At 38.5% G+C, this 144,179-nt stretch overlaps 1 protein-coding gene across 1 annotated transcript; it reads right to left on the bottom strand.

Annotated features, from left to right (window-relative positions):
* Positions 1-34,847: 34,847 nt before the first annotated feature.
* Positions 34,848-129,990, bottom strand: LOC136866047 (very long chain fatty acid elongase 4). Its single transcript, XM_067142679.2, has 8 exons — positions 129,873-129,990; positions 89,164-89,270; positions 80,930-81,117; positions 61,861-61,941; positions 59,665-59,836; positions 49,266-49,393; positions 46,260-46,409; positions 34,848-37,132 (listed from the first exon to the last, which is right to left on the bottom strand). Exons 2-8 carry the CDS (start codon positions 89,240-89,242, stop codon positions 36,977-36,979), a joined length of 954 nt encoding a protein of 317 aa, XP_066998780.1. The 5' UTR covers positions 89,243-89,270; positions 129,873-129,990; the 3' UTR covers positions 34,848-36,976.
* Positions 129,991-144,179: the final 14,189 nt, after the last annotated feature.

The raw sequence follows: 144,179 nt of genomic DNA, 5'->3' as shown, positions 1-144,179 counted from the left end.
TTCCAGCAACACTGTCCAATATCATTTCATTTCATTTGTCATTCATTACCCATTGCCCCAGAGGAGTGCGACAGGCTTCGGCAGCCGAGACAATTCCTATTGCCGCCGCCAGATGGGGGCTTTATTCATTCCATTCCTGACCCTGTCGAATGACTGGAAACTGGCTGTAGATTTCTGATGTACTTATTCTGATCATAAACCGATCATGTTTTATCTTTCCTGGGTTCGTTTTCAAGAGCCATCTTTTTCTTCGGAGAACGTTCTTAGATTACAGTAGATTCTCCTGGCATATAAATTAAAATTTAAACACCTTTGAAATAAACGATAGGAATGAGATTGACCGGCCAATTGTTCACCTCTATAATAAGGTCAACAATGCACGGAATATGTCATTCGTATTACCAGAAATCCCGCACACTTGGCTACGCGCGACAATGGTGCTGGTCACACTGTTAACAATGACAGTGGCAGCAGATGTAATTTACTGCCAAGTAGCGATCTTGCATCTTGCTATGGGGTCCACAACATCTATAATAATAATAATAATAATAATAATAATAATAATAATAATAATAATAATAATAATAATAACCTAAATCCAACTGATAACAACCACCCTAACAATAATAATAATAATAATGTTCTGGGCCGTCGTCAAATGTGCAGACCGCGCTGGAAACGGGTTCTGGACGGGTAATGACTAAGAATGCAGTCCAGCCGCGGGTTCAGTACCGCCAAGACACCCAAGAGGACACCACGCCGGATCTTCTCAAGGATTGATCCATATTAAAAATTCTTATAGGAAAAGATGGCAAAGATTTAGGGACCCAACTGACCGGGTGGAATACCTGGACCTAGCCCGGGAAGTACGAAATCGATTGCTGGAAAGAAAGATTGAAAAATGGGAGGACACTTGCCGTAATCTATTAGAAAACGAGTCAGATCGCGAATTTTGGCGGATTCTCTCAGATAACCAGTCAGATCGCGAATTTCGGCGGATTATATATAAAACAATAAGCATTCAATTATAAATTTCAGTATAATACCGTAGCGAAGCACGGGTATCTTGCTAGTAGGCTATATTAAATACCTTGTCCTGACTGACTGACTGACTGATTCATCATCGCCGAGCCAAAACTACTGGACATAAATGAATGAAATTTTGGGGATACATTCATATTACAATGTAGGTGCTCGCTAAGGGAGGATTTTTGTATATTCCGTTGCTAAGGGGGTGAAAAGAGGGGTGAATTTTTAAAATGAGTGTATCTATATCTCAAAACTTTGAAGGTTTACAGATGTAAAAACTGGCGTTTAGAATCTCCTTTAAAAATAAAGAAACACATATTTTTTTGTTTTCAGAAAATCCCAATAGGAGGGGTGAAAAAAGGGTTAAATGCCTTTAATGAGGATACTTATATCTCAGAACTAAAGATATAACAGACCTGAAAATTTGTATTTGGGATCTCCTTTACAAATAAAGAAACATGTATTTTTTTGTTTTTGGAAAATCCAATTAATGCGGGGTGAAAAGGGCGGTGAATTTTTAAAATGAGGATATCTATATCTCAAAAACTTAAAAGTTTACAGACGTAAAAATTGGTATTTGGAATCTCCTTTAAAAATAAAGAAACTTGTACTTTTTTGTTTTTGGAAAATCCAATTAAGGGGGTGAAAATGGGGGAAAAGATGTTTCAGACATGAAAGTTGGTATTTGGAATCTCCTTTAAAAATAAGGAAACACGTATTCTTTTGTTTTCGGAAAACCCTTAACGGGGGGGGGGGGGGGGAAGAAAAAGTTGAATGATTTGTATTGAATATATATACCAAAAAAATCTAAAGATGTTACAAACGTGAAAACTGGTATTTGGAATCTCCTTTAAAAATAAACGCATTGTTATGGTGGGAGGAATCAACTTGGTAGGGGGGGGGGGGGTAACGGAGATTAATTCCTTTTACGAGGATACATATATCTCAAAAACTGAAGATGTTACAGTCATTATCTGCGTATTTTGAAGCTCTTTTAAAGAAGTGGGTACTGTTTATTTTTGGAAAATTCACTTAAGTGGGGAGTGTGAAAGGAAGTTAAAAAAAATAATTCTTTTTCCAGAGAAACTTATACCTCAAAACGATGGTTACAGACGGGGAAATTGGTATTTGGAATCTCCTTAAAAAATAAAGAAACACGCATTTTTTTCGGTGTTGTGAAACCAACTTTATGGGTGGGGTGGAGTGAAAAAGGAGTTGAATTCTTTTCATGAGGATACTTATATCTCAAAAACTGAAGATGTTACAGACATGAAAATTTGTATTTGTAATTTTCTTTCAAAGTAAAGAAACACAAAGTCTTTTGTCTTTGGAAAATCCATTCAAGGGGGGGGGTGAATTAATTGAAAAATTAGTTTAATTCTTTGTATGAGGACACTTATATCTAAAAAACTAAAGATGTTACACATGTGAAAATTAGTATTTGGAATCTCCTTTAAAAATAAAGAAACACACATTTCCTGGAAGGGGGGAATCAATTTAACGGGGTGGGGTGAAAAAGGATTTGAATTCTTTTTATGAGGATACTTATATCTAAAAACTAGAGATGACAAAGACGTGAAAATTGGTATTTGGAATCTCCTTTAAAAATAAAGAAACACACACTTTTGCGGAGGGGGAAATTAGCTTATTGGTAGGAGGGGGGGGGGGGTTAAAAAGGAGTTGAATTACGTTTATGAGGATACTTATGTCTCAAAAACTGAAGGTGTTACAGACGTGAAAATTAGTATTTGGAATCGTCTTTAAAAATAAAGAAACACGCATTTGTATTTTTCAGAAAATCTACTTAAGGGGTGTGGGGTTGAAAATAAGTAAATAAGGAGTTGAAATATGTTGATGAGGATACTTTATCTAAAAAACTGAAGCTGTTACACACGTGAAAGTTGGTATTTTGAATTTCCTTTCATAATAAAGAAACACGTATTTATTTGTTTTTGGAAAGTCCACTTAAGGCGGGAGAGGGGTGGAAAGAAATGAAGAAGAAGAAGTTGAATTATTTTTATGAGTATACATTTACCTCAAAAACTGAAGGTGTTACAGACGTACAGACATGAAAACTGGAATTTGGAATGTCCTTTAAAAATAATGAAACATGTATTTTGTTGTTTTCAGAAAATCCAGTTAAGGGGCTGAAAGGAATTGGAAAAGCGGTTGAATTTTTAAAATGAGTACCGGTATACCTACATTACATGTCAAAAACTTAACATGTTAGAGACAAGAAACTTGGTATTTGGAAAGTCCTTTAAAAATGCAGCAACATGTACCTTTTTGTTTTCGGAGAAGGCACTAACGGGGGGTGAAAAGAAGTGAAAAATAGTTGAATTATTTTTATGAGGATACTTATATCTTAAAAACTGAATATGTTGCAGTGTGAAAATCGGTATTTGGAACCTCCTTTAAAAATAAAGAAACATGTATTTTTGTTTTCGGAAATACATTTAAAAGGGGGTTGGGTGTGGGGGAAGGACTGATCAAGGGGTTGAATTTTTTTTATGGGGATACTTATGTATATCTCAAAACCTGAAGATGTTACGGATGTGGGAATAGGGGGGTGTATTTATGTTTTTATTTTTTCGACTTGAGAGAAGACTGTTTCTCACATGTACAGTTCTATGTCGCATGGTCGCCTTAGCCCCAAAGGGTAAATACCACAAACATGGTTTAAAAAGAATTTCTGGGGTAAATGAAACTCAATTTTTGGGTGAGTTTTTATACTTTAGGAATTTTTAGATAATGTCTTAGTACAATGCTGAGGAACGATTACTTTGATCCAGGGGCGTAGCCAGGGGGGGGGGGTTACTGGGGGTTAGAACCCCCCCCATTGAACTTTCACAAAAATAAAATAAATAGAAACTGACAGTAAACAATAAACTTCTTTTATGTGATCAAGATAAACTCCCTGCAGACTACTGCTTGTTGAGAGTGTTTGCCACCCTACCTGTCACCACTGCAGCCAGTGAAAGATCATTTTCAACATTAAGACGCCTTAAAACCTACCTCAGAAATACCACAAGTGAAAGTCGACTCAACGGGTTGGCTCCCTTGAACATTCACAGAGACACAGTTGTAAAACCAACAGATGTGTTAAATTTATTTTCTAGGAAGCCTCGAAAATTAGATTTTAGATTGTAAACTGAACATACCGTTTGAGATAAAACTGCTGACCTCGATCATATTGTTCTTGTTCTGTATTTTAAAGTAAGAATTTTGTAGTGTATTGCAATATGAATATCACATACAGTAATTCACTCTTGTATCAGTATCCTTATGACAGTCATGCATGCGCGTACCAGACACGCACAAGCACTTTCATTATGTTATATCTTAATTTTGTAACTGTAACCCCCCCCATTGGCCGATCCTGGCTACGCTACTGCTTTGATCACATTACAAAATCCACGCGAGCGAAGCCGCGGGTAATTGCTAGTCTATATATATAAAATAGCTTGTCCTGACTGACTGACTGATTCATCATCGCCGAGCCAAAACTACTGGACATAATGAGATGAAATTTTGGGGATACATTCATATTAAGATGTAGGTGCTCGCTAAGAGAGGATTTTTGGATATTCCGTTGCTAAGGGGGTGAAAAGGTGGGGTGAAATTTTGAAATGAGTGCACCTATATCTCAAAACTTTAAAAGATTACAAATGTAAAAATTGGTATTTAGAATCTTCTTTGAAAATAAGGAAACACGTATTTTTTTGTTTTCAGAAAATCCCAATAGGAGGGGTGAAAATGGGGGAAAATGTGTTGAATGCCTTTAATCAGGATACCGGTACTTATATCTCAGAAACTGAAGATATTACAGACCTGAAAATTGGTACTTTTGATCTCTTTTAAAAATAAAGAAACACGTATTTTTTTTTTGGAAAATCTATTTAATGGGAGGGTGAAAAGGGGTGAATTTTTAAAATTAGTGAATCTATATCTCCAAACTTTTGAAGTTTGCAGATGTAAAAATTGGTATTTAGAATCTACATTAAAAATAAAGAAACACGTATTTTTTTTGTTTTCTGAAAATCGCAATAGGAGGTGTGAAAAGGGGTGAAAAAGGGGTTGAATGCCTTTAATGAGGCTACTTATATCTCAGAAACTGAAGATATTATAGACCTGAAAATTGGTGTTTGGGATCTCCTTTAAAAATAAAGAAACACGTATTTTTTGTTTCTGGAAAACCCAATTAAGGGGGGTAAAAAGGGGTAATATTTCAAAATGAGTGTATCTATATCTCAAAACTTCTAAAGGTTATAGGTGTAAAAATAGGTATTTAGAATCTCCATTAAAGATAAAGAAACACGTATATTTTGTTTTCGGAAAATCCTAATAGGAAGGGTGGAAAAGGTTGAAAAAGGGGTCGAATGCATTTCATGAGTCTACTTATATTTCAGAACCTGAAGATATTACAGACCTGAAAATTGGTGTTTGGGATCTCCTTTAAAAATAAATAAACACGTATTTTTTGTTTGTGGAAAATACAATTAATGGGGGGGTGAAAAGGGGGTGATTTTTTAAAATGAGTGTATCTATATCTCAAAACTTTTTAAGTTTATAGATGTAAAAATTGGTATTTAGAATCTCCTTTAAAAATAAAGAAACACGTATTCTTTTGTTTTCGGAAAATCCCAATAGGAAGGGTGTAAAAGGGTGAATAATGGGTTGAATGCCTTTCATGAGGATACTTGTATTTCAGAACCTGAAGTTATTACAGACCTGAAAATGGGTATTTTGGATCTACTTTAAAAGTAAAGAAACAGGTATTTTTTCGTTTTTGGAAAATCCAAATATTGGGGGTGAAAACGGGGGTGAATTTTTTAAAATGAGTGTGTCTACATCTTAAAACTTTAAAATTTACAGATGTAAAAATTGGTGGTTAGAATCTCCTCTAAAAATAAAGGAACACGTATTTTTTTGTTTCCAGTAAGTCCTAATAGGAGGGGTGTAAAAGGGTGAAGAATGGGTTGAATGCCTTTAATGAGAATACACATATCTCAGAAACGAAAGATATTACAGAACTGATAATTCGCATATGGGATCTCCTTTAAAAATAAAGAAACACGTATTTTTTAGTTTTTGGAAAAGCCAATTAATGGCAGTTAAACAGGAGTGACAAATTGGGGTGAATTTTTTGAAAGACTATATCTACAGAATATCTTGGAATCGTAAAATGTTACAGACGTAAAACGTGGGTGTAAATCTCCTGTAAATGTAAAGAAATATAGGTTATTTGTTTTTGGAAACTCTACTTAAGGGGAACCCAAAAGGGATGAAATTTTAAAATGAGAATTTTTACGGATATCTAAAAAACTTAACATGTTACAGAAGTGAAAAATGGTATTTTTTTATCTCTATTAAACATAAAGAAAAATGTATTTTTAGTTTTCGGAAATACCACTTGGGCGGAGGGCGGGGGGGGGGGGGGGGGGGGTAAAGTGACTGAAAATGGTGATGAATTCTTTTAATTAGGCTACTGATATCTCAAAAATGAAGATGTTACAGACGTGAAATTTGATATTTGCAATCTGCTTTAAAAGTAAAGAAACACGTATTCTCGGAAAATCCAATGAGGGAGGGGGGGGGGTGAAAGAATTGAAACATTAGTTGACTTAATTGTATGAGAATACATACATCTAATACTAAAGTTGTTACAGACGTGAAAATTCGTATTTGGATCTCCTTTAAAAACAAAGAAAAAGGCGTTTTGGTGGGGAAACCATCTTGGAGGGCGGGAGTGTAAAGGAGTTGAATTCCTTTCATGAGGACACATAAATCAAAAACTGAAGAAGAAGTTAGAGTCGTGATAATTGGTATTTAGACGATCCTTTACTATTAAAGAAACAAGTATTTTTTTGCGGGAAAATTCATTTAGGGGGAGGAGAGATTATTGTGAAATGAAGTGAAAAAAAGTAAATTTTTTTTATGTGGATACTTATATCTCAAAACTGAAGGTAATAGATGTGAACATTGGTGTTTGGAATCTCCCTTAAACATAAAGAAACAAGCATCCTTTTAATTCTTTTTCGGGGGGGGGGGGGCTGTAAATAAACTTAACGGCGGTGGGGTGTAGAAGGAGGTGAGACCAATTGATTTTACTGTTATTAATGTACTTATAAGGATCCTCCGTTGCTCAGGCGGCAGCGCGCCGGCCTCTCACAGCTGGGTTCCGTGGTTCAAATCCCGGTCACTCCATGTGGCATTCGTGCTGGACAAAACGGAGGCGGGACAGGTTTTTCTCCGGATACTCCGGTTTTCCCTGTCATCAGCCATTCCAGCAACACATAATAGTAATAATAATAATAATATTCCGGACCGTCGTCAAATTGCGGACCGCGATGGAAACGGCTCCTGGACGGGTAATGACTAAGAATGCAGTCCGGTCGCGTGTTCAGTGCCGCCAAGGCACCCAGTATGACAGCACGCCGGATCTCCTGATGGATTATATCCGTATTAAAAATATTATAGGAAAAGATGGCAAAGATTTACGGACCCAACTGACCTGGAGGAATACCTGAGCCTAACCCGGGAAGTACGAAATCGCTTGCTGGAAAGGAAGATTTAAAAATGGGAGGAAACGTGCCGTAAAATAATAGATCGGGAATTTTGGTGGATTCTCGCAGAGAACGAGTCAGATCGCGAATTTCGGCGGATTATATATCTAAAACAATAAGCATTCAATTATAAATTTCAGTATAATACCGTAGCGAAGCACGGGTATCTTGCTAGTTTATATACATAAAAAAACTTGTCCTGACTGACTGACTGACTGACTGACTGACTGATTCATCATCGCCAAGCCAAAACTACTGGACATAAAGAAATGAAATTTTGAGGATACGTTCATATTAACATGTAGGTGCTTGCTAAGGGAGGATTTTTGGATATTCCATCACTAAGGTGGTTAAAAGGGGGGTGAATTTTTGAAATGAGTGTATCTATATCTCAAAACTTTAAAGGTTTACAGATGTAAAAACTGGCGTTTAGAATCTCCTTTAAAAATAAAGAAACATATATTTTTTTGTTTTCAGAAAATCCCAATAGGAGGGGTGGAAAAGGGTGAAAAAGGGGTTGAATGCCTTTACTGAGGCAACTTATATTTCAGAAACTGAAGATATTACAGACCTGAAAATTAGTATTTGGGATCTCCTTTAAAAATGAAACACATTTTTTTTGGTTTTTGGATAAACCAAATAATGGGGTGTGAAAAGGGGGTGAATTTTGAAAATGAGTGTATCTATATCTCATAACTTTAAAAATTTACAGATGTAAAAATTGGTATTTGGAATCTCCTTTAAAAATAAAGAAACATGTGTTTTTTTGTTTTCAGAAAATCCAATTAATGGGGGGTGAAAAAGGGGGGGGGTGAATTTTTGAAATGAGTGTAACTATATCTCAAAACTTTCAAAGTTTACAGATTTAAAAATTGGTATTTAGAAACTCCTCTAAAAATAAAGAAACACATATTTTTTGTTTTCGGAAAATCCCAATAAGAAGGGTGAAGAAGGGTGAATAAGGGGTTGAATGCCTATAATGTGCATACTTATATCTCAGAAACGAAGATAATACAGACCTGAAAATTGGTATATAGGATCTCCTTTAAAAATAAAGAAACACATATTTTTTGTTGTAGGAAAATCAAATTATTGGGTTTTAAACAGGAGTGACAAATCGGGGTTAATTTTTAGAAAGATTATATCTGCAGTATATCTCAGAAACGTAAAATGTTACAGGCGTAAAATTGATATTTGGAATCTCTTCTAAAAGTAAAGAAACATAGGTTATTTGTTTTTGGAAATTCCACTTAAGGGAAACTAAAAAGGGGGTGAAATTTTAAAATGAGAATTTCTACAGTATATCTCAAAAACTTAACATTGAAAAATGGTATTTTTTATCTCTATTAAAAATAAAGAAACGTGTTTTTTAGTTTTCGGAAAAATCACTTGATTGATATTTGGAATCTCCTCTAAAAGTAAAGAAACATAGGTCATTTGTTTTTGGAGACTCCACTTAAGGTGAACTAAAAAGGGGGTGAGATTTTAAAATGAGAATTTGTACAGTATATCTCAAAAACTTAACAATGAAAAATGGTATTTTTTATTTCTATTAAAAATAAAGAAACATGTTTTTTAGTTTTCGGAAAAAATCACTTTGGTGGGGGGTAAAAGTGACTGAAAATGGGGTTGAATTCTTTTAATTAGGATACTGATATCTTAAAACTGAATATGTTACAGATGTGAAATATGGTATTTGGAACTTCCTTTAAAAGTAGCGAATTACTTATTCTCGGAAAATCCACTGAAGGGGGTGTTGTGTGTATGTGAAAGAATTGAAAAATTAATTGAATTAATTGTATGAGGATACTTACATCTAATATAAACTAAAGTTGTTACAGACGTGAAAATTGGTATTTGGATCTCCTTTAAAAACAAAGCAGAACACGGTTCTTTTTTTGGGGGGGGGGGGGAGAATCATCTTGAGGGGCGGGAGTGAAAAGGAGTTAAACTCCTTTCATGAAGACACATATCTCAAAAACTGGACATGTTAGAGTCGTGATAATTGGTATTTAGAAACAAGTAATTTTTGCCAGAAAATTCACTTAAGGGGGGTAGTGTGAAAGGAAGTGAAAAAAATTTAATTATGTTTATGGGGATACTTATATCCCAAAACTGAAAGTGACAGACGTGAATATTGGTATTTGGCATCTCCTTTAAACAAAAAGAAACACGCTTCCTTTTTCTCTGGGGGAGGGGAATCAAATTAACGGCGGTGGGGTGAAAAAAGAGGTGAGACCAATTGATTTTACTGCTCATAATGTACTTATAAGGAGCCTCCGTAGCTCACGCGGCAGTGCGCCGGCTCTCACTGCTGGGTTCCATGGTTCAAATCCCGGTCACCAATGTGAGATTTGTGCTGGACAAAGCGGAGGCAGGACAGGTTTTTCTCCGGGTACTCCTGTTTTCCCTGTCATCATTCATTTCGGCAACACTCTCCAATATCATTTCATTTCATTTGTCATTCATTAATCATTGCCGCAGAGGAGTGCGACAGGCCTCGGCAGCCGGCAGAATTCCTATCCTGGCCGCCGGATGGGGTCTTCATTAATTCCATTCCTGACCCGGTCGAATGACTGAAAACAGGCTGTGGATTTTCAGTGTACTTATTCTGATCATAAACCGATCATTTTTAATCTTTCCTGGGTTCGTTTTCAAGAGTTATCTTTTCCTTTGGAGAATGTTCTTAGATTACAGTAGACTCTCCTGGCATATAAATGAAAATTTAAACACATTTGAAATAAACGATAGGAATGAGATTGACCGTGCAATTGTTCACCTCTATAGTAAGGTCAATAATGAACGGAAGTATGTCATTCGTATCGCCAGAAATCCCGCGCACTTGCCTACGTGTGACAATGGTGCTGGTCACATTGTCAACAATGACAATGGCAGCAGATGTAATTTACTGCCAAGTAGCTGTCTTACATCTTGCTGTGGGGTCCAGAACAATAATAATAATAACAACAATAATAATAATAATAATGTCTTGGACCGTCGTCAAAATGTGCAGAACGCGCTGGAAATGTGTCCTGGATGGGTAATGACTACGCATGCAGTCCGGCCGCGGGTTCAGTACCGCCAAGGCATCCAAGACGACACCACGCCGGATCTCCTCAAGGATTTGATCCATATTAAAAATGCTTATAGGAGAAGATAGCAAAGATTTAGGGACCCAACTGACCGGGTGAAATACCTGGACTAAGCCCGGGAAGTACGAAATCGATTGCTGGAAAGAAAGATTGAAAAATGGGAGGAACTTTGCCATAATCTCTCAGAAAACGAGTCAGATCACACATTTTGGCGGATTCTCTCAGAAAACGAGTCAGATCACGAATTTCGGCAAATTATATATAAAACGTTAAGCATCCAGTTATAAATTTCAGTATAATACCGTAGCGAAGCACGGGTATCTTGCTAGTACATACATATACATACATACATATCCCACGTCGTTCCATCTTAAGCGATGAGTCGGCAAATGAGGCTTCTCCACCAGTTGCGGTCCCTGAACTTCTCTCCTTCTTCAATGCTTTCCAAAGTATGTCCTCTCTGTTGAATGTCAATCTTCACCATGTCCTTGTACCTGAGTCTTGGTCACCCTCTTGGTCTTTTGTCTTCAAGTTTTAGATCGTACATTTTTTTTTGTAATCTGTTATCACCCATGCATTAAAAATTAAATAATTGAAGTTCAACCAATTCAATACATAAAAGAAAGAAATGTAGTAGTTACATTCTTATTTAAATGGGACCGGTTTCGACCCTAGTCCAGGTCATCGTCAGCCGTAAAAACAAGTAGGCGAAATCACACAGTGTTTATGAATATTGGAGAAATGGGTCAGATTCACACTCTGTCAGGCACAAAGTCACAACACTATCAAATAATATATGAAGATTATAAATAAACTTGAAGTCGCAGACGAATAGAATTGTAGAAGCAAACCGCCAGTTCCCGGTGATCAGCGCGGCACATTCAAGGTCATGCGCTGCGGTCTCGAACGCCAAAGTAGAGTGGAGAATGTCTTGAAGGTCCAATATTTGTCTCGGTTGCGGGAAGTTAAGAAAGTATATAAAAAATATACGACGCAAATCAGTATAATTGAATGAGAACTTGTGCTCCTGCTAAGTTCTTGGAAAACAGTTGACTTGAAAAAACAATTGTAAAGAGAAAAAAATGTAGTAAAAAGCACAATATCGGAAAACAAATGAAAACTTATATGCACAGTGCGCTATTTTTTAAATTGAAAAAATTATTAGGACATGATTGAAGTATGTAGGATGTTAAAAGGTTTTTTTTTTTTTTTCACCTATTCAATACATATAAATTTTATAAATTAGGAATTTATTGTAGATTCCACTTGAGACATGTTTCGCCCTTCATTGAGGGCATCATCAGTCAAAATATCACCTCAAGGTAAAAAATCAGGTAACTGGTTAGTAGTAGACATGTACAAATTAATACATATTATTAACAACATATAAAAATTAAGTATGGGAAAAAATTTGCACAAAAGTGATGGTTGAACATGTAGGTTTAGATGAAAAGTCAGCACCAATGCCTAAAAATAACAAAGTAGAGTTCTGCAGTGGTGCTCTGGAGAAACAGTTGACGCAATCATATGAAAATAAAAAGTTTAAAAAATATTTACAATAAACAATTAAGGGAGAAAAGGTGTAGTGTTTGGCATCAATGTTAGTAACCAAAAATTGATGTCAAAGGTTGGTAACTATACAGTATTTACATAGTTCAATTGAACAGTTGAGATAAAGTTTTTTAAAAATATTTACATTTAACATTCAGCGTAAATGTTTGTAATAAAAACTAATGTTAATGATTGGTAACTATATAGTAATTACATTATCTAATTGAAAGTTGAGAATTTACAATATACATATTTACACAAGAGCAGCTGGTGCGCAACGATAAAAAATTTTAGTACCAAGTGTGTCCTGATGTTTTAGAGGTTGGAAGAAAGAATTAGCATTGACATTTCAGAAATATGTAGAGCAGATTATTTTAGTTAAAAATCACCGGGGGTAGGGGAAATTTTTATAGCCAAATGAGGTTTTATAGGCATCAAGCAGAAAGTTTTCCAGTTGAAGCGCCGAGATCGGGACGGAGACTGGTCAGTGTGGCTGGAGATTCATGGGTAATCCGTGCGTTTGAACGACAACAATGGTGACAGTTAAAGTGGGTAATTGCTAATTAGGAAAAATGTTGTGGGTTGAAACTTCTGCTTATTCTTTTAGTTGACTTCTGTAGCATCGATTGTGATGTGGAGACATCGGTGTGAAATGCCGGTGAGACAAAATGATATTGCTCCGTGGAATAAAATAAGGCGGACTACGGGATGAAGTTGTTGGTCTTTACTGGTCTGGTGAGATAGAATAGAGTTGCTTGTGTTGTGGACTGCTGTGGAGAGATTAGAAAGTATACGGCAACTGCAGAGTCAGAGCGTTAAAGCTGAGGTGAGGCATCTTCTTATTCTGACTGCGAAGAGGAGCCGTAGTGGCCCGCTATATTTGTGCCAATGTGCACTGGGTTCCGGCGAGTTGTTGAAAGTTGTATTGTAAGAAGTGGAAGTTATCTGTAATTGAGACGTTAATAGTATTAGTTGGTGTTTATAAACTCCATCAATGGTATTCATCTTTGGCTCCGCTATGTCGACGACACACTAGTAATAATCGATAAACAGTGCAACAACAGCGACAACATCCTCACATTCCTAAACACTTTAGACAACAACATAAAATTCACAAAAGAAGATGAGGACAACGGCTCCATCAATTTTTTAGACATCAACATCACACGAATGGACAATGCTTTTGAGTTTCAAATACACAGAAAACCCTCCTTCACCCCACTAACAATAAATAATAATTCCTTACACCCAAACTCCCATAAACAAGCCCCTTACTACAGTTTAATATACAGAGCTTTAAAAATCCCCCTTTCACCTACCAATCTGAAAAAAGAACTTGATTACATAACAGATATTGCCAAGTTCAATGGCTTCAACACCAACATGATCAACAAGATCATCAACAAAGTAAAACTAAAATTAACAACAAATCTTTCCCCAATAAAACCCAATAAACACAAATACGCAACTTTCACATACACTAATCCAGTTATCCACCAGATAGCCAACCCCCTAAAAAAAGCACGAAGTCAACATTGCTTTCAAAACGCAGAACACGAACCAGAACATATTTTTCAACCAGAACTCTGTCAACCCAAGAAGAAACCTCTACGCGGGCTCAGGTATTTACAGACTCACCTGTTCACAATGCAACTCCTCGTACATCGGACAAACTGGCCGAAGCTTCCAAACCCGTTATTTAGAACACTACAATGCCCAAAAACATAATAAATTTTCCGCAATGAGCACCCACATGAGGGACACTGGCCACCACTTCACCACAATAGAACAAGACTTAACAATCCTAAAAAAAAGTCGAGAAGGGCAAACTAATGACTGAATTTGAGAACCTATACATCTATCTAGACCAACACTTCAACAAGGATAAAAACCTCATCGAGATAATAGATTTAAAAAACCCCCTTTATGAACAAATTCCCACCTTACTACAAAAAATAAATTTTCAAGGCAACAACTTGTCTAAAATCTTCATTACCACATTAACTAACTCACCCAGCACGTCGACAATTACCCCCCTACCCCCCACCTCCCCCTTTCCGACCAATTCCCCCACACACAACGACAGCAAGCCCACACGTCCTCCCACCCAAGCACCCCCCCCTCCACCACGACCCCACCGATACAACACGAGAAATAAGAACCACTCGACCTAAAAACAATACAACGCCCAACACAAGCAAATAACATTCATCACATTAACTAAAGGCATCAATATTATCCGCGTAACTTTCGGTTCCTTATCCCCCCCCTCTTTTTATAAACCAACACTACATCAACCTGCACTCCCAATACACAACTAGCTCGCCCCTCCACTCTACCTTCCTCCATTCTGACAGCTCACCTTTGCGCATGACTCCGCCCATGCCCCTCCCCCCCAAAGCTATCCACTCCTCCCGCCGCCATTGCTAACCGCATGTGCGTATTACCGACTGAGCCTCCTTCTTAGTCCACCAATACTCATCAACAATCACCTCTCAGCGACACATCAGGTACGTACATAACATTCACTCTTCATTACTTACCATAAACCTTTCTTACACACCAACTAATACTATTAACGTCTCAATTACAGATAACTTCCACTTCTTACAATACAACTTTCAACAACTCGCCGGAACCCAGTGCACATCGGCACAAATATGGCGGGCCACTACGGCTCCTCTTCGCAGTCAGAATAAGAAGATGCCTCACCTCAGCTTTAACGCTCTGACTCTGCAGTTGCCGTATACTTTCTAATCTCTCCACAGCAGTCCACAACACAAGCAACTCTATTCTATCTCACCAGACCAGTAAAGACCAACAACTTCATCCCGTAGTCCGCCTTATTTTATTCCACGGAACAATATCATTTTGTCTCACCGGCATTTCACACCGATGTCTCCACATCACAATCGATGCTACAGAAGTCAACTAAAAGAATAAGCAGAAGTTTCAACCCACAACATTTTTCCTAATTAGCAATTACCCACTTTAACTGTCACCATTGTTGTCGTTCAAACGCACGGATTACCCATGAATCTCCAGCCACACTGACCAGTCTCCGTCCCGATCTCGGCGCTTCAACTGGAAAACTTTCTGCTTGATGCCTATAAAACCTCATTTGGCTATAAAAATTTCCCCTACCCCCGGTGATTTTTAACTAAAATAATCTGCTCTACATATTTCTGAAATGTCAATGCTAATTCTTTCTTCCAACCTCTAAAACATCAGGACGCACTTGGTACTAAAATTTTTTATCGTTGCGCACCAGCTGCTCTTGTGTAAATATGTATATTGTAAATTCTCAACTTTCAATTAGATAATGTAATTACTATATAGTTACCAATCATTAACATTAGTTTTTATTACAAACATTTACGCTGAATGTTAAATGTAAATATTTTTAAAAAACTTTATCTCAACTGTTCAATTGAACTATGTAAATACTGTATAGTTACCAACCTTTGACATCAATTTTTGGTTACTAACATTGATGCCAAACACTACACCTTTTCTCCCTTAATTGTTTATTGTAAATATTTTTTAAACTTTTTATTTTCATATGATTGCGTCAACTGTTTCTCCAGAGCACCACTGCAGAACTCTACTTTGTTATTTTTAGGCATTGGTGCTGACTTTTCATCTAAACCTACATGTTCAACCATCACTTTTGTGCAAATTTTTTCCCATACTTAATTTTTATATGTTGTTAATAATATGTATTAATTTGTACATGTCTACTACTAACCAGTTACCTGATTTTTTACCTTGAGGTGATATTTTGACTGATGATGCCCTCAATGAAGGGCGAAACATGTCTCAAGTGGAATCTACAATAAATTCCTAATTTATAAAATTTATATGTATTGAATAGGTGAAAAAAAAACAAACCTTTTAACATCCTACATTCAGTATCTTCAATACGGATAACAATGATTTTTATCACTTGCAACGTCAAAGCCAACCAGGCTACAGTGAAAACCAACAAATACCTAAACCTCAAGGTAAAAATCGGCAAAATTTCAAAAGACATTAATTTCCTTAAAGAATGTGTTAAGCTAAATTTAGTACCCAAATTCTTGAGACCACTGCAAAGGAAAAGCATTCCGTTTCAAAACTCGACTATCACCCAAAACAAAGTCAACAACATCTGGTTGAAGGACGAGATTAAACAACTATACAGGAAAAAATCATTCTTAAATTTACAACTTTATCGAACACATTTAACCCTTGCACAACACCTATCCCCTCTTGAATGGCAATCTTTCCTAAGACATACTGACAATAAATTAACCAACGTACTAGAAAAGAAACAAGACACATTAAACCTCAAACTAGCCCATCTGAAGGGAACCAAACCAAGCACATCAAACCACAATAAGAACAATGATACTACATCCATTATTTCAAACAACACCCCTACTACCATCAATTTGTCTGACACCACCTTCTCTGACATAGAAATGAACCTCCTAAACAGAGGCCTTAAACACAATTGGCCTAACCCCAATACTATCGATGACCTAACCACCACTATTGCAGAAGTAGAATCCAACATTAGTAAACAGATCACCACAGAGAAACAAAATGACATCAGACACGAAATAAAAAAGAAACTGCCCTCCCTAGTTAATGAGTTAAAAACCAACAAAAACAGTACCCTCTCAAAACAAATCCATGCCTTAAAGACCAAAATAAACACCAATAACGTTATAGTAACAAAAGCCGACAAAGGTAACTCAACTGTACTCATGAACAAACAGGACTACATCAAAAAAACTGAAGAATTCTTTTCCGACACAACCTACACCACCATCAACAAGGATCCTATACCAAAAGTACAACGCAACTTGAAAACCCTTCTCAAAAATTCAACTTTCCTCTTAAATGACCATGAAATCTTTAAACTAGTCAACATGAATCCAACTTTACCCACAGCCAAGTCCTTACCCAAAACCCACAAAAAAGACATCCCCATCCGACCAATTATCAACAGTAGAGGCAGTCCAACATACAAAACTTCAAGATTTCTACACTACTTTCTCAAAAAAAACACTACAAATTCAACAACAAATACCCCATTAAGAACTCAATTGACCTATGTCAAACCCTGAATAAATTTACACTGCAACCAAACCACATTCTATGTTCCTTTGACATCACTAACATGTATCCGAACATCCCAGTTCTCGAAACCATCAACATCATAAAAAACAACCTCTCCAAACACAGTGGACTAAGCAAAATAGAAATTGATGAGTTCATTAAAATATTAACCTTTGTATTGAACAATAATTACTTCACGTTCAACAACAAGATTTACCATCAAAATGGCTTAGCTATGGGAGACCCTATTTCTGGCATTCTAGCGAACATCTATATGGACAACTTAGAACACAATAAAATTATAAACTCCATCAATGGTATTCATCTTTGGCTCCGCTATGTCGACGACACACTAGTAATCATCGATAAACAGTGCAACAACAGCGACAACATCCTCACATTCCTAAACACTTTAGACAACAACATAAAATTCACAAAAGAAGATGAGGACAACGGCTCCATCAATTTTTTAGACATCAACATCACACGAATGGACAACGCTTTTGAGTTTCAAATACACAGAAAACCCTCCTTCACCCCACTAACAATAAATAATAATTCCTTACACCCAAACTCCCATAAACAAGCCCCTTACTACAGTTTAATATACAGAGCTTTAAAAATCCCCCTTTCACCTACCAATCTGAAAAAAGAACTTGATTACATAACAGATATTGCCAAGTTCAATGGCTTCAACACCAACATGATCAACAAGATCATCAACAAAGTAAAACTAAAACTAACAACAAATCTTTCCCCAATAAAACCCAATAAACACAAATACGCAACTTTCACATACACTAATCCAGTTATCCACCAGATAGCCAACCCCCTAAAAAAGCACGAAGTCAACATTGCTTTCAAAACGCAGAACACAAACCAGAACATATTTTTCAACCAGAACTCTGTCAACCCAAGAAGAAACCTCTACGCGGGCTCAGGTATTTACAGACTCACCTGTTCACAATGCAACTCCTCGTACATCGGACAAACTGGCCGAAGCTTCCAAACCCGTTATTTAGAACACTACAATGCCCAAAAATATAATAAATTTTCCGCAATGAGCACCCACATGAGGGACACTGGCCACCACTTCACCACAATAGAACAAGACTTAACAATCCTAAAAAAAGTCGAGAAGGGCAAACTAATGACTGAATTTGAGAACCTATACATCTATCTAGACCAACACTTCAACAAGGATAAAAACCTCAACGAGATAATAGATTTAAAAAACCCCCTTTATGAACAAATTCCCACCTTACTACAAAAAATAAATTTTCAAGGCAACAACTTGTCTAAAATCTTCAATACCACATTAACTAACTCACCCAGCACGTCGACAATTACCCCCCTACCCCCCACCTCCCCCTTTCCGACCAATTCCCCCACACACAACGACAGCAAGCCCACACGTCCTCCCACCCAAGCACCCCCCCCTCCACCACGACCCCACCGATACAACACGAGAAATAAGAACCACTCGACCTAAAAAACAATACAACACCCAACACAAGCAAATAACATTCATCACATTAACTAAAGGCATCAATATTATCCGCGTAACTTTTGGTTCCTTATCCCCCCCCCCCCTCTTTTTATAAACCAACACTACATCAACCTGCACTCCCAATACACAACTAGCTCGCCCCTCCACTCTACCTTCCTCCATTCTGACAGCTCACCTTTGCGCATGACTCCGCCCATGCCCCTCCCCCCCAAAGCTATCCACTCCTCCCGCCGCCATTGCTAACCGCATGTGCGTATTACCGACTGAGCCTCCTTCTTAGTCCACCAATACTCATCAACAATCACCTCTCAGCGACACATCAGGTACGTACATAACATTCACTCTTCATTACTTACCATAAACCTTTCTTACACACCAACTAATACTATTAACGTCTCAATTACAGATAACTTCCACTTCTTACAATACAACTTTCAACAACTCGCCGGAACCCAGTGCACATCGGCACAAATATGGCGGGCCACTACGGCTCCTCTTCGCAGTCAGAATAAGAAGATGCCTCACCTCAGCTTTAACGCTCTGACTCTGCAGTTGCCGTATACTTTCTAATCTCTCCACAGCAGTCCACAACACAAGCAACTCTATTCTATCTCACCAGACCAGTAAAGACCAACAACTTCATCCCGTAGTCCGCCTTATTTTATTCCACGGAACAATATCATTTTGTCTCACCGGCATTTCACACCGATGTCTCCACATCACAATCGATGCTACAGAAGTCAACTAAAAGAATAAGCAGAAGTTTCAACCCACAACATTTTTCCTAATTAGCAATTACCCACTTTAACTGTCACCATTGTTGTCGTTCAAACGCACGGATTACCCATGAATCTCCAGCCACACTGACCAGTCTCCGTCCCGATCTCGGCGCTTCAACTGGAAAACTTTCTGCTTGATGCCTATAAAACCTCATTTGGCTATAAAAATTTCCCCTACCCCCGGTGATTTTTAACTAAAATAATCTGCTCTACATATTTCTGAAATGTCAATGCTAATTCTTTCTTCCAACCTCTAAAACATCAGGACGCACTTGGTACTAAAATTTTTTATCGTTGCGCACCAGCTGCTCTTGTGTAAATATGTATATTGTAAATTCTCAACTTTCAATTAGATAATGTAATTACTATATAGTTACCAATCATTAACATTAGTTTTTATTACAAACATTTACGCTGAATGTTAAATGTAAATATTTTTAAAAAACTTTATCTCAACTGTTCAATTGAACTATGTAAATACTGTATAGTTACCAACCTTTGACATCAATTTTTGGTTACTAACATTGATGCCAAACACTACACCTTTTCTCCCTTAATTGTTTATTGTAAATATTTTTTAAACTTTTTATTTTCATATGATTGCGTCAACTGTTTCTCCAGAGCACCACTGCAGAACTCTACTTTGTTATTTTTAGGCATTGGTGCTGACTTTTCATCTAAACCTACATGTTCAACCATCACTTTTGTGCAAATTTTTCCCATACTTAATTTTTATATGTTGTTAATAATATGTATTAATTTGTACATGTCTACTACTAACCAGTTACCTGATTTTTTACCTTGAGGTGATATTTTGACTGATGATGCCCTCAATGAAGGGCGAAACATGTCTCAAGTGGAATCTACAATAAATTCCTAATTTATAAAATTTATATGTATTGAATAGGTGAAAAAAAAAAACAAACCTTTTAACATCCTACATTCAGTATCTTCAATACGGATAACAATGATTTTTATCACTTGCAATGATTGAAGTAGTCGAAGTTGGCGCAAGACAAGAGTTAAAATTTGAAAGAGGAGAACCGAAATGAAGGTCGATAACTAATATTTTTAAAAAACATAACATGAAAATTTCTTTTAGAACTAACAATAGAAATCTTGATATCTTACACAACTCTAAATCTCTAAATAAGTCTAATGCTTTTTCTAAATCTGGTGTATACAGATTCAAATGCAACAACTGCAATTCCTCCTACGTCGGACAAACTGGCCGCAACTTCAATATCAGGTACTCTGAACATGTCAACGCCATTAAATACAACAGATTCTCTGCCATAGGACAGCACATACAAGACTCCAAGCATAGTTTCACCAGTATTAACAATGACATGAATATACTTAAAATCATTAACAAAGGCCCCCTCTTAAACATTACTGAAAATTGCTTTATCCACCTTGACCAGTACTTCAACCCTAATTTCAATTTAAACGACATTTCTGAAAAACCCAATATCCTTTTTGACTTCCTAATTCTTCTTCTCAAAAATTCCAAATTCCAAAACCCCAATTCTATTTTCCATGCCTTACAAAGTTCCCACCCACATTTTTTACCTCCAATAACCCACCCTCCTAACCCACCCTAAACTACCCCTCCTTCATTTTCCCTATCTTATCCTTCCTCAATACCATCTAACTTCAATCTCTTTTATTTTTTCTCTTTTTTCACTATCACTCTTCCTCTGTTAATTTATTCTACCTTCTCTATTTATTAAAAAAAAAGAAAACCCAATCGACCTTCATTTCGGTTCTCCTCTTTCAAATTTTAACTCTTGTCTTGCGCCAACTTCGACTACTTCAGTCATGTTCTAATAATTTTTTCAATTTAAAAAATAGCGCACTGTGCATATAAGTTTTCATTTGTTTTCCGATATTGCGCTTTTTACTACATTTTTTTCTCTTTACAATTGTTTTTTCAAGTCAACTGTTTTCCAAGAACTTAGCAGGAGCACAAGTTCTCATTCAATTATACTGATTTGCGTCGTATATTTTTTATATACGTTCTTAACTTCCCGCAACCGAGACAAATATTGGACCTTCAAGACATTCTCCACTCTACTTTGGCGTTCGAGACCGCAGCGCATGACCTTGAATGTGCCGCGCTGATCACCGGGAACTGGCGGTTTGCTTCTACAAATCTATTCGTCTGCGACTTCAAGTTTATTTATAATCTTCATATATTATTTGATAGTGTTGTGACTTTGTGCCTGACAGAGTGTGAATCTGACCCATTTCTCCAATATTCATAAACATTGTGTGATTTTGCCTACTTGTTTTTACGGCTGACAATGACCTGGACTAGGGTCGAAACCGGTCCCATTTAAATAAGAATGTAACTACTACATTTCTTTCTTTTATGTATTGAATTGGTTGAACTTCAATTATTTAATTTTTAATGTTAATAATTTCAATACGGAACAATGAAATTTTTATCTTTAAATCACCCATGCGTCGCATATGTCCATACCATCTCACTCGCTGCACTGTTATTTTGTCCTGCAGTCTTACAACTTGAGCCTGCTTGCGGATTTCCTCATTATGGACTCTGTTCCTCCGTGTTTTGCCGATCATGCTACGGACAAATTTCATTTCTGCTGCCTGGATTCTACTAACATCTTTGTTTCTCATGGTCCATGTTTCGCAACCATAGGTCAGGATTGGTACGTAATAAGTTTCCTATATGACTCTCTTACATTTTGTTGGTATTTTCTTGTTCCATATTATGTCTTTAAATATTTTGTAAAAGTTGCTACTTGCCTGAATTCTGTGGGAAATTTCCTTATCTATAGAACCAGTATCAGAGATAACACATCCAAGATATTTGAATTGATGGTTCATCTGTAGCTGTTTCCCCTCCATTTCAATGTGTCCCATTGGTTGCCTGTATCTCTTCATGACCATAACCTCACTTTTCTCTTGGCTGAAGATGAGTCCATATTCTTTAGCAGATTCTGCCCAGGAGTTTATTTGTCCTTGAAGATCTTCTTTAGAGTCTCCCCACAAGCATATATCATCCGCGAACAATATAACTTTCATTTTCTTACCTCCAATGGTTTGGTGGACTTTTCTCTGGATCTCGTTCATCACAGTGATGAAAAGAAGAGGAGATAGAACACCACCCTGTCTTAACCCAGATTTTATATCAAAGGTTTCAGTCATTCCTACACGTGTTTTGACTTTACTTCGGGTATCTTCATACAAATTCTTGATCCGGTGCATCATGTCATCCTGTATTCCAATTTTCTTCAGTGCTTCCCACACCTTCTCTCTATTCACTGCATCAAATGCTTTCTTGATATCCAGAACAGCTAACTACAAATCTCGGTTGTGTTCATAGTATTTTTCCATTAACTGACGGACTGTAAAGATTAAATCAGTTGTTGATCTCCCCTTCCTGAATCCATACTGTTCTTCGAAGAGGTTCTCTTCAATAAGGGGTCTGATTTTACGCTCTATAATTCTTTCATAAAGTTTACCAACTTGAGATGTTAAAGTGATGCCTCTATAGTTGGAAGATTTCTTTCTGTCTCCTTTCTTGAAGATTGGAATTATGATGCCTGTTTTCCAATCGACTGGTATGTCCCCTTCTTTCCAGATCTTACGAAAGAGTCTGTAGATCCAATGTTTTCCAGAAATGCCCATTGCCTTGATCATTTCTCCATTAATTTCATCAGCCCCTGCTGATTTTCCAGTTTTGATGTATTTCCAGGCATATTCTACATCATTCCATGTTAATTCTAACCTGTTGTCAGAGGCAGACTTGCAGGAGGTAGTACCGGTACTGTCTTTTTGTGTAGGCTGCATGCAATTCACATTTAGTAATTCATCAAAGTAAGTCCTCCAAGTCTCTTTGATCTTCTCATCTTCAGTGATCAGATTTTCATTATCATCTCTTAGGTATTTGGAGTGTTCTTTATCTCTTTTTCTATTTTTCATCATCCCGTATAACATTTTCTTATTACCATTAACATCCTCTTTCAATTCATCACTCCACTTGTTCAACCACTTCTCTCGTTCTTCTGTAACAACTTTGTTTGCTTGTTTTTTAGCAACCCTGTATAGTTCCTTATTATGATCAGTCCAGTTCTTGAAATATTTTCTGAACATGTTGTTCTTGTTCAGGACAGCAGTTCTTGTTCTGTCGTTCCACCATGGAGTTTCCTTCCGTCTTCTTGTGCCACTGGTTCGTCCACAAACCTTCTCAGTTATCATTACTAGATTTTCTTTCAGATCCTTCCATTCCTCCTCAACTGTTCTTTCATCTGTCTTTGGTATCACTGATTTGATGTTTTCTTGGAACTCTATTATTCTGTCATTGTCCTTCAGCTTCCAGGTCTTGAGTTTCTTTACCTGTGTGGTTCTTACTTCTTTTAACTTGTTAAACTTTAAGTATCCAATGATCTATGATCTATGATCACTTTCCAAGGAGACACTAGGAATCACTTTTACATCCAACAGTCTATTTTGTAGTTGTTTCTCGATCAAAAAGTAATCTATAAGAGATTCACTTTTTCCATCCCATCCATATCTTGTGACCTTATGGCTTTTTTGTTTTTGATACCATGAGTTCCCTATTATAAGGTTGTTCCTCAGGCAGAGGTCAAGTAGTCTAGTTCCTTCTGGGTTTCGTGGACCCCATCCATGTGCTCCTAGAATACTTTCATATCCATCTCTCACAATTCCTACTTGAGCATTCATATTCCCTATGATAATTGTTCCATCTCCTCTTATTCTTTCCTCTATGTCTTCTTCAAAATGTTCTTTTTCTTCATCTTCACAACCAGTCTGTGGTGCATAGCACTGTTGATGTTCTGGGAAGAATCCAATTTTAGCATTATGTGAAGAATCCGATCAGAAACATATTTTACTTCTACTACATGATCTTTCATTTGATGATCCATAACAACACCAACTCCATTTTTTGCTTGATCTCCACCTGACCAAAATAGATGGTATCCCTCTCTGAGTTCCTTTGATCCTTTTCCCTTCCACTTGGTTTCACTGAGTCCCAGTATGTTTATGTTCCTTGTTTTTATTAAGTCTACACATTCCTCTATTTTGCCAGTTAGTGTCAGAATGTTTAACGTGGCAATTTTGATTTCAGTCTCATATCGAGTTTTATGTGTTCTCCTCTTTGGTTGTGATGGAGCATCGGGTATTGAACCATCATTAATATCATTACCAATGAGGGAACTAGAGTCATTATTCTGGTGATTACAATATTTCCATCCGAGGCCTCGTTTAGTTTTGAAAGCAATTCCAAATTATTCAGAAGCTGGCTTACTGGGTCTATCACTTCCGAAGATTTTTCTGTCAGGGTTATCTCCCTTAGCCTTTAATAGTCCCCTATCAACCTGCAAGGCAGAAGGCCCTGAGTCAGATCTCAGGGATCAGATATTGCCAGATCCGCCGTACCAGTGATTTTCACTTCCGCCTTCACTGCCGTTGAGGTCTTCACCCGTATCCCTGGGCATTGGTTCTGTGTTCTACCCCACAGGACTGGGTCCCCGACTGAACTCAGCCATCCTATCACTCCGGCCTACTGAAGTGTAGGGTGCCCACCCCTGCGACATTATCTTGCTAGTATTATTATAAAATAATTGACCTATAAGCAGCAGGCATTACACTAACTGCACTGGCACAACTGGCTGTGTACGGAACCAAATTACCGGTGAAGATGCTCCAAGGCATCTATTAGCCACTTTGAAGAGTTACTAACAGTCCGCTGCTAACTTGTACCATCTATCAGCCAAGTTAAGAGTTACATATGCTTATGTAAGTTATACAACAGTAAAGACAATGTAAAATAACCATCTATGAAATGTGTTTACAATAAAATTTTGCTCTTTGTAGTACTTACAGCAAACATGTAACTGTTAGTTCAATCCAGGCTTTCAATATAGGCTTATTATTTAAACACAGTTATGGATATTTATGCATATTTGGTACTATTAATTAATCATTAAATAATTGGTTTGCTGCAGAAAATGTAGAAAATGTAAATAAAAATATGGTCCTATGCAATGCAAAACTGTTTCACCTTTTCACCCAATTTCACACCAGTTGAGGGTAATATTAAATTTTGTTAATGAATTTATGTTCTATTACTTTGAGTAGCCTGCAAGAATATTTTTATTTTATGTTTCAATTTGTATAGTGTTTTAACAATCGGTGGTAGCAACCACTTCAATTTTTGTAGCAAACAAGTTACCGTACCATATCTTGTTGGAGTAATTTCCATTGATTACATTTGGCCATCTTCAGCAGCTGACTCCTGAGACAGAAATGTTTGTGTGTTACCAATGTGTTTTGAAAGGTTGTCATGTATGATTTAGTTATGAAATGCATTTGATTTGAATTATGTCTCTTCATTGTGATGTTATATTGTGTATGTGTATTTCATGTTGTTCTACAGTGTTGAAATATCAGGGTTAATGAGGGGAATTTTCATGCTTGTGTTGATGTCTGGGTATTCATATCTTATGTCTAGTAAGTGATTATGTACACTTAATGAATAATGTGCAGGTTATTCTATTTGTAACTTCCAGTTTTAAGACTCAATGGAGTTCTTAATACTTTGTTCTTGACCTAATTTCAAATTTGTTTGCATTTTGTATGGGATTATACCTCACTATGGTTGTTTATCATTTAACATTTTAGATGTCTTTGCACCAATTCCCTCTATAAAAGCGGAATATGCATGACACTGGGTATCAGAAAACACACTTTTGTTACATGTTAAACATAACTTTTGTGATTTTCATTTACAACTAAGCCTGGGCAAATTATTTGCTATTTCAAAAAAATAGCTGTTCTTTACAGAGCTCCCCTACAAAATCCAATGAATTTGTTTATGCTTTAGTTGCTGCAGTGAAAATGTTCTCAGTTGATGCTTTGGTGCTGGAGCTGTCTTGGCAAATATACTGTGCCAGCAACACTCACACTTTCTTAAAAATCATGTTGTGTAAAGTTCACTAGTGGCAAACTCTTCAATGCCCAAGCACTTGAACTCTGAGAGGTATGTTTTATCCTCTACATTGACCAAGCCATTTCAAAAAGCATTCCTCAAGACTCGGACCATACCTTGCCAAGTCCACTTTCTCTGTCCTTATGAGGTATTTCCAGTAATGTGATATTTCTACTTCAAGCCTGCCACTGTGTAGATAATAGAATCTTGAAATATTTTGCTACAACCCTTTTCTTCACTCTTCTTTTCATAAGTTCCCTATCTGTTTTCTTTTCTGAGAGCAACAAATACTTGTACTTAATTCATATTTATAACTGATTATGTGTTAGTCATTGCTGCTATATGGTGGTCAGATGTGGTCTTTAAATTCTAAATCTTTAAGGCAAGTGCAAGCTTTTGAAATATGAATCCACTGAAAAATGCTTTGTGTATCTTGGACACAAAAGATGAGAGACACCACATCCTTAAATAAATAGAAGCAGGCCTTGAAATTTTGTCTTTGATTAAGCAGCACAAAATAGAGTTTTTTGGGCATATTTTGAGAGGGAACAAGTATCATCGTCTGCAGCTAATACTGCAAGGGATAATTGAAGGAAGCATGGTGTCTGTTACAAGAGAAAAACCTTGCTGGATGACATTAAAGAAGATCAACAGTGCCCAACGGCTTTTCCATCTGCTGCAAGACAGAAGATTTTTCGCTACAGTGACTGCCAGTGTCTGGGGGTCAGAAGCGGCATGTTAAGAAGAAGAAGAAAGTAGTATGAATTGCTGGATAAGCAATAGTGTGTTCTGAATGGTTGAATAATGAAGCAATTCAAATTACCAATTGAAAGATTGTCACTGACTTTGAGTTTACAGAATGTTTGTGGGTGGCCTGTCATGACAATTATTTTGCACTCATTAGTACACCAACAGACCTTCGATTTTCTTATTTATCAAGGTTTCTTCAAGGGACCTAACAACCAGTTTGAATTATCAGGAAATGTGAATGATTAAGTTGAGTAAATGTGAAAGTAAAGAAAGTAAATTTGAATGATTAAGGATCAAAGTAATAAAAGTGAACTGTATAAATTGGGCAGTATTTTTGTCTTGGACAGAACCTGCACAAAAAATGGAAGTTGGAAGGTTCAAATGGTGAGAATTTATTATAAACAGGGTCAGGGGAAAAATCAGGTAACTCAACTTCCTTCAGAACTCAGAAAAACAACATTTTAATTTCAAAATGTTACTATATAAGCAAATAAAAAGTTACAAAATCATATGCTTTGAATAACTGAAGACCCAAATGTAGTGAACTGAATTAAGCTTGGTCTGATGTCCAGTATATCATCGCTAACTGGATTACGTATGATTTGATTTGGTTTTGAGTGGTCCACCTATCCAAATCAAACAACTATATCCTAGTATCAGTTATATCCTCATTTTTTATTTTGGTCTAGTTTTGACCTTTTTATGTACCAATGATTGTGATGCCTGAAGATGACCAAAAAGTTCGAAACTAGTACCAAAATAAAAAATGAGGTTCAAATGGTGAGAATTTGTTATAAACCAACATTTTCTTCTTGGCAGGTGGTACAAGTTTATCAGTAAGTAAATTGGCATGTCAGATTGTATGTGTATTTGGTTCAGATCATAGTACATTATTATATCAAATCACACGCTGGCACTGCCTTCAGAATTATTATACTTTTTGCCAGTGTGTAGAGAAACATACATTAAAATATAGACTGCTGTGCCTTTCATCATTTAGTCTGCAAGCATATATGAATGGATCTTTATTGCCATATTGAATTTAAACAATTCAGATTCTAACTATTGTTTCCTCTGAAGTGTTGACTGTTTTAATCAGCACATCTTTTACCATTAGAGCTATTTTCACTTGTCCTTTATGTCACCTCAGATAAGCCTACCAGAATAGTCAATTCTTACACATTTGATTTTGTCAGCTTGCTCCAGTCTTAGCCTTTATACCTTTTCATTGTAAATAAATACTCCTGTGGCATGTATCCACATACTTATACAAGCCATTATTCTCACTGCTGGGCTGAGTAATTCAGACACTAGAAGCATTGGCCTTCTGAGCTCAAATTGGCAGGTATTGTATGTGTATTTGGTTCAGATCATAGTACATTATTATATCAAATCACACGCTGGCACTGCCTTCAGAATTATTATACTTTTTGCCAGTGTGTAGAGAAACATACATTAAAATATAGACTGCTGTGCCTTTCATCATTTAGTCTGCAAGCATATATGAATGGATTTCCTCTGAAGTGTTGACTGTTTTAATCAGCACATCTTTTACCATTAGAGCTATTTTCACTTGTCCTTTATGTCACCTCAGATAAGCCTACCAGAATAGTCAATTCTTACACATTTGATTTTGTCAGCTTGCTCCAGTCTTAGCCTTTATACCTTTTCATTGTAAATAAATACTCCTGTGGCATGTATCCACATACTTATACAAGCCATTATTCTCACTGCTGGGCTGAGTAATTCAGACAGTAGAAGCATTGGCCTTCTGAGCTCAAATTGGCGGGTCCGATCTTGGTTCAGTCCAGTAGTATTTGAAGTGATCTGATATGTCAGCTTTGTGTCATAGATTTACTGCCATGTAAAAGAACTCCTGTGGGACAAAATTCTGGCACCTTGGCATCTCTCAAAATTGTAAAAGTGCAGAGCCATAACCAGAGAATAATTTTGTGATACATAAAACCAGTAAGATATTTATTTTATTTATTTATTTATTTATTTATTTATTTATTTATTTATTTATTTATTTATTCATTTATTTATTTATTTTGCTCACTTTCTTGGTTATGATATTCAAGCAATTGTGTAGATTTCAGGAAATCAAAACACAATAAACCTTAATTTACATTACATTTTTGTGTAGAATTTGAACTCATGAATTTCCGAACAATTCCAGTCATGGCAGTGACCACCGTCTTCTGCATGGTCTTGTAGATTATTATTATTATTATCACTTTTATCGTCATTATTATTATTATTATTATTATTATTATTATTATTATTATTATTATTATTATTATTCATAATAATCAATCAATACTGATTTGCATTTAGGGCAGTTGCCCATGGCAGATTCCCTACCTGTTGATTTCCTAGCCTTTTCTTAAATGATTTGAAAGAAATTGGAAATTGTTTGAACATCTCCCTTGATAAGTTATTCCAATTCCTAACTCCCCTTCCTATAAACTAATATTTGCCTCAATTTGTCCTCTATAATTCCAACTTTATCTTCATATTGTGATCTTTCCTACTTTTAAAGACACCACTCAAACTTATTCGTCTACTAATGTCATTCCACACCATCTCTCCGCTGACAGCTCGGAACATACCACTTATCATTCTTAAAATACAAATGTTTATTTGAACAAACCACCTATTCAATACATGTAATTACTTATAGTTAGGACTTAATCCTTGTTACAGTTGTCTAATTGGGACATGTTTTGTCTGTTTTTTGGACATCATCAGCCATCAATTGCACCTCAATATCAAATCAGGATCCTGATTATGTTAAAAAATGTACTATTGGATTCTATATTGCAGTCACAAAATCTAAATTACAAATTTCAATCCATGCCTGATGATGCCCGACAAATGGGCGAAACATGTCCCAATTAGACAATCGTAACAAGGATTAAGTCCTAACTATAAGTAATTACATGTATTGAATCATAGGTGGTTTGTTCAAATAAACATTTGTATTTTAAGAATTATATCGAATTTCAATACGGACCCACAATGAAAATGATTACTTGTAACGTACCACTTAGTCAAGCAGCTTGTCTTCTTTCTCCCAAGTCTTCCCAGCCCAAACTTTGCAACATTTTTGTAACGCTACTGTTTTGTCGGAAATCACCCAGAACAAATAGAGCTGCTTTTCTTTGGATTTTTTCCAGTTCTTAAACCAAGTAATTCTGGTGGAGGTCCCATACACTGGAACCATACTATAGTTGGGGTCTTACCAGAGAATTATATGCCCTCTCCTTTACATCCTTACTACAACCCCTAATCGCCCTCATGACTATGTTCAGAGATCCCTTTATTTACAATCTCATTATGTGATTACCTCAATGAAGATCTTTACTTATATTAACACCTAGATACTTACAATGATCCCTAAAAGGAACTTTCACTCCATCAATGCAGTAATTAAAACTGAGAGGACTTTTCCTATTTGTGAAACTCACAACTTGACTTTTAACCCCATTTTTCATCATACCATTACCTGCTGTCCATCTCACAACATTATCAAGGTCATTTTGCAGTTGCTCACAATCTTGTAACTTATTTATTACTCTATACAGAGTAACATCATCTGCAAAAAGCCTTATCTCTGATTCCACTGCTTTACTCATTATTATTATTATCATCACTACATTCATGCTTCTTATTTCCAGTTTTTAAATCATTCTGAATCCATATAACTTTCACCCCTGAAGAGCAGAATAGGCCTGGAAATTGTGTGTTGTATGGATATTTGATGAATTTACTCACTTTCCATGTACAGATATGAAGAGGTTGGAAAATTACGCACTAGCATAATAGGAATTGTTTGCATAGGACTTTGGATGTAATGGTATGGCAGGGACGTACAAGGTAAAAACAAAATTATTGTAATATGGTACATATATATTGATATAACAAACATTTTATAAAATTTAAACAATAATAACAAACAGTAATAACAAAAAGGGGGCCATTGACAGTGCACCCAAAATAGCTTAGAGCATGAATGTTGGCTACTAATTATCACAATTTTCCTCTTGATACTGACCATTCTCTATATATACAACATGGAGCTTAACTATTCTATTGGAAAAAGAGAGGGAGAGAATATGAAGATACTTCTAAACACAGCAAATTTCAACTGTTATTTTGTGACACATTGGGAGTTTGGAATGCTAAAAAATGTGCAAGGAAATTGTTGAAGATCAAGTTAAAAATAAATGACGTAAATGTAAAAAAATGTGTGTCATGATGAACAAGTAGGAATTAAAATATTAATGTAGGGTTTTTTAAAACCTGTTTTTTCAATATGTCATTTGGCATCTGTTTATTAAAAAAATTAAATTCTTAAAGCATGATGAAACACACCTTCCCTTTCTACTTTTATAGCTGTAGGCATCAGAGAAGTGCATTATTGAATTCATCAATATCAAGAGGCAATGCCTTGTCTCTGCAACCAATGTTCTTTGTCCTCATCTCCTCATTTGATTTCACAATAAGAACAATAATGAAGACTCAGTGCCAAGTCTTGAAGGAATTTTTTTACTCGGTCGTCCTCGGCCTATCTTCCCTTTTATTTTCCCTTCCAGCAGATTGGTAAGAAAGGTATTATGTCCTAATTAATTGGATTCAACTTAATGTGACAAAGTTCAGTCATGAATTATTATTTGAAGTCTATAATAAACCTTTTAGAAATAATGTACAATTAAAAATTAAGTTGTGTGTGTTCAAGACATCTTTCTAACAACAAGTTTTCATGTGCTGTCTATAAACTTATAAGAGTGCTTTTACAATTTTTATAATATCTTGGGTGCCACAATGTGAAAATTGCTGTCCTTGCTGGTACAATTCCCTGCAAGGATGATTCAGTTAACCCTTCTATCATATTCTCTATACCCTTCAATGCTATGAATATAATTTCCATTATACACCACATCAGAATGAATCAGAAAGCAATGCATCTCATATTTTTTTCAGATAGTTTCTCGTGGTGATTTTTTAAGAATATACCTTTAACTCTGCTAACAAGCAAGACTTCACAAGTATGAAGACTTGAGTAGACATCGGTTAAGTTGCTTGACTATACAAATCACCCATTGTGTAGCTTAAGAATTTCACTGCTTTAAACTTTTCTCCTAGTCATAATTTGGAACATGCAAGTGTGACTGTGATTTTATGACATAGATATGAACTGGAATATATTATGCATTCTATGAATGGAATGTAATACCCTTCAATGCATTGGTTTTATGCCACAAACAGAAGTGACATGAAATTTTCATGAAAATAGCATTATCTGTAATGTCAAGCTATAAAAGACGTTAAGCTTTACTCTGATGTTACTTTATAATATCTGCATAACAGAGGAGTTGTATACAATATGACATTGTTTTCTGATCCATCATAACATAAAATGGATAGCAAAATTTATATTCATTCACTCTCTTCTCTATGTTACTGAATATTCATTATCATTTACTACGCTCGGAATTTGGGCCAGATTTCCTCATTCTGCCAACAGAATTGCTCATTTGTACAATACACAGGAGGCTGGATATGTTGATTCTGTTGGTGTGAGTAACAGAGTAGAATATAAAGAGATGGTAACAAGTCATACACAGCCTTTCTCTTACTTTTTTTTCCCCAGAAAAGGGAAGATATTTGTATCACGTAAAGAAATATAAGAAATATCTTGTGCTGAACTATCATATTGCAGTAAAAGTATTATTCCACTCAAAATAAAGTAAAATACAGCCACACATTTCAGTTCTTCGAGGCATGGAAATGGGTGCAGCTTCTATCAGAAAGTTGAGCACGAATGTCTTAATTTGTTAATCAAGGGATCACACTTGCAATTCTCTTATGCCCACTACCACACATACAGTATTTTCACAACAATAAATATTTTATTATATATTCCTCACTAATATTTTGAACGGATCGGTAAAAGATCTTACGTGGGAGTAAAGAGATGTTACGACTATAAAACTGGCATATGAGAGAAATAGATCCTTATTAATTGACAGTGGTTCCTTTGGACGAACTTCTAGTTATTTCAAATATTGAAACTTTGACATTACATTTGTGAAAAGTATTGCAATAAATTTTGGAGAACTATGTGTTTTGAATGAGATCTGGGAAAAAATAAACCATCCGAAGAAGTAGGGATATACAGGAATTAATTCTGAAGTAGTTATGTAGTGAAAATGAGCCCACAAGGAGGTAAAACCTCCGTATGATAGGAGCTACAGAGTAACAGTCGTCGTAACATAACTCAAAAGAATATGATGTTCAGAGAAATGCAATGGGAGAAGTTCAGGGATGAACCCACAGGTATTTTATGAAGATGGCTTTCTCTAATGAGGGATTTTGGGTGTGTGTTATTGCAAGATGTTATTAATAATAACGATCTGAAATGACATGAAGGGAATGAAATATTCAAATTGAGCACCGGACATGACAGTACTTTTAATATCATACATGTTAACTCATAACATGGTCAAAAACTAGGGTCTTGCCACACATTCTTGCCACTAATATGTTCAAATATATATTTTTACATTCCAATTTATTGAGTTGCTTATTTCATGGTTCTGGAAGGGAATACACAGACTTGGAGGGTTACATATTTTGACTGTCAAAATATTTTGTTCTGGGTCTGAAGATGATTGCTTGACAGTAAATACATGTAATGCTTCCTCTCCTTTAATATACAGTAAGGTTACATTTTGGATTTTTTGTTAGTTTCTCATGCAAACACATCTGTTTTTGTTATAAATATGTCTTTGGCTAGGGGGCGATCTGAAATTAACAATACAAAATGTGTATCATGATGTTACCTAGCAACCATGCAGGCTGTCTTAGGTTTTCCGCACATGGAGCTTCAGGCAACACTTTGTAGCTCAGTCAACACTTGCTTTGTTAGGGAATGGGGAACCGTCAATGGAGCTTCATGCACGCGGTTAGGAGGGGACGAGAAGGTGAAGCAGAAGATGCATGTCACAAGCTACAGGACATGCAGTGCAAGTCGCGAGCTTGAAGTGACGAATCCACTCCACTTGATTGTCATGTTCTGGGTCAAGCAACGAGCTAGAATAACATAGAGAGGTGTAAGTGCTCCTGGCTGAAGCTAATTGAATGAACGTCTGCCATGTTTTCAGTTGTCACATAATGTGTATACATTTCATTTTTCAACGAAAAATGTTGAAAACACACAATCTCCATGTCACCTGGTCATATAATGTTATTATTACATCAGATACCATAGAAGCCCTTCGTTGAGGAAGTTGAGAGGGACATTTTGTGTAGAAGTGAAACATGGAAATTTTGTTTTTTAAAGAATATGCTTATTGCTTGGACATTCTGTAAAACGTGTCATGCTTACCAATGGCAGTTCTTTTGCTGCTACAAATAGCCTATGATGCATATTTTTTTCTAAGTAGGGGTGAACCCAGTATTTTCTTGATTTTCTTGATTTTCCTTGCCTCTGCCATAGTGCTGTGTAATAATAGTAGAAAACTGTGTCTTCTTCATCACTTGATGTACTGGACACGATCAAGAATCCAGAACAACACTGTAGAAGGTACACAAATTCATCATCGTCGTCATCATGATACACAAATTACAACATGGAAATACACAAATCCCCCAATCTCTTCCAAGGTTGTGCCACTCCATTGGCGGATGCACGCTGTAAAAGTAGGTTGCCTGCAGCCTACCTTCATGCAGCTAGCAATTCGCTCCCGTGTCGCGCAGCTTGCATGAAGCTCCATGTGCGGAAGGCCTTATGGTCTTATGATCATCTGAAATTAGCATGACAAACTGTGTGACGCATGACGCAATGTTACCTAGCAACCTTTAATGGATGGCCATGACCGAGAGACATATAAGACATATTTATGATCATTTCATTTTCCCAAAGAAAAATGATCCACCAACTATTTGTTTTGTTTCTGTTTAACAGTTGAGTCTATATTGTTTAATTTATTCCCTCACCTCAGGTAATTTGGAATGTAATAAAGGTGCTGACAGATTGAGAAGTCTAAAAATTATTATTTTAACTCAAACTAGGCTACTCTGAAAATTATGGCTTCAAAATAAATGCTGTTTAACATGAGTGGAGGTGGGGACATTGGGCTAACTTTTCCAGACACCAAAATCTTTTACTGTTGTCCTTAATAATGAGTAACATCCAACCTAAAGTATTTTAAAACATTTTAAATAATTTGCCTTAGAGGCTGCTGTTGAATGTTTCAAAAGGAAGGGAAATCTGAGCTCGCATCCCCACTTCTCAAACTATGAAGCCATCCAAGAAAATAATTTCTCTGATTGTCTTTGATATTAATATTTACAAAGCCATCAAATTTTTGGAACACATGAACAAAATATTCTGTGCATATATACTAACATTTACATTATTTGGTAGTCTGATTTTAGACTACCAGTAAATAACCATTTTTAAAATGTTTTTTTACAACTTTCAATTTCTGAAAAATATGTGCCATAGGAAGAAGCTGGGATTATCACAGTAAACCTTATTATACAACCTTTATGCATTCATTTAAATATGGATCTCCAGCTGGCTGTCTTTGAGTTGTAATGGAACACTTGCTTTTGTCTCTTACCCTTGAAATCTATTAATGCCAAGTGCCTGGGCTTCCAGTAGCAGGTTGTTGCTAAGTTGGCCCTTCACTGCTTACTTTTGCAGAAAGGCATCTTTTTATAGACACATTAAAATAAATCAGGCTTCCACAAACTCAGACACAGTTATGTAAAGACCTGAAAGCACCAAAGAGAACTAAATCACATGCATACTGCATTATAGACTAGGATGCACTGATGTTGTTATGGAGGAAAGACATTTGGCAACAATGCTTGCTTTAAGGAAGCCTACCTGCATCACTTAGTGGGTGTGCCTGCAAGGTTGGAGGTTGGGTAAGATTGTGCTTCAAAGACTTTCATTTGTTTCTCTTCTTCGACAATTACTAAACCATGCAATTCAATTTTTAACCTCACAATCACTTACTAAAGTAGGCTTAAGCAACCTCGAGCAAAGTTGTCCAATGATGATTAAATTCTGTGAAGCTCTGCACGGGTTGACCATAGAACATCATTACACAGAGTTGATAAAGAACTGTGGCCTTGACCTTCTGCTTACTTTGATACCAGCTAGGGATCCAATGTCTTCAGTGGCATATTTGTGTACAGCAACATATAAAGCTAGATTCTGATGACATTTTCATCTAACTCTCAAACATACATGCAACACAGAAAACGAACTGAGCCTGTGGTATATTACATAGTAGTATTCAGACAGCAACTATAATGTTTAAAATATAGATATCCCTTTTCAAACCATCCTTAATATTTATGCCATGTAGATTTGATGTAGCTGCTAATATGCAACCCCTCATTCATGATTCATGATGGCTCAGTATCATGTTATTCATGAGAAGACATTAACTATATTAATGAAGAATACATAATAAATCGAGTAACATTAGTCTTTTCTCTGCTTGTGCTGCACAACAATACAAAAGCACCTAAAACACACAAGTAGTTATTGCTCTATTGTCACGGAACTGGTGTCCATTAAGTCTTCATTGGTGCTTTTTGCTACTCAGCCCATTGCTAGTAACACCATTGGCAACACCGTTGGCCACACCATTGGCACAACCATTTGTGAGATGTCCATTAGAGAAATCGTTGCTGAAGTGCATGTTACAGGGAGTGTTGCCTTGGAAAATTTGGTTGCCCTTCAACAAAGACAGTATTACAGTTAGACTTAATAACAATATGCAAAAAAATAAAAAGAATATATATGATGGAACAAGTACTGTCAAAGAAAGGGACCTTTATCTTTAAAAAATTCTTCATCCATTTAGTTACTTCTTGAAGTATTGCAGAAATATGAGAATAATGACATGCATGCTCAGGCTTATCTATAACATTAGACCTGAGGAAGATGGTTATATTTTGCTTGAGTTGTCTGTTACTAAAGTGAAGAGAACTAAAAAAAGCTCCTGAAATTGGTACAGAGTGAAGTGTTTGACCATAGAGAAAAATCTGATTTTAATTCCTTATGTAACTTTAAATATGAAGAAGGAATTTTTTGAATCAAGACACAGATATAGCAGTAATGTGTTGAAAACGACTTCAAAGCTCCTACCTTTTTGCCATCTGATTACAAATTGGTTGTGGAGGAATACACAAGATAGTTACATGCTGGGGTGCAAATGCTGCTGTCAGTCTATGCGAACTGTTTGCACGGTTATTTCAACTTGTGTCAGATGTAGGAAGCTTACAGTGAAGAAAATTGAAACCAAAACAACACCTCTTCCTAAAAATTGAGTGAGAGAGGATGCAGTGTTTGAAGTGGTTGGAGCTGACTTGGCAGGCTCTTTGAATCTGAACTGTTGACAGAAGTCTTGGATAATGATATTCACCTGAGTCATTTACAGAGCGGTGCATTTTGAATTAGTGGTGTCCTTATCAGCTGCTGAGTTCATGCAGGCCTTCAGAAGATTCATTACAAGATGGGGTCATCTTCAAATTGTCTATAGTGACAGTGGAACTAATTTTTCAGGCACTGAAAATCTATTCAAAGAGCTTGATTGGAAAAAGATATCTGCAGAATCCTCAGATGTGAGAATAGATGGAAAATTCAATCCTTCGGCTGTATGTGAGGTGGATGGTGGGAGAGCAGCATCCAAATGGTAAAAGAAAGCCTGTTATGTCCTGTCTGATTGCCACAAAATGTTGAGGGACACTAATCTACCCAGTTTAGTGTATTAACCTAGACTGAATAAAAGTTCAGAATGACTTGAAAACAAAATTACACAAGGAATATTTCCAGAATCCTTACTACAAAATTTCTGAGCAAAAAACTTATCACAATAAATGAGGAAGCAAAACAAAAGTCTCTTCTGTCATGGAGTAAACAGTTCCATAGTCTACTTACATGGTTCATGCACAGTTATTATAACTAATGCCCAGATGTTGATGTTGTAAAGAATGTTAAGAAATGACTTTATAAATAGCCTAGAAGTTAATAAAATGCATTATCAAATTTTGTAATGAAGGTTCAGAAATGTCCTTTGAGAATAATAGCTTAAACACGAACATAAAATGCACATTATAGAGGCCTCAATTCATTCACCTTAGTCTGAGTTGCACTGCACTACAAATGTCAAAATCAAATCAAAATTATTTGCAAATGAGGTGTCTACCTCAGTGGCATATGGAATAAAAATACATTATTATCAAGCACTAAATTTTAAATTAACAAGAGAAGAAGACATTTTCCTAAAATACAGTATTACACTAACACTTTTTCTGTTAATCACACAGCTCATCCTTAATAAATTTATGTTATTTACAAACTTCTACTCATAACATCTTCTGTACTTACAAACATAACCAACTCATATACAGTATGTGGAATTCCTTCAAATAATACTATATGCTGCTATAAGATTAAAATTTATATTGCATTTATTTATTTATTTATTTATTTATTATTTTTTAATTTCTTTTACCTAACATTCACAGGTTGCTGAATGTGAAGGATCTAAGATTATCTGCCAGCAAGTTTTTATACCTTGAAAAGCTGCATCTTACATCTGCCGATGTGATTGGAGCATACTTAAGTGGGGTAGATCGTTGGCTGTTAAATCTTCTTCAATCCCATCCATGGAGTAGCTTTTACTACAGAGCACATCTCTGATGTGACACAAAGTTTTATTTTCGATATTTCTGTAAAGTAATGTTTTCAGTTGAAATAGAATAGCTGTAGCAAGTTTACAACAAGTGTTTTTAACACCAGGCTCTAGCTGTTTAAATAGTGAAATGGAATCTACCATTGCTTCATTTTTTTTTTTTTTCCAATGATGGGATATTTGTCAACAATAAAGCCAAGTTTGCCATAATAAATGCCACACTGCCCTCCATGTTTTGTTCAGAGAGCATATCTTGAGCAATTAGTGTTGAAGCAGCTTTTTCACAGTCAAAATTCTGTACAGTGTTTTTCACCACCTGGGAATTTTCACAATAATACAAGCACTTGTTTAACCATGTGCCCCATTGTTGTGGTGGTAACACGATGTCCAGAGCTTCTGATTTGAAATGTGTAACTCGTGAGGGTGCTTCTAAGACAAACCTTCTTAATGTTCACCACAAACCTATCTAGGTTGGGATTTGCTCACACTTCTTCACAAACTCTACATAGACCGTGTACTGAGCAAGTGACATGTCATTTTAGAGTAAAATGCCTTCAATGAATTACCTGCCTGTGCCATATATGGTGCTGTGTCACTTAAAAATAAAACCACATTATCATGTTTTATTTGTCAGGCCACAGAAGAAACAGCACAGTCGAACAGTTTGGATATTGTTGAGTAGTTGGCCTTTTCTAATACATCAGTGGTCAGTAAAAATATTTCACCTAATCCATCCAATTATAATGTTCCAATCACAACATTGGTTACTTAATATCCCCACAGCATCCACGGTTTCATCAATAGAAACCCGTAGTTCCTTACCATGAGTACTGCACCTTATTTTATTTCATGTTTCTTTGTAGCACTGTGGTAAATAATTCTTATGTAAAGTCAATTCATCTGGTATTTCTTGGTTTGTATATTTTTTCAAAAAAGCACATAATTTTGGATTAGAGAGTTTAAATAGTGGAATGTTGCTGACACTAACACATCACACAATTATTCACAAAGTGTGAGGACTTAGTGGATGTCAAAGCAACAGAAGGTAGCATTGAACTACTTTGATGCATGTTCAGAACACACACATGCTTCTTGTGACCAATATGCTGTGTCACGGTAAACCATATTTCAGCTGATACTTTGGTTTCACACAACTTACAGTATAGTATGCTTCCATTACAAAACATACTTCTGTTTCCATCAGTAGAAAACACTCTTATCACCAAACTCGGCTACTATTTGTTTTAATTGAACTGACACGTTTGGTTTAATTTGAGATATTTTCAGAGTGGTACTGAAATGCTTCCATGTAGTGTAAACTGTATGGTATGAATTGTGTGAAACTGAGGCAATACTGTTCATGGAAAATCCACAACTTCCCTTTCCACCCTAACTTTTACAGCTTTAGGCATCGGGGAAATGCTGGCAACTCCAGGTGACATTCCAGTTCCCAAATAACTTGTCTCCAGAAAAAGCAAGCACCAAAAATAATTTCACTGCCAGTTATTAGCAAAATAATAATATGCTGAAATGTTTTATTTCAGTATTTCTATATGAACTACTTGTTAAGGCTTTCAGACACAAATTCATAAAATACCGTAGTGTGATAACATAGCAGTATTGACAGAATAACCTAAAGACAAAATTCTCCTTAATATGACCCAATAATTCTCCAAAATATCAGAAAATGCTCTTAAAATTTTAAAAATGCAAAATAAAAAGGATATACCGTATTTATAATCGGGAAAAGAATTGATATATACTGGAGCATTGTGGTAGACCACTCAATAAAAATATGACATGTCATCAACATCCAGGCCCAATCAATCAATCAGTGATCTGCATTTTGGGCTGTTGCCCAGGTGGCAGATCAGTTGTTTACCTAGCCTCTTTTTAAACATTTTCAAAGAACTTGGAAAATTATTGAACATTTCCCTTGATAAATTCTTTCCTTGTTCTAGAAATGAATATGTGCCCCAATTTGTCCTCTTGAATTCCTACTCTATCTTCATATTATTATCTTTCCTACTTTTAAAAGCTCTGTTCAAACTTATTCATTTACTAATGTTATTCCACGCTATCTTTCTACTGACAGCTCACAATGTTCCACTTATGATATAAATATCAGTTCCCATAGGGAACCTGAAATATTTGTCCTGAATGAGTACATTCATAATTGCAATAATGGATCTTTTATATGGACTTGTATACCACTTAGTTGAGCATCTTGTCTCTTTACTCCCAAGTCTTTCCAGCTCAAAGTTTGCAACATATTCATAATGCTACCCCTTTGTCAGAAATCACCCAGAACAAATTGTACCGTTTTCCTTTGGACCATTCTGAGTTCTCATATCAAATAGTCCTGATGTGGGGTTCCATACACTGGAACCATACTCTAATTGTGGTCTTACCAGAGACTTACATGCCCTCTCCTTTACATCCTTTCTACAACCCCTAAATACCCTCATGAAGATGTGAATAGATCTGTAACCTGTCTTAACCTTGTTGGTATGAATATCCCAATGAAGATCACTCATTATATTAACACCTAGGTACTGTTCTTGCAATGATCCCCATGAGCTACTATCACCCCATCAACAGAGCAATTAAAACTGAGAGGACTTTCCTCTTGGTGAAACTTAGAGCCTGACTTTTCTTTCTGTTTACCATCATACCATTTTCCATTGTCAATCTCACAACAAGGTCAAGATGGCGGCTAGAGTAGACAAGCGCAAGCTTAGTGCTGCTGCAGTTTGTGTTGTTTGTGTGGTAATAATCAGAGTTGTTGTGCTTTACGGTTCTCTGCACGGGTCTATTCGAGTAAAGGAATCGGTGTGTGCAAGTGAAAACGTGAGTTCTCCTTTTGCATGGCTACTAGCAGAGAGAAACTACTACATTCCGGCGTTCTCTCTGACTGGATGCGCCATTTTCCAGACTTATAGGCACCTCCCTACTAGCTCTGAGCCGAACGAGCCTAGGCCTGGTCACTCAGCGATTAGGGGCTTGCTTTGCCTCCTACTACTGGTGGGAGATATCCACTTAAACCCCGGTCCCACCACTTGTGAAATGAAAACAGACATAAACATCTATTGTCAGAATGTGCAAAGCCTAAACAATAAGCTGTCTGATTGTGAACTATCCCTGCCAGACTTAAGTGAAGTTGACGTGATCGGACTTACTGAAACATGGCTCTCATGGGCTAGTGACAATGAACTACTACTCAATGCTAATTACAGCATATTTCGTCACGATCGCGCTTCTCTAGGTGGTGGAGTGATGCTAGCAGTAAACAGTGCGTTACCATGTAAACGAAGACAGATCTCGAATGGAACTGTGAGTTAGTGTGGGTGGAGCTACTCTTTCCTCGATGACCTGTACTTGTGGGATGTTACTACAGACCACCAAACAGCTCTTTCTGTGACCTTGAACAGTGCCTGGACTCAGTAATTGCAGCTCTCCCTCATGGTGAAGTAATTTTAATGGGCGACTTTAACCTGTCTATAAAGTGGTCTTCTCCAACTTCCGGACTGTCAGCTAACAACTGTGACACATACTTTATAGACAGTTTTATTAAGGGCCTCGGACTGAAACAGTTTAATATATACCCAACCCGTGGACCCAACACCCTGGACCTCATACTCTCCTCATTAGAACTTAAAACATTAACCCCAGGCAGAAACCTTTTCCCGTGCGACTACCAGTCTCTCGATGTTATATTCCTCCTTTTCCACCCCTCCTCAAAGCCTCACAACAGGACATCCTGCCGCCCTACCTACATCTGGCGCCGTGCCGACTGGCCTGCAATGTGTCATGCCCTGGAATGCCTTCCCTGGAGTCTGCTCAAAATAGCTGATATCGAATCGGCTCTTGACCTGCTGTACGACTGGCTGCAAGCTGCAATTAAAGACTTCGTACCTGGACAACGGGCTACTACCAGCAAATATCAACACTGAATATCACAAGAGACCAGACTGATACTATTTAATAAGAAGAGAGCTTGGCGCCTATGGAAAGACTTCCCTAATCCACACACTCACAATACCTTCGTTAAAATCCACCGCCATGCAAGGTTTATGGTCAGAAGAGACTACAAAACAAACATAGACACTGTCACTGAAAACGTCCGCAGTAATCCCAAGCGCTACTGGAGTCTCATCAACACACGGAGAAGGACGGAGCAGATTCCTGTCAGTGTGAACCACAACGATGCAACAGCAGACGGCGCCGATCGGAATGAACTGTTCAACAGGTATTTCTTCTCCAACTTCTCCCCTCCCTTACAAAACCAACTGCTCCCTCCCGTTTGTACAGCTTCAAACAGAACCCTATCAAGCATAACTACCACACCAAGTGAAGTTCATAACCTTCTTCAAACTCTTCGTATCAACAAAGCTACCGGTGCCGACACTATAGGTCCTCTTTTCCTAAAAAATAGTGCCAGCACTCTTTGCGTCCCTCTATCTAAATTACTTAACAGATGTTTTGCCGCGGGCTATTTTCCTATTACCTGGAAACAGGCAAATATTGTTCCACTTCTCAAATCAGGCAACAAATTTAATGTTTTATCTTACTGACCAATTTCTATTCTCCCCACACTATCCTTTATCTTTGAAAAAATTATTCACCAGCGTCTTCTTGCATTCACTTTACCGTATATCTCAACCAAGCAGCATGGTTTTCTACCAGGTGGCTCTTGTCTAACAAACCTGGCCACTCTGCTTAGCTTTGCATCACATGCCATTGCAGCTAAATCACAGCTGGATATCTGCTATGTAGACATTTCGAAAGCTTCCGATTCTGTAGACCATACTCTGTTGCTCCATAAACTCTCCAAACCATTTAATATACATGGCAGTCTTCTGAACCTTCTTGCTGGCTTTCTACATAACCATTGGCAGAGAGTGGTGATATCAGGCACTTCATCCTCATGGTTACCAGTCACCTCCGGTGTCCCACAAGGCAGTACTCTTGGCCCCTTGCTGTTTTCTTTGTTTATGGATGATCTGCCGTCCGAACTCAACGAGACAGAGAATACCCAACTCTTTGCTGATGACTGCAAGATATTTAGAGAGATCAGGAATCCAGCAGATGCAGCTCTGCTACAGTCCTCACTTAATGCCCTCTCGAACTGGTGCCGTACTTGGAAACTTATCCCCAATCCACAAAAATGCAGCCACATGACCATAACACTATGTAAATCTCCTCTACCGACATCATATTACCTATTCGACAAACCCATCACCGTAGTTACACAACAGCGTGACCTAGGTGTAATATTTGATACAAAATTACAATTTAAGTCCCACATAGAAACATATACAACCAAGGCTATGAAATTACTAGGCATTCTCTATCGCTTCATAGAAATTTCTGACCCCATTGCTCTTCGTCACTTCTTCCTCACGATCATTCAACTTCTCTTAAACTACTGCTCTCCGATTTGGACAACAGCTGCCCCCTTCAGTACTAAGCAGTTAGACAGAGCAGTGTCCTTCTTTGCTGCAATTGTAAGGAACAGAAACCCCAAGCTCAGAAATCTGTCTACGCAGCAGGTATTAATGGCAATTAATATGTCACCACTGCACATCAGGCGACAGGTAGCTGACTTGAGTTTCCTCCACGGGATCTTAAATGGACATTACCACTCAGGACATCTTGTCTCACTCTTCTCTCTCTGTGTTCCTTCTTGCTCCACCAGAACCAAAGACCTTCTCCACATTCCCCACACTCACCACTCAATAATTCAACGATCTTTCCTAATCCGCCTCCCAACACTCTTTAACAATGTTAATAGGGGACAAGAACTTGATATAGCATCAAATAAAAGCATATTCAAGAGGAGTGTAAATAGTCTCTTAAAGATAAGTTGATGTGAACGGATTATACCGTCATCTTGACCCACGACGACTTGGCTATGAACATGGACATTCTCATGGTTTTCGATTCGGACAGTTGTAATTAGTAGGCTGTGTACCTGATCTTGTTATATTTTGTTATGTTTGTTATATTTTATTATGAAAGTTTACGTTTGTTAAATAGTCTGTTGACAGTGCAAGTGAAATTTGCTCAGTGTAGCTGTATCTTGTGCTTTGTAAATAAATAAATAAATAAATAAATAAATAAATAAATAAATAAATAAATAAATATACATTGTCTAGGTCATTGTTTACAGTGTTAATGAATTCTTTGATATGAAGTGGAGGTAACAGTATGTTAGACTTGTCATCAAGAGTTTTGTTTTATGTTTTTCAAGCCAAGTCCATTGCCTACATGGCCATTTCTTTTGGGTCCACTGATGTGACCTTGCTTGTCTGTCCCACTCACAAAGAAAGCAGGATGCTTTGTGTAACCTGCTTATAGACCTAACAGAATACCTATTTTAAAATCACCAAACACTTGCCACTTTTGTTCCTGGTATTTTGTTTTACACAACATCATCTGAAGATTTCCATATGTTTCTCACATAATAACGGAATGTGCAATGGAAACTTATGCAAGATTTTTCATTGTGAAGAAGGATGTACTTCAAACTACATGCGGAGTCATCAATAAAATATCTCCAGTGGGTAGGGTTGTATTGTGGTACTCCTAGTTTCAGCGTAATTTCCGGAATGCTGCTATAGTAAACCAAAGATCTCTTTTCAGAAATGAAGGGTGCAAATTCTTCTTTGTGATGTCTGTACCAATAGTACATCATTCCTGGTGCCAATATGTTCCTTTCATGGAGTCTAAACCAAAATATCTCAGCAGATTTCTTTGCAAAACCAAGGTCAAGCTTGGGTTCTCTGATCTGAAAGCCATTATGCTGATCGTGCAGACAAGGAGCCACACAAAAGGAACACGAAAGAATTTTAAAAAAGTAGCTTTTGAATATCAAATGTATGTAGATATCCTTCAGAATTATAGTCTCCTAAACGTTTGCTATAGTCCGCATTATAGATATAATATCTGGTAAAAAGCAGATACAGTTTGATTTCATCCTATTTTTGGTAAGCTTTGTATTATCAAAGTACAATGTTATAAATTATTTGTTTTTCAAAGTCTATGCAACTATGATGATGCATAATCTCTAGTTTGATGACCTGCATAAAATGATCAGTCCTGACTTGATATTTGACTAGTTTTTATTAATTTAATATTTATATATTTGTTGGAGATACTTTACCTTCTCAATGTATGCCTTAACATAGAAGTTTCCAAAGAGCACAATGAAGGAGATCATGTAGATGACGAGAGTGTACTGCATCCACAAGGGGAAATCACAACCACTGCGGATGCCATTGATACCCATCACCATTGCAGTAGTGAACTGGATCTGTGAACAGCAATAATATTTTACAAAACTCTTTGCAAGATTTGTGATATGAATATAATTTTTGGTCATCTGTTATGTGTATCAGACTCTCAGCATAATGATTTGTTATCTTCAGATATTCACTGACCTTGACTTAGACTGAACCCATCTTCGTAGGTACAAGAAACTAGTTTCCATTACTTTATAACCAGCACCAGAGAGAGGTCTGGTAATTCAAGTTCCTCAACAGTGGTTTAAAGGAAGTTGCAAGATTTGTTCTCTCCTGGTCAGTTTCAAAGGATTTTACATACCAAATACTTAATTTATTGTATATACCTGTCTTGAAATTTATAATATTCCCTTTGAAATCAAAATCCATTTAACTCACTTGTCAGTACCATTTTATGTATCGTAAGTAAGTTTTGAATGTACCGTTATTCATACTCATGTTGATGTTCGACTATATTGTGGAAGAAAGTTTAAATCTATATGCAAGTCATGTACAGTAGAAACTCGATTGTCAGGACCTTAGTTATCCAGATCCTCACTTATTCAGATATGAAGAACCCTTTCCTTTTTACTATGATGATAGCTTACGTAAGTTTGAGGCTTCATAATTGTTCATAAATGTTTTATTCTGTATATTGTACTGTATGTTTGTTATTACTCTTCATGAGCATCTATATTAAATTTTAAAAATTTTGAATTCATATTTGTTCATAAATGATTTGTATACTGTACTGTACCTGCTGTATATTTATTTTACTAAATTTTCTTATCCAGACGACTCCTAGTACCATTTAGTCCAGATAATCGAGTTCCTACTGTACCTAATTTAGTTGTACTAATTTAAAAGTCCATGAAAACTTGTAAAGGGGAGGATAATTTGTTAGTCTTATGACAAATCATTTTTTCTAACTGGTACAGAAAGAAACATGCTGTTGTATTACTAGGTTCTTGTTCAGTTAATGATACAAATTAGAGAAATTATCTTCTCTAGAGAGAAAGAGATATATTGAAGAAATAATAAACTGTCTGTCCTCCAATGAGGGTGGCCATTCGGATCGGGAATACAGTCAATAGATTTTAAAAACATAATAAAGTGGAAATTTATAATTGTTAATGTTGTTATTGTTGTCTTTTCTTCCCAGGGGGTGGGCGAGGAATGTTAATCACATTCTCAGGTATAGGTGGAAATGAATGATTTGTAGAGAGTTCCTCAGAATCTGTATTAACTTACTACTTTTTTTCTATTTCGCAGAATTGAACTTGCAAATTTTGTAGTAAGGTCAATGTCTGACAACGGAGAGTGCCTCTTGTTCTGAATAGCAAGCCTCCAAAAATCCATCAATTGAGAGGTATTTTGTACTTTGCTGACAGGTAAGGCAAGCACGGTACATAAATAGCTTGATGTTCTAGGTCCACACTCCGAACCTGATTTGAGTCTTTTTCAAAGTGAATAGTGGGATTTGTTATGAAACCCTTTCCATATAAATGTTATCTGTAGAATTTCAATTTCATTAAAGAGCTGGTTAGCCCTCCTCTTTTTGAACTGACCATGGTTTGGGTTTGGTAGAAGCTAAAATATCTAGCCTGGATGTTCTTGTAACTTCTTAAAATTATTTTGGGTTTCTTCTAAATTTTTGAATCTCTGGAGATTCTACTGAATTCTCACTCTCTCAAAAGGGTTCTTTTAAATTTGTTGATCCTTTGGAGTTAAAAAAATTTGAAATTCTACTTAATTATCAAATTCTGTAGGAGTTCTTAATTTGTAGTTTCACTAGATATTCTAAATTTTAAAATTCTCTTTAGATGCTACTAAATTTTCCAATTTTCTGGGTGTTATTGTAAATTTGTTAATTCTTTAGAGATGTTATAAATTAAAAAACAATGAACTCTTGTGAGATCCACCAAATTTTTAATATTCTGGAGATCCTCGTAAATTTTCAGATTCTCTCAGGATGTTTCAAAGTCTTTAAATTTTGTAGAAATTCTCTGAGGGTTATTCTAGTTTTGTTAAATCTCTGGAAATTCTACTTCACTTTTAAGTTCACTGTAAATTCTCCAAGAGAATTTAATTCTCTGAAGATTCTACTATATTTTGTAATTTTTTATAGTTTCTTCTAAATGTTTTAATTCTCTGTGGGTTCTTCAAAATATTTAAATTTTATGGAGTTCCTACTGAATTATGAAATTTTCTCTACATTTTTCTTAATTGTGAAATTCCTGAGTATCTGCTTGATCTTAAAATTATTCTACATTTTTCAATTTGAATCCCACCATCAGCTCTGAAGATGATTTTGCATTGTTTCCCATTTTCACACCAGGCAAATGCTGGTTGAGGCTGTACCTAAGGTCTACTTCCGTCCCAGTCCTGGCCCTTTCCTATATCTTTGCTGCCAAAAACCTGTTTGAGTTAGTGCATCGTTAAGAGACTTGCACCAAGTGAATTGGCAGCACGATTCATGGCTATAGACTCTCATTTGGGAGATGGTGGTTTCGAACCCCACTGTTGGCAGCCCTGAAAATGGTTTTCTGTTTTTTTTTTTCTTTCACACCAGGGTCTATACCTTAATCAAGGCCATGGTAAGTTCTTTCCCAGTCCTAGCCCTTTCCTAACCCATTGTCACGATAAGACCTGTCTGAATTGGTGTGCCATAAAATGAATAGGAAAGGAAAACATGAGCAAGAATTCTTTTTAAAAATTATTATTATTATTATTATTATTATTATTATTATTATTATTATTATTATTAAATGAATAACAAGCAAAATATATACAATGCAAATAAATTACAAGAGTTCTACTAAACTTTTATGTGTACTTCTAAATTGAAGGATAACGAGATGGCTCTGAGGTAGTGCACCTGTACTCACCAACTGTAACATGGTAAGGTACTTCTTCCACCACAGGTACCTGGATATTTTGGGTCCTAGAGCTGACAGCCCATAGTAGGTGTACATGAGTACATGAATATAGCTGTTGGCCATAGCAGGTAAGAAAGCTGAAAAAATGAAGAAGTTGATATTGTCATATAATATTGTATGAAAGACCTACACATACCTAGGTATTTAGGTGGAACCCAAAAGATCAACAATATGTCCTCATAAGATTAAGCACACTTAAACGCCAGCTTACTCTGCTGGTATTGGATTCTGAAATCTTAAGCATAGAAAGCAAGTGCCTATCAGTGACATTACTACTGTATACAGCTACTGTACTTACATTAATATTAATAATTATTGATGAAAAATTTAAAATAATACAAAAATAGTATGGGCAGATTGCGGTTGAACTATATGAGTATTGAATAAAATTTTATAAGAATGTATATATATATATATATATATATCAATTTAGTGCTAATGATGAGTAAGAGAAATAGTGTCACATTAGCAAGCTATTGAAAATTATTAATGAATATGATTGTTCAAACAGGGATGATGATTCAGTTAATGGGGGTATACAAAAATAAGGATTAAAAAGTAAATGTTTTGAGTTGTGTGAAGAGGAATCAAGGAATTTCATCTGATAAAGACTAGTAAAGACGACAATAATAATAATAATAATAATAATAATCGTAATTATATGGCCTCAGCTACTGTGTGCAGGTATTCTTATTTGACACCATTTAGGCTACCTCTGTGTCAATTTTGATGTTCCATTCTACTCTACCAGATGGTAGGGTGAATTGGATCTCTGTTGGGCAATCTGTGGTTGAGTTTTAACTAATTTTGTTGGGTAAACACTGAATGTGTTGTCAGATATCTTTTACTTGCCAATATCATATCATATAATATGCAGTTAAAATATTCAAGACCAAGAGGGCAGCCAAGAATGTAATGTACAGACATGGTGAAAAATGACATTCAGCAATGAGGAGGGTACTGAGACAACATTGAAGAGGGAGAAAAGTACAAAGACAGAAGTTGGTGGAGGGGCTTCATTCACCGACCCATCGTATAGATGGAACGACATGGGATATGTATGTATGTACCAATATGCATGTATGCATCATATAATATGGAGTGTTGAACAGACTTTTATCTGCCCTTCAAAATTCCTACTACCTTTTCCAGGTTAAAATACGTGATCTTGGAATCCAGAGGCCAACATTCTCCTACTGATCCATAGAGGGAGCTAGTAAAGACAATGATAGGTTGAGGGTAAACCAAACCGATGAGAAAGACAAATTACTGCCATGGAGAAAGAAGGCTATAGATAGAGGCATGAATTTTTCACATTAATTTACCTTTGATCTCGTAAAAAGGAAACCATTTTTTGCATTATTTCATGAAATAGGAAAAACCCAATCGCTTTAATTTTGCTTTTATCCCTTCCTGAACTTTATTCATAAACAGTTTAATTTGTGAGATTTGTGAATTATTTATGTGAAAGATAGATAAATAAAGGATAGCATTATTGATAATCATTCATTATTCCTTATGTAATCTTGATTAGATCTATAATATAGCCCTAATCAAGACTACATAACAAATTACCCTTTCACTCTACTGTACATGACCATAGCCATATTAATACGAAGAGATACTTCTGTTAAAATGAGAAATCCTTATTCTGTCTTCTGTTTCTCTTCACACACGTGATATTGGAATACAATTTCAAGATCGTTATTTCCCATGAATTATGCTGCATTTTTACACTTATCAAAAAATAAGTAAATTTTGCTTTAAACTGGCCTTGTCACTTTAATTTGCTGTAATTCACGAAAGCAAAATCACAAATTTCTTAACGAGAATTATATGATTTGGTAAGATATTTCACAATCGCTTCAAAATATTTTTATTTGGGTTTATCGCGAATGTGAAAAAAATCATGCCTCTAGCTATAGATTAATAAGTTTGATAATTCAAGAAAGGTAGATTCTGGGAATGTTTTAATGATGAAGAACTGATATAGTAAAAGGAATGAGAGCAAGACACAGAAGGCATATTTGGTTTAATTGTGAGGCTAAACCATGAGTTAAAAAAAAAAAAGGCTATTTATAACTTTTATTTGAAGTTGATTATCAGTTTTCTATAATAATATTCACAAATAGATCTGGAGGAACTGGGACTGATGAGGGGCTAGTCATCAGTATGTGAAGATATGGTGAATGTCCTTGTCTTTTTCTATTTTCATGTTTGTCTATGTCCTTCCTTTCTGCTATTGCCTCCTCCCACACTGACCTCTCATTGTGTTCGTATCCTACTTCCTAGTTTTTTCTCTTATATGATTCATGTTCATACACTTATTTGTTAAATTTACATTACTATAATAAAAAAAGTATATAAATCAGGTGTGTCTTCATAATACGATCTGCAGAGTTGCAGAACAACCAGAATGAAAGATATAATATACAGTGATGAGCGATCCCATCCTTCATACTGTGTGTTGTTATTGAGCCAAATACCAATACCCATCCGGTTACCGGTGATCTGGTCACCTTGCTTGGATTTGTGAATGACAGCATGTTAGAACGAATATGTGGGAGCACACATAGCCACCTATTGGAGAAAGCTGTGGTTAGAGTCGCCCATAAGGCGAGAGAGGGACAGATTAGGCATTTGCATGGAGTTGGAGGATGGATACACATGAGGTCAGATGGCACTTCTTATATGCAGGCCTATTTGTGTGTATTGGAGAAGGTGTGTTGCTGATATGAGATGTATGTTTACCTGTATTTTTTTCCGTAAATGTTTGGGAAGTTCAAAGCATATAGGACATGGAGAGAGAGGGACAGATTAGGCATTTGCATGGAGTTGGAGGACGGATACACATGAGCTCAGATGGCACTTCTTATATGCAGGCCTATTTGTGTGTATTGGAGGAGGTGTGTTGCTGATATGTCCCAATTCTTGGAATCATTGACAGTTCCTCCCCAAGTGTGGCTGTAAATTACACCCTCTCCTTTCTTGGGCTATTGCGCTCTTTGGGACAACCTCATCTTGCACGATGTGAAAGGAAAGAAAGGATTTTAAACCTGGCTTGATGATTTGTATTGAAAAGTCATCACTCCAGGTTGGCATCTTGCTATTAGATTGTGCTGTGGAAAAGAATAATTTCAACGGTTTACACTGTTCTTTCAACAAAAATTTTCAACAGGTAGTCTTTCACTCTTCGTTATACAGCTGGCAAGATGAGACAACCTGTAAAAGTAATTACATCAATGCCTAAATGAACATTTCTACAAGTATTCATGAAGATGTTTCTGCGTAATGGCACAGATGAAGGTGAATTCTTTGAAGTTCTCATCAGTATCATACTTTGTTATTTTTAACCTTTATGTTTCTGTGTACAAGTCAGTTGTTTCTATAGTCGAAGTCACTCAAAATCAAGTCTTACAGATTGAGATGTATGTTTACCTGTATTTTTTTCTGTAAATGTTTGGGAAGTTCAAAGCATATAGGACATGGAGAGAGAGGGACAGATTAGGCATTTGGATGGAGTTGGAGGGTGGATACACATGAGCTCAGATGACACTTCTTATATGCAATACAAATTTAGATTTGTCTATTACACGTACCGCAATGGACTGGTCATCATAGTTCAGAATGAACATAATTAAGTACAAGTCAACACTAATGTAAATAAAACAATACATGTGTCTGTCCTTTTGATTTAGTTTGCAGCAATTTCAGTTTCTTTTTACAGATTTCAGACCTTCTGAAGTATAGTGAAAAAAAATTGTTTTGAGTCTGTATGCATGTCTGTTTATTCCAACACGATGCAAGAATTGCTGAAGATCTTTTGTTGAAGTTTGATATTTAGACTAAGGTAGGCCATGATTAAAGATTAGGATACCATTTGTTTCAAAATTCAAACAGTAACTTATAAGAAAGTTTGAAATACAAATTTCAAAATATTTCCCTTAACATTGGGTTTAGGAAGAAATTTTAAAAGAGAAACTTCAGAAATTAATTTGCATTAACTTTTGTCATATGAAAAATTTCAATAGGATGAAATTTTCTGAAACCCCCTCTCAACTCCCCGACTGTCCAGCACTGATAACAGCCCAGATGCATTTGCCCATTGCGAGAAACCGTGTGATTATTCTTTGCTGCAATCTCTTAACTAAATACATTTACATCATGGCCTACGAAGTTGCTGCTGATTCTTTTAAATTTTACAAGTGTGTTGCAAGAGTTTGAACTTCATTCTCTATCCTGAAGGTAACCAAAGATATACGAGACTGTAGTGAAGAGAAGGCGCTCAACAGTTACGACTAGTCTATTCCCCTTCTGAACTGTCCACCAGTAATCGGCTCAGCTGTATTCTCCAGTGGTGTGCACTGAACCGCATCTACCGCAGCGCTGCTGGAGTAAAGAACTTTGTATTAACATTTTCTAATTATTCCTTAGAACACTTTTTATAATGTTTAAAAAATTGTGAACATCTAAGCCAAGCCAAGTGCAGCTGTCTCGACAGTCCGCTCCCACTTTCGCAGTTCAGCTTCTCCAGTGAGCTGGGTTTCCTTGCCGGCGCGATAGAGAGCTAAACCTAGCAAAATTTAAGGTCGCTTGGGTGACGCATGCACTTAAAGCTTCCTCAAGGCGTAGCTGTGGCCCCTCCCCTGACAGCAATTTATGGTGACAGGCCAGCTAGCTTAGGTAAGGGGTGTTAGTTTTAATACTTGACACTCTAAGTCTTCAGTGCCACATACTAGAGACTGCAAGAAAAATATGTACATCTTAATAGTATAGCCACTTGCACATTGTCTTGCTAATAAAAATAGAGCCAGTATATAAAATCAATTGTAATATAGAAGAGGGGCTGCCTGGCCGAGGCGGTAAAGGCGTGCTCGGTTCGCCCGGAAGGACGTGGGTTCGAATCCCCGTCAGGAAGTCGTAAAATTTAAGAAACGAGATTTCCACTTCTGGAGGTGCATATGGTCCTGAGGTTCACTCAGCCTACACCAAAAATGAGTACCAGGTTAATTCCTGGAGGCAAAGGCGGCTAACCACTCTACCCCATCACGTGCCGAGGTTAACAATGGTGGAAGCCTTTACCTTCCACTCCTCCAAGGGCCTTCATGGCCTGTACGGAGGTGACTTTGCTTTGCTTTGCTTTGCTTTGTAATATAGAAGAATATATTTTAGTCTTGGGTTTTGGCATGTATACAAGTTTTTCGAGCAATTCATTGATGGCACGTGTAAAGTATGTGTTCCGATAGCTGCAGAAAACTACTTAAGTTGCCCAGCGTGGACACAGAGTTAAGTGCGAATGGTTGTCAGTGATAGTGGTATATAGTGAATTTTTGTAGGTGAAGGTTTTGCAAGTTCTGTGGCATTCTTCGTGAATATAGTGTGTGTTATATGTTGTGACAAATATTTTCCCTCGTTTGTCGTTGATGTATGTACACTCAGTATGTGAGTGAAACTATAAAACTTCAACGATGGTAAAATACCAGTTAAATTTTATTGATTAGTTTAGATTAGGCTTTTTAAGTAAAAAAACAAATAGTTAGTCCCAGTGTATTTTTGTGAAAACCATGACTGTACTATCACGAAGCATCACCAGATGAAACTGTAAGTACATTGTTTAAAATCTGCTATAGATTAAGTTATAATGGTGTCATCACTGCCATGAATATCAATTTGGAAGTATGTGCGAGTGTGTGGTTGAAAATATTCTTGAAAGATCTTTCCATGAAAAATACAACCTTATAAAATGGATCATGTTGACTTTAGAGAGTGTAGTGGGGCTACGATTGTTTATATTTAAAAAACAGTTTTGCAGCTAGGCTAATGAATATGTTCACCGCATGCCACTGGTGCTCTCCCCCTTTAGTTTAAATGCCTGTAGTTTCCATTAAGCGTCTGCTTCATGATTACTACCAACAAATCTCAAGAACAGATGCTTCGGGTTGTAGGTGTTGACATGGGCTCAAGTTGTTTCCCTCATGGGCAGCTCTATATTGCCTGTTTCCAGATCAGCAGCAGATTTTCACTTTTTATTTGCACACCACAATGTACCACAAAAAAGGTTGTCTACCATTACTGTGTTGATGGAGTGACCTAGGTGTTAATGATATAAGGAAAGATCTTAATTGGGGCAGTAACATTAATGAGGTTGTAAATAAAGGTTATAGAGCTCTTCATATGGTTATGCAGGTATTTAGAAATTATAGTAAGGATGTAAAAGAGACAGCATATAAGTCACTAGTAAGACCCCGATTAGTGTGGCTGCTATATATGCTATATATGGAACCCTCACCATGATGACTTAATTTGAGAAAAAAGTCCAAAGGAAAACACCACGATTTGTTCTGGGTGATTTCCGACAAAAGAGTAGTGTTATGAAAATGTTGCAAAGTTTGGGCTGGGAGGACTTGGAAGCAAGGAGACAAGCTCAGTACAGAGAGGATATATAGTGACATTAGTAGACAAATAAGCTTGAATGGTGTTTTTTAAAGTAGGAATGATCATAATATAAAGGTAAAGTTGGAATTTAATACGTTGGCTGCCAGAGTGGTACATTGTACTGCTGAGTGAGTTTCCTGTGAGGCCACAGGAGTACAAAGTACTGCTGACAGGTGGTATATGACATTCACTGCTGGCCTGGCAGACTGCTGAGCTGTTGATTTCGTTATGCTAGCGTTCCACTATGGACTTGCAGCAAATCCTGGTATGCTTGGTTTCCAAATTGTATATATATTTTTTATTAGTCCTACCTCCTTTTTAGCGATATGTGAGTATTTGTCCAACCAGTTTAAACCTTGTGCTTTGGTGTACTGGATTAGCTAACTTGCAAGTTTGGGGTTTGGGAGATAGTGGGTTTGAGTCCTACTGTCAGGGAATGCCTTAATGGTTAATTGTAAAAAATAACAACATAGCAAAATTACCAATGAACATATGGCAGGGAGTAAATAGAAAATACTTTATAGGAATACATATTTATGAAAAAGATTTATTCATAAAATTCTGCATAGAAAATAATAAATCACACTTTTTATGTAAGCTTTCACGGTCTATTCGTTTGCCTTAAGAATGATGCAGAGTAGTGAAACATGGTACTATCACTTCACAACCCTACTGTAGAACTGTAGAACAATGAGTGCCTTGGGATTGTAGCATTAAGCGCTAGTAAATAAATCGTGGCACAGTCTGTTGGCTACAATGTGCACTATCACGCAAAACAAGCTTCTAGTACCACTGAATTGCACTGCTCTGGCCATCTAGCCAAAACCATACAGTGAAGTTTTCTGTAGGGCCATGGCAGTACCTCGGGGTGTTAGGAATTTTTGCTGTATGTAGTACGTACTGTACAACTGTACTGTATAACACTTAAGTGAAATATCACTTCGAATATTGTTTTATTTCTGATTTACTGTATGCGCAGTAGAAAGAAAGTTTTGGCCATTGGGAGATTTCTTGCTAAGTGTCTTGGTTGTCAACAAATTAGGAGGATTTATTGAGGCAAATATTTGTTTATAAGATGAGGAATTAGGGATTGGTATAATTTACCAAGGGAGATGTTCAATATATTTCCAACTTCTTTGAAATCATTTAAGATAATAATTTTTTTAAATGTTATTGTTTTTATGTCCCACTAACTACTTCTGATGGGTTTTTGGAGACACCGAGGTGCAGGAATTTTGTTCCACAGGTGTTCTTTTACGTGCCAGTAAATCTACCAGCATAAGGCTGGCATATTTAAGGACCTTCAAATAGCACCGGACTGAGCCAGGATCAAATCTACTAAGTTGAGGTCAATGGTCTGAGCCATTCAGCCCAGCAATCATTTAAGAAAAGACTAGGTAAACAACTGAGGGAAATTGCCAGCTGGGTGACAGTGCTAAATGCACATCAGTGGTGACTGACTGATTGATATTAGCAATGTACTGTCATCTTGAAGTAGACATTGCCAGTTCTTATACATCCATTTGTTTCTCACCCCTCAATGAGCTTACATCTGCTTCCCAGTTTCATTAGGACAGTGGGCTTTAACATACAATGAAGTCCATGAATCTACTACACTGTCATAGCAGGGGGAGAAGTACTACTTGCAAGTGGTGCATCCCAGTGGCAGATAGGGGTGTCCTAATCCGCTTGTCAGCGGACTTGAGCAAAATAAAATAGCTTTCATGGACCAAACACACAACCCTCTGTGGGTGGGGGACATAGACAAAGAATATACCCATGGTATCTCCAGCCTGTTGTAACAGGTGACCAAGGGATGCTGAATTTTGAACCATGAGATTACCTGTGATTAGCACCATCACGCAAGGAACACCATGAGTCGACTTTTCTTGCGATTAATACCATTATGTGAGGAATACCATTCGTCTGTGGGTGGATTACTATGGGTTTACAATACCCTGTATAGTATCCGCCACTATTACGGAAGATCCCCTCCGTCCAGGTTCGATTGGAACACCCCAAGCAGGTAAAAAGAGGCTATAATCGCTGGGATGTTGCAGCATCTGGATGTGGATATCATGGGTCTGTGTTTCAAGGAATACTTTTTTTTTTGCTAGTTGCTTTACGTTGCACCGACACAGATAGGTCTTATGGCGACGATGGGACAGGAAAGGGCTAGGAGTGGGAAGGAAGCGGCCGTGGCCTCATTTAGGGTACAGCCCCAGCATTTGCGTGGTGTTAAAATGGGAAACCATGGAAAACAATTTTCAGGGCTGCCGATAGTGGGGTTCGAACCTACTATCTCCCGAATACTGGATACTGGCCGCACTTAAGCGACTGCAGCTATCGAGCTCGGTCAAGGAATACAACGGGTCTAGGCATTGCCTGTGATTAGTACCACTATATGAGCAATGCAGTGGGTCTGCATTGCTTGTGATTAGTACCCATTGTGTGAGGAACACCATGGGTTAGTATGGGTCCCTGTGATTAGTTCCACTACATAAACGACGCCATGGGTCTGCGTTGCCTGTGATTTTTACCCACTATGTGAGGAACACCACGGGATAGTATGGCTCCCTGTGATTAGCTATGTGAGGAACACCATAGCGTTGCCTATGAGTGGTGACATTATGTGAGAAACACCATAGGTCTGCGTTACCTGTGTGTAGAACATTACCTGCGAGTAGTACCACAATGTGTGGAATACCGTGACTCTACATTACATGTGATTAGTACTGCTACATGAAAAATACCATGGTTCTGCTTTACTAGCAATAAGTACCATTATGGAGGTCTGTTGACCTGGATTTTGGACCCCTTTAGACAACAAGCATCATCAATTCAGAATAGTGCTTTTGAAGCACCCCTTGGTCAGCATATGCCATTGTTTTAAGTTAGTTTCTGGAAAGGTGGGGCACTGCGGGTCAGATCCACTGATTGTTTTAAGTTCATTATCATTGTTCATCATCGTCTTGAATTCTAGTCAGTGGGTTGATTTTGGAATTATTTTTAACTTTTAATATTGTGAGTTGGATCTGCTGATTATTTTACATTAATATTCATTCATTCTTCATCATCAAGTTTTGAATTCTGGTGAGTAGGTGAATTTTGAAATTTTAAATTGTCATTCCATTTCATCTCATTTTGTACCATTGGGGGCTGGTGACCTAGATGTTAGGCCCCTTTAAACAACAAACATCATCATCATCGTCATCATCATCATCATCATCATCATCATTCATTGAAGTGCCATCTTCACTGATATTCATACTTGATGTGGGAAGTGTAGGATAAGAAAAAAGCTGGATAACACTTGAAAAGATAAAGATCAGGTGGTAAAAGTCCAGGAACATAATACAAACACCACAGGATGAAAGGAAACCCAAGTGTCAATATAAGTACAGAAAAGGAACAAACAAGTGGCAAATCATCAGGTAAAGAAAGATAAGAACCTTAAAGGGAACACTTGATAGGAAAAAAAGTCCCATAATTATATGCTTTAAGTTTATCTGCAATACATTCCTGTTTGCCATTGCTGCTTTCACAGCCCGTACTTATAGACATGATTCTGTATAGGCTTTTGGGCTTATGCCGTGTCAAGAAAATAAGGTGAAATTCTTTATGTTTCGCAGAGAACTCTGCTCTGCATCATCAAAAGAAAATCTCGACTGTCCACAAGAAAGGCTTCTTAAACAATGACTATCTGAAATGTATAGATGTTATAATAGAAGTGGAAATGGTACGTTCATTCATCATTGTTTAAGAAGCCTTTCTCGTGAACAGTTGAGATTTTCTTCTGATGACGTGGAGCACAGTTCTCTGCGAAACGTAAAGAATTTCACCTTATTTTCTTGACACGGCATAAGCCCAAAAGGCTATACAGCAACATTCCTGTTTGTTTACATGTACTTACTTGATCCACTGGGCACCCACTTTATCCCAATCCACCAAAGGGTGAACATTGTTGAGTGATGGTACACATGGAGGAATGTGAGTTGGTTGTCTTTCTTACGAAGAATGAAGAAAAATGTGTCACAGAACTCCAGAAGTTTAGAGAAGTAGTACCACCACACTGCGTTTGCTATCTGAAAAGAAGGCAAAATAGCTTCATAGACAGAGATTTTACTTTATGTGTGTATGTATAGGGTGCATAATATACTGTATATAAAGACATGTTCTGCACTTGTAGTTATGTCTGAATTAATTGCTGTACTTTTGTCTTTTCTGAGCATCAGTGTTAAGATGTCTCCTAATGTAAGAGATGAAAAAGTACACTGTAATTGATGCGATACAGGTAAAGCACAATGATGTTGAGATTGCTCAGTTTTTAAAGTTGCCAGAACATTTGTACACAAAGTTCAGAAGGAGTTGGAAGCCCTGAGAGTGATGTGTGTCATGTAGCCAAGCACACCATTGAAACAGCCTGGTGTGAAAATGGGAAACCACGGAAAACCCTCTTCAGGGCTGCCGACAGTAGGATTCGAACCTACTATCTCCCGAATACTGGATACTGTAATACCAATATAAATGGTCCGTTATTGGACATTATAAATTTTCCAGCTAACTCATTCCTGGTTGCCAGCATTTCGCCCTCGTGTGCTAGGTTGGGCTCATCAGTTGGTACCTAGCACACCTACCAAAATGCTGGCTAATGCATACCGTGGAGGCCACTGCGTAGGCTACTTGGAGCCACCGGCAGTGCCAATGCACTATGAGAGACTTTGTCTCTTTACCATTATCTACTGGATACTGGCTGCACTTAAGCGACAGCAGGTGTCAAAATTGACTATTTTCACCATTTTGGTCCGTATTGACTTATATACAAATTTCTATAAAATAATTTTCTGCCTTGTCAATTTTATACACTTTAATCTATTTAATTACCGTACATGTACATGTTTCGAGAGCCTCTGCTCTCTTCCTCAGCGGTGCCAAATACTAATTATCTTAGGACTATGGTTCATTGGTATCATATTTCAATTATATATTAAAATATATGAATTTTAAATTAGTTACAATATTACTCTAAGTTTTTCTTTGCAATTAGATTTTATCATTTATGATTGGTAAAATTCTGGTAAAATATGTGACAAATGACAATGTAAATGGGCAAAGAAAAACTTAGAGTAATATTGTAACTAATTTAAAATTCATATATTTTAATATATAATTGAAATATGATACCACTGAACCATAGTCCTAAGATAATTATTATTTGGCACTACTGAGGAAGAGAGCAGAGGCTCTCGAAACATGTACATGTACGGTAATTAAATAGAATAAAGTGTATAAAGTATTGACAAGGCGGAAAATTATTTTATAGAAATTTGTATATAAGTCAGTACGGACCAAAATGGTGAAAATAGTCAATTCTGAGCATGCCAGCCAGGCTAGAAAATTAATCAGCAGCTGTCAAACTCGGTGTTGTGATTTAACATGCACAGCTGTGGATTGCCAATAACCATACATCATTTAACACTAGAACCGCAGCTGTGTCATTTGTGACCCAGCTGTTAGTTCCTCCTTCCCTATCTTCTGCAAAAGAACTATTAGTAGCAAGTGTACAGCAAAGGAATATTACGTATGCTGAACGTATGTCATGTGAAGTGGCATTCCTACAAAGAAACGATATGCAGCATAATGTACATCATGTACACTGATGTCAGAGGGTCGTTCTCTAAACATTGAGGAGATGGAAGCCTTTCTTATTATACTGTACATTCGCAGTGCCACAGGAGCAAGGGCTTAATACTGGATTCATTGTGGTCAGTGAAGTGGGGCAATCCTCTTGTCTACATGTTCCTTATTTGTATGCTTAATATTCTACATCAAAATACACTAAGTGTATTAAATTTCAAATAAAATAACAATCCACATACTGATATATTCTTTAGTTACCACATCTCCATCCATTCATTAATAATAATAATAAAAAGGAGAGATGAGTCATAAGTGACCCAGCTGCAGTTCTAGGGGGTATGCAGAACATCGCTGTTCTAGTGTTAATAATACAGTACAAGTAGGCCTACTCCTACTTTCTTTCATTCTATCTTTCTAATGAATATTATTGTTTATATACGAAACAGGTTGTTGAATTATTTAAACTTACCCTGAGCTCTTCAGGATGCTTTAATCTCGTCACTGGCTGACATACGTAACTGTACTTTAACCTTGTGGATGCACTCAGCAGCTGAAATCAGAGTGTGTTCCCAATGTTGTTATTATGTCAGAAGAAAAAATCTTTAAAGTTAAAGCACTGTTCTCTAATAACACATAATATATTAATAATATAAGTATTGGAAAAATACAAACAAGTGTCAAATCAGATTAGTAAATTAATAAAACTGTTACAGATCTTTTTTACATTTTATAAAACAATTTGTTTACGTTGCACCCACACAGTTAGGTCATATGGCGATGACTGGACAGGAAGGGGTGAGGAGTGGAAAGGAAGCGGCCGTGGCCTTAATTAAGGTACAGCTCCGGCATTTGCCTGGTGTGAAAATGGGAAACAACAGAAAAACATCTTCAGGGCTGCCGACAGTGGGGTTTGAACCCACTATCCCCCGGATGCAAGCTAACAGCTGCACGCCCCTAACCGCACGGCCAACTCACCCGGTTATTATGGAATTAAACCAACTTCAATACGGTCTTACGCATAACTATGTAGTGAATTTTTTGTGAAAGAGCAGAAGTCAAATTTTGCCAAGGACTTCGATCAGAAGTAAAATCCAGGTGTGACATTTCTGGTACCAAAACTCTTGGAGAAAAAATTTGCGTGAAGTTTGAAGCATAATAATGTTACAGTGCATGTTATTTTCAGAATGTGTGCATTTTCTTAATTAGATTGTCATATAACTTTTTATTCTAACTTCAAATCACATTATCAAGTCATATTATATAATTATTGCACTTTTGTGGCTGCATTGGACTACTGTAGTCAATTTCTGTTTGGTCTTCTATGATGTTTTATGGGTTTTCCTTTCTGTTCATCCAGTATTTCTTCATTCTATCTGATCTTCATTTTTGTTGTTCTTCTGAAAATACCCTTTTAGTTGTTTCTCTTTTATCAATTTTTGGTAGAAATCTAATTTTTCTATTCTTCAATTTATTTACTTTGTTTGATTTATTCTGTAAATCCTCCAGCGTTATGTCTAATTCTTTCATTTCTTTTTTCCAGACAGGTTGTTGTTTTTGTTTCCAAAGCTTCTGCGTATTAACCTGTTTTGAGGTGTTCTCAACAGATGACCAAAGAATGATATTTTCTTCTTTCTTATGAAATCCATTATAGGTTCTATTTACTGATTTACTGCTGCATTTGGGATGATATGCTATTCTCCTTCTTTTTGGTACTTCTTATTAATTCTTTCTATTTCTAACATTTTGTCTATGTTATTCTTTTGCTTTAGTTTAAATAATGTTTCACTTCCATAAGTTATTTCAGGTTGGACACAGTTTTATAATGTTTCAGTTTTGTATTTATTGACAAACATTTCTTGTTGTATGTATTTCTGGTTACCTTTTGGGTTCTGGTTAAACTGTACGTTATACTTTCTCCAAGGTATTTAAATTGTTTTACAATTTCTATTTCATTCTCACATATCAGCACACTGCTTATTAAAAGGGGATCTATTGGCATTATTTTAGTTTTTTCAAGTGACATTGTTGCTTCTTATTTTTTTTTAACTAGTTGCTTTACATCGCACCGGCACAGGTAGGTCTTATGGCAATTAAAATTGTTAATCCTATTTTTCCAGCAGTAGTTTGGAGACTTGTGATTTGATTCCGAGCTTCATTAAGGTTATCAGCTAGTAGTACCAGAGCATCTGCAAATCCTAAGCAGTTTAGGCTAATTTCATTTTTAGTGTATCCAATTTTAAATATTTTTGTTCTTTCCATTACTTAAATTGCTGTAGTTTACTGTGAATAAGACAAGCATTCATGTTCTGAATGATTTAACCAAATTTTATTTTGAATTCTTTCTAGTTTATTCATATTACAAATGGGAGTGTGAATAAAGAAATTTTGATACTCAAGCACGATGTCATATACAAAGTGAGAGAAAGTCATGGTATAAGGTCATTGCAGATTAAACTTGAATCTACTGGCCACGATAGCAGCAGTCGCTTAAGTGCGGCCAGTATCCATTATTCGGGAGATAGTGGGTGTGAACCCCACTGTCGGCAGCCCTGAAGATGATTTTCTGTGGTTTCCCATTTTTACACCAGGGAAATGCTGGGGCTGTACCTTAATTAAGGCCACAGCCAATTCCTAGCCATTCCTAGACCCTTCCTCTCCCATCATTGCCATAAGACCTATCTGTGTCGGTGCAGCGTAAATGTAAAAAGAAGAAAAAGAAAACCAAAAACCAACCTTGAATCTTTCAATTTTTAATTTAATTTATTACTCTTTGTTAAATGAGTGAGTGTTGATGCTCCCCCTCCTGAACAAGCTGGGAAGCAGAAATGAGCCTGTTGTAGGCTAAGAAGAATTATATGTAGAAGAACTGGGACTGATGAGGAAGAGCCCATCTATTTGGTGACAGCAGTACATGAAGATGTGGATGATCCCTTGTCTTTTCGTGCTTTGATGTTTGTCCTTGTCTCCTCTTTCTGGTGCTCCCTCTTCCCGCTGTGACCTACCATTGTGTTTATCCTATTCCATATTCTCTCTCTGTAAGTGACTCGAATTACTCTTCTGTTATCTTTTCTATTTCCTTTACCAGCTCGTTACTTGAATTGGCCTCGCTTTGTAGTAGGCACATGCTGTGCCATACATAGTGGTGTTAGTAGTGGTACAGTACAGTACAGTACTCCTTACCGCCTAGAATTAAACATTCATTCATGAATTCACCATCACTGAATGCTTTAAGTTTTTTGCAATTAAATAAGAAATTTTAAAACTCAATCGAACTGCTGACTCACTGATCGAATGCTCGACAGGGTTATTTAATTTATATTTCAGTTCTGTAATTGCACATACCCATTCTTCGCCTTGATACTGATCATAATCTGTAGCGTGATACAAACTGTAGTGGCATTGTAAATTATATCTTTTCACATACCGTAGCTCTTTTCTACAAACTAAACATTTAGCTGTAGCATTCCTATCATTTTCAACAAATATAGATCTTCCTATAAAGATAAAAAGATTGGAGGCATATATAGCTTGTCGCACTGTGATGTTCTCCAGTGTACTGTACCACTACTAACACCAGTATGTATGACACAGCATGTGCCTACCACAAAGCGAGGCAGTCCCTACGTCCCACTCTACGACTGAAGCGCCTGACCACTCTGCGCTCTTACGTCACACGGGCTCTCCGACGTCACACGTCAGCCAGTTGGTGGACATTGATCTAGTAACTTTATCATTTTTCATTTCCTAATAAAATTACAGGTATACTTTTAAACATTGGAATTACACATCGGAATAATTGAGTATGATATATTTAATCAAAATTATAGCCCTTTCATAAAATTCCTTTTTTTTTTTTACTAAATGTTGTGAGGAGATGGAAAACTGTGAGGAGAAAAGAGGAGCGACGGTTGAGGTGCTGGCCTTCTGACCCCAACTTAGCAGGTAAACTCTCGATTCAACAGACCCCGATTCAATAGACTTAAGATTTAACTGACATAAATAAAAAAATACTGATAATTAAACTAATTAAAAATGAATTATGAATAGAAATGAACCACAATACGATTTTAGAGGTTTTAAACTTTTGAATTTCATAATTGTAGTGAGAATGACATTGAAAAATGGTTAGACATTGAAGGTAACCCAAGCTATCAAATTCTAAGTCAGGAGGAGATTGCTGAAGATTGTCTACAGGTTGGTCAGAAAGCTGATGATGAAGAAGAAGATGGAAGATGGACTATTGGAAGTTAGAGAAAACATTGAAGACATTATCTTTTTCATAGGTACCATTCAAGTCCAGGGGTGACTGCCTATTACAAACATTTTCAGCACTTTTGATCAACAAAATTGTCAAGAAACAGTGTCCAGGTGAAACTGAAACTTGATGCATCTTTTCAAGCTGAATGCACTGTGAAATAGTATGTGTATAAAATTGTTCCAATTAAAGTATATTAATACTACTGAAACTTTTTTATTCCTAAGATATGCATTTTAATGGACTTCCAAATATTATGGACAAACCTTTGCCTCTAATAGTCTGTTAAATCCAGAGTTTACTGTACTATTATGAGAAGCAAGATTGAGTTGTCGCTGAAGGAGATGGGGAGTGAAAATGCAACTGGTACTGTTGAGATTCCTGTGGGGCTGTTAAAAGGATCAGAGAATGAAGTAAAGAAGAAGATTGGATTATGCAGCCAAATACATATGAAAAGAAAGTTGCCAAAGGGTTTTACAGGAATCTCCACAGAAAAGAAAAAGACAGCATAAAGTGTGGGGAATATAGGATATGGAGTGGCCAAAATCTTACAACAAACTCTAAAAAAAATAAAAAATATATATATATGGAAAGATGAATGATTTACTTAGAGAGGAACAATGATGTGGAGTGGGGACAAAAGATTCCATTGGGCTACTCAGAGTGACAAGGAGAAAGGTACATTCAACCACACAATAATTAGCCATCACAGAATATGATTTTCTTTCAAAATCCTCTTCAATCAATCAATCAATCAATCAATACTGATCTGCATTTAGGGCAGTCACCAGGTGGCAGATTCCCTATCTGTTGCTTTCCTAGCCTTTTCCGAAATGATTTCAAAGAAATTGAAAATTTATTGAACATCTCCCTTGGTAAGTTATTCCAATCCCTAACTCCCCTTCCTATAAATGAATATTTGCCCCAGTTTGTCCTCTTGAATTCCAACTTTATCTTCATATTGTGATCTTTCCTACTTTTATAAACGCCATTCAAACTTATTCGTTTACTAATGTCATTCCACGCCATCTCTCCGCTGACAGCTCGGAACATACCACCAAGTTGGGCAGCTCTTCTTTTTTCTCTCAATTCTTCCCAACCCAAACATTGCAACATTTTTGTAACGCTACTCTTTTGTTGGAAATCACTCAGAACAAATCGAGCTGCTTTTCTTAGGATTTTTTCCAGTTCTTGAATCAGGTAATCCTGGTGAGGGTCCCATACACTGGAACCATACTCTAGTTGGGGTCTTACCAGAGACTTATATGCACTCTCCTTTACATCCTTACTACAACCCCTAAACACCCTCATAACCATGTGCAGAGATTGGTACCCTCTATTTACAATCCCATTTATGTGATTACCCCAATGAAGATCTTTCCTTATATTAACACCTAGATACTTACAATGATCCCCAAAATGAACTTTCACCCCATCAACGCAGTAATTAAAACTGAGAGGACTTTTCCTATTTGTGAAACTCACAACCTGACTTTTAACCCCGTTTATCAACATACCATTGCCTGCTGTCCATCTCACAACATTTTCGAGGTCACGTTGCAGTTGCTCACAATCTTGTAACTTATTTAACACTCTATAGAGAATAACATCATCCGCAAAAAGCCTTACCTCCGATTCCACTTCTTTACTCATATCATTTATATATATAAGAAAACATAAAGGTCCGATAACACTGCCCTGAGGAACTCCCCTCTCAACTATTACAGGGTCAGACAAAACTTCACCTACTCTAACTCTCTGAGATCTATTTTCTAGAAATATAGCAACCCATTCAGTCATTCTTTTGTCTAGTCCAATTGCACTCATTTTTGCCAGTAGTCTCCCATGATCCACCCTATCAAATGCTTTAGACAGGTCAATCGCGATATAGTCCATTTGACCTCCAGAATCCAAGATATCTGCTATATATTGCTGGAATCCTACAAGTTGAGCTTCAGTGGAATAATCTTTCCTAAAACCGAATTGCCTTCTATCGAACCAGTTATTAATTTCACAAACATGTCTAATATAATCAGAAAGAATGCTTTCCCAAAGCTTACATACAATGCATGTCAAACTTACTGGCCTGTAATTTTCAGCTTTATGTCTATCACCCTCCGGATCCCAAGATAGCGGGTTCAAACCCGGCAGAGGTAGTCGGATTTTTGAAGGGCGGAAAAAAGTCCATTCGACACTCCATGTCGTACGATGTCGGCATGTAAAAGATCTCTGGTGATACATTTGGTATTTACCCGACAAAATTAATTAAATCTCAGCCATAGACGCCCAAGAGAGATCCGGTTTACTCTGTCTGCCATCTAGTGGGGGCCTAGAGTAAAACGGAACGTCGAAATTGACGAGCAGACAGCCAGATGGCGTCAAATCGAAATGTCTGCAAACGGTAGCTGAGGCCATACGATTATTATTATTATTATTATTATTATTATTATTATTATTATTATTTTACCCTTTCCTTTATACACAGGGGCTACTATAGCAACTCTCCATTCATCTGGTATAGCTCCTCTGACTAAACAATAATCAAATAAGTACTTCAGATATGGTACTATATCCCAACCCATTGTCTTTAGTATATCCCCAGAAATCTGATCAATTCCAGCCGCTTTTCTAGTTTTCAACTTTTGTATCTTATTGTAAATGTCATTGTTATCATATGTAAATTTTATTACTTCTTTGGTCTTAGTCTCCTCCTCTATCTCGACATTATCCTTGAAACCAACTATCTTTACATACTGCTGACTGAATACTTCTGCCTTTTGAAGATCTTCACATACACACTCCCCTTGTTCATTAATTACTCCTGGAATGTCCTTCTTGGAACCTGTTTCTGCCTTAAAATACCTATACATACCCTTCCATTTTTCACTAAAATTTGTATGACTGCCAATTATGCTTGCCATCATGTTATCCTTAGCTGCCTTCTTTGCTAGATTCAATTTTCTAGTAAGTTCCTTCAATTTCTCCTTACTTCCACAGGCATTTCTAACTCTATTTCTTTCCAGTCTGCACCTCCTTCGTAGTCTCTTTATTTCTCTATTATAATAAGGTGGGTCTTTACCATTCCTTACCACCCTTAAAGGTACAAACCTGTTTTCGCATTCCTCAACAATTTCTTTAAACCCATCCCAGAGTCTGTTTACATTTTTATTTACCTTTTTCCACCGATCATAGTTACTTTTTAGAAACTGCCTCATGCCTGCTTTATCAGCCATATGGTACTGCCTAACAGTCCTACTTTTAAGACCTTCCTTTCTATCACATTTATTTTTAACTACCACAAAAACAGCTTCATGATCACTAATACCATCTATTACTTCAGTTTCCCTATAGAGCTCATCTGGTTTATCAGCACCACATCCAGGATATTTTTCCCTCTGGTTGGTTCCATCACTTTCTGAATCAGCTGTCTTTCCCATATTAACTTATTTGCCATTTTTTGGTCATGCTTCCTGTCGTTCGCATTTCCTTCCCAATTTACATCTGTCAAATTCAGATCTCCCGCTACAATCACATTTCTTTCCATGTCGTTTCCCACATAGCTGACTATCCTATCAAATAATTCCGAATCCGCGTCAGTGCTACCCTTTCCCAATCTGTACACTCCAAATATATCAAGTTGTTCGAAATGGGATTAACATAATGTGCAGATGGAAGGACTCCAAGTATCATCTCTTCAGCCAGCGGCTATCCACAGTTTACGAATATCCTCATGTTTTGAGAATGTATAAAATTAAATATTTCTTTGCTGGCCAGTTTTTTGCAGATGAGTATACAAAAAAAAAAAAAAAACCAACAGAAAGGTGCATGCTGTATATGTAGATTTAGAGAAACATTTGAAAGCTTGAGATGGGTGGGATGATCGTACGACAATCGTGAAAAAAACGTGTAGTTGATTGGAAGGATAGAAGGCTGATCAAGGACTTGCGCTGCAGTCAAATAGTAAGAACAGGAGGCAAGATGAGTGAGGAAATTGGATTGGAAAGAGGTGTCGGTCAGGATTACTGTTTGTCTCCGATTCTGTTCAGTATATATGTGGAGGAAATCATCAGTGAGTGTTTTGGAGTCTGTGGGGGAGGTCAGAGAGTGGAATGAAAAAGATTTGCTGATGACATGGTTTTGTTGGAAAGGCAAGTAGGAGAAGATTGATATGGAATGGGGATGTACCACTGAGATGTAAATGAATTATCTACAAGACTTATCTTGTGCCAATTTTGATGTATGGATCAGAAACGTGGGTGATGAAGGAGAGGGATAAAAGTAGAATACAAGCAGTGGAAATGAAGTTTCAGAGATGTCAAGTAGGTTTAACAAGAATGGACAGAGTAAGAAATGAGAGAGTTCCAGAAATGGTAAATGAGGTACCCCTATAGGAAAAGATAGAAAAATCAAGGCTGCAGTGTTATGGACATGTTAAGAGAATGGGGGAAGAGAGGATACCAAGAAAGACGTTAGAAATGGAGTTGAAGGGAAGGATACATAGAGGAAGACTGAGGGTCAGATGGCTGATAGGTGTAAAGAATAGCATCAAGGCAAGAGGAGGAACTGGATGACAGTGAGAGAAGAGAAGTGGTGGATAGTCAGAAAATGATGGAGAGGCTTATGTTCCAAGCAGACCCAGCCTGTGGTTGAAAACTGCTCCAGATGATGATGATGATGATTTTGTTGGCAGAAAGTGATGAAATAACATCATGCTGAAAGAATATGGAATGAGAATTAACAATAAAAAGACCAAAATTATGATCAATAGAAGGGTAGGTAGTAAAGTTAGGATTAAAATAGAAGGAGAGGATATAGAGCAAGCAGAGAACTTTAAGTACTTGGGAATTATGATTAGTGGAGACATCCCCTGTACAACAGAATTTAAGAAAAGGACTGCAATGGTAAAGGAAGGTTTTGGCAGCTAGGGAAAATTACTATGTGGGCTGTTCAGTGAAAATTTCAGAAAGAGGTTTTTAAAGTGCTAGGTCTGGAGTGTTGCACTATATGGTGTAGAGACTTGTAAGGAAAGAAGATGAGAAAAGGCCAGAAGTGCTAGGGATTTCAATATGGAGGAAAATGGAAGGAGTTAAGTGGAAAGACAGAGTAAGAGGTTATGTGAAGAAGATCAAGAAATGAATGATAAAATTGGGAATAATGGTCCCTGATACAAAGTATGAGAAAGAGGAAAATGAATTAGATTGGTCACTGTTTGAGAAAGGAATGTTTGCTGCAGGATAGAACAGATAAAATGATAAATGGTAAAATAGGAAGAAAAAGATATCAAATGTTGGACAATATCAAGGAAAAAAACTACAGTGAAACAAAAAGCCTGATGGATAAGCAATGATAGAGAAAGTTTATTCCATGACAAGACATGGCCCTGGGCTGAAAAATGTGGATTGTGATGATACGAGAAAAAGAATATATCATTTCTGCTCGATAACAAAAAGCTCTGATATATCATAATTTTGTATATTAATACCTAATATGCTTGATTTTTAATGTCTTCTGTCTGTTTTTCTAAAATTCTTAGTTATAGCCTAGTAATTTCCTCCTTTCAAAAACAACCTGTTGTCATCAACACAATGTTTCTTTAAGAGAAAGTTCTGCAAAAAGCTTGATCTATGAAAACCTTTCATACAAAGTATTTCTAATGGATCTTTCATGATATGCCCAAGGGTATTCACTCTAAGAAACACAATCAAATGTGAAAGTTAAAGAAAGTCAAGCAAATAGAAAGTATGATTCACCAAGTGTGATAAAATAGTAAAGTCATGGAGCAGGAGAAATGAGATTTCTTGTGAAATACAAACTACCTTCTATGTGATACAACAAATATTTTGCATTTCTACAGACTGCTTGCTAGTAGGAGCAAAAAGGAACTCTTTGTAGCAAGTGAGAGGTCAGCTTCTCATAAGTTTGACTATTGGCCACGACAATATTTACCATTAATTGCACATCATCATTGTTTGTCAAGCGAGTCAATATCCATCACCAGCTTGCTAGGCCTGTCATGACTTCACCGGAGCCCCGTTAGCCGCCATCTTTATCAGGAACAAGGATGTCCCTCAGAGAAGCAAAAGGGTGATATACAGAATGTACTATATACCTGTTCTGACGTATGCAGCTGAGACTTGTGTAAAGAGGCAGAGAGCCGTGAATAGAATACAGGCAAGTGAAATGAAATTTCTGAGAAGCAGAATAGGAGTGACAAGATGGGATAAGATGAGAAATGAGAAGGTTTGAGATATAGTAAAAGAAGAGCCACTACAGAATAGGATAGAGGCATCTAGACTTAGATGGTATGGACACATGAAGAGAATGACAGAGGAAAGAATACCAAGGAGGATGCACGAAATGGAGATAACAGGTAAACGGCCAAGAGGAAGACCAAGAGACAGGCGGATAAAAGGAGTGGAAGAGTGTGCACAGAGAAGAGGAGAGGACTGGGCAAGAGTGACTAGGGAGAAGTGGTGGGAGGACAAGAGGAGATGGAGAGGCTTATGTTCCAAGCAGGCCTGGTCAACAGCTGGAAACTGCAGATGATGATGATGATGATGATGAATTGTTTGTCATTACACATGTATTCTTACATTTGCAAACCTTCAATATGAGAGAGAAGGAAGATTATAACTTGTGGAGTTTAGGTTAAGTAACAGTAGTGGTCTCATTCTAATGGATTAGTTCGGCTTTATTTAGTGGTAAATATTGCTATGAATTTTATGTTGATTTTCTGTGATATTTCATGCACCTTGCATCTTCATTATAGACTGTTTTATCCCTCAGCAGACATACATTGAGTCATTCCTAACTGAGCCTTCAGTTTCTCATTCCAAGTACGGTACCCTTCTGCCATTGTTCAAAATCAAAATCTCTTTATTTGCAAATGAGGTGTCTACCTCGGTGGCAAATGGTACACTAAAATACATTATTGTCAAGCACTAAATATTAAATTAACAAGAGAAGAAAATTTTTCCTATAATACAATAATATACAATTTACGCTAACAATGTTTTCTATTAAGCACACAGCTCATCCTTAATAAATTTATATTGTTTAAAAAATTCTACTTATAATATCTCCAGTACTACTTACAAATATAGTCAACTGATATACAGTATGTGGAATTACTTCAAATGATACTATACAACTGGTATAACATTAATATTTACATTGCATTTATTTATTTACTTTTTTTTTATTTTTTTTTACCCGTTCTGGATCCTAAGTAGCATAACGACCTGCTGCGTCTTAACCAGAGCCCCTTTTGCCACCACTTTTCAGAGTTCCTGAAGGGCCTTCACAGCTACCGTAGCGGTCCCAGGGCCCTCGAAGTCCCCACTGTACTTCACCCCTACAGGCAGTCCCCTACTTTGTTCCCAACTGCTTGTACCAGCATTCATTCTCCCTTCTTCTGTTATTTCCAACTTATGAATAAGATATCTTGAGTCCATCCATCTTCCAATCCCATACAGCAAAGTCAGTCTGAAAGCAAACTGATGTAATGATAGGTTTGTCCAAGAGCTGACTTCATTCTTACTGAATACCGTTGATTACAACTGCGAGCTGACAGCATTAGCTTTGTTATACCTTGATTTGATTTCAATTAGTACTACCGCTGTGAAGACAAGCACTGATGTTTCCAAATTCTTCAGAGTTTCTAAGGGTGTTAGAGTAGGATGTGTCCTCTCTTGTCAACTATTTAACACCTAAGCCCAGAATGTCACCAGAAAATCTCTTGATGGACGGACAGGAGTCATCTTAATAGATGGAAAAATTATTAATAATATTTGAGATTTGCTGATAATCCACCACTTTTCTTGCCAGCAGCAAAGACAAACTTGCTGAGTTATTGTTATTAGCAAGAGTGAAAAATGTGAGTACTAAACAAAGTAACAAAGTAAGTCCAAAGTAATAATGATTGACTGAGGAGCACAAATCTAGCTGACAGGTAGACTAGGAGGCTGGAGAGGTAGTACACAATTTTGTCAATTTTGAATCAACCATCTGCAAGATGGGAAGTCATGAGGCAGAAATAAGAAGAGGATCAATTTAGGGCGAGTTGCCATGAAGAAACTCTCCATGACCTGGAAGAACAGAGCAATAACAAACAAACAACACAAACAACCATCTTGTTCAAGCTGTTGTTTTTTCTGACTTTCTTTATGCTTGTGAACAGAATTGGGAAGTAATCAAGTAAAAGTAATCAAATTAATTGTAACAATTACATTCTTAGTAATTTTTACTTCTTGAAATAAAATTGTAATCATTACATTCTAGAGTAGAACGCAGCCCGGAAGGCGGTTTCGTTGCGCAGAGGGAGACAGAAGTATGAGGTGCGGTGATACCAATGTGGCTACTCATAACAGCATGTATGTGTAAACATTTTTTCATCCAGTTATATCTTTAATTCCAAAGCGATGACCTATATTTTTTGTGGGCTTAAAAGTTTCGTGAAAGTCCAAATTAATTTTTAACATCAAACCCCGAGAAAGTGTTGAGGAAAATTTTCGAGATGTTAAGGAAGGTAAATGGACGGTCCAGTTTCAATGCCGCAGGATATTCGCCATTTTTATACATATCAAATATTGTTGTACGCAGAACATTTTTAATGAAATCATCGAGGACCGACACTGGCTTCTTCCTCTAAGGGTTCTTCTCTCGCGACCTGAACACCGCATTATTTTTATTTCCGAAGCTTATTTTATCCTCTGTACTGTTTGCAGGCCGATACCACACGCGAGTGCTGTCTTCTTTTGAAGCGTGGCAACATGGCGTTCCTCACTTTCTCCGCCTATGAACGCCTGCTGCTGCATGCTTACCAAATACAAATACACTTTAAATGCTATTTCCCTCGCCTTTCGACGGAATACTTGTCTTTTTGCTCTTCCTGGATCTATCATACACACGTAAATAGTTCCCTAAATTCGTTGATTATGATATTTACAAATAAAACTCGAAACATTCACTCGTGACCCGCACAAACAAGCACCTCTTACTGAAATGATTCTATTGGCTCAGCAGAAAACACGTCATACTACAAAGCGCGCAAATGTTACTGCGCAACCCTCTTCAAACTGCCTTCCGGGCTGCGTTCTATTCTAGTAATTGATATACATTGCTGGAGGCAAAAGTAGAGAAAATAAATAATGATGAAGATAACTTTTTCAGTTATTCTACAGCAGAACCCGTAGCTTCCCAGTTCTGGATGAGGTACTTCGTTACCTCTGTAGTATTTTCAAAAGCATCATACTTATCTCAACAATATTCTTAAAATCGTAACCTTGTGTCCTCATCCTGAGGTGGTGCAGCTCTTTTTAGGCACACCTCAATTGGAGGTGAGCTGCATGTACTATTTCAACCACATACCAGCCCTCCTGCCATTCTTAAATATCCGGCAGTACCGGGAATCAAACCCTGGTCTCCGAGGGCGGCAGCTAACAATGCTAACCGTTACGCTACGGAGGCGGACATTCTTAAAATTAAACACAGGTATTTTTCCAGTGCCCTTGTAGAGTGTCTTCTCAGTAAATGTAAATATGTACTCGCTCCTCTTCCCTAAGTCGTCAAGCATTAGCGATGGGAATTTTAGAACCAATTAATTTATTTGCCAGGTAAATGGCAAATTACTTTAAATGCTAAATGTCATTAACCCATTCCAGTCTGGGCCTGAATATCTCTAATGAGCATTCTGGACTGGCATTTTTAAGGATTAAAAATATTCTCTGTACCTATAGGAGATATTTGCATGATTCATTTTTCTTTGTGCTTGTTTAAGCATCTAGTAATGAAATATGTTGTTTGTTTCACGTCAGCTATCACCTGATATTTTAGAATTATTTATGCATTATACAATGTTTTGCGAATGATAAAAAGTCTGACAGATTATTAAGTACAGTTGTCTGAAATACTATTAGGCTATATTTATCCTATTTTGATAATGTACAATATGAAATGTGCATTGCAATTACAAAACAACAATAATGAAAATAATATAAAAATAGTAATTGTTCAATAATAATAGTAATAACAATAACAAAAATGGGAGCTCTTATTATGAAATTTTATTTATATATTTTTATTTGACAATAGTGGCTCAGGAGGCAAGGTTAGTGAAGATACTCAGAGGGAGATGATATTGAAGCTATGGAATTATAATTTCATGCAAATGCTAAATATTATTGACATACGAATATGAATTCGAAACAACTTCTTACATTTCATTATGATTGGAATTTGTTTTACAGTTTATCACATGTTCCTGCGCATTTCATATTTGCATGAATATGCATGGATGTCTACATGTTAGTAAAATGTTTTGTTTTTTCTAAATAGGAGGGATTATAATTACATAAAATATTGAAAATATCACTTTCATCAAGCACTTGTTTGCTGTGAGAAGCCATGTTTTAGAGTGCATTGAGTGATACCATCTACTAATACACACTTGTTGAAAATATAATAAATTTGACTCAGATAACATGCCATCTGTTGAAATACTCTCATAACTAATACAGTACATGAAGAAACATGATGGAACCGCCAGAATGCATGCATAGTTTATTCTCGATTTTTAGTGAATTGTCAAACCTTACTACAGGCTATGCTCGCAGCGCATCGTGAACATCATTATGGCCGCTCTGAGCTTTGCTCACAGTTAGACTGGAATGTGTTAACTAAAAATAAAATTCATCATAAAGATCATAAAGATCACTTTGAAAGTTCCAAGGTATCATGTTCAATCTCACCTATTGATTATAGCCTCTAATGTCTCTATGCTACAGGAAAAAAAAAAGTAGTATCTTTTCCTTTCACACTTGTACTATTCCAGCCCAATGCAAAAAACAGACAAACAGTGATTTATTTAAGACTAGAGTTTTGTAAAGAAATTGTAATAGTAATTTTACAGATTACTCGTTGAAAAAGTAATTTGTAATCATAACTGAGTAAAATATTTCTCAAGTAACTGTAATTGAGCTCAATTAGTTTTTCCTGTACTCTTTCCTTCCATCTCTCTCTCTCTCTCTCTCTCTCTCTCTCATTCTCCTCAACCTGATGGTTGGTGGGTAGCATGACTGTCCTCGTCCAACGACCTTCTATCCTGAGCCAGCTGCTTGATTAGTTGATATGGACGTCGCCCTTTAATGCCATCGAGGAACCCTGCTCTAGGTCGTCCTCTTCTAGTCTTTCCTTCCAGTTTCCCTTCAAGCAGTGTGGGGCACCATGATGAATGCCGGAGTAAATGACCTGACCTCTTCCCATCAGTGGTTGTGAAACCAGATGGACCCTAAAGACCAGAGACTAATAACGCATCAATGCATTCGAGAGGGGATGTTGGTAAAGAATGCTGCACGTTTAGTGGACTGGAAGAAAGGACAAATATATCACTGAGCTACTTAACATTTCCAAACAAGTTTTTTAATAGCATGTGGTCTCCGAAGAGGCCTGGTGCAGGTCTTTTGAGTTGATGCTGTTTAGGTGACTTGCGTGTCTATGAGATTGGGGCCCTATCTAAATGAATTCTAGTGAGGAAGACAGCACAAACACCCAGCCTCTTTAATTCAAAATTTTACTGAGACTTTCTTTGGTGTGCTTTAAAAAATAGTTAATGTGGAGAGGTCTGTTAGTAAATCTCACTGGCCTTTTACGCCGCCACAGACCAGCTGTCCAACTCATGGGCCATAGCTGCACTGCACCGCACTGGACCAGCCTCAGCAGTCTCGAATGAAAACAGCCCACGACGTCACACATGGGCTGGACTGTGTAACCTGTGAGTGGCTGGCTGGTATTAACTACGGTTCACTGACGGTGCAACTAGTGTTGTGTGGTGCGGTGGAGTGTGTCCCATCAGATTGTGTGTGTGTTTCTACTCGTATGTGAGCTTTGCAGTGACTAAATTGTTTGGCTTCTCTGGTTTAATTTTTCTTTGGAAATAACTGCTGGTAGTGGTTCAAAATGGACAGGAAGCATGTCCAGGAAAAGGAAAAATAATAATTTGGCAGTACAAGATAGTAGATCCTGATCTGAACCTCAAAAGTCCTATTTGGTCAGTGTTGCAGCATGTGGTCGATGGTCGATATGACCTTAATTTTGTTTAATGTACAGTCTGTAACAAAATTTATGGACATGCTGAAGGGTGCACTGGGATATCATGTCTTTCTTACCATCTGTGTATTTCTAACAACAAAACATCTTGTGTACAAGAAAACATCTTTCTAAGACTGTCCAGGATTTGGTTGTTGCTAAATGTGTGGCTATGAGTTTGTGAGACTTAAGGTCATATGGGATAGTTGGGAGTGAAGGATTTCTGGATCTCATTGATCGACACTTGAGCTACCTATGGAAAATTATCCACCACAGATATTACCTTGCCCAACAACTATATCCTAACACAAGGTGTAAATTGCTGAAAGTCTAAGCGATAAAATTATCCCAGAGGTACTTGACTACATGACCAGAATTGAATGCTCAGCTACCATGTATATGTGGACTTCTACCCCCCCCCCCCCCCAAAAAAAAAAGAACCATTACTTAATACTGACTGTTTCCTACATTGTTTACTGGGACCTTAAATCTTATGTCTTGTTCACAACCTGATAGAGAGGATGATTACCTAGTTGTACTTCCTCTTATAACAAAAATCACCATCACCACCATCACAACCCAGTTTATGAGCAAACCTAAAACAGGCAATAACATTTGAAGAGAACAACTGAGCCAATGTATGTCTATTGGTGTCACTGAGACAATTTTGAAACTAGTGCCTTTCACAACCCATCAATGTGCCAACATTACTGGCACACTGCATGACTATATGAGAGTGGATTGGGTCTTTTACATGCTCACTCTAGTGCTAGGAAATGTATTTAATACTCAGTTCATGTCTGTTAGCTGCCCTCAGATTGATGCTCTTGTGACTAAGATGAAAGAACTTGTTACTAACGTTACGCAAAGTAGTCTAGTTAATGCTCTTGGAAACATTGCAATAATCCACCAACAATACTTGCTGGAATTCTTGATTGACAGTGCTAAAATCTGTAAAATGTCAGCATTCAGCTTTGTGGAGGTGCATATGGCTGCCAAAGAGTCTAATATCCTGGGGCCATCTAACTCCATACCTACTCAATGACCTGTTAAAGTGATGAAGTTTTGCTTCTTGAAAAGAGCTACTCCAACAGTTGAGTTGGAAAGATATTTGGAACAAAATTGCACAGTGGAAGAAGATGTAACTTCTTATTGAAAAAGACATGAACAAAACTATCCAAAACTGCACCAGATCATCAAGAAAGTACTAAGTACACAAGCATCATGTTTTGCTATGGAGATAAATTTTAGTTTAGCAGGCTTCATCCAAATGCAAGGCAGTCTCTTCTAAACTCAGACAATGTTAATGGTCCTTTTTATCCACAGTAATTCCACTACAAGTAGTAGTGTTCAGCAAAGTATGTACTGTATGTTAACTGAAACTCTTCTTTTTGCACATCAATATTTTTTTCTTCATTTATTTATTTGTCTACAATGAGCAAAGTTTGTTGAAAATATTTTCTTTCATTTGAAATTTAGATTGATTATAGCATCTAATAAAAGTTCTATTGTTATTGAAATGATGATTAGAGTGCAGGAACGATATTCAATTTCAACTCCAGATCACCATATTTTGCAATACGTAACTAGGAAAATGCATCATTTAGCGAGTGATCCACATAAAAGTGCGAAGCGATCATTTGGTAGTATATGCGGGGTAAAGCCAGAATCGTCAAGCTTATATCACCCTGCTGAATGCAGTCGAATGCTGTGGGCTGAGAGGAGAGTAAAGGAAGTGGGCATGCCAGGCTGCTGAAGCGAGTGGGCTGGGAGTACTGCGCAGCAGTCTATTGTGCCACAAGACTCTCCGAGTGGGTCAGGGGCAAACTCCTATATCCCAGGTGTATAACAGCAAAATTGACAGGCACTTACTTGAGGTCAATGTATAAATAGTACAAATATATTAAGCTGGTCCCTGTTATGAATGGTAAGAAAATGTTGCGTATAGAGTCGGTTGACGCATGTATTTCAGTGGGCTTGGCAGACTGATATGTAATAACAACGGCTGGCTCAGTGAGGAAGGCAGCGAGAAACTACCTCACTCCTCATTTCCCTAGTATGCATTTGCAACAATGCCAGGGCAATTAATGGCAGAATTATTGAGGATCCAACCAGCTTTTGGGCTGAGTACTCAGCATAGTGCAAAAATGATGGAATTCTATATATGTTTGTAGAGGAAAACTGTTTATCACCACTACCAGTACCACACATAACACTATCCTCCACCACAATAACACGCAGTTACCTACACATGGCAGATGCTGCCCACCCTCATAGAAGGGCTGCACTTGGCTAGAAATAGCCACACAAAATCAAAATTAAACCACCACCAGTAAAGTAACAAGGACTTCTCATAATTCTCATCCCAGGAACTGAGAAAAATAGTGGAATGCATTTATCAGCAGGTGATGAAGATTGTAGTTATGCAACTTGCTGATTATATTATTATTTAAGGAAAGGATGAGAGAGGAGTGCAAAAACAGTTTAATAGAGATGCAAGCCAGATTGTGAGGCTTTACTGTTCAATGCAGCTGAAATTTTAAAAATAGAAAGTTATATCTTATGGTTTCAGTTTCCATGTAATACTATTGGTCTCATAGCTTATAATTTAGTATAAACAGCCATTAAAAATTGACACTTAATTTTAGAAAAATTATATTAGCACTTAACCTATGATTGAGAACCTAAACCTAACCATCCTTTGGTTGAAATATTTTTAAACAATTTAAAAAAATCTATTGCACTACCTCCCTTTCGTCTGCCACTCAAGAATGGTGTACAAATTTCTTCTCCCAAGCTTGAATCCTGGGTGCTACTACTGCATCTGTCATTATGTTTTTAATGGCGTGTGACCTACGGAGAGGCCTGGTGCAGGTCGTTTGAGTTGACGCCGTATAGGTGACCTGCGTGTCTGTGAGGATGGGGCCCTACCTAGGATGAATTCTAGTGATGAAGACAGCGCACACACACCCAGCCCCCAAGCCATCCGTATTAAACAATGAAGGTTAAAATCCCTGACCCGCCTGGGAATCACACCTGGGACCCCTTCAAGTCCAGCATGCTAACCATTTAGCCATGGAGCCAGACCATTATGCTGAATCAATACTATTAAAGACAAACCTCTAATGGGGTATTATTCAGTGATCACTCTTATGTTTGTGCTGATTTGTGATCAAACCACTGCAACATGAAAACTTACCTCATTAGCTATGTAAAAATTGAGAGCTGCCATGGCAAGGTTATAAGGTACAAGTGCCCACGTTAGTCGGAACGGTTTTCTATTCTTCATTAACTTTGGCCCGATCCACACGATGATCAGGTATAACACTGTATATACAAAAGTAGGGACTGGTGAGTCGACTAGCAGCCATCCTTTCGTCCTGCTGTCTGTAAACACACAGATAAATTCAAGTTTATAGTAGTATAACAACCAGGGCATTATACTTGTAAGTAATGTAATTCTTATATTACTTTTTAAGAATTAAAAAAAAAGATAATGTAAAGTAATTTCAAATGTATTTTTGGCTGTAATTTTGGATTTAAGATACTCTTTTGTTCATACATTTGAGAATTGTTATTTACATTTATTCTGGAGTTTTTTTCAAGTTGAAGAGAACTATTATACAATGTATTTTGGTTTATTGAATCAGTTGATTTGATTTATTCCAGGTATGGTCATTACATGTAATTATTTCAGAAAGTCATCAGAATACATTTATTTCATTGAGATTTTCATGTCAGGTTATTGGTAGGATCCAAAATGTCACTTCAGAATGAGTTTAATCATCAAATGCATATTATCATTAAGTGCTAATTGTTTTATGACATTTAAAAGAGATGAAAATGTGATTGTTCTTGGGACTCAAATAAGAATCTTCTTCTCTTTGGAAAGAGGAAAGCTGCATTAACAATTTTATTTGGGAATAACTAAAGCAAAAGAGAACTATATTCAGTTCTTGAGAGTACTTCAGCTGTCTATCTTGACTGTCCGTATGGACATCTACAGGTCACTCACTTAATTACTATGAAGCAAAATTTCAATTTCGAGAAGGGCTTAACATTGTAGTCCCTGACCTATATACTGCATCAGAGATTTTGGTGATACCCACCACACAAGTACATTATTCTAACAATGATTGTTTGGAGGAAAGTTCACAGCTTATAAAGAACATATGTTAGTGTTTACCTTTTGTCACAGTTTTATATAAATACACTATTCCAATAGTATCTGGGCACCTCTATGTTCACACAAACTAGAGTCTAGATGCCACTACAACCACTGCTGCTGCTATGGAAGGTAGCTGGCTGAGGGCTGCATGTTGTTCCGTGCTTTGAAATACCAGTACCTGCAGAGTAGGTGGAGCAAGGAAGCTTAGTGACTTTGAATGTGGAATGTTTATAGCTTCTCACATCGGTAAGCAGTCAGTCAGGGACATTTCCACCCTCCTCAAGTTACCCAGTTTGACTGTCGGGGATGTGACTGTGAAGTGGAAATGGGAAGACACAATCACATCAAAATCACAGCCCGGTAGACCAAGTGTGTTGACCGACAGGGACCATGGAGCTTTGAGAAGGTGAAATGGGAAAATTGCTTGACATCATGTGTCACTATCACTCATGAATTCTACTGTGCCACTAATTGTGCATGACTTTGCCAAGGCTTAGGCACCCGTTCCTAAACCGCAAATTTCGTTGGTGAACATTAAGTGCCGTATTTGTTGGTGTAAAGAGTGCTGCCACTGGTCGGTGGATGACTGGAGACATGTCATTCGGTGTGATGAATCAGGCTATACCATCTTGGAGTCAGATGGGATGGTATAGGTGTGACAAATGCCAGCCAAACGCTATATGCCAGCCTGTAAAGTGCCTACACTGAAATTTGGCAGAGGTGGGGTGAAAGTGGGCTGGATTGGTGTTTTGTTTTATGGAAGGGACTAGATCCTCTCATAACACTACAGAGCATGTTAAAGACAGAAGGTTGCACGCAGCTGTGAGCTTGCATCCAGGAGATAGTGGGTTCAAACCCCACTGTCGACAGCCCTGAAATTGGTTTTCCGTGGTTTCCCATTTTCACACCAGGCAAATACTGGGGCTGTATCTTAATTAAGGCCATGGCTGCTTCTTTCCCATTCCTAGGCCTTTCCTATCCCATCGTCGCCATAAGATCTATCTGTGTTGGTGCGACGTAAAACAAATAGCAAAATAAAAAAGAAAAGGCAGAAGGATATGAGGGCATTTTTTTTCTGTTGTGTGTTGTCTATGGCAGAAGACCAAATCAGAGATGATTACTGTGTGTTTCAACATGACAATGCTCCCTGCCATAAATCTGGGTCTAATTACAAGTGATTTGTTGATAATAAGCGTCCAGAAATGGACAGGCCAACCCTGACTTCAGTCCTATGGAACACCTCTGGAATGAACTAGAATGGTGACTTCACTCCAAACCCAAATGACCCACTTTACTAAATGCACTTGCTACAGCACTGCAGGAAGAATGCTGTGCCATTCCCCCAGAGTCATTCTAACACCTGGTAGTGGGCAATGGTATGATGATAAACGGGGTTAAAAGTCAGGTTGTGAGTTTCACAAATTGGAAAAGTCCTCTCAGTTTTAATCACTGCGTTAATGGGGTGAAAGTTCTTTTCAGGGATCATTGTAAGTACCTAGGTGTTAATATAAGAAAAGACCTTCATTGGGGTAATCACATAAATATGATTGTTAATAAAGGGTACAGGGGTTGTAGTAAAGATGTAAAGGAGAGGGCATATAAGTCTCTGGTAAGACCCCAACTAGAGTATAGTTCCAGTGTATGGGACCCTCACCAGGATTACTTGATTCAAGAACTGGAAAAAATCCAAAGAAAAGCAGCTCGATTTGTTCTGGGTGATTTCCGACAAAAGAGTAGCGTTACAAAAATGATGCAAAGTTCAGGCTGGGAAGAACTGGGAGAAAGGAGACGAGCTGCTCGATTAAGTGGTATGTTACAAGTAACTATTCTCATTTTGAATACAATTCTCATTGTATTGAAAAGGTGGATCTATAAATATTATAATAATATTTGTGATATAAGTGGTATGTTCTGAGCTGTCAGTGGAGAGATGCCGTGGGAGGACATCAGTAGACGAATAAGTTTGAGTGGTGTCTTTAAAAGTAGGAAAGATCACAATATGAAGATAAAGTTGGAATTCAAGAGGACAAATTGGAGCAAATATTCGTTTATAGGAAGGGGAGTTAGGGATTGGAATAACTTACCAAGGGAAATGTTCAATAATTTTCCAATTTCTTTGTGATTATTTAAGAAAAGGCTAGGAAAACAACAGATAGGGAATCTGCCACCTGGGCGACTGCCCTAAATGCAGATCAGTAGTGATTGATTTGATTGATATAGTATATCGTGATCCAGTTTATCAAAGGCTTTTGAAAAATCAGTGTAAATAACATCTGTTTTATTCCTATTTTCCATTCCATTATAAATATCTTGTGCAAGATTCACAAGATTAGTAACTGTGCCCAGGAAAAAACCATGTTGAAAGGGAGTAATGTAACATTTTACATGAGCAAAATTTTGGCAATAAATCATTTGTTCAAAAAACTTTGCCGGAGCACACAATATTGATACAGGTCTATAATTTTCCAGCTTTGCACTATCACCAGACTTGAAGATAGGGCATATGCTGCTAATTTTCCATAAATCCAGATATATTTGAGTACTTATAATTAAATTTTACATAAAGGCTTCATAAGTATTTCAGAACATCCTTTTAATACATACACAGGTATACCATCAGGTCCACTTGACTTACTCGACTTAAGATTTTTAATTGCCTCCCTATACTCACACTCGCTGATACCACCTATTGGCAAGATGTGAGATACTTGCTATTTATCTGTCTCAGTAATAACGTAAGAAGATGCTTGGTCTGAATAAACACTTTTAAAAAACTCAGCAAAGTTGTCTGCAATCTCCTTACTGTTATTTAATGATGTTCCCTTGAATGTCATTGAATCTGGAAGCATATTGTTCTTCCTTCTGCATTTAATTAAATTCAAAAATCTTCAGGACTAGTTCTGATGTTTTTCTCAGATTTGAAAATATATGCTCTATGTGCATTTTGGATCAGAGATTTAGATTTTCTTCTGATGTCCTTGTATTTCTTCAAGTGATGCTCTGAAAATTTAGATCGCGTTCTGTGATATTCTTTCAACTTTAATAAAGAAATAATCCTCTGCACAAGAAAGGGGACAAAACCGACCCTAATAACTACAGGGGAATCTCTCTCCTAGATATAACATACAAAATATTTTCAATAATCATCCTTAATAGGATAAGTTTACAACTTGAGAAAGAACTAGGAGAATATCAAGGAGGTTTCAGACCCTGGAGGAGCTGTCCTGATCAGATCATGAGTCTTAAGTTGATAATGGACTATAACAGGAGAAGAAACAGAGATATGGTGATAACATTTGTAGATTTCAAGAAAGCTTATGATTGCATCCATAGAGAATCTCTGTTTAAAATTTTAAGACACCTTGGACTACACCCCAAATTAATAAACATGATAAAATTGACTCTCACCAATACCAAGTCAAAAGTGAAGTTTAGGGGTGAAACATCAGAGACATTTGAAATTAAAACTGGACTACGGCAGGGAGATGGGCTCTCACCACTATTATTTAACTGTGCTCTAGAAATGGTAATGAGGGAATGGTTTAGAAAATGTCCCCCCAAAATAAAGATTGGCCGAAAAATCAAAACAAATTGCCTGGGTTTTGCTGACGATTTAGCATTACTAGCAGTGGACATAAAAGAAGCAAAAACCCAGATATCAGAACTTCAAAACATTGCAAATAAAATTGGCCTCAAAATATCATTTGAAAAAACAGAAATTATGCCCCAAAAACCAACACAGCTAAAAGAAGTCACCATAAATGGTAATAAAATCAAAATAGTAACTCAGTTTAAATATCTTGGAGAAGTAATAACACATAACTTAAATGAAAAAATCTCAATCCAAGTAAGAACAAATAGATTAGCTAAAGCACAAAAATTAACATGGGATATCTACAAAAAGAAATGTCTATCAATAAATGCAAAAATAAAACACTACAACACAGTTATAAAACCGGAAGCTACATATGCAGCAGAAACACTCTTTTACCTGAATAAACAATCAAAGACTGACAGACTTCAGAAAATTGAAAGGAGGATTGGAAGAACCTGTATCAACAAAAAATATCAGAAAGATGGACAGTGGCGGTTAATACCTAACAAAGTCGTGTACAAAGAGCTAGAACCCATTACAGATACTATGCGTAAGAGGAGACTGGGATTCTTTGGACATATCATGAGGATGCAGGACTCGAGACTTCTGAAACAACTAGTACAACACAATCTCGTCTCAAAAAATACCACAACAGGATGTAAATGGATCAGAGAAGTAAGAGAGGATCTGAAGGAAATAGGCCTTACAACAGAAGACACCAAAAATAAGATAAAATTGAATACAAAACTCAAGAATACAAACCTCCGCTTTACCCTTACACAAAACAAACCAACAACACGCACATTTTCAACTGAGGAAAGGGCACGAAGATCGGAGCGTCTGAAGAAGTACTGGGAGGACCGCAAAGCCCGAACAATCCCTTCAAAGAGACCTGAACGACGGACTGACTAAAGTGATCCTATGTGGTCATAAAAGAAGAAGAAGAAGAAGAAGAAGAAAGAAATAATATCATTAGTATACCACGATGAATAAGTTCTTATCTTATAAAACCTTTTCTTTGGTACAGCATCCTCCATCACCAAACTAATTATTCTATAAAAACAAGTAAGTGCCTCATTTTAATCCCTGAGGTTGTCCAATTCCCTCCACAATTCCTCTTGTAGTTGAACATACAGTTTATAAAAATTAGCTTTATGAAAATTGTAACTTTCAACCACTTGAGTCTTAATTGAAGAACTGGTTCATTTAATAGATAATTCAAATGACAGAGCAGGATGGTAAGAGTCTTCAGGTATTAAAGGAAGAGATTCTCTGGTTACATTATTGATACTGGCCAAACTTGTTAAAATTAAGTCTAGAGTTTTATTGTATGAATTCTGTATGGAATTCACAGATTCTATTTTATGTTATTGCAATAAATTCAAAAGGAGTTTGTAACTTTGCCCCTCTAGCAACAGATCAAAATTTGCACCATTTATTAGAGGAAGATTAAAATCACCTAAAATCAATGTGTTTCTGTACAACAATTTGTCTATGCTACCAAATCTGTCATAAAATTCTTTATATAGTTCCGTACTAGAATGTGGCGGAAAGTATACTGCCAGTATATTGTACTTCTTTTGCACTAATATAATTTCTATGCAGAATGCTTCTACATGCCCTAATTTCAAATCAATGTTAACTGCGACAATATCTTTTGAAACAGCAATTAGAACATCACCTTCCCTTTTACTTTTTTGGTCCTGCTGGAAAACATTGTATCTATTGCAAATGACTTCATTATTGAAAACACCACTGTGAAGCCAAATTTCAGTTAATACCAGAATATCAAATTCAGTTGCAAGAGAACTCGTATATATTTTGGTAATTTTTGTGTTTAACCCTCTAAGGTTCTGATAATATATGAATAAACTAGTCTTTTGTTCATTTGAGCATCTGTACCATCAGACCCTTTACATCCCCTACCGTCCTCAAGGTGTATATGTATCTTTCATTACCAAAACCTTCCCTATAATAATCAGAAAAATTTAGACCTTTCATATTCTGATAATACAATAATGAAATTTTGTTCTCAGAAGACATTTTTTACATTAAAGAGTTCACATCATCCAGTGCTCTTAATGTGTAAATATAGTTATCAGACTTTTTTTTCTTAGACGAATGGCACCAGTATAGTTTACCCACAGATAGGCGTATTTCTTCTCAGCCTTAACTCTTCTTGCATGAGCAAATATACCGTAATTTTCCTATTTCTGGAGAGACTTTGGTTGATATAAATTGGCGAGGGAGTACTGAAACCATTGTCAGTTGTGTTTAGATTTCTTTTAATTTTATGTTTCTGAAGAATTTGGTCTTTATCACTGCTTCTGACGAACTTGATAATGATTCCTCTGCTTGTCTGGCCTAGGTTTTTCTTCAAACGATGACAAACTTCAATCATATCGTTGGTGATAGAAATATCTAATGCCTGTCCTATTTTTTTCACTGTATCATAAGTGTCCTCGTTTGGCTTATCAGGAATTCCATAAATTTCTAATGTGTTTCTTCTTCCATACTGTTCTTGGTCATATATTTGCACTTTTAAGTCACATATCTCCTTTTTCAGGGAAGCATTCTCGCTTTTAATATTCTCTATAGAAATTAAATATGCCTGGATGGTTTCAGCTTGCTTTTTCAGAAGATCAGAATTCTCATCTAATTTTTCATGTGCTAAGTTGAAGAGATTTTCCAAGTTCTTCTTCCGATCGGCGATTTGATTCCCTAATTCCTTTTACTTCATGGTCTATGGAATGAAGTATTTTGTATAATTCCAATTCACCCTCGATAATCAACATCTCACAATTTCCACTTTCACACCTAGATTTTAAACACTTAAAACAGCGCCAAGATTTTTCTTCACTTCGTAAGAATTTAATGTCATCTTCCTTTAATTATGGAACCATTGACTACAATCACAACACTGAATTTTGGCATTTAAATCATGGTGTGAAACTGACTTAGAACATTCTGCACAGAGGTTCATATTGATGAAAATTAAAAATAAAACAGCAACAAAAAAGAAAAGAAAAAGAGAAAGATAGAGATAGAACAATGAAGAACACTTGTGCCCCCTGTCCAATATGCAGAGATAGTAAACCTTGAACCAGGTTATCAATAGTTCAGCTGTAACTTACAAGCAGTTCAGTGATATAGGTGTTGGCAGTACTCGTGTTTACATACGCACCAAATGCACCATGAAATCTCATTTAAGACATTTTTACACTGATAACCACTCATTTGCTCTATTACAAATATAAAAAAATCAACGAAAGTACTTACATTTCATTAATATACTATTGAAGTAGCACTGGCACAAGGAAATACCATGAAAGTACACAAAAACTATGGAGCACAAGCAACGTCCTCTTGATCACACCATTTCAAACATAGAGATCAATTCCTAGAATTGGACTACCACTCTTTTATAAGGGAGTTTATTGCTGAAGATGGTCGCAGAGCAAGTATTTGAAACCACTCCAACAAGGTAATTCATTTACCCTTGAAGAAGTTGGTCTACAGATTTCACGAGTTGCCTTTTAAGCCTAAAATTCAATGTTTATTTTTATGAAACAGTGCCTTTTTTAGTATAATTATTTACATTCTTCTATTGTTTGGTTCTGCATTGACATCCTCCTTTCTCTTGTCTCATAACTAATATGAACTAACTTACCTGACAAGGACAGAGTCCAGAGGTAGTAGTTGTATGCACTGCTGAGCACACTCTGGGTAGAGTTTAGAATTTCTGCCATGTTTGTATTGTTTCTTTGGTACGGTTACCTGGAACAACAGAGAGAAAAAAAAAAAAAAACAGTTTTAATCAATACTTCATTCATAAGTGGCATTAAAAAAATAAAATTATAGACAGTTATTTGCAATCATATCCTGGCAAACCCTCTGGGTGACCTTGTAACCTCTAGAAGAGGTTTCCCTTGGTGGCAGGTAAGGAAATGCAATACCTCCAGTGGACCAAATGTCTGTCTCAAATTAGGCAATATTTGTTCTCCATGTCAGAAGAATTTGGTGTTATTAAATGCTGAAAGTAAGACACTGCTTGAATTATCTCCCTAGAATGTAACCGTGAGAACAACAACAACAACAACAACAACAACAACAACAACAACAACAACAACAACAATACCAGGCGAGTTGGCCATGCGGTTAGGAGCGCGCAGCTGTGAGCTCGCATCCGGGAGATAGTGGGTTCGAATCCCACTGTCGGCAGCCCTGAAGATGGTTTTCCGTGGTTTCCTATTTTCACACCAGGCAAATGCTGGGGCTGTACCTTAACGGCCGCTTCCTTCCCATTCCTAGGCCTTTCCCGTCCCATCGTCGCCATAAGACCTATCTGTGTCGGTGCGACGTTAAGCAAAATAGCAATAATAATAATAATAATAATAATAATAATAATAATAATAATAATGGCGTGTGACCTCGGGAGAGGCCTGGTGCAGATCTTTTGAGTTGACACCTGATAGGCAACCTGCATGTCTGAGAACAGGGCTCTGTCTGTGGTGAATGTTAATGCTGAAGACAGCACACACACACCCAGCCCCCGAACCATCGGAATTAAAATTATAAAATCCTTTTATTTACAACCACCTACTCAATACAATACACTCATTGAATTATAAAATAATCATGAGGTGTCTTAAATAATGGGACATGTTTCGTTCAGCATAACGAATAACATTAGACTTAGATTGTAACAATATGTACAGATTAACAGCAAGAATTTGTCGTGGAATACATTGAACGATGGCAGTCTGTGAAGTTAAAAACAATCATGGGTTGTTAAAGTAAAAAATAGATACACTAGAGTCCCGTTAATCCGAACCCCGTTAATCCGAAAGTCCGGTTAATCCGAACTGAAATATTCAATTTTTTAAAAGAAATCTTATTGAAATGAAAGAACATATTATAGAATGAAGATTTACTTGCATTTTATTAGTCATATTTTACTACAATTACTTAATGTAAACATAATTCCACATCATAAACCATCAATCACTGGTTGTTTATCTATATAAAGTCTGTCAGTTTCTTTTGCCATAGTGGTTGGAACCTATTTGAAGATGCAGTGTTAAACCAGCGTCTCATAAACATCACATCAGTGGGCGTAGCAGCGGAGTGTTGCTCGACGTCGTGTACGGCAAGTTCTAAGGCAGCCGCGGCATCTGTCGTCACTCTGTTCCTCATCAGCTTCAGATTTTTTCTCCACCATAGCTACGATTTCTTGGTCTGTTTGTAATTGATGACAGTCAGCTTCCATCCACTCGCTACTGTCATTTTCATTGTTGTTTTCTCCTCTACAGTTTCTTAACTACCCTACTGTAATGTATACAGTATTTTATTGATGTAACTGCTAAAGAATGGACATTTGAAATTACAGTATGTACTGTACTTTTTTTTTTTTACAAGTTGTTTTGCGTCGCACCGATACAGATAGGCCTTATGGCGACGGTGGGACAGGAAAGGGCTAGGAGTGGAAATGAACCGGCTGTGGCCTTAATTAAGGTACAGCCCCAGCATTTACCGGGTGCGAAAATGGGAAACCCCGGACAACCATCTTCAGGGCTGCCGACAGTGGGGTTCAAACCCACTATCTCCCGAATACTGGATACTGGCCGCACTTAAGCGACTGGAGCTATCGAGCTCAGTGTATTGTATTGTAGAAGCTATTTTCCTCAGACGGTTGAGGCGCTGGCTTTCTGACCCCAACTTGGCAGCTTCGATCCTGGCTCAGTCCGGTGGTATTTGAATTTGCTCAAATACGTCAGCCTCGTGTAAGTAGATTTACTGGCACGTAAAAGAACTCCTGCGGGAGAAAATCCCAGCACCTAGGCATCTCCGGAAACCATAAAATTAGTTAGCGGGACATAAAAACAATAACGTTATTATTAGAAAATATTTTCCGGTTAATCCGAAAATTTCGTAATCCGAACAGACTCCAGTCCCAATTAGTTCGGATTAACGAGACTCTACTGTATTGTGGACATTAAAATACATCAATGCATGAAGCATGGATTAATTATTGAGGATAAAGTTCCTTCAGTTATGCAAAAACAATAGTTGAAATAGAGTTCATTGATTAGTAAGAGTCCAAATTGAACCAGTCAAAAGGCGCATAACGACGAAACTAAGGTTGATATGATGTGATCTCCAATAGTTGTGAATTCTGTAGGAGAGATTCTCTAACCAGATTCCCTATCTGTCGTTTTCCTAGCCTTTCTTAAATGATTGTAAAGAAACTGGAAATTTAAACATCTCCATTGGTTAGTTATTCCAATCTCTAACTGCCCTTTCCATAAATAAAAATTTGCTCCAATTTGTCCTCTTGAATACCAACTTTATCTTCATACTGTGATCTTTCCTACTTTTAAAGACACCACTCAAACTTATTCATCTACTAATGTCATTCCACGCCATCTCTCCACTGACAGCTCAGAACTTGTGTAAATAGTGTATATATATATATATATATTTATATATCTTTTGTGTTTCTTGAGTAATCCTTAAAAAGGCATCGGGTTCTTCTATTTGTTTCAGTTTCTGAACAATGAGTTTTGTAATCTACCACATGGTTTTATGGCTGATGAAGTCTCAAATAGAGACGAAACATGTCCCTAATATTTAATATGTTTTTTAATTAAATAGTTTTTCACTTGTAAAGTGATGAGTATTGATTGGGTGGACTGAAACCTAACATTGTTTCTTAGTTTTTTACATGCCACTTAGTCAAGCAGCTGGTCTCCTTTCTCCGAAGTCTTCCCAGGCCAAACTTTGCAACATTTTTGTAACGCTACCTTTTTTTGTCGGAAATCACCCAGAACAAATCGAGTTGCTTTTCTTTGGACTTTTTCCAGTTCTCGAATCAAGTACTCCTGGAGAGGATCCCATACACTGGAAGCATACTCTAGTTGGGGCCTTACCACGGACTTATATGCCCTCTCCTTTACACCCGTATTACAACCCCTAAATACCCTCATAACCTTGTGCAGAGATCTGTACCCTTTAGTTTCAATCCCATTTATGTGATTACCCCAGTGAAGATCTTTCCTTATAATAACACCTCAAAAGTTTGAAGTGTTGTGCTTTACTGATACAGTATGTGATTTAATTAAGTAGAGCGAAGAGTGGGGAATCTTTAATGTTTGTTTGATCACTGAGGTTATTTTGGTTGGCTTTTTTCTCGCAAAGTGAATTTCTATCAACCCCTTTATATAATTGTTTAAAAAATTATTTCTGATGAGTAATTTTTTTTAAAGATCTGTGCTAAATATTCTTATTCTGCTGAGAATATATAAAAACTAAAAGTATCAAATAAAAAATATTTGTCTTTTAAAAAGATCTAATTCTTGAAAAGTATGATATATTTGTACAATAATCCTTCTCAAGTTATTAAAAAAGTCAGGAGTTCATTTTCAGGTAAAGTAGCATGGTAATTTCTGTATTGGAATCTGCAAGATCAGCTGGCACTGAAAGGTTTAAGTGTTTGCCGATCTACATAGAGTTCCACTATTGCTTCTAGGATCACTGACTGTAGTTGACTGCAGTGGTATAACCTTTTAGCGAGAATGAAAATTGTAGGAAGATTATTGGCAAAAATGCCTCACTTTCACTTATGTGTGACTTGATTTCACTCACAAGATCAAGAAGTTTAGACTAATATGTAGCTTTATGCAGAGCATATTGAGGAGTAACACAAACACATGAACACAATTTAAGTCTAAAAGGTAATAGCTGTACCAATGATTTATTTTATGGGAGTGAAACGTGGGTACTTGGAAATTCAGATGGTAGCATGTGCCAAAATGACATTCTTAAGATCAATAAGAGGTTCTGCAAGGATTGATTGTCTTTGCAGTGAAAATATACACAAAGAATGTGATGTTATCAGAGCAAAATAATTGTGGAGTGAACATATTTTGAGAATGGATACATCTTGCCTTTCAAAAATAGCATTCGATGGAGCTATGGGACATACCAGTAAAAGTTGCTGCATCATATACGTTTGGAACAGGTTAGAGACTTAATCATTGATGTTTAGTGATTAAAAAATCTTAAATCTTTGGCAGTACCAGGAACTGAACCTGGACCTCCAAGGATGGCAGCTAATAGCGCTAACCATTGCACTATGGAGCTGAACATGTTTGCTGATGAAACCAAAGTAATTTCTTTTTTCCAACTACCAATGCTTGAAACTAGAATTGTATTATAGCTCTGGAAAAAAAGCTAAGTACATTTAAGAAAGAAAAAACAGCATTTTCAAACAGTGTCACTGCCATTGCTGCCTTATGAAAGAGACTTGGAACACTGCCTCATGTACTTAGTGTGGATGAAGTCAGTCAGTCAAGCAACTTGAGGCTGCGGAGCTTTCTCTGACATCAGAGCTACCGTGACACACTATTCTGCTCTGTGGGCTACAGTACGTACTACATGCTGATGCTGCAGTCAACAGAGCCAGAGTTCTGATTACTTCATTGGAGGCTAATTTAATGTAATACCGTCAAAATCGTTTATTGTGACATCGCTTTTAGTGACTATTGGATATTTCTGCGAAATCAAATGGTACTTTCTAAATCCTATACAAACACTGTATTTAAAATAATTGCTTAGTATGACATCATTTATTATGACATGTTATATAAAACGACATATTTTTATCACATTTTTGGAATGTATCCACTATATCATCCAGTGTTGATTTTTTGTTTGTTACGCATTTGGGGATGGATTGTTGGCAACAATGTAAAGCTTATTTTCAGTCTCTGTTTTCAGTAGAGTGAAGATGTTGCAAAAGAAAGGGTTTAATATCGAGGAAAAGTCACACATAATGTGGTGACTACAAAATGGCAAAACAAGTGTCAGCATCACAAAAGAACTGGCTCTATCACACTCAACGATTTCTACAATTTGGACGGACAGAGAGAACATCTTGTTTATTAGCCAAGACCTTGTGCAACATTATTGATCAATTTACATTGTTGCTACATATTTCCTTACTTATTATAGTATATTTTGCTTGACATATTATTGCTGTACGTACTGTGTAAACGTTAGAAGAAAAAATCCTCTCAGTCCCGCTCCACAAATACTGTATTGCAAATACACAAGAACCTCGTTTATCCAGCCCTCATTAATCCGGATCTCCAGTTTATCCGGATAGAAAATAATTTAAAATTTTTTTTACTTGTACAGTATTTCTTTTACGGGGCCGATTCTTCTTGAATGTCTTTTCTGCCAAGGAGAGTTAAGGACAGGAATTGGAAGTAAGTTGGCTGTGGTCTATCAAAGGTGCATTTGCCCGGAATTGAGAATGGGAAGCCATGGACTCTTCTGAGTTCCTTGACACATTTGCACGCATTCCTGAATGCTCGGTCGTAGATGTTAACGATGTAAATGACTGGTTGAAAAATGACTGTAATTCAGGTTATGGCATAATGATGGATGAGTAAATTATTGCCTCTTGCTCCTCGGCAGGTAATGACAAGAGTGATGGTGAATTCGAAAGCGAACCTGGCGCTCTGTCAGAAGAACCATTGACTCGTGGAGATGCAACAATGCAGCTGGACACACTGATGGCCTATTTAGAATCCCAGACTGAAACCACACCGGCAGAACTGATGTTAGTAAAACATCTTTGTGTTCGTGCTGTGCGCAAACACTATACAAATGTAAAACAGAAAAAGCTCACACATTATTTTAGTGCATAAAACAGTCATAAATATAAGAAAAGTGTTCTTATATTTTTTTGTACAGTTGACAAAAGATATTACTGTACAACTTATGTTAATATATTATATAACATGTACTGTATTTGTTTCTTAGTTTTTCCGGATTATCCGGATTTTCGATAATCTGGATCAGTTCCGGTCCTACTTAATCCGGATAAATGAGGTTCTTGTGTACAGTACTTATTTCACTTATGTCTTTTGAAGTTTTCACTTTATTCTGTTAATTAATCATGTTAAGTGTGCAGCCTAAAACTTACAGATATGACATTTTTAGCAACAACAACAACAACAACAACAAAATGATTGCTTTGTGCAACTATAATGACTATTAATTGGCAGTCCCTTCAGAGTCATTATAATCAGTTTTGACTGTATTGAATTGTTATGGTAACATTAACTTCCGCTTTTGTTTTTCAACTAATAGATGAGTAGTATTTATGAGTAAACCAGGGTAGAGAAAAATAGTTGAAAATTTTATAGCAAGGAAGAACTCCTGTGGGTGGGGGTGGTAGAATATATCCACGGTATCCCCTGCAGTCATAACAGCAGTAGCGTGGGTTGGCAACACTAGCTGAATATGGTACTGCATCCATGTTCTTAAACCAGATTTCTCACATTCATCTTCCCCATCTGACCTACCTTGATCAGCTCCTGTTTTCTTCTGATACTTCTGGTATTAACTTTGTGAACCCAAGGAAATCCCTCATGGCCATTCCCTTTCTTTTGCTGATAGATACCCCTCTCATTGAAGGATGAGAGCTCTTCTATTTTTTCCTCTGATTAGTGTTAAGAGGGAATGTTTACCTAGTTGTAATTTCCTGTAAAACAGTGATCACCACCATCACTATGAACCAGGAGAGTGGATGAATGAATGGAGAAGATGGAGAAGACAAGACTAGATATGGAAAACAGTACAAATATTCAACTTGGATTTTTTTCTATTGAAGAGCATGGAATACCCTAGGGAATGAAGATATACTAAAGTAAGGTAAAGAAGTAATAATGTGTAAGGCATATTACATAACTTTTATGAAATGAGTGGTTGAGAGTGGGCCAGTAACAAAGGATAGAAATCAAGTTATATAGACAAATTGAATAAAATTTCTAAGATGCACAGAGTAAAAGAAAGGTCTAAAGAATAAACAAGAGTAGAATGAAAAGAAGTGGTATCAATGTTAAGAAAATAATATTCTCTGTCTGTAAGGAAGACTGATTATTGAAGAATCTGTGTACACACAAATAATTATAGTGTGTAAAATTTCACGTTTTACAATCTTGGTTTATAACTTAATATTTTTATTTCACCTAATCAATACATTTTGTTTTTTATGAATAGGACTAGCTTCGATCGTTTCATTTGGTCATCTTCAGCTATTCATTTATACAAATTAAACTAAAATAACGACACAATCATTAAATAAAATGGGGTTTGTAAACCCTGAGCTAAAAGTATAAATACATAGGGAAACACTTTAGTCCACATTAAAACTCTTGGATTTTTACTTTACTCTAGTCTTCTGATGTAATGAGAATAGACTAATTCAAAAATCTTGATAGAAATGTTCCAATTGTGTATGAATTGCATCAAACAAAATAACAAATGTTCTTTAAAAAATCAAAAGATTATGTTCAAATTACAGGAAAAACAAGCTAATAATGGTTGTTGAGATGCTCAAAAACAATAGTTAAAATTGGGCCGTGAAGAAATTATTTCGTTTAGAACACATTCAATCTTATGAGAGTAACATGTATATCACTGTCTGTTGATGATCCATAGCATAAAATCTGATGTATATAGTTCCAAGCTAGATAGCTGCAGTTGCTTAAGTGCGGCCAGTATCCAGTATTCGGAAGATAGTAGGTTCGATCCCCCACTGTCGGCAGCCCTGGAAATGGTTTTCCGTGGTTTCCCATTTTCACACCAGGCAAATGCCAGGGCTGTACCTTAATTAAGGCCACGGCTGCTTCCTTCCCACTCCTAGCCCTTCCTTGTCCCATCGTCGCCATAAGACCTATATGTGTCGGTGCGCGTAAAGCAAAAAAAACAGCTAAGTATCGGTAGTCAAAATAATCATTCATCAAAGATTGAATATTTGAAGGATATCCCGATGTTCTTAAAGTGATTTTGCATCAGTCCTTAAGGGCGTTAAATGGGGATATCCTTCGAGGCCGCTATGTGATACCTGGCTGACAAAGATGTGTGTATTTTTGAGAATTTTTTTTTCTTGTATTAGCAACATATTTTGTATTGATATACGGTGGATCATTTGTACTCTCCTTTATTGTATGTTAGTCTCCTTTCAATATGGACCAAATATGTTTTTAATACTTAATGCAACCTGTACACAATTGGAATCAAGATTTTTAAATTAGTCTATTCTCATTACTTTAGAAGACTAGAGTAGAGTAAAAATCCAAGTTTTAATGTGGACTAAAGTTGCTTGCTTGTTGTTTAAAGGGGCCTAACATCTAAGGCCCGTGGACTAAAGTGTTTCACAATAAATTTATACTTTTAGCTCAGGGTTTACAAACCCCACTTTATTTAATGATTGTGTCCTTGTTTTAGTTTAAATTATATAAATGTATAGCTGAAGACGACCAAGTCAAATGGTCGAAACTAGTCCTATTCATAAATGATAAAATGTTTTGATTAGGTGGAATAAAAACATTAGGTTATAAAGCAAGATTGTGAAAAGTGAGTTACATCCATCAATACAAGCAAAAATGAAAATTATTGCTTACACATGTGTAACAAAATATTTCTTATCAAATTTTTATCCATCCTTTGGCAATTAACATTTTTGACAAAACCGAAGTACATGATCAAAAGTGTATGCAAAATTTCAGCATTTTAGCTTTTTGTAACCCGAGCAGAGTGGCCAAGGATGTTAATGCACTACAACCTTGGAGCCAATCTCTGCATTTGAAAGATGCATTTGGTTCGAATCCCACTGTCGGCTGTCTTAAGAATGGTTTTGTGTGGTTTCCCATTTTTACTTCCAGGTAAATGCTGGGACAGTTCAAATTCACAGGCCACAGCCAATTCCTTCAACTTCCTTATCCAATTTCATCCTCATTAGCTCCTGAATTGAGGTTGAGATCCAGCCATAAAATCATGCCATATGAATTTATCTCACCTCGTACCCTACCCCGTATCAAGAAATGAGACTAAGAGGTAGACAAACAACAAACAAGCTTATTGTGAATTTATTCAAAATCATTGACAAAGATATGGAGATCCATGGATGGGCACTTAAAAGATTTGATTTAGCTAAACTACCACTACCTTCTTAAATTGATCATGCAGTGTAAAATTGATGGATGTAGGAGTTATGGTCAAAGGAAACACTTTTGGCTGAGGAACTTATGGGATTGGACAGCACTAGATTCTAGTAGAATGATAAGGACAGCCGAACATCATACAGACTTCACTGTGATTGTGGCCAACCTTCCTTAACGGAGAAGGCACTATAAGAAGAAGACCACTTTTCTCACTTTTTGCTTTAATGATCTTTAAAAAACAAGGGATGGATAAATTTTACTTTCAGCTGGCTGTAAATATATACTATACATCAGAATTGGGAAACTAGAAAAGAGGATAAGAATATGCAAAGAGTAAACACAATGATGGCTAATCTGGGAAATGGGAGTGGCAAAAAAGAGAAAATACAAATGCATCTTTATGTCTTCTTCTGCGTTTGTCCAAATTTACCATCTCTATAAACTTTTATTTTCATCCTTCCATTTTTTTTTTTGTGTTTATCATACTTTCTCTTTATCTTGAAATTCCAACACCAAGAGTGAAGTGATCTAAGGAATGGCCTGCTCAGAGAGTATGAAAACCTGCCCAAGAGTAGAAATGAGTTTATAGGGTCTAAGGAGAATGAGATCTTGGACAGAGTGGCTGTACATCTGGCTTTTGGAGGGCATGTCCTCCATTTTAGGCCTTGTCCTCCTATTTTTCAGGATATAAAAATATGCCAGAATGTATGGCATTTTAGAATATATGACTGCAGAAAACTGAACTTTACATGACACATTATTTCTTGACCTTCATGGGGAAAAATGGGATGTTTTATATATTTATGTTGGTATTCTTGCCCCTAGATCCCTTTCTACTGCAAATGTTGGCTGTCCTGTTAAGCATTGTTTCTGATTTAATAGACACCAACAGTTTTGTTCTTTGTTTTGTCTCACACTTTTGTAGTGTCTTACATTTGGGTGTTAGCCACATTTTCTTACGATCATGTCAAAAAGAAGATAAAACTCAGTGATATAATATGAGTTCTAAGTAACCAAGCTTTGTATAAAGTCCATGAAATAAAATGTGAAATGTATGACTAACAAAGGTTCTGGTGATTTAGACTACCATGAGCGAGTGTTAAAAATTAAACAATGACATGATAAATCCCTATAATAACTTTCTATGCTCTTATTATAAATGCAAGTACTAAGGTAATTCTTTGGATTTAACACGTGTAATCCTCATAAGGTGGACAAAATTTGGTATTGTTTTTATATTGAGAATAATTAATATGAATTTATTTTTGTTAGATAAACGTCACTGCTATGGCATGCTGTGGCATGTAGATTATGGTTGTGCATGCGCAATAGCAATGATAAGGCACTTAGACTCAGCAGCGATTGAGAGATGATGTTCAGGCCCGTCTGCAATATTATGGGGCCTGGCGCCTTATCTTATTGGGGTCATGCGGTATGCTGCGTGTTAGGAAAAAGGAAATTTAAGTTCTGGCAAGATCATTCACTCGTTTTAATTTGGGATATCAAATCAGAAGAAGAAACATTGATAGTGGGTTCAAATCCCACTGTTGGCAGCCCTGAAGATGGTTTTCCGTGGTTTCCCATTTTCACACCAGGCAAATGCTGGGGCTGGGCCCTAATTAAGGCCATGGCCGCTTCCTTTCCATTCCTAGCCCTTTCCTGTCCCATCGTCGCCATAAGATCTATCTGTGTCGGAGCGACATAAAGCAACTTGAAATAGATGTTGATTCCCATAGGGAACCTGAAATATTTGTCCCGAATGAGTACATTTATAATACCAATATAGTTGGTCCGTTATTGGACACTAAATTTTCCAGTTAACTCATTCCTGGTTACCAGCGTTTTGCCGCAGTGTGCTAATTTGGGCTCATTAGTTTGATGGAGGACAAAAAGACTGCTGGACTGATAAATACCAATTCATCTTAAATGCACAGCAAGGCAGGTATGTCCTGTCCTGTCCTGTTCCGAAAGGTTTTCCCTTCTTTTCTTCCCATTTTTTTAGGGGTACTCTTCCATTTTCTTGTGGCACACTGTTCAACTTCTTGAATAATTTTTTTTATTTTGCTTTCTCTTGTATTTGTGGGGGTTTCTTCTTATCCCTGTACTCATTTTTGGTGTAGGGTGAATGAAGCTCAGGGATGTGCTTGTTTCTAAGTTTTTCAGATTCCTGGCAGGAAAACAATGCTATATCCTTTTGAGTGAACTTAGCACAACCCACATAATGAAAAAATTCTCAAGAATGGCCCCCTCAGTAAGTGCAGATATCTGTGTTCCTCAAGTTAAAAAACAGAAATGAGCTTGTCAGGGTTTGAGAATAAATCTGTCTGGGAGAACTGAGGTTGCTGTAGGGAATGGCCATCTATGAAGGCAACAGGGGGTGGTTGACCTAGTCTTTCTACGTTTCCACGTTTGTCCTTGTCTCTCTTTTCTGTTGCTCCCTCTGTCCACACTAGTTTGTCATTGTGTTTATTCTTTTGCGTGTTTCTGTCACTTTTACTAGCTATCTTAAATTATTAGTATTTATAGCCTCATTTATTCCATTTTCTTAACTGTAGATGTAGTTGAAAATGAGTATCCATATAACTTTTAAATTTAAAGATGTTATTTATAGAGAAGGACACCCTTTAAGCCACTACTTTTTAACTTCAAAATTTAAAAAATAATCAGAATGACCAGACTAAATATAGAACTAGTGATGTACAGTGATCGGTGAGAACTTATCACTCTGAAATGAAAATGAAAATCCACAGCCTGTCTCCAGTCATTCGATCGGGTCAGGAATGGAATGAATGAAGCCCCCATTTAGCGGCGAGCATAGGAAACTTGCCGGCTGCCGAAGCCTGTCGCACTCCTCTGTGGCAATGATAAATGACTGACAGATGAAATGTTAATGGAGAGTGTTGCTGGAATGAAAGATGGCAATAAAAACTGGAGTACCCGGTGAAAAACCTGTGCCGCTTCTGCTTTGTCCAGCACAAATCGCATATGGAGTGACCAGGATTTGAACCACGGTATCCAGCGTTGAGAGGCCGGCGCACTGCCGCCTGAGCCACGGAGGCTGATATCACTCTGAAATATTACCCTAAAAAATGTTTGCTGAAACACCTCGTCAGGTGAACATCATGATGGCAAACTTTACCACGGTATTTTTGGCTCTGAAGCATAGACCGTGAACTTTCTAAGTGCCTACCAGAAAGTTGCGATGATGAGCAATATATTAGGCTACGCTTGGTTCATATGTGTTTCTATACATTTTAGAATTTGCTGAAAGGATAGCATGTCTTCTAAAGAAAAAAATATACAAAGGAGACTGATAAAAAAAGGAAAAAATTTATAAAATATGTTGTGACTGCTGCAGTATAAGTTTCCTATTTAAAAAAAGATAACAATATTTTTAAAAAAATAATTCTTAAAAATTGCTACTCACTCAGTTAGAAGGCTAGCTACACTGACACAACCAAGTTGCTATCGATCCACACAGTACCACATTGCAAGAGGTCTTGTAGGCACTACCTGATGGTCAAGGATCTGGACTGTTAGTGAAATGTACACTGATGGGCAGCCAAAAGTGTGTTCCTTGGCCTCCCCACTGCCACATGTGATCCCCACTCTCTCCTGGTCCCCTCCACACTTCTCAAGATACAGGCCAAGCCTCTTCCCTCCTCTATACTTGACATTGCTGCTTGCAATCAGCTTTCTGTTCAATATCACTGAGGTTTTGTTGTTGTTCTCACTGACAGCTGTGGCCTGGTCATACAACATACATCTTGTCACTTGCAGTGTCAACAGAGAAAATGAGGTTATTCCATAAAATGATATATAATAGGGGAAATCTCCATCCCTTGATTTCTTCCTTTTTCAGAAAAAGAAAGCCTATAATACAGACAATATAAAATAGAAATAAAGCAAATTAGAGTGAAAAATTTATCCTTAGATTATGGATATTGGAAAAGGACGTAAAATAGTTTGATACTAATTGTTTTCTGACGCCACCTAAATGGTGCAGACTGCAAGGCCATATCAAATCTCTATCCGAGTCCGGTGTTCGAATCTCGGCGCTCTTAGTGGACAGCACACGTGTCGATTGTCTATAATTTCGAACGCTACACATTTCAAATAAATGCTGGGATGGTAGGTCTAGAATATTTCAAATCCAGAGGTGTCTTAATCAATCCTAGGTAATGTTCACACACACAAAATAATTCGCGCATGATTTCCGTATTGTTTCGGCCACTAAAAAAGTATTAGCCTTGAACTGGTTTTCACATCATCTCGGTATCATATTTAAGAAGAAATAGAGCTGAAGTAAACCCTTTCTCATCCTACGCGAATCTTTTTTCTCGGGAAAAGAAATGAACCAAATTAGAGCGTAAAAAATAACCACCATTGTTAGTTTACGGGCATTTTAAAACATAAGAAAACATTAAATAGTTTAGTAATAATAATAATAATAATAATAATAATAATAATAATAATAATAATAATAATAATAATAATAATTCTCTGGCTCTCTAACATGGCTCAAGAAAAGTAAACCTATCTCAAAGTTCAGTTCGAGTCCGCTGTAGTTCTGTAAAACACAATAATATTTTGGTCATATTCATTTTGAAACGTGTAATACACGTCTCACGAGTATTTTCCATATTAGGGGCGTATGTTATTTTCAAGGCCACCTCACCAACAATGCAAGGGAACTTTTAAAGAAAAAACTGATAACTAATACCATGGTCTACTGAAATGTAGGCGTGACATGGCATACATTGGTATGAAGAGAAATTTATTGCATTTTATAGATAACCGTGTGTTTTTAGTGCCGTATGTATTTTATATCAGTTTGCACTAGGGAAGTATTTTTTTAAAATTCGGCAGTAAAAATACTGGGCTGTACGGTATTTAACTTTAATTAACCTATTATATAACTTTAAATATCTTTGAATAAGTCGTATAATTTTTCCTAATATACATAACATCCTTTCTACAATATTAAAAGAACATTACAATTAGAATGTAAAAAACATTCTTAGATTATGGAAATTTTAAAACGTAAGAGGACATAAAATAACTTAATAATTATTGCTAATACAACCTTCTTGTTCAGGTGTAGATTCAAAGCAAATTACCATAAAGGAATTGTGATCTCTTATTTCGTGACAGAGAAATAAATTATTATTGCTACAAGTCATAAAATACTTGCTACACGACGATAGAGTCTAATTTCCCTCGTAAAGTTGCGAACTTAAAAGAGCAAGTCATTGAGCTGTGAATTATGGCACAACCTGTCTAGGCCACAAATAAAAATACCAAACGTAAATAAGATGCATTTAAGGCGCGAATAAGACATATGACTTGTTGTAACATTCACAACAGTAAATAGAAAATGTTATTCTAAAATACAGACTTCTTCATTTCAGATATTTCAAAAGGGGGTGGGGTCATCGGAATGGAGGCAGGTTAGAAAATGCGGATATTACTACAAATAATGTTTGCAGTTTTAAAACACTGAAAAAATATACTTCACCTTAGTAGTACAATGCTGCTGAGTTTCCCTACAAGCAGCGGTGTTTTCAATCACTGCTATAGATGTAAAATACTCATTCCCGCCGAGTGTTCAGCACGGCGCTCACTGCTGTCTAGCAAATACCTCACCAGTCGCGCGAAATCAATAATCAGATATATATACGGTAGACTGCCGTGTATGCGTGCGCGTCGAGTGGGTCGTTGTCAGTCCCCTTTTGATGCTTTACGGAAAATCACATGATTAATAATTATATCGTTGTATTCTAGGATGTCACTGAGCAACTTCCTTAATACAAGTTCACCTACTGTATGCTCGCCGGTCGAATTGCATTGGCAGATGTATCACGAAGGATACTGTCTATTTTCATTTTATTTATTCTATTTTAGTAGATTCAGGTGCAAATGGAACAATACGATCCATTCGCTAATACTTACTTTCTGAGATTTATTTCGAATTGCTTGTTAGATGATTTTTCGTGATAGTATCTTCGCACATAATCTACCTTTAATATATTATTATAATTCATGGAAGATACATAATTCTGGAGATGGATAGCCTAATTTGTCACATAATTAAACTATAACAAGTGGCCGAATTGAATATTCAGTATTTCTGGCTTGAGATATATAACGTTATTGGTTTTATGCCCCACTTACCACTTTTGTTCTTTTTAGAGACATCGAGGTGCCGGAATTTTGTCCTACAGGAGGTTCTTTTTACATGTCAGTAAATCTACTGACACGAGGCTGGCGTCTTTGAGCACCTTCATATAGCCTTCCACCGGATTGAGGTGGTGGTGGTGATTATTGTTTTAAGAGGAAGTACAACTAGGCAACCATTCTCTATATAACACTAATCGGATTTAAAAAAAATGGAAGGGATCCGGTACTTCAAAAATGAGGGTATCGGCCAAAGAAAGAAAGGGTCACGAAGGGCGTGAAAGTGAAAGACTGTCTAGGCCTCGATACCTGATACCGTCGGGGAAGGAAAAGAGCAAGAGTTGACCAAGGGAGATCGGATAGGATAGATGAAAGTGAGGAGCCTGGCACAAGTAAGTGGAAGCAATGCCAGAACTCAGCCAAGGGTCCCGTGGTCACCAATCCACGCTCCCAAGTTGAGAGCCCCTGGGGCCCTTTTAGCCGCCTCTTACGACAGGCAGAGGATACCGTGGGTGTTGTTCTACCGCCCCCACCCACAGGCGGACCACCGGAATAAGCCGGGATCGGATCGAACCAGCAAACTGGGCTCAGAATGTCAGAGCTCTATTATTTAATCCAGTCAGCCCGCCTCTGATATATTTATTTATGCTTCGAAAATGATGCGTTCCCTCTGTGGGCGGTTGTTATTAAGAGGCGACTAAAAGGAGGGGTTCTCAACTTGGCGACCTTTGAGCCCCTAGCTGATTCTGGCTTGTTTCCAATAACTCGCGCCGGCCTCCTCACTATCATTCCTCCCATCTGACCTCCCTTGGTCCGCTGTTGCTCTCTTCTGACTCTGACGGTATTAGGTTTGCGAGATCTAGGGCGGAAGTGTCAAAGACAAACTGGTGTGCGGACCATAGAACCAAATCAAGAGAGCACAGCGGATTGCCAATCGAGACAAGAAAATGTCGATGGAAAACTATAAGCATGTATTATTTTATTGACATTGATATAATTTAAATGCTGCTCTATTAACATCTTATATAACTGAATGCGATATAAAATAATACGGTACATTAAACGAACGAATTGCAAGAACAGACCTACACTATGCAAGCATGTAATTTAAAAACTGTACATTGGGCTGTAGTCCGCCTCTGTGGTGTAGTGGTTAGCGTGATTAGCTGCCACCCCCGGAGGCCCGAGTTCGATTCCCGGCTCTGCCACGAAATTTGAAAAGTGGTACGAGGGCTGGAACGGGGTCCACTCAGCCTCGGGAGGTCAACTGAGTAGAGGTGGGTTCGATTCCCACCTCAGCCATCCTGGAAGTGATTTTCCGTGGTTTCCCCACTTGTCCTCCAGGCGAATGCCGGAATGGTATCTACCTTAAGGCCACGGCCGCTTCCTTCCCTCTTCCTTGCATATCCCTTCCAATCTTCCCATCCCTCCACAAGGCCCCTGTTCAGCATAGCAGGTGAGGCCGCCTGGGCGAGGTACTGGTCATACTCCCCAGTTGTATCCCCCGACCAAGAGTCTGAAGCTCCAGGACACTGCCCTTGAGGCGGTAGAGGTGGGATCCCTCGCTAAGTCCGAGGGAAAAACCGAACTTGGAGGGTAAACAGATGATGATGATGATGACATTGGCTTGTAAAAGAGTTATCTTTTACTGGAAGTCGGCATCGCTTTTCGCGTACCAGATGCTCAGTATCTGGTGAAATCTTTCGTTTTAACGCCCATCGTGGCCCTTATCTTTCTTTGGCCTATATCTTCATTTATTGATGTGTCGGATCCCATCCATTTCTTCCCTTCTGATTAGTGTTAATAAAGGATGCTTACCCAGTTGTACTTCCACTTAAAACAATAATCACCACCATTACTTACCAATAAAGGCATGCTAATATAATATTAACATTGTGAGCACTGTTGTCATGACGCGTCATTGACCTTGTTATACCATAATACTAAACTGTAAAGAAGCCTCTCTCTCTCTCGCTGTCTTTCCACTTATCTTTCTTTTTCCATTCTATTTCTATCGTCGTTGTTCACTGTAAACGGTGACTAAAATGGTAACTTTGACAACCACGGGGCCCCTAAGTGAGTCTGATATTGCTTCCACTTGTGCCATTCTCCTTACTTTCATCTTTCCTATAATTACTTTTATTTGACACCACAAGCTGTCTATGTTTCGATAACGACGGTCCGTTTTACTCGGGCAGATATAAAGGAACTCTTTTTCAGTGGTCTATAACTGAGTGGGGCTAATACTGCAGTAAAATACATTGCATGCTTCCTGCAATATTCCTTTGGCTTACTGATCGTCAACGTAGCATCTCGGTCGGTAAAAAGTTCATCCACACTGCGACGGTCGTTCGAGTGAACACATTCCAGGCAAAGTAAAAGTTGAACTTACTGTAGTTGAGGTTCATTGCCGGAACGGAATGCCGAGTCATCAGTTCTCGTAGACGTAAAACGCTCCGGACTACATGCGTCGAAATTTTGCTGCGTGTACTTTAATGACTGCTCACTCAATCAATGGTCAGTACCAGCAAAAATTGATGGCCAGCGAGTCAAGAATATCAAGCACTGGACACATTCCTCAGTGCATCCACATATTGAGTCTTTGCTGGCGGGATGTAATGTTTACAGTGCACTATGTCTTCTGATATGGGCTAGAATAAATTTGTTACTTTCCTAGACCCGTCTCAGTCTCATCCTTGGCTTTAACAATATGAAAGTGACCGAGGTATGAGCGATGCTAGTAATAATACTCCTTATTAGCTGCCTCTGTGGATCCGTGGGTTCAAACCCGGCAGAGGTAGTCGGATTTTTGAAGGGCGGAAAAAGTCCATTCGACACTCCATGTACTACGATGTCGGCATGTAAAAGATCTCTGGTGATACATTTGGTATTTACCCGACAAAATTAATTAAATCTCAGCCATAGACGCCCAAGAGAGATCCGGTTTACTCTGTCTGTCATCTAACGGACCTAGAGTAAAGCGGAACGTCGAAATTGACGAGCAGACAGCTAGATGGCGTCAAATCGAAATGTCTGCACACGTTAGCTTAGGCCATACGATTATTATTATTATTATTATTATTATTATTATTATTATTATTATTATTATTATTATTATTATTATTATTATTATTATTATTATTCAGCCAGTCCCTGTTATGAATGGTGTGAAAATATCGCTCATAGGGTCGCTTGGTGCATGCATTTCAGTGGGCTTGGCAGAGTGATATGGATTAGAAACTTCTGGCTCTGTGAGGAAAGCAACGGGAAATTTCATGTGTCGTCATTTCCCTAGTATGCCTATTCAGTGACGTCTAGGCTGTCTATGACAGTTGTTGGCGGAGCTGAAGAGGATCCAACCAGCCTTCGGGCTGAATACCCAACTTACGTACATACATGTTGAATATAATTGATGGATAGGGGCGGACGTCAGTAGTATATATAAACGTGGGGATGAACCCAGATTATCTTTGCTGGCGGGACATAGTGTTTACAGTGCACTAAGTCTTCTGCTATAGGCTAGAGCAATTTTGTTACTTTCATTGATCTCTGTCTTTTTTTTTTTGTGCTATTTGTTTTACATTGCACCGACACAGATAGGTCTTATGGCGACGATGTGATTGGAAAGGCCTAGGAATGGGAAGGAAGCGGCGGTGGCCTTAATTAAAGTACAACCCCAGCATTTGCCTGGTTTGATAATGGGAAACCACAGAAAACCATCTTCAGGGCTGCTGACAGTGGTGTTCGAACCCACTATCTCACGGATGCAAGCTCACAGCTCCGCGCCCCTAACCGCACGGCCAACTCGCCCGGTATCTCTGTCTTATCCTTGACTTTGACAATATGAAAGTGATTGAGGTATGAGTGATGCTAGTAATGCCATTCCTTATGCAGCCAGTCCCTGTTATGAATGGTGTGAAAATGTTGCTCATAGGGTCAGTTGGTGCATGCATTTCGATGGGCTTGGGAGACTGATGTGTAATAGCAACTTCTGGCTTGGTGAGGAAAGCAACGGGAAACTACTTCACTTCTCATTTCCCTAGTACGCCTCTTCAGTGATGCCCAGGCCATCTATGACAACTGATGGCGGAGCTGTTGAGGATCCAACCAGCCTTAGGGCTGAGGAATGAACATACATACCCCTTCATTCATCTAGGTAATCCATAAAATCGAACCAAAAACCTATGAAACGACTAGTTCAAGAAAGGCCAATTGAACAATGAAAAAATCCAGAAGTCGCATAAAAATGACAAAACGCGCATTTCTTGGATAACTAAAAGTTGTTGTGAAAGTTATTATAAAATATAGTTGGTGTTATATTTTATATAATACAATTATTAGAAATCTGGAGTAATTCACAAAAAGTGAAAAATCTGGGATCATTTAATAAAGATAAATAAAATTCTGGGGTTGTTTTTCGAAAGTGAAAAATCTGGGGCCATTCACTAAAATAAAAATATAGGTTCATTCATTAGAAATGAACATGTAGTGTCATTCATATTTTCTACAAGTGAATATTTGAATGCATTTATAAAAACTTGTGTTCATCATTACACGTAAAAATCTAGACCAGCCACAAAAATTAAAATAATCTGTGGTCATTTACCAGAAGTTAAAATGTGGCCGTAGCCTTGTTGAAATACCAGATCCCGTGAGATCTCCGAAGTTAAGCAACATTGGACGTGGTCGAGATTTGGATGGGTTGCCACGCGCTGTTGGTGGTGGGTAAGGGAATGGAGGAGCGGAAAGAAACTGGCTACCCTACCGTACGTAAACTCCGACTCAGGCACACCTCTGCTGAGGTTCTGACCTGCCTTCGGGCAGAATACACCCTTACCTTACCTTATGAGGGCAAAATTCCATGTTCATTCATTACAGTACAAATCTGGACCATTCACAAAAAATAAAATCTAAGGTCATTATACACTCTGGGGTCATTCACATATTCAACGCAAATCACTAGATCAAGATTTAAGCCTACTGATAAGGTTATTATGGTGTACGAAAGAGACTGGAATTTGCTGTGTGTTTAGTAGTGTAGCTTCTTTGCTCAAGCAATATGCATGTGCATTGTAGAGTTTTGGTATAGGTATGCAGCATGCAGACCTTGGAATTGTGTTACTGCTTGCACCATGTAGGAGTTAAAGTGTTAAACTATTACTGCAACAACAAGTCCAACGATTACCGACGAAAGTGTTTCAGAATGTAACCTAAAATCGTTTAAACTGCGTTCGGTGATTTACAGCTCCTTGTAATTAGGCAGCCCATACGACTTTTGTAACGTAATGCATAAATGCTGCATTAAAGCTGTAACAGGTTAATAGAAGTTAATTGTTAGTAACATTGTAACGTTCTGTACGGTAAGATGACGTAGAGCGCGAGTGAACCCGTCCTTGCGCTGCTACACGGACCCGCGCGTGATGACATGTGATACTGAACAAAACAATTATCCTATTAAATACTTCTAGAATATTCTTCCAGACTCTTCCATCATGGAACCATATACAAATTTTCCAGACTTTTCAATTATACATTGACTGGCTTTGGAAGATGAAATATAAGTAACTAACCACCAAACATTCTAATAGTCGATTTTCCTAAAACAATTGAAATACACTGACTGACAGAGCAAATGCAACACCAAGAAGGAGTGGTCAGAACTTTATGCCAATTGCAGGGTAGACTGACGTCACTGAGGTATGCTCATGATGTGAAATGCGCCGCTGTGCTGCGCACGTAGCGAACGATAAATGGGACACGGCGTTGGCGAATGGCCCACTTCGTACCGTGATTTCTCAGCCGACAGTCATTGTAGAACGTGTTGTCATGTGCCACAGGACACGTGTATAGCTAAGAATGCCAGGCCGCCGTCAACGGAGGCATTTCCAGCAGACAGACGACTTTACGAGGGGTATGGTGATCGGGCTGAGAAGGGCAGGTTGGTCGCTTCGTCAAATCGCAGCCGATACCCATAGGGATGTGTCCACGGTGCAGCGCCTGTGGCGAAGATGGTTGGCGCAGGGACATGTGGCACGTGCGAGGGGTCCAGGCGCAGCCCGAGTAACGTCAGCACGCGAGGATCGGCGCATCCGCCGCCAAGCGGTGGCAGCCCCGCACGCCACGTCAACCGCCATTCTTCAGCATGTGAAAGACATCCTGGCTGTTCCAATATCGACCAGAACAATTTCCCGTCGATTGGTTGAAGGAGGCCTGCACTCCCGGCGTCCGCTCAGAAGACTACCATTGACTCCACAGCATAGACGTGCACGCCTGGCATGGTGCCGGGCTAGAGCGACTTGGATGAGGGAATGGCGGAACGTCGTGTTCTCCGATGAGTCACGCTTCTGTTCTGTCAGTGATAGTCACCGCAGAGGAGTGTGGCGTCGGCGTGGAGAAAGGTCAAATCCGGCAGTAACTGTGGAGCGCCCTACCGCTAGACAACGCGGCATCATGGTTTGGGGCGCTATTGCGTATGATTCCACGTCACCTCTAGTGCGTATTCAAGGCACGTTAAATGCCCACCGCTACGTGCAGCATGTGCTGCGGCCGGTGGCACTCCCGTACCTTCAGGGGCTGCCCAATGCTCTGTTTCAGCAGGATAATGCCCGCCCACACACTGCTCGCATCTCCCAACAGGCTCTACGAGGTGTACAGATGCTTCCGTGGCCAGCGTACTCTCCGGATCTCTCACCAATCGAACACGTGTGGGATCTCATTGGACGCCGTTTGCAAACTCTGCCCCAGCCTCGTACGGACGACCAACTGTGGCAAATGGTTGACAGAGAATGGAGAACCATCCCTCAGGACACCATCCGCACTCTTATTGACTCTGTACCTCGACGTGTTTCTGCGTGCATCGCCGCTCGCGGTGGTCCTACATCCTACTGAGTCGATGCCGTGCGCATTGTGTAACCTGCATATCGGTTTGAAATGAACATCAATTATTCATCCGTGCCGTCTCTGTTTTGTCCCCAACTTTCATCCCTTTCGAACCACTCCTCCTTGGTGTTGCATTGTCACTGTCAGTCAGTGTATCTCCATTAAACTTAATTGTAAGTACTGTAGTCTTTAGTTGATTTCAATATGGATACTATTCAACTTAAAGTCGGCTGGCTATTTAAAAAGGGGAAATACAAAGTTAAAATTATTTTGTGAGTGGAAAAGTAGTTCTGAGTCCTGAACATTTAAATGAACTTCACAAAAATAAAAAATAAATATTAATTGAAAAATAGGAGAATAATAAGACATTATTAAAGCAATTTAAAGAAATAATGAGACTATTAGAAATAACACGTCTCTTGTTGAAATACAGGAAGAAAATAAAAATCTACAACTACTTTTATCTGAAGATGTAGAGATATTACGGTAACTCGGCATTGTTTATAATATCTATTATATGATAATTTTTTTATCTCTACAGAGCACATTTGGGTACCAAGACCGTCTTTATGGTTGTTGAATTGTATTTCAACTGTTTCTGCGCATGCCTTTTGGTGATTAATATGTAATATATTTATTTGTGGTCATTCTTCGTAGTAATGCAATGAAATGAAATGTCGTATGGCTTTTAGTGCCGGGATATCCCAGAACGGGTTCGGCTCGCCAGGTACAGGTCTTTCCATTTGACTCCCGTAGGCGACCTGCGCGTCGTGATGAGGATGAAATGATGATGAAGACAACACATACACCCAGCCCCCGTGCCATTGGAATTAACCAATTAAGGTTAAAATCCCCGACCCGGCCGGGAATCGAACCCGGGACCCTCTGAACCGAAGGCCAGTACGCTGGCTGTTCAGCCAACGAGTTGGACATAATGCAATAAGTAACTGTTGGTAATATAAATGAAATTTTAATTTTACAAGTATAAAAATCGTGTATGATTTTCAATGAAAGTAAATAATTCCAGGATTTTTCTAGAGCTGGAAAAGTAAGAAACGAGGTTTGTAAGTTAATGATAATGTTATTGATTTTGCAACCCCCTAAAGACTTTTAACGGCTTTCGGAGACGGTGAGGTACCAGAAATTTGTTCCGCAGGAGTTCTTTTACATGCCGGTAAATCTACCGATACGAGACCGACATATTTGAGCACGTTAAAATATCACCTGACTGAACGCCTCAACCGTCTGAACCACTCAGCCCGGCGTTTGTAAATTATGTAGATATTTTGTGAGCTATAAAAGTTACGAAACAAATGACCAAACACACAAAATTGTAACTAGAGTAATGCTTGTAAAAAAAAAAGAAAATTTGCCAGACAACGTTATTGAGGCAGTTATCTCCTAGAGCATATTTTGTTGAAAATTCCTATTTGAATGCTAATAAGATAATTTCTCACTATCTTTAATGTATGCTGGCATGCGTAACAAATATGATCTTACGAAGACATTCTCCCCCTGTGGGTGGGGGTGGTAGAATAACACCCACGGTATCCCCTGCCTGTCGCAAGAGGCGACTAAAAGGGGCCTCAGGGGCTCTGAACTTCGGAGCGTGGGTTGACGACCACGGGGTCCCCAGCTGAGTCCTGGCATTGCTTCCACTTACTTGTGCCTGGCTCCTCACTTTCATCTATCCTATCCGACCTCCCTTGGTCAACTCTTGTTCATTTCCGACCGACCCCGACGCTATTAGGTTTGCGAGGGCTAGGGAGTCTTTCATTTTCACGCCCTTCGTGTCCCTTGTCTTCCTTTGGCCGATATCTTCATTTTTCCAAGTGTCGGATCCCTTCCATTTTTCCGTCTGATTAGTGTTATATAGAGGATGGTTGCCTAGTTGTACTTCCTCTTAAAACAATAATCACCACCACCACCTTACGAGGACATTAAATTAAATTAGATAAATGCTGAAAAATTGCTGGAAATTTACTGCTGGGCTGGCATTTAAATTATTAAAAATGTATAAGAAATAATTTATATATATTTACAATCTGTTTTACGTCGCATTGACATAGATATGTCTTATGGCGACGATGTGATACGGAAGGGCAAGGAGTGGGAAGGAAGCGACCGTGACCTTAATTAAGGTACAGCCCCAGCCAGCATTTGTCTGGTGTGAAAATGGGAAACCTCGTACAACCATCTTCAGGGTTACCGACAGTGGGGTTCGAACCCACTCTCACCCGAATGCAAGCTGATAGCTACGTGACCAAAACTGCACAGCCATTTGCTCGGTAGTAATTTATATACATATCTTACTGAAAGTATTTTGGCCCTAAGTTGAAGAAAGCGATGTACCTGGTTCACAGGCTTGTTATTATTGTGTAACATGATCTATTCCATTGGTTATGTGCATTTATCGCCGAACTCTTTTCTTAAAACCCATTGTTATTATTTGTACGTGTAGCCTAAGTGGACTGGAGCACAGCTTCTGTACACTGTACATTATTTTAATCGTTGCCCAACTCCTCCTGAAACTACACGACAATCTAAGTCTTACGGAAAGAGAAAAGAGAACTTCTTGTCAGTATAATCAAGTGGATAACATGACTACCTTGAACTCGAAGTACAACGGCTGGAATCTGTCTCGACCGGTAGTCCTGAGAACATGTTTCACTGTTACTTTCTCCTCACGGGACCACCAAAAAAGCCAATACCTGTTATTTTAAATAAGCCCTTCAGCGTCGTACCTAATGGAGAAAGACACTGCCCATGTTTTTTTTAGCTCCTCGCTAGGTCAGTTGCCAGCATGACATAAATATACAGTAAGTCTCTCTCTCTCTCTCTCTCTCTCTCCTTCCGTCTTCCTTTCGTAGTGATCTACCAGGATCTCAACACGATTATGATGACCGGCTTCCAGCGGTTGGGACAGAACTGGAAGTTAGATTTGAATAGGCTGACTAGATGCAAATAGATAAATACGAGCACTAAACTATTTAAAAAGGGCGACAATGCCGAAAAAATAGGACATTCTTCATTGAGAGTGTGAACTTAAACTTATATATTCTAATTTTCACATACTTAAACAAAATGTATCCATTTCCGTATTACAGAGAAAATTCTTACAATAAACAATGAAACTAATTTACACTCCTTGCTGGCACTTTTCTGAAGATTTGACAGATTCTAGGTTCCTATTATCAGTCCATTGTGCTGAGATCAATCAAAATACTCTTTCTTAATTTGCGAGTATTCTGTATAATTCTGAACTAAAATCAGCTTTGTCCACTTCTGACTAGAAGGTAACTTGTTATATTCAGGGTCACCACTACTCTCATTCAGGCATCATATGAAATTGCGAACTGATCACAAGATTTCACATCATCAGTTTGAAAGCCAAATATAAAATGTATTTTTCAACATCACAATAATAAATATTTCTTTCAGCGCCATCCATTTAAAAGAGGTTTCCTTCAAATCCAGGTCATCTCCTGTCAATTATCACGTTGTCAGCTGTCACACATTAATACAGGTGTGTTCCGACGGGGTAGTGCTGAGAGAGAAGCATGCAGTATACAGAATGGTAAATAGCGTCTATTATCACAATATTTAGATATTTAGGTTTTTAAAATAATCCACCCGGACCCCCACAATGCTCTAAAAAGGAGGACATGTCCGGATAAAAGATGCCGTCCGGCCACCCCAGATTTGATCGATATTGGCAACAATAGTGAAGAATTCAGTAATCTCTAATCAATTTTCTGCCTCTACATCAGTCAGCGTGTGAGTTCCCGTTGCCAGGGACTTTTAACGCACAGTCGCTCAAAAAAAAAAAAAAAAAAAAAGATGGGCGCATAGTACATCACAGCGTACAGATTGTTCCAATTTCCAAAGTTTTCCAGGATTCAAAAGAAGGGGGTCTTTGTAGAGTCTCTGCAGGGACAGTTTTTTTTGTCAGTTTTTTCGTATTTTCTATTACACATGACCTCCAAGTTCCACTGTAAGTAACACTGACCGCAAAGATCTCGTGTTCTTGTGTTATTCTCAACATTCTAGCATCCTTAATCCTCTACTGCATAGTGTTGCCATTAGGCAACATATTACCAAGGGAGATGTTCAATAAATTTGTAATTTCTTCGCAATCGTTTAAAAAAAGGCTAGGGAAAGAACAGATAGGGAATCTGCCACCTGGGCGACTGCCCTAAATGCAGATCAGTAGTGACTGATTGATAACTTTTCACCTGTGTAAATAGATAGAGTTTGTGGACAGAGGTAGTTTTACGGCACACCTTCAACTGTATACTCGAGAACTTTAGTATCTCGTGGCCAGAAATATTAATTTCAGGCAAGAAATCAGTAGAGCCTTCAGAACCGCCCAGCACCTGCTTACACATTCTCTCTCATTGGTCTCATCCATTAGACACGTAACACATGTACACATCTGGAGAGTGAAGAGGAGGTAGAGCGAGTGAAGTACGGGATATCTAGCATGAACAAAACACGCGGGGGTATGGGGGAGAGGTACTTGCTCCCAGCCTGCCCGCACGTCCCCCCTGGCTTGACAACGATGAGAGAGGGGAATGAGGGGAGTCCGTGAAGGCAACAGACGTACTGTGTATATCAACTCATTGAGGATCAAATTCTCCAGTTTCTTAGTAATTCTTGAGTGCGAAGGCTGGCTGAAATGATAGCAGTCTCGACCATGACTTCATTATCATAGCGCTCAATCACTGTAAGAATGACCCATATTTTCGTCAATATTGGCCCTATTAAATGAAACTACTTTAATACTCATGCAGGCACTGTCAAAAGAAGAATTATCAAACTTACATCATCATTATAGACCGTTATGCCTTTCAGCGTTCAGTCTGCAAGCCTCTGTAAATTTATTATGCCACCACAATCCTCTACTTGCAACTAGTGCTGTGGCCTCAGTTAGTTCTATACCTCTATCTTTAAATCGTTAGAAACTGAATCTAACCATCGTCGTCTTGGTCTCCCTCTACTTCTCTTACCCTCCATAACAGAGTCCATTATTATCCTAGGTAACCTATCCTCCTCCATTGGCATCACATGACCCCACCACCGAAGCCGGTTTATGCGTACGGCTTCATCCATCGAGTTCATTCCTAACTTGGCCTTTATCTCCTCATTCCTAGTACTCCCCTGCCATTGTTTGCACCTGTTTGTACCAGCAATCATTCTCGCTACTTTCATATATGTTGCTTCTAACTTGTGAATAAGATCCTGAGTCCACCCAGCTTTCGCTCCCGTAAAGCAAAGTTGGTCTGAAAACAGACCGATGTAAAGGTAATTTGGTCCGGAGATGACTTCCTTCTTACAGAATACTGTTCATCGCAACTGCGAGCTCACTGCATTAGCTTTACTGCACCTTGATTCAATCTCACTCACTATATTACTATCCTGGGAGAACACACAACCTAAATACTTGAAATTATCTACCTGTTCCAGCTTTGTATCACCAATCTGACATTCACTTCTGTTGAATATCGTACCTGCTGACATCAATTTAGACTTCAAAAGGCTAATTTTCATACTATACTCACTGCACCTATTTTTTTTTTTGCTATTTTGCTTTACGTCGCACCGACACAGATATGTCTTATGGTGACGATGGGATAGGAAAGGCCTAGGAATTGGAAGGAAGCGGCCGTGGCCTTAATTAAGGTACAGCCCCGGCATTTGCCTGGTGTGAAAATGGGAAACCACGGAAAACCATCTTCAGGCTGCCGGCAGTGGAGCTCGAACCCACTATCTCCCGATTGCTGGATACTGGCCGCACTTAAGCGTCTGCACCTATCGAGCTCGGTCCACCTATTTTCAAGCTGCAAGATATTAGACTGCAGGCTTTCGGCACAGTCTGCCATTAAGATCAAGTCGTCAGCACAGGCCAGACTGCTTACTACATTTCCACCTAACTGAATCCCTCCCTGCCACTTTATACCTTTCAGCAGATGATCCATGTAAACTACGAACAACAAAGGTGAAAGATTACAGCCTTGTCTAGCACCTATAAGTACCCTGAACCAAGAATTCATTCTACAATCAATTCTCACTGAAGCCCAACTGTCAACATTAATGCCTTTGATTGATTTTATTAATCTACCCTTAATCCCCTAGTCCCTCAGTATGGGAACATCTTTTCCCTCGGTACCCTGCCATATGTTTTCTCTAGATCTACGAAACATAAACACAACTGTTTATTCCTCTCGTAGCATTTTTCAATTACCTGGCGCATACTGAAAATCTTATCCTGACAGCCTCTCTGTGGTCTGAAACCATACTGGTTTTCATCCAACTTCCTCTCAACGACTGATCGCACTCTCCCTTCCAAGGTACCAGTGAATACTTCGCCTGGTACACCAATCAACGAGATACCTCGATAGTTGTTGCAATCCTTCCTGTTCCCTTATTTATAGATAGGTGCAATTACTGCTTTTGTCCAATCTAAAGGTACCTTACCAACACTCCATGCTAATCTTATTATTCTATAAAGCCATTTCATCCCTGCCTTCCCACTATACTTCATCATTTCAGGTCTAATTTCACCTATTCCTGCTGCTTTATGACAATGGAGTTTATTTACCATCCTTTCCACTTCCTCAAACGTAATTTCACCTAGGCCCTACATCATTTTCCTCCTCCCCATGAACTCCGTTGCTCGCGACACCACCCTGAAGATTTCCTTTTTACGTTGAGAAGATTTTATAAATATTCCCTCCACCTGTCCACTGATACCCTGGGATCTATTATGAGTTCACCTGAATTACTCAAAACACTGTTCATTTCCTTTTTGCCTCCATTCCTACGATTCTTTATTACTGTCCAGAAAGGTTTTCCTTCTGCTTGACCTAGCCTTTTCAGGTTATTACCAAAATTTTCCCACGATTTCTTTTTGGATTCAGCAACTATTTGTTTCGCTCTGTTTCTTTCATCTATATACAATTCCCTGTCTGCATCGGCCCTTGTTTGGAGCCGTTAGTGATAAGCCTTCTTTTTACGTTTACAAGCTGCTCTCACTTCATCATTCCACCAAAATGTTCGTCTTTTCCCATCTTTGCACACAGTTGTTCCTAGGCATTCCCTTGCTATTGCTACGACAGCATCCATGTACGCCTACTAATTATATCCATGTACTTCTGCCTAATTTCCTCGTCGTGGAGACTTTCTACCCTTATTCCTTTACAGACAGATTTCACTTTCTCTATCCTAGGCCTAGGGGTATTTAGTTCACTACAGATCAGATAGTGGTCTGTTTCATCGAAAAATCCGCGAAAAACTCGTACATTCCTAACAGATTTCTTGAATTCGAAGTCGGTTAAGATATAGTCTATTATGGATCTGATGCCCGTAGCCTCCCATGTGTAGCGGTGAATAGCCGTATGCTTGAAGAATGTATTCGTAACTGCTAAACCCATACTAGCACAAAAGTCCAACGCACGCTTCCCCTTCCCATTCCCATTAGCTTCCATATCTTCCCTACATTTACCAATCACCCTTTCGTATCATTCAGTTCTATTTCCAACTCTCGCATTGAAATCGCCCTTAGCACTATCCTATCATTGCTGTTGACCCTGACTACGATGTCACTCAATGCTTCATAAAACTTCTCAATTTCATCCTCATCTGCACCATCACATGGTGGATACAGTGAGACATTTCTCGTCCTAATTCCTCCAACTGCCAAATCTACCCACACCATTACGTGCCTAACAGAAGCTATGTTGCGTGCAATAGTATTCCTGATGGAAAGCCCTACCCCAGACTCTGCCCTTCCATTTTTAACACCCGTCAAGTACACTTTATAATATCCTAGCGCTTCCTCGTTATATCCCCTTACCCGAATATCACTTACTCCTAGCACATCCAGATGCATCTTCTTTGCTAGCTCAGCCACTTCTACTTTCTTTCTTCCGTAAGCCCCATTAATATTGACAGCTCCCCATATAATTCCATTTCGTTCGTCAAGCTGTTTCCAAACAGTCCCTCGCCTGTCAAATGGGTGTGGGACTCCGTTACTCCCATAGGTCCGAGGCTTGCTTAAAATGTTCTGAACTCGGTAAATTCATGAAGCAGGATGCTACCCTACCTACACATAGTCCAAGTGAGGATCTCTCCTGTAACGGGTTAGGGACCTTTGGTGGATTGTATTGCCCTAACCGCCTGAGCACAAGGAAGGCCATGGCTCAGAATATGTCCGAGATGCCCACTCCCATTCCGTAGCAACTGGTGTCCCGACTCTCAGTACCACATACTAGGCCACTCAGCCGTTGCCTATGGTTCACGAACTAGGACGTGACTAGAGTAATCCACACCATGAACTTTGCACTAAAATATACACGCATATGAAATTTGAACGCAAGAAATTAAGATGAAAGAAGGTAACTGTTTCATATAAAGATTTAGGGCCTACCCTTTTACTGAAATATTGTACATTCTTTTTTCTTAATATAATTATGGGAAATGGGATAGAAATTAAATGGGATAAAATGACGCATACAAATACAAGACAGAAACAGTGCTTACATTTAAAAGACATGCAGACGAAGAATATAATTCACAATCCAAAAAACAATAATGGCAGGTAATAATCAAAATAAGATATTCTCATATCACAGTAAAATGTCTTAAAAGAAACAAAGGAGTGCATTTTGTAAGTAAAATATAAATACATAAAATTAACGCTTCCTGCACACGAAAATAATTGTATTTTTATAATCTTAAACAGTGCACTAGTTCTCCGTAAAAATAATAATTTTCTAGCAATTCAAATGACTGGAGGAAAATAATTAAGGAAAAACGGAAAGAATGGTTCTTCATTACTTTGTTAATAGCATGGGTGTTTGGGAAACCGTTCCTATGGAGTTATTGTCAGCGCTGATCAAACAATTAAATGCCACACGTATTGGGGCGGGATTACATCGTGCAAATTTTTTCACAAGTAAATTACAGTTAATTGTTTTCCTTGATTAGGAGAAACCAGTATAGCCAGAATATTTAACCACCGAGCTCGATAGCTGTAGTCGCTTAAGTGCGGCCAGTATCCAGTATTCGGGAGATAGTGGGTTCGAACCCCACTGTCGGCAGCTCTGAAGATTGTTTTCCGTGGTTTCCCATTTTCACACCAGGCAAATGCTGGGGCTGTACCTTAATTAAGGCCACGGCCGCTTCCTTCCCACTCCTAGCCCTTTCCTGTCCCATCGTCGCCATAAAACCTATCTGTGTCGATGCGACGTAAAGCAACTTGCAAAAATAAAAAAAAGAATATTTAACCATAGAAACATCTTAATCAGTTCCCGATAAAATGGTGTTTGGAGCGACCTCTGAGTGCGTAACGGGACAGACCACACCTCCTGGACGACGAACGCATGTGACGTTGCCTTGGTTACTTCTCCTTCATTCTCAGAGTTGGCCAAAATCTTCGCCCAAACGTTACTTGTTTCCTTTACCACCCGAAATTCTTGTGATCACGATTTACAGTCAATTAAACACATATACCAATGATGTAGTGTGTCTTTTTTTACATAACAGATGACAAGATAGCCCTATAACCGAAGGTACTCTTTCCACCCCGTCAACATCCATGCGTACCAACCACCGTTTATTTTACGTGGGCCCTCCCCATCACATTACCACGGGCTTCAGGAATGCCTCTGGCTCAACCTCAAAGACATTATTTAAATAATTAAGTTTAACTGCTGGCCAGGAAATCTTGAGGGGAAAAAAAAACCAGCTTCTCAACAGCATCTTTACAGCTGTTGCCATCCATGTTGTCATTCCTTGAATGTAAGTGTACCCAAACTTCTGCATGTGCTTTCATGATCAAGATACGTTTAAGAACGGAATTCATTCACATTAGTTTTTGATTTTTCATTAATATTTTATTTATTTATCCGAGAATCATAAACTGTACCATGATACCAATTATGTTGGATTTCCAAATGTAGGATATTACAATTACAGATCCTATTTACGTATCTATACATCCAGTTAACATCGTACTTTTAAACTTACTTTTTCATGCACGTTATTTTGAAGATATACCTTCAAATACAAAGATATCCATCCAGGGTTGTAATGTTAGGGGATTTAAGGGGCTCGCAGACTCCTCGCGAATAAATAAAAATAATACAGAGTGTCTCAAACCTTTTGGGTCTACATCTAATGACGCTAGAGCAACTGTCAGTCCTTAGTAATACTCATAACAACCACAGTTTAAGGATAAGTATGAATTATGGTTGTGAACGAGACCTTTTTCGTACCTGCGGGCAGCTGTTAATGAGTGCGCCTCGTGTAACAAGGTCTACGCTCGGTCGGGCGAGTTGTTCGAAGTAATACTAGAAGCAACGCAGCACGTTGCGCGTTCTCCTCCAACTTTGATTAACAGTAATTAACAAATACGTCACCTCGTAATAGGCAGACTTTCAAACTTAGCAACGGTCGCTAGGTCCATCAGGGCTGTAGCGCCTTGAGGGTGTGGAGTGGGGGTGGGGGGTAGTACACTAAACCATACTTCTTGGTATATTGTCCTCCTTATCGTCACTCTGCGTTTTGCCACAGAGCAGGGGTGAGAATACTGATAATGGCCAGCAGCGAAATTGCTGATACACATTTTTTTTTGCTATTTGCTTTACGTCGCACCGACACAGATAGGTCTTATGGAGACGATAAGACTTGAAAGTGCTAGGACTGGGGTTCGAACCCACTATCTCCCGGATGCAAGCTCACAACTGCGCGCTCCTAACCGCCCGGCCAACTCGCCTGGTGGTACACATAGTAACACAGATATAACTAACTTTGGTTATGACCTAACAAACACTGATATCGTAGTTCTGAAATTATTGGGCTGTACAGTTCCTGACACAGTAGAGCCTCCGTGGCTCAGCCGGGCTCTCACCACTGGATTCCGTGGTTCAAATCCCCGCCACTCCATGTGAGATTTGTGCTGGACAAAGCGGAGGCGGAACAGGTTTTTCTCCGGGTATTGCGATCTTTCATTCCAGTGTCTCCAGTATCATTTCATTTCATCTGTCAGTCATTAATCATTGCCCCAGAAGAGTGCGACAGGCTTAAGCAGCCGGCACAATTCCTATCCTCGTCAGTTCATGAGGGCTTCATTCATCCCATTCCTGACCCGGTCGAATGACTGGAAACAGGCTCAGGATTTTCATTTTCACACTTCCTGACACACTAAAAAAATAAAAAATAAAAAAACTGAGCAAACTCTTGTACGGAAGAATTAGCTTTTGTCTACTTAGTCCCGTGATATGGTCTTTTGTAACTAAAATATTTAATATCTTACTTTTCAATATAAAATTGTCTAATAAACACTTTGTCAAAAATATTGCATAGTTTTGTTGTGTTAGGAAGGTGACCAAAGGGCTATTATAGCAAATATAACAATTTAAACTCGTTATAAACTCATAGAAGTTATCCTTTCATCAACAAAGTGTAAAAACCTCCGTGTATTAACTAGCCAAGAAGTCTTTATGATAATGAGTTCCTTTCTTTCGGAAGTACTTATACTCAGGGACTTACAAAGGAAGCTCTCAGACCTCTCGACGACAATCGACACGAAACTTTCTGAGGCGAACAAGCAAAGAGACCAAAGTAACCGGTGTAAAGTGCGGCATTTAGCAATTACCCGCAGCCCCTTAAACAAGGCTTATTAAAGTATGGAGCGCGACTATAAATTTTGCAGTCATAACGTGTCCAAAACAACGTACCTCAGGGCTATGCTATCATTATGTGATACTGTGCATGCCTAGCAGGTATCCTGCGTTATGTACATCAGTGACTGTTGCTTCAGCAGTCTGATTCAAAGCATGGGCCTATTTCTGTGCTAACGAATACCGTGTGCGGAATCATGTATTGTGTATTTAGCAAAATGGCTTGTAGCCCTCATACTGTAGTACAGATACTGGTAAATGAGGTGATGCAGGATTACGCCTCCAACACATATCGATAGACACTTTGCGCGGGAGTTTCTAAGTAATCCACGCTTAACAGCTCAGAGAAGCGGGCATCTGCAGAGTGCAATAAGGTTAGTAAATATTTTCACATTTATTAACGCATAACACAGAATGTTAATATAAAATGTTTGTGCACTTGCACATAGTACTCATCAATCTTTAATAGGTAACTCATACACATCATTAATAATATTGAAATTCAGTGGCTGTGCGTGGTATTGTTGCAGTGTTGCATAACTCCTTTAACCTTACACTTCATTTGCCGTCTTTTCTTCTACATTTTAGTTTAATAAACCTAACATATATTCTAAAATAGGTTAAAATCAACCATCTTGGGTCGTTCGTAGTACTAATGCTTCGTAGTGGACCAATAAACGCTGCTGGCTTCGAATAAAACTCAAGGGTTTTGCTTTCCTACGGCAACTCCCAAGCCGACAGCGCGGGGTAATGTGGTTTCAGCAGGGACGTAGCATCAGGTAGCACGCTCGCCAGTACCGGTACCGGTCCTTGGGTGTTGCACGAGACCAGCAAGCCTCCCATCGAGAAACAATTCCGAATGTCCCCGTTAGATTGCACCACTCGGCGAAGATGACTTAATTCAAGCTTTCTCTGCTTTCGCAACAGTAATTTCTTTTCCACGCTACGCCATACCAGCCCACTCACAATATTACCAACATTTTGCATCAATGAAAGAAAAGGAGAGGAAATTTTCGATTCAAGTGAGGTAAGAATAACTGTAATTATACTGTATGATTAACCTATTATTTCCTGTGTTTTAATTGCCGGACATATTTCAATTTTAATAAAAAATGCAGTTCATTACTTAACGATAGGGCGAGTTGGTTAACAAGTGTTGGAACTTCCACAAGTTTCCGTAGTCCAGAGAAATTAGCTCCATATTCCAATTCCATGCGTCGCACGGATAGTTTGGTCCGAACGAGTGGCAGTTAAAAGCAATGCTATGTAGGCACGACGCACTGTATAATATTGTTTGCGAGTAAACTGAGTGCTGTTATTAAATGTAGTCAGCTTCGTGGCAGGCTGTAAATCTTAAGGCGCATCAATCGCAAGGTTTTCTAAAGATGAATGGCAAGTTGGCAATGCAGCATTTTAGCAGGTCATTTGCGATAGATCTGGCGTTTTAAAGAGTACTTGGCGTGCATGGCTTCGAAAATAGAGAAGTGCCTGAAATATTTACACTTGATACTAGCAACATTTTCGATGCTATTTAGTTTTCTAATCTCCTTTTGCGTCGGTCTGTATGGGCTACGTTCCATGAAAGAAATAGGCTCACAGTTCACTGTTATGGTTGACCACAAGCTGTCTTTACGCGAAAGTTAAGACCAATGGCACGGGATGAAAGATAGTGAAGCAGGAAGGTAAAGAAAAATATTCATAAACAGATAAGGGACACTATTTCACTGGCAGATATTAAACCAGGTTCAGTCTCATAGACCTGTCAATTAATGATAGCAATTCAGCCAGAGCAGGCGATAATCAAGTGTATTATTTATGTGACTGCTTGATTCACAGCACAGCAAACAAAAATGTACCGAGTGATGAGTGTGTGTGAAATCGTTAGAATATGATTCTGAAACTCGGCGTGTCCTTAATTTTTTCTTCCAAATTACGGGTCTTTGGCGATAGTGACTCTCATATACCCTTCGTTAGCCTTCTATGACCTGAGGAAATGAAATGAAATGAAATGCTGTGTGGCCTCCGGAGAGGCTTGGTGCAGGTCTTTTGATTTGACTCCCGTAGGCGACCCGCGCGTCGTAATGAGGATGAAATGATGAAGACGGCACATACACCCAGTCCCTGTGCCAGGGGAATCAACCAATTATGGTTAAAATTCCCGACCCGGGACCCCTGTGACCAAAGGTTAGCACGCTAACCACTTAGCCATGGAGCCGGACTATGACCTGATGAAACGTGTAGACGCTACAATGGAACAAAAAGCTATAAAGAAGAAGACCCGTTGTGGGGTGATATATTTTCACACCGTGTGAATATGACGTATGAAGTTCAAGTGTTTCGAAATTTGTACTCTTCAGAGGATCATCTATTATAGTTACTTAAAATGGTATTTCATTACATTAATTCCAGATTTATTTTTCGGGTGAAGGAAATATCAAGAGGGGCGAAGTCCACGTCATCTAAAGCAGCAAGGAAAGTATTGTTTCTTTCCAACTAGAGGTGATCATTAGTTACTCTTCATCGCAATTTTTATCATTTCTTTCTGCAAACAGTACTGTACTGTAATGCGTTATACAGAACACCCAATAACAGGTGCATTAATCTGTATTTCAATTATGTGCAGAAGACCAGCAAGCTCCAGGTCCAACGTTTCATATTACGCTATGAAATCGCGTCGCGTTAAGACCAATTGACACTAGCACCACCTTGCGGCGTTAACGCTGAACTACATGAGTTCCAACACTTTATAGTACTTCATTCACCTTGTTAACGATAATGGAGTTTCTTGTTATTTCTGTAAGCTTTTCAAGCAAAATGTGACGTTGAAAATCTTGGTGCAACACCTAGCTTCAGATACCACAAGCTGCCACTTGAAATTATTCAAGCATGATATAAACTGATTGATATAATCTGATGATGTTCTTTTAGGAACGAAACATGTTGTTCTGTTGTTCTTTCTTTTTTGAGGCATTTTCTTACATGGGCTATTCTGTTATTAATAAAAATAATAAATAATAAAATAATAATAAATAATGAAAATAATAAAAATAATAAAAATTAATAAAAAATAAAGGTTTCTAGTGGTGTCTTTGTTATATTAGTTTGACAGACTGCATTAACTGTGTCGAAACTGCAAAGAAGTGGCTTCCACTTTAACAGATACAGAAATCTGCGTAATTTCATATCAGTAACGGAATATCTGTTTTGAGGATATTATTATTCATGTTAGGAGAAACAAATCATTTTGTTTGCTAAAATGTTTTTTTTTAATGTATCACGTCAACGGAAATATACGTCTGAAACCCTTAAAATAGAATGCACTGCCTAATCAGTTAGAAGTCCACGTTCTGGAATACAGTAATGTTCCCTGGCTACGGCCTTGGATACGCGAACTGATATAACAGTCCAGGGCTGAGGTGAAACGTGTCCGGGTGATTGATTAGAGATAAGTTATTTTTGGACAGTGCGCTATTGTTAACGGATAAATACATTTTTAGCCAAAAATGGAGCATCGAAATCTTCGCACTGTTTTACAAATAAGTTAGATTAATGAAGGCCAGGGCAGTCGGCCGTGCGGTTAGGGGCACGCAGCTGTGAGCTTGTGTCCGGGAGGTAGTGTGTTCGAACCCCACTGTCGGCAGCCCTGAAGAATTTTCCGTGGTTTCCCATTTTCACACCAAGCAATTAAGGCCACGGCCGCTTCCTTCCCACTCCTAGTCCTTTCCTATCCCATCGTCGCCATAAGACCTATCTGTGTCGGTGAGACGTAAAGCCAATTGTAAAAAAAATCATGACGCTGTCTAAATTATAACACTGTGCTTTAATGAGCTTAATTCCCGATTGCTTCGAAACTAGAATACGTCACCTTCGTAGTGTAACGGTTAGTGTTATTAGCTACGGTCCTGGGAGGCCCGGGTTCGATTTCCGGTATTACAAGGAATTTAATATTAATAGGAGAGCTGGTATGTGGTTGAAAAGGTACATGCAGCTAACCTCCATTGCAGATGTACGACTACCAGAAGAAAGGAGCTACACTACCTAAAAAAGCACAGAGATACGAGTTTATTTGCGAGGTGACGCGTGTTCTCTGCAACGAATCTTCTGGGCCGTTATTCTGGGCTTTCTAAATTGAGGCCGTCATCTCATCGTCAGATCAATTCAATTTATTATAATATTAACAGAATAAAGATTGTTGATCGTTCAGTTTGTGAAATTTATTTAGGGAATGGAGTGTTTGAAGTTGGGTTAATGTTTGAGTGTCTTGTTTTATCAATTCAGGATATTTCTTTCCGCTTACGGTATTAATCTATATCGGATATGGTTAGTTGTAGTTGCAATAACAACAGTACTTTAATGGATGGCAGTAAATTAGCCGGCCTCTCACCACTGGGTTCCGTGGTTCAAATTCCGGTCACTCGATGTGAGATTTGTGCTGGACAAAGCGGAGAAAGGACAGGTTTTTCTCCAGGTACTCCTGTTTTCCCTGTCATATTTCATTGCAGTGACACTTCATTTAATTTCATCCGCCAGTCATTAATCATTGTCCTGGAGGAGTGCGACAGGCTTCGGCAGCCGGCACAATTCCTATCCTCACCGCTAGATGGGGCTTCATTCCGTTCCTGACCCTTTCGAATGACTGTAAACAGGCTGAGGATATTCATTTTCAGTATGGTCGAACCAAGAACTTTTTCAATCAATCAATCAATCAATCAATCAATCAATCAATCAATCAATCAATCAATCAATCAATCAATCAATCAATCAATCAATCAATCAATCAATCAATCAATCAATCAATCAATCAATCAATCAATCAATCAATCAATCAATCAATCAATCAATCAATCAATCACCACTACTCTGCATTTAGGGCTGTCTCCTCAATCCTTAATTCATCTTCCTCTAAGCGTGTATTTGTCCCAATTTGTCCTCTTGAATTCCAACTTTATTTTCATATTATGATTTTTTCCTACTTTTAAAATTCCATTCAAGCTTAATCGTCTAATAATGTAATTCCTCGCCATCTCTCCTCTGACAGCTGGGAACATACCGCTTACGCGAGCTGTTCGTTTCCTTACTCCCAAGTCTTCACTGCCCAAAGTTTGCAACATTTTTTTAAATACTAGTATTTTGTCAGAAATCAGTCAGAACGAATCGTGGTGCTTCCTTTGGGTCTTTTCCAGTTCTCAAATCGAGTATTCGTGATAACCATACTCTCGAATCAAGTAATTCTTGTGAGAGATATATAGGAACCATACTCTAATAGGGGTCTTATCAGTGACTTATACACCCTCTCCTTTACATCCTTCCTACAGCTCCTAAATAACCTCATAACAATGTGAAGAGACCTGTCATTTTTATTTACGATCCCGTTGAAGTGATTAAACGTAGGTGCCTGCAGTGATCCCCTTGATTTATTTTCACTCCATCAACACAGTAATTGAATGAAACGTATGTCTGGGATCCTGAAACGAGAATACAGTACCTAATCTGTTAGAAGTTCAAGTAATGCTCCGAACTGAAACTTTAATTCACGTAGAGGTCCTGGGGGAGCCTCCGTGGCTCAGGCGGCAGCGCGCCGCCCTCTCACCGCTGGATGCCGTGGTTCAAATCCCGGTCACTCCAAGTGAGATTTGTGCTGGACAAACCGGAGGCGGGACAGGTTTTTCTACGGGTACTCCGGTTTTCCCTGTCATCGTTCATTCCAGCAACACTCTCCACTATCATTTCATTTCATCTGTCAGTCATTAATCATTGCCCCAGAGGAGGGCGACAGGCCTCGGCAGCCGGCACAATTCCTATCCTCGCCGCAAGTTGGGGGCTTCATTCATCCCATCCCTGACCCGGTCATTGACTGGAAAACAGGTGGTAGGTTTTTCAGAGGCCGGGGGGAGAGATAAAACGTGACAGGGGAGTTAATAAGAGATTATTGGACTGTTCACTCTTGTTACCGATTTCTGATTCAACTTTACTGGTGTAAAATAGATAAATTAGAGTAAATCACCTTTTTATTTTTGCAAGCTGCTTTACGTCGCACCGACACAGATAGGTCTTATGGTGACGATGGGACAGGAAAGGGCTAGGAGTGGGAAGGAAGCGTCCGTGGCCTTAATTACGGTACAGCCCCAGCATTTGCCTGGTGTGAAAATGGGAAACCACGGAAAACCATCTTCAGGGCTGCCGACAGTGGGGTTCGAACCCACTATCTTCCGAATACTGGATACTGGCCGCACTTAAGCGACTGCAGCTATCGAGCTCGGTAAATCACCTTTAGATTACGCCTTAAAATATTTCTTTTCTTAAGCACTAACTACTAGGCGTTAAAAACATTCGCTTAGAATCTAGCATAATTAATAACTAGTTAAAGCAAGTTATAAAAACAACACATTAAGTTTAATCATTCGCGCAGTTTACAAGGCTATAGAAAGTATGTGGTGTATTTTATACCTTCCGGCGCTCGAAGTGTAGCTGCTAAAATTATTCAGTAAACAGGCTTAAGTAGTCTCATTATGACAATTATATCAAACTACATGAAAGTTAACAAGATTTTTTGACATGTAGAGAAAGATATCGTATTATGTTCCGGTCCAGTTCGAGCGTTGAGCTCCAATGTATTAACTTACTTTCTTCGATATTCCCGATAGCGCGTGTACTGATGTCTTCTTTCAGGGCATCGCACCAACCAAAGCCACCTCCAATCTTCACCAAATCATGTTCAGAACTGAACTCATGAAATCAAAGCCATCTGGGTTCTGCTGACTGGCGGGGCGAAGCGCGAACCGTGCACATTTTTCTTAAGGTAAAACGTTAACGCTTGCTTAAGTGTGCTTGTGGGTTGAATAAAGAACTGACCAATATTGGGTCACACTTGTTTATATTTCTCAACCTCTTCTGATAGCTTGCATTGTCATGCCGCCGTTTCATTCCTGCAGGAGTGCACGGTTATTGCTGAATAGTGCGTAAAGAAGTTACATAATTCTTTGAATTGTATTGAATGTATTTGCTATTTGTTTTACGTCGCACCGACAAAGTATGTCTTATGGCGGCGATGGGACAGGAAAGGTCTAGGAATAGGAAGGAAGCGGCCATGGCTTTAATTAAGGCACAGCCCCAGCATTTGTCTGGTGTGAAAATGGGACACCACGGAAAACCACCTTCAGCGCTGCCGACAGTGGGGTTCGAACTCACTATCTCCCGGATGCGAGCTCACAGCTGAGCGCTCCTGACCGCACGGCCAACTCGCCCGTTGTATTGAATTTATGAAGACACAATTTGTCACCAAGTCCAATAAATAAGCCTTTGCATGTTGTTTTAACATTGGACAGAACCATGGGCACCCGCAAGGGGGAGGCAAAGGGGGGGAGGGCGCTTGCCCCTCCTGGAATTCTAAAATGGTTGATGTTCAGTTGTTTAATATCATACCAGATTTTTTCATAAACTGAACTTACTGACAGCCATCTAGCATCTGTTATAACCGGAAATTTCTGTGAACAATTTAATGTTGCTGATGTTTTATTGGTCTTTATATTAAAGAAAATTGTTGATGTGGCCCCCCCCCCCGTGGAAAAGATCCTGCGGGGGCCCATGGACAGAACATATTGCACTGTTTTAAAAATATTAGGCGACCCGTGCGAGAAATCTCGCATGGTCATGAAGTATGCGGTGGAGTAGCCCCCTGGTGAACTACTGGTAAAAAGTAAACTCGTGTCCTCATCCCGAGGTGGTGCAGCTCTTTACAGACACATTCCCATTGGAGGTGAGCTGCATGTACAATTCCAACCACATACCAGCCCTCCTGCTATTCTTAAATTTCTGGTTACGGAAGTGGACAACTACGGGTGAACTAAGGAATACATAAATCAGTACAATATTACACAGTCTTACTTACCACTTAATGTAATCTTTAATTTTTTAACATTTATGTTATCCACTTGAACAGAAGCTAATGCAACTGCATTATTATATTGACGAATGTTCCAGAAGTAATTTTTGGTTTTACTATCATTCTATTCTTAACTGATAATTACTTCTTCTTATTCTTCTGCTTTATCTGTTTACCCTCCAGGGTCGGTTTATCCCTCGGACTCAGCGAGGGATCCCACCTCTACCGCCTCAAGGGCAGTGTCCTGGAGCTTCAGACTCTGGGTAGAGGGATACAACTGAGGAAGATGACCAATACCTCGCCCAGGCGGCCTCACCTGTTATGCTGAACAGGGGCCTTGCGGGGGTTGGGAAGAGTGAAAAGAATAGACAAGGAAGAGGAAAGGAAGCGGCTGTGGCCTTAAGTTAGGTACCATCCCGGCATTTGCCTGGAGGAGAAGTGGGAAACCACGGAAAACCACTTCCAGAATGGCTGAGGTGGGAATCGAACCTACCTCTAGTCAGTTGACCTCTCGAGGCTGAGTGGACCCCGTTCCAGCCCCCGTGCCACTTTTCAAATTTCGTGGCAGGGTCGGGAATCGAACCGAGCCTCCGCGGGTGGCAGCTAATCACACTAACCACTACATCACAGAGGCGGACTTAAGAAAATCAAATCCTAAAAAAATATGTCTTTTAATAAAAGAAAATATTATAACGCTTAATTTTATTTGCATTTAACGAAACGTTTTGAGAAACATCTGTATGGAATTTGGAGCCGAAAGTTGTAGGATTCAGTGCGTCGAAAAGGGGACATTAACTCAGGGCCTATGAGACTACCACGAATAACAGTTCTCTAGAGTGTGATGAGATGAGGCTCTTTGATAAAAGATCCTTCTATATTTCTCTCAGTGATGGTCATCCATCAATACTTCACATCACAGCCTGCACGGTTGCTAGGTAACATCGCGTCACACATTTTGTATCGCTAATTTCAGATGACCCCCAAAATCAAATGTTGTTTTTCTAATCTTTCTTTCTTAATCTGCTTACCCTCTAGGGTTAGTTTTCCCTCGGACTCAGCGAGGGATCCCACCTCTACCGCCTCAAGGGCAGTGTCCTGGAGTTTCAGGCACTGAGTCGGGGATACAACTGGGGAGAATGACCAGTACCTCGCCCAGGCGGCTTCACCTGCTATGCTGAACAGGGGCCTTGGTGGGGATGGGAAGATTAGAAAGGGTAGGCAAGGAAGAGGGAAGGAAGCGGCCGTGGCCTAAAGTTAGGTACCATCCCGGCATTTGCCTGGACGAGAAGTGGGAAACCACGGAAAACCACTTCCAGGATGGCTGAGGTGAGAATCGAACCCACCTCTACTCAGTTGACCTCCCGAGGCTGAGTGGACTCCATTCCAGCCCTCGTACCACTTTTCAAATTTCGTGGCAGAGCCGGGAATCGAACCCGGGCCTCCGGGAGTGGCAGCTAATCACACTAACCACTACACCACAGAGGCGGACGTTTTTCTAATCAACCGGTAAAATCTACATGTGAACGTAAAAACAGATTTTGAGTCGAACAGCAGGATCGAAACTACATTTAAAGACATATTATAGCTAGTCGGGATTTGAAACGAATTAAAGGAATTCTAAGAAAACTGCATAGCGCGATGATTCAGTATGTGTTTTTCAAAGTGATTACTGATTACCCTTCTGATGGTCCTGAATGGCTTACCACACCGAAGGACTTCGTTCTTGACGTGACAGGCCTGCATTCAGAGGAAGCTGGCGTTACGAACATCAGCCTGTTTATCTTTTTTCTTTCTCTTTCTTTATCTGTCTACCCTCCAGGGTCGGTTTTTTCCTTGGACTCAGCGAGGGATCCTACCTCTACCGCCTCAAGGGCAGTGTCCTGGTGCTTCAGACTTTGGGTCGGGGATACAACTGGGGAGGATGACCAGTGCCTCGCCCAGGCGGCCTCACCTGCTAAGCTGAACAGGGGCCTTGTGTGTGTGTGGGGGGGGATGGGAAGTTTGCAAGGGATGGACAAGGAAGAGGGGAAGAAGCGGCCGTGGTCATAAGTTAGGTACCATTCCGGCATTTGCCTGGAGGAGAAGTGGGAAACCACGGAAAACCACTTCCGGGATGGCTGAGGTGGGAATCGAACCCATCTCTACTCAGTTGACCTTCCGAGACTGAGTGGACCCCGTTCCAGCCCTCGTACCACATTTCAAATTTTGTGGCAGAGCCGGGAATCGAACCCGGGGCTCCGGAGGTGGCAGCTAATCACGCTAACCACTACACCACAGAGGCGGATCAGCCTGTTTATCACAGGCTTTTTATGGTGAACTTGGAGTATACATTCGATGTTCCTCTGCCATTAGGTAATTTAATGTCTCGGCTAAATGGAAGAATAATGAACTTAGCGCGATGATGAACCTGCCCCCACCCCCCACGGGTTGAGTGGCGCAGATGGCTACGGCGCTGGCTTTCTGAGCCAAAGTAGGCAGGTTCGATCCTGACTCCGTCCGGTGGTATTTGAAGGCACTTAAATATGATTTACCGGTACGTAAAAGAACTCCCGCGCGACAAAATTCTGGCACCTCGGCGTCCCCGAAAACCGTAGTGTGACGTAAAAGCAATACAATTATTTAAACCTCTCCCCGCGGGGGCCTCGTACTTGAGTGATCGATTACGCGCATTTAAGAAGTGCACTTGGGAGCTCCGTAGCGAGTGAATCGATTTATGTTAAACATAAAATGAACTCGTTTTATTCATAAATAGACAGGCTGACAAAAACAAGTGACGATATAGCGAATAAAAATACAATCTGTGAACATTCAACATTTGCAATACTTTCTTTTGAAATCGGCGATTTGGCCGTCTGAATAATTACGACCCGTCACCTGGCATACAGTAAGAAAGCTATCTTCAACTACGAGATATTCGTATCATAAGAGTTGCCCTACGACCCTTATTGACGAAGTTATGTGGGGTTGAAAATGAGAGGATTTCTTAATTTGTTGAATTTTAACTGTAAATTCCGACCCGTGATGTGTGAATAGAGAATTTTACATTCGACATAGCGGTAGAGTGCTATAGACTTAGGACTTCCTTTTGTTACAAACTGCTTTACGCCGCGTCGACACAGACAGGCCTTATGTCGACGATGGGATAGGAAAGAGCTAGGAGTGGGAAGGCCTTATGTCGACGATGGGATAGGAAAGAGCTAGGAGTGGGAAGGAAGCGGCCGTGGCCTTAATTAACCCTTTACTGCATACTGTTGTCCTCAGGCAACATACAACTTTTCACCTGTACCGGCACACCTTTAATTGTACTCTAAAGACATGTACCAGTGATGCCTTTTTTTTTTCTTTTTTTACATAACATAAGACAAAACAGCCCTACAACCAAAGGTACTCCTTCCACCCCGTCAGCATCCACGCGTACCAACCACCGTTTATTTTACGTGGGCCCTCCTCATCACATTGCCACAGGCTTCAGGAGTACCTCTGGCTCAACCTCAAAGACATTACTTGCGTACACTTGAGCCCTGCAATACGTGCCCATGGACAGTAGGCAGTAATGTTCGGTCTTTGAATGTTAAAAGCTAGCGTGAAATCATATATATACCCCGTTATGGCAATCCACATGACATACGAGTGTTAAGCTATTAGCCCCAGTTAAGAAATGCTGGTAAAACTAAAACACTGAACGTAAGTTGAACATTGAACCTTGAAATTTTCTTCACCAAACGAAAACGAAAAATAATTCATGCAATAAAGGGTTAAGGTACAGTCCCAGCATTTGCCTAGTGTGAAAATGGGTAACCACAGAAAACCATCTTCAGGGCTGCTGACATGGGGTTCGAACCTACTACCTTCCGAATGCAAGTTTACAGCTGCGTGCCCCTAACTTGCTCAATAAATAAATAAATAAATAAATAAATAAATAAATAAATAAATAAATAAATAAATAAATAAATAAATAAATAAATAAATAAATAAATAAATAAATAAATAAATATCTCAAAGACTAGAAGGCCTAGTAAGGTTGGAGAGTACAGGAATACCAGGTGACCGAAATTTCCCGCGGGTCAAAAAAAAAAAAGTGAGATCTAGGAAAACTTCGAGATCAAAACAGGGGTCAGATTAGGAGGCAGTCTCTCCCCATTCCTGTTCAACTGCGCCCTCGGAAACGTAAGAGAATTGCGCAAGGAACTGGTCAGCTTGGGTATCCAGAGTGGGGTCTACCTGGGTCACAAGAAGGAAGAGCTGATATTGGATTCTCTGGCCTTTACACACGACATGGCACTGATCGCTTAGTCGGGACTCCAAATATCACTGGAGAAAACCAAGTACTTCACCACCATCACAGAGGCTAACACTAATATCGCTAGAAAAGCGTAAAATGAAGGGAATGAGGAAATCTTCAACCCTTTCACAAAATATGTGCATTCGTTTAAATGTAGAATGAGGTCATGGCAGGTGGAAGTAAGAACTCAACAGGATAAAATATTATGAGTAGTATGGTATGTGTACGTATGTATTTTGTATTTCTTATGATTTTGCCACCGGGGAAAATACGCCGACCCCATTTGCAAAATAAATGTTCTGTTCTGAAAATAATGTACATACCTCGGCGAATAGTTTGAATCCAACTTGCCAGAGACAGCAGCCCTCTCCACGAGATTTAACAAGGTGGAGCTGGCCTATCGACTGATTCAAAACTATAACAAGCGATGCCCGTTACGCAATCCGTAGCAGAATGTATGCTTTTCAGAGCGTATATACGACACCCGCCTCTGCGGTGTAGTGGTTAGCGTGATTAGCTGCCACCCCCGGAGGCCCGGGTTCGATTCCCGGCTCTGCCACGAAATTTGAAAAGTGGTACGAGGGCTGGAACGGGGTCCACTCAGCCTCGGGAGGTCAGTTGAGTAGAGGTGGGTTCGATTCCCACCTCAGCCATCCTGGAAGTGGTTTTCCGTGGTTTCCCACTTCTCCTCCAGGCGAATGCCGGGATGGTACCTACCTTAAGGCCACGGCCGCTTCCTTCCCTCTTCCTTGCCTATCCCTTCCATTCTTCCCATCCCTCCACAAGGCCCCTGTTCAGCATAGCAGGTGAGGCCGCCTGGGCGAGGTACTGGTCATTCTCCCCAGTTGTATCCCCAGACCACCTACTGCCCTTGAGGCGGTAGAGGTGGGATTTCTCGCTGAGTCCGAGGGAAAAATCGAACCTGGAGGGTAAACAGATGATGATGATGATGATGATGATGATATACGACACACTGTCAAGCTGACTGGCCTTACCCGCTTTATGTTTATTACCCTTGCCTTTGTGGAATGGGTCTACTAAATTATTCTGGAGATGGTGGGTTTGAACCTCACTGCTAGCAGCCCTGAAAATGGCTTTCCATTGTTTCCCGTTTTCAGTACTGGGGCTGGACCTTAAATGAGACCACGGCCGCTTCCCCCAAATCCTATCCCATGCACATTCCATTGTAGCCGAAACCGCTTTCGTACAAATCCTTACCGTGCACATGCTGTTGTAGCCGAAAACGCTTCCCTCCTAATCCTACACTTGCACATCCCATTGTAGCAGAAACCACTTTCCTCCAAATCCTTACCTTGCACATCCCGTTGAAGCCGAAAACGCTTCCCTCCTAATCCTACACTTGCACATCCCATTGTAGCAGAAACCATTTTCCTCCAAATCCTTACCTTGCACATCCCGTTGAAGCCGAAAACGCTTCCCTTCTAATCCTACACTTGCACATCCCATTGTAGCAGAAACCATTTTCCTCCAAATCCTTACCTTGCACATCCCGTTGAAGCCGAAAACGCTTCCCTCCTAATTCTACCCTTGCACATCCCATTGTAGCAGAAACCACTTTCCTCCAGATCCTTACCTTGCACATCCCGTTGAAGCCGAAAACGCTTCCCTCCTAATCCTACACTTGCACATCCCATTGTAGCAGAAACCACTTTCCTCCAGATCCTTACCTTGCACATCCCGTTGAAGCCGAAAACGCTTCCCTCCTAATTCTACCCTTGCACATCCCATTGTAGCAGAAACCACTTTCCTCCAAATCCTTCCCTTGCACATGTTATTGTAGCCGAAACCGTTTCCCTCGAAATCCTGCCCGTCCACATTCCATTGTACCCAAAACCGCTTTCCTAGAAATCTTGCCCTTGCACATCCCACTGTAGTCGGAAAGCTGTTAGTGCTGGGTGACATTAAACTGCTAGCAGTGTTGAATACATGCCATTCACCACCAACGACAATCGTCACCAGCATATTTGTGACAATCGGTGCTAACTGTCCCCGGCTCCCTCCCATGAGGCAATGACCGCTAGAGTAATGACGAGAAATTCCATAGGACCATCCGCTTCGCCCGCTAGTCCCGCTTTGTCTATTATTGCTCTGGATGTCATGTTGTTCCGGTCATAGTTATCTAATGCATTCTAGTTGTGCTTGATATGAAAGTGTCAGCGGATAGTTACGGGACGCCATGCGCCCATTACCAGGGTTGCGCCTACAGAATTAAAAGGACCAGAAAACATGGCACTGTAACTTGGTGTTGATCAAGACAGAGATCAACACGTTGCCGAGAATCAATCAAGAGCCAACGTGGGGAAATGCTGTGTTCAAGCGAGCGACCTCCGGATGGTGTTTGCTCAGAAGTATTGAAGGATCTCAATCAGGTGAAGAAGCAAGCACGCGATGAGGACACGCTAATTTCTAAAATATACTGCGAATACATGGATAAAATCCACAACATGGGTTATGATTTTTAAATCGAAATGCTGGATCAGAAAGTTACGAAGAGGTCTTTATATTGCCACAGGGCCAAATCGCAAAGTAATCAACAAGGACCGGAATCATCCGAAGAGTTTATTCTGCAAATACATATCATGACAAGTGGAAGTAGTTTCCTTTTGAAAGACGAAAACACTGACGGGCGACTCTATTATTTTTAGTGAAACATTAGGAAAACAAGCTCTGAGAAGTAAGCAAGATTATTTTATGGATGACACTTCTAGGAGTTGCAGTAAACAATTTTTACAAATGTATACCATTCATGCAGACTTTGGAAGCTCAAAAACGAACAAATATATATTTTCTCTCTTGACAAACAAAAGGAAAGAGACATTTATTCAACTTTTCCGCCTTCTTATTGAGGCCATACCAGAGTGGAATTTAGCGACGGTGACAGTGATTTTGAATTGGCACCAATGCCTGCCTTTGAAGTTATATTTCCTGCAGTAGAGGTAAAATGTTGCTACTTCCACATGAGAAAGTGCACGTGGAAAAAAGTTCAATATTTGGGACTTGCTTGTGAAAATACATGGAGAACGAGGAAATTAGAATGATCATGCGCAGTGTGCTGCTTTGGCGTTTCTCAGACCTGAAGATGTTCCCGACGGCTGGCTGGAAATACCTTCCAGAATACCTGACAATGAACAACTTTGTGCATTTTTAGACTATTTCGTGCAGAGATGGGTGGAAAACTAGAAGTTACAATCGAGCTTTGGAGTTGTTGCAACATGCGTCATCAAACCACCAACTCTGTTGAGGAATACCGAACTTGGAAGAACAAATCTTCAAGTCAAGGACCCTATCAGCTGTTTAGAGAAAGAAGCAGAAAACACAGCATGTGCGCTAATAAGGGCCCAGCTCAGCATGGAAGGTAAACGAACGAATGCTTTAAAATATGAAGAATATGGTGATACTGTCAGTTGCTTGATGACAATTTCTCATCTGCAAAATCTTTCCGCAGTTACTATTAAGTCCAGGAGTTTAAACGTTGACTTTTGAGAGCAAAAAGTATAAATGATGTAAATATTAGTGACGTAGCTTAATTTGAGCTCCATTTTATTTTATTTACAAAACTGTCTCCCAATGGAGGTAGCCTCAAAGTACTCGGTATGCCTACAATACAGTAACAATAAACACTACAATTAAAATTACAATAACATAATATGATGCAAAATTTCAAACAACACCCAGACGTGTGGATTAAGATGGCGATTCAGAATTTGATAACTCTTCTTTAGTACTAAGGTGCCTATTTCCTCTCGTACGGTAGTTGGAATGTGATATTTCTTTCGAAATTCCTCAGGAAAAGAAACCGGAGATATTGCACCTCCTGCTCCAATCGATAGACCTATCATTCTGCTACTTGCTTTACGTCGCACCGACACAGAGAGGTCTTTTGGCGACGATGGGATAGGAAAGGCTTAGGAATGGAAAGGAAGCGGCCGTGGCCTTAATTAAGTTACAGCCCCAGCATTTGCCTGGCATGAAAATGTGAAACCATGGAAAACCATCTTTAGGGATGCCGACAGTGGGGCTCGAACCCACTATCACCCGGATGCAAGCTCACAGCTGCGCGACCCTACCCGCACTGCCAACTCACCCGGTGGTAGACCTATCGAATTAACGCATTTAAACTTATACCTGTCTTTGAAATAATTAACGGTAGGTTCATATATAGCTTTCTTTTCTTTATCCATCTCCTTAGCTTGTTGAAGGCCGACCTCGAATCGGACAGAAGGGTCACTTAATATGCCATGCCTAGAGGTTTAAAATATGCAATAACATCAACTCTTCTAATAGACCCATCCGAGGAAACGCGTGGGATTTCTTCGTGCTCTTGCCACCCTTTATCTCGCAAAGCATTAGCGATCTTAGACCTCACCATGTGATGGCGTGAATTACGTAGTAATGTTCCTCTTTCACAGAATCCTAAGACATGTCCAAGTGATTCGTTCTCGGTGCAGTGTCTGTATCGGGTACCGTCTGAGGATCTGCCTGCAATGGTCCGAACAGCCGTTACGTTAGCGTTCATTTTAAGGCAGGTGATCCATTCAGATGTGGATAATCCAGCTTTGTTAGAAATCCACTTGTTAGAGTCAAATACATCTACAAAGACTTCAACACCGCTACCTCGTCCGGGTAACGTCTTCCAAGTTTCAAATTCGCGAGTTTTTTGATATTTACGAAGCTTCTTAACTGATGTTTTCAATAAAACTTCAGGTTGAGAAAGACTAAGATGTCGAAGCCAATAATCGATTTTAAAGACGTCTATACGCACAAGATATTGCATGTAGCCAGTCGAAAGCTTGTGAAATGTGTGATGGGAATCAGTAAAATTCACTTGACTTCAAGGCAGATCTGGCCGCCTGCGAAGCCCAAGCTTTAGCCAGTGTTGGGAAAGCCCTTGGTAATACTAGGAACGGCCTCTGCTGGTGGTGAGTGCCCCTGATGGCGATTGTCGCTAGAGGCGATTTACAGGACATTGAAACTACTGTCATCCGTCCGGAAGCCATGTATACCATGGAGTGTCTGTCAGTCATTGAACAGAAGCAAGTTGATTGAAATACTGAAAATAATGGAGAATAGTGGATAAGTTACAATTCATAACTCTGCTCCTAGATAGAGAAGCTCTCTGACTTTGTCAGAGAAAGGAGGATAGCTTTCTGTGGTCATGTGGCAAGAGTGTCTCCCAACAGGCTGACCAATCGCCTATTCACCTTCTGGCGAAACAAGACAGTCCGTACCACCTGGAAGACTGAGACCGAGGGGGACATAAAATAACAGGAGACGATAGACTTATAGAACAAACAAACTGTGAGACAGATCCTGAAGAAGGTTGTAAAGGCAGACTGTGCTGAGAGTATGATATGAAATTTAATAATAATAATAATAATAATAATAATAATAATAATATTGGCTTTACGTTCCACTAACTACTTTTACTGTTTTCGGGGACACCGAGGTGCCGGAATTTAGTCCTGCGGGAGCTCTTTAACGCGCCAGTAAATCTACCGATACGAGGCTGACGTATAATGTGAAAATTAACATTTCCAAGTCTGAAGTGATGTCATTTTGGAAGAAACCTAAAAGAATTGAATGCGAGGTAGAAAATTCGAAACTGCAGGTATTTAGGATGTGCATTCTCTCAAAATGGTAGTACAAATATTTCCAAGCAAAATTGAATCAAAGTGCAGCTAAGCTACTGCAATGAGCTCGCAGTTCCGATTTTCTGAGGAAGAAGTCAGACTCTCGGACGAAACTATCTTTACAGCAGTCAATTTTCAGATCAACTTTGCTTTACGGGAGTGAAAGCTTGGAGAACTCAGGAATATGTTATTCATAAGTTGGAAGTAACATACATGAAATTAGCGAGAATGATTGATGGTATAAATAGATGGGAACAATGACAGAAGAGTATTTGGAATGATGAGATAAAGTTAGGAATCAACTCGGTGGACGGAACTGTAGGTATAAACAAGCTTCGGTAGTGAATTCATGTAAAGTGAATGGGAGAATAATGGACCCAGTATGAAGGGTAAGAGAAGTAGAGGGAGACCAAGGTGACGATGATTAGCAGGCCCTGTGACAGAATTCTCGGGCCCCTGGGCAACTGAAGTGTCCGGGCCCCTAAATCCCGCCCCTCCCCCCTCACTTAATTTAGACCAGAACTGCGAACTTGCTGGTTATTTTACAACCAATGTATACCTGATTATCAGCCCTGGCCGCGGCGTTTGCACCAAAAATTGGTGTAGTAATGGTGTACAATTGGAGCAATTTTTTTAACGGCACAAAAACGTGATTTATTTGTGGTGCTAATTTGGTGCAAGAACGACAACGGATGCACCGATATATCACCAATGAAAAATGCACCAAAACTGCACCTTAATTACACGAAATATTTTTTTCATATTAATTTACACCATTTTTACAAAACAAAGTTGGTGCAAGCGAAGTGACATTTTACGCAATAGTGACACAAAAAATGAAGTACATTAATTAGACAGTTTCTGCACCAAGTTCGCGCTAAAAGTACACCAAAGTTTTTCTTTCAACCTTATTTATTTTCAGCACCACTGTTGAACCAAATTTGCTTCAAAAATGCTGCAAAGTTACACCAAGGATTTGGGTGCATTTATGGAATCATCTTGGTTTCATTTTTGTGCAAAATTTGTGCAATTTTCTTCGTATTTACCAAACTACTTTTTGGTTCAAAATTGGTGTAATCTTGGTATAAAGTTGGTGTATTTTTGGTGTATCTTTGGAAGCAAGCATTGTGCTACATTTGTGGGGTAAGTTTTGTGCCAATTTGCTGCAAAATTACTGTGTATTCTTTCGCATTTACCCCCAAAAGTACAGCACGAAATTGGTACAACATTGGAACAACAACAACAACAACAGCACTAACGTCATACTTCACTGCTGCTCGCTGACACACGCTCTACCTTGATTTGCTTTTTCACTTTTTAGACAACAAACGTTCGTATTCTTATTGGCATTTGCATTTGTTTAAACTTAAGGTTTTTGGTGATTTAATGCTAATGAAATGAAATGAAATGAAATGAAATGGCGTATGGATTTTAGTGCCGGGAGTGTCCGAGGACATATTCGGTTCGCCTGGTGCAAGTCGTTTGATTTGACTCCCGTAGGCGACCTGCGCGTCGTGATGAGGATGACATGATGATGAAGACGACACATACACCCAGCCCCCGTGCCAGCGAAATTAACCAGTGATGGTTAAAATTCCCGACCCTGCCGGAAATCGAACCCTGGACCCATTGTGATCAAAGGCCAACACGTGAACCATTTAGCCACGGAGCCGGTCGGAAAAATGGGGGATTGTGGAGACACGTAATAAATTCACAGAAACTTGCAGGGTGAACATTTACTACCTGTCTGACAACTTCAACAGCATGTCAATCCAGCCCTTCTCATCTTTGTTTCATCTGGACTCCAGTTTATCTTGACGACACACCTATGTGGATTAGTGTGTTTTAAATACGTATTAACCACTGATGATGGACTTCAGTGTCCGAAAACCGGTTTTGAATTGAACACTTGTGTGCTGACATGACTGCTTGATTTTAGTAATAATAATAAACAATTAAATCCGTCACCTACAATTATGAAATGCACATTGCCGAGCTCGATAACTGCAGTCGCTTAAGTGCGGCCAGTATCCAGTATTCGGGAGATAGTGGGCTCGAACCCCACTGTCGGCAGCCCTGAAGATGTTTTTCCGTGGTTTCCTATTTTCACATCAGGCTAATGCTGGGACAGTACGTTAATTAAGGCCAAGGACGCTTCCTTCCCACTCGCAGCCTTTTCCTGTCCCATCGTCGACATAAGACCTATCCGTGCGACGTAAAACAACTTGTAAAAAAAGAAATACACATTATGTATCAGAACTATACCGACAAAAATCAGGGATGTTATTCGTGTTATGTTAAGAACGATGGTTCAATAGGATTGGCGGAGAAAATGTATATTTTCGGGAAAATGAGGTCACATTGTCGCTTCCGGGCGCGCTTTCAAATTGAAGAGCTTGCCGTATTTGCTATGGCAGAGAGCCACTCGCTGTCTGTTGCTGTGCGTCAGAGGAGGGAAGGGAGGGGAAGTGGGAAGTGGGAGACAGAGGTAATGCTCGGTGCGAATGCGCAAGTTTCTCGTTCGTTTCGCATAGTCGCTTCCCAGCTCCAGTAGGCAGTGAACAGTTTGTTCTGCACAAACTGACTACCACGCGAACTCCAAAGAAAGAGAAGATGTACTTGTACCAAGAATACAGGTAGTTTTCCAGTTCGTTCGTGACACACCGCACATCCTGAACAGGGTCCAAAGGTCACTACTACACCGTTGTGAACTGTACATCGAAGTAGGAGGAGGGGGCATGTTGAACATCTACTGTACAATCTAACCATTGGGCGCATTGTTTCCTTCGTGCAGTATTTCACTCCATTTACAATGTTGTGAGTGAAGGAATACACAATCGTAGGGCGGCAGCGTTGCATCTTCGAGGATGTTAAATAATATAGAACGTTTCTGGGACCAGCAGACGAGAAGAGAAACGATCTGGTGCATTCCTTGACTAACAAGTGTGTCTTAATTAGAGTGCGTTCTTGTACTGTGTGTGCAGTTAGGACTGTTTAATAAGCGAACTGTGGATATTGGCTGTAGGAGACAAGGATAGTCCTGTGCGAGTAGAACGAGTAAACTTGTACATACGCGCGTAGCATTATCTCTGTCTCCATCCTGCACCCCACTTCC

Source organism: Anabrus simplex, chromosome 3, assembly GCF_040414725.1.
Source record: "Anabrus simplex isolate iqAnaSimp1 chromosome 3, ASM4041472v1, whole genome shotgun sequence".
NCBI lineage: Eukaryota > Metazoa > Arthropoda > Insecta > Orthoptera > Tettigoniidae > Anabrus > Anabrus simplex.
This window is presented reverse-complemented; position numbering and strand designations above follow the sequence as displayed.

Excerpts from the sequence above, each read along its gene's own strand:
- LOC136866047 (XM_067142679.2), bottom strand. The coding sequence starts at position 89,242 with ATGGCAGAAATTCTAAACTCTACCCAGAGTGTGCTCAGCAGTGCATAC. Across the intron at positions 81,118-89,163 it reads CTGGACTCTGTCCTTGTCAG|ACAGCAGGACGAAAGGATGG; the intron begins GTAAGTTAGTTC and ends GTGTGTTTACAG. Across the intron at positions 61,942-80,929 it reads ATTTTTACATAGCTAATGAG|CTGCTGAGTGCATCCACAAG; the intron begins GTAAGTTTTCAT and ends CTCTGATTTCAG.